This window comes from Bidens hawaiensis, unplaced genomic scaffold, assembly GCF_021521415.1.
Source record: "Bidens hawaiensis isolate Kalapana, Puna unplaced genomic scaffold, B.hawaiensis_p1.1 tig00025838_1, whole genome shotgun sequence".
NCBI lineage: Eukaryota > Viridiplantae > Streptophyta > Magnoliopsida > Asterales > Asteraceae > Bidens > Bidens hawaiensis.
In genome coordinates, this window is record NW_027494153.1 from 16,645 (window position 1) to 160,823 (window position 144,179).

The following is a 144,179-nucleotide window of genomic DNA, read 5'->3' on the forward strand; positions in this document are numbered from 1 at the left end:
GCTACGCCACCAAGTTTCTGGATAATGTTACACGTAATCGCACTACGTGATGAGGCTAATCTAAACCCGTCGCGTATCGCAATAGAAGGATTATTAAAAATCTTAATTTTCCACAAAAATACTAAGTTGGCCCTTAAGCGAAGTGCAAAGTGCGCCATCAAAGCGCCACATTGCGCCCATCGCACTTCGCCCGAGCCCGAGCCCGTGTGCGTGCGCTTTCGGGTGCTTCGCACCCTCCACTAGGACCACTGGGTGTGATATGTCTTATAAGAACATTAACATATGAGTTTTCTTTCTTATAAAGAGCTCACTAGTTTTGTAATTTAGCTATGTGGGACAAGGACTTATAATCCTATTTATATCATGGTGGAATCTTCACCTTTTCTTTCCTCCACTAATGTGGGATGGAATTCTCCTTCTTTTGTTCCATTATTTTTTTTTATGGTTTGTTATAGTCTCCCCTCCTTATTTTGAATCTCGTCCTCGAGATTTGGTTGGAATAAGTGTGGGTACTTCCGTTTCATTTCGGATTCCAATTCCCAAGTATATTCTGGGCCACGTTTTGAATCCTACTTCACGTTGACCAGAACTATTCTTTTATGTTTGAGATTCTTGATCTTTCTATCTTCAATTTGCAAGGGTTTCTTCACGAATTTCAACCTTTCATTTACCTTTATATCTTGAAGGAGTACTTTTAGTGATTTATCAGCTAAACATTTCCTTAAGTTACTTACATGAAATACATCATGCAGACCTGACATTTCCTCTGGCAATTCTAGCTGATAAGCTACTGGTCCAATCGTTTGATAATTTGAAATGGTCCAACAAATCGTGGACTTATTTTTCCTCTCTTTCCGAATCGGATTACTCCTTTCCATGGAGATACTTTCAGTAGCACCCTATCTCCAACTTGAAATTCCAATGGTTTGCGTCGATGATCTGCATAACTCTTCTGACGATCTCGTGCAGTTTTTAATATCTCCTTAATTTGATCTATCTTGTCAGTACTTTCTTGAATGATTTCAGGACCTGATAATTGATTTCCTCCTATTTCTGCCCAACACACTGGAGTTCTGCACCTTCGTCCATAAAGGGCTTCAAATGGGGCGGCATTAATACTTGTATGATAACTGTTATTATAGGAGAATTCTACTAGTGGTAAATGGTCATCCCAATTTCCACCAAAATCTATTACACATGCTCTTAACATGTCTTCCAATGTTTGTATGGTCCTTTCACTTTGAACATCAGTCTGTGGATGGTACGTTGTGCTTAAGTTTAATTTTGTTCCCATAGCTACTTGGAAACTTTTCCAAAAATGAGAAGTAAAACGGCTATCTCGATCCGATACAATGGATAATGGAACTCCATGTAAGGAGACAACTTTGTCTACATACAACTTAGCTAATTGTTCCATTTTGAAAGTTTCATTCATTGGTATAAAATGGGCTGATTTTGTTAATTTATCCACAATTACCCAGATTGTGTCATTACCTCTTCTTGTGGTAGGTAATTTGGTAACAAAATCCATTGTTAGAAATTCCCATTTCCGTTCTGGCATTTCTAATTGTTGAAGTAATCCTGATGGCTTTTGATGTTCTGCTTTAACTTGTGAACAAGTTAAGCATTTTGAAACATAACTAGTTATGTCCTTTTTCATTCCTATCCACCAATAGATTTTCTTTAGATCTTGATACATTTTATCTCTTCCGGGATGCATTGTATATTTGGAGTTATGGGATTCTTCGAGAATCTTTTCTCGTAATCCTTCTATGATTGGTATCTAGATCCTGTTTTCCATTCGGAGAATTTCATCATTTCCTTTGACAAGTAGATCAATGGTACTATTTCTTTTCTCATCAGCAATATTATTTTCTTCTATTGCTTGTTTCTGAGCATTATTTACTTCATCAATTAAATTTTAATTGATTTGAAGTTCTAACCTTAAGGCTCACACTCTTTTAGGTTTCTCATGCTCTTTTCTGCTTAATGCATCGGCTACTATATTAATCTTGCCTTCACGATATTGGATTTCACAATCATAGTCGCTAAGAATTTTCATCCAGCGTCTTTGCCTCATGTTAAGTTCTTTTTGCCCAAAGATATATTTTAAACTTTTATGATCTGTAAATACAGTAAACTTACAACCATATGGATAGTGTCTCCAGATCTTTAAAGAAAAAATTATTGCTCCCAATTCTAAATCATGTATTGTGTAACTCTCTTCATGCTTCTTTAATTGTCTAGATGCATAAGCAATAAATTTTTCGCGTTGCATTAGTACGCATCCCAATCCTGATTTTGAAGCATCACAACAAACTGTGAAATCTTCAGTTCCTTCTGATAGTGAAAGTATTGGGGCATTTGTTAACTTTTGCTTCAAAATTACAAAAGCTTCTTCTTGCTTAGGTCCCCATTCAAACTTGACATTCTTACATGCTTACTTAGTTAACGGAACTGCTATTCGGGAAAAATTTGAATGAAGCGTCTATAATATCCCGCTAATCTTAAGAAACTTCGAATTTCTGTAGGAGTTTTAGGAATTTCCCAATTAGTAATAGCTTCTATTTTGGCAGGGTCCACGTGAATACCTTCATGGTTAATTAAGTGTCCTAGAAATTGTACTTCTTTTAACCAAAACTCACACTTTGAGAATTTAGCGTAAAGCTTCTCTTTTCTCAATAGTGTCAAAAGTGTATGAAGATGTTTGACATGATCTTCACTGGTTTTGGAATAAATGACTATATCCAAATATGGTTTACATATTCGATTCATCATATCCATGAATGCAGCTGGTGCATTGGTTAAACCAAATGGCATGACTGTAAATTCGTAATGACCATACCTTGTCCTAAAAGCTGTTTTAGGAATATCCTCTTCTTGCACTTTTAATTGGTGGTATCCTGAGCGTAAATCAATTTTAGAGAAATATCGAGCTCCTTGGATTTGATCGAATAAATCATCAATTGTCGGTAAGGGATACAGATTCTTAATTGTGACTTTATTCAATTATCTATAATCGATACACATACGCATTGACCCATCTTTCTTTTTGACAAACAACACTGGTGCTCCCAGGATGATGAGCTAGGACTTATGAAACCTTTTTCTAGCAATTCATCTAATTGCTTCTTTAATTCTAAAATCTCTGTTGGCGCTAATCTATATGGTGCTTTAGCAACTGGCGCTATTCCTGGTATTATATGGATTCTAAATTCAACTTCACGATCAGGCAGTTGTCCAGGTAAATCTTCTGGAAAGACGTCAGAATATTCCGATACTACCGGAATTTCTTTTAGCTCTTTTCCTTTGGCGCTAATGATTACAGAAATCATATATGCTACGCGTTGTTTCCTTAGATAGCTTGCCACTTTCATTACTGATATGAACTTTCTAGGCTTGAGCATTTTATCTTCTTGAATGGTAATGAATTTTCCCGTTGGCGTACGGATTTCAATAGAATTTGTATTACATAATATTCGAGCATGATTGGCTGCTAACCAGTCCATTCCTAATATAACATCGAATCCCGCCAAATTCATTGGAAGTAAATTTTCTTTAAACTTGTAGCCTAGTAAGTATATGTTTTCTTCTTGAAGTACTTCATGAATATGAATAGAATTTCCATCGGCCATTTCTACCGTGCAGACTTGATTAAGTTTGGTTAGTGGTTGATTTAAGGCTTGGCAAAACTTCGTGTTTATAAAACTTTGATTTGCTCCGGAATCAAACAATACTTTAGCGCAATTATTATTGATAAGGAACATACCCGCAATGACGTCTGGAATCATTGCCGTTTCTTGAGCAGTAAGCTGAAAAGCTCGTGCATTCTTCTTAGGCCCATGTGTGTTCTTTGCTTTGTTGTCAGGCACCTTTATCAGTTTTGGACATTCTGGACGGATGTGACCAGGTTCTCCACAGTTATAGCAAACACGGCTTTCTTTTCTCCTACATTCTTCATCCGTATGTCCAGCCATTTTGCAATAATTACAATACTTAGTTTTCTTAAAAGCGCATCTCCCTGAATGCCTTTTTCTGCTAATTTTACAGAAAGAATGAGCATAAGATTGCAAGTTCCTTTCTTCCAAAATTCTTGGGTAATGTTCTGGGCTAGATCTTTCTTTTTAGTTTCTTCCTGAGTTCGGACTAATCCGTCTGTCATGGTATTAGCTAACTCAACTGTTTCTTCAATAGTCTGAGGTCTAGCTGACTTTACCAGATCGCGGATTTCACTTACTAATCCCCAAATATAACGAGAAATTAGTACTGATTATGGCGAAGCCAAAGCCGGTACCATTCTTGCATATTCGAAGAATTTTGTCGTATACTCACGATACTTCACACCTTCCATTTTGTGATTTAAGAACATAGTAGCAATCTTTTCTCTTTCATGAGGAGGACAAAATTTCCTTTCTACTATTTCTTTAAATTTTTCCCAGGTCATAGTATAGACTATGTGACTTCCCTTTGACTGGAGGACTGTATTCCACAATTCCATTGCTTCATTAATGAAGAGGTTAGAAGCATATATTATTTTATCTTCTTCAACACATTTACTGCTTCTTATTATAGCTTGTGTCTTCTCTAACCAGCGTAGTGCTAAAATAGGTCCTTCATTTCCAGAGAATTCGGTTGGTTTATAGGCTAAGAAATCCTTGTAAGTACAACCAAGAACTTTTGACTTTTTGGGTAGTGGGTTGCTATTTCCTCCATTCATGCTATGACTAGCGTCGTTGTTAGACTTATGTTTATTACTCTCGGTCGTATGCCTAATTACAGAAACGGGTTGTCTAATAGCATCAGCGATTAAAGGAATTGCTTCAGTGATTTTCAGAGATATCATATTTTCAATAACATTCATATTCAGACGATTTTCTTGATTATGAATTTCATGATTATGCTCGTTTCCGTGATTGTGCTCATTTACGTGACTATGCTCATTTTCGTGATTGTGCTTATTTTCACGATTGTGCTCATTTTCACGATTGTGCTCATTTGACATCTGAATTACATATAAGAAAGAAATTATTAATATCGTAATCAAATAATATGGTAGCAAGATATTAATAACACATAAGCATAAAATAACACATAGGCACATGATATGTCAAAATCGTCGATCTTTGCGACATTTACTCTTTTTTATATATGCATCACTATATTTTACATCTACACGCTTTTACATTTATGCGTCAGTACACACCTTTCTTACATACATACACACTTTTTTTATCAAAGAAATTACGATAATGAACATATAAATATTATATATATGGTTTATATGTATGGTTCTCGATCATGGTATTTCCAGGTTAAGTTCTCCCCCATATTTCTTATTCTATTCCCGGTATCTATTAGTTCTTCCTCGTAATGACGGAGCTCAGCCGTCATTTCCGGTGTCATTGTGGGGTAGTTTGCGGTTTCAGCCTGGAATGGTGCATAAGGATTTGTCATCATGGTTTGATATTGCCAATCATTTGTCCATCATTCTTCCAGATGGGCTTGGTTGATTATATCATCAGGGAGGAGTGCATTATTTGGGTTGCTGGAACTTGCTGCACCTATATCGTTGAATATTGGTTGAAAGATTTAACATTCATCTAGGCATCTGCCTAGTCGCTCCTACATTGGTATTGTTGAAGGGGGTGGTGGTAAAGTTTGTGGTGGTTCAATTGGTTGTGGTAGAATTGGTTGTTCAGGTTGTGGTGGTGGCTGTATGGCTGAGGTTCTTCCTTTCTTATTTTTTCTCAACCCTCTTTGCCAGTCTTTGAGCCTTCTTCTTCTTTTGGGCTTTGGTTTTTCTACAGGTTGTTGTGCTTGAAAGACCATAGGTTCAGGGTGTTGTTCACTGGTTTGTCCTTCTTCCATATCCGTAGTGTTAACGGATATATTTTCGAAAGCTTCAATTAGCTCACTCATGTTGTTAAGCAAAAACACTTAAACAACGAATTCTAAAAGAAAAAAGCATTTATTTCACGTGTGGTTAGAATCTTATTTGTATGGTTAACACATAGGTTAATGCATGTATTTCCTAACTCTTAATTTTAAGAATATGTATTATTAAAATACCCATATTGCTTAAACCAGTGGCTCTGATACCACTTCAGTTGTCACAGCCCCCGATGTCACACACCAAAACACGGCCTAGGAGTGCGACCAATAGTTGGTACCACATTAGTAAATAAATCAGAGTTACATTATATTAGCGGAAGACTTATAAACTTGTGGATTAAAATTGTAATATTACAAAAGACGGGATTTATAAAAGTTTCCCGTTTAAGTTCAAAAGATTACTTATTTAAGTTACAAACCATCGTTTTAACATATTAAGTTTATACAAAACAAATCTGAGCCATCGGATTTTTATAGCACTTCGACATTCCAAGCGCTATCCTTGTTCACCTGCAAAATTTAAGAAAATACGTCAGCAACGAATGCTGGTGAACACGCTGACGCTAAAATATTTTCTTTTACTTTATTACCCCTCGAGACTACGCCTGCCTCAGCCCATCGTGGCTTAGGAACAACAAAGTCAAATCACATTTATAAATTCAAGTCTCTACTCTAGGTCACCTCAGCAAACAACGCAGCGTTCGACTTAGTTAAGTACCCGTAAGTATACACAATGATCGTACTTCCCGCGGAAAAGCGTCCTACGATCAGGGTGGTGCGATGTGCCCATCGCGTACTACCACATATGTAAGGATTCAGACACACGTATACCACAGCCTGAGGGCTAGGTTTATACTCTCAATTATAATGGTTTTAGGGAAACGTAGTCCCTTGTAATCATTTTCATATAACATGTTTGACTCATTTGAAAACAAGTTTAAAAGTTTGGGGCGTATTCACCTTTTCTCTTTGGGATCGGCTTCACTCACCGTCCGAGGGTCTTTACCTTTTTTATCTCGCACCTATAGTACGAGTATAAACATTTGTTAGTCGGATATACAATCCGGCTTAAGACCTTTGTCTTTTTTTTTAACTCTACTTCGATGAACCTTTAGTTCATAAATCTCTTTTACTTGAAAACCTTTAGTTTAAAAAGTAGTTATAAACCTTTAGTTTATTTATAAAAACCCGACGTTTCTTCTTCTCAAAGAAACGTATTCTTTTCTTTTTATTATTTAACAATACTCATTATTTCTTAAATAATAATTTCATAACAAAGAATATACATATATTCTTACACTCATATATACATATTTACAATTCAATCATATTTTTCTTTTCTTTGTTATGTTTATTTCTCTTTTATCGAGGCATAGAGTATAACCTCGACTTAAGGCTTAAGCCTTTAATATAATATTATATTATATTCATTTTTCGTTAATCCTAACCTTTTTGACGTTTAGAAACTCTAGGAACTTGAGCAGCACTCAAACGCCGCTTCACTTTCTCGATAAACTTTGGTACGTTAACGATAACACCAATCTTCAAAAATTGATGACACGCCTTTCGAGAACAAACACCTTCCTTGGTCGTATGTGGGTGGAGGGTGGCACAAAATTCAAGGTAACGTCGACACGGAATCGAGGATCGGGAAACGGAAATCGAGGTATGATGGCACGATTATCGAGGTGGATCGAGGGTCGGATTCTTGAGGTTTAGAGAGATGCTAGAGAAAGAGAGAGAGAGAGAGAGAGAGTTGTACTGAAATTGGGTGTGTCAAATGGAGATCCCGGACCTGCTATTTATAGACAGAATTTGGGATCCCATCGCGGTACGCGACGGAGTCCTGGGCACCCGTCGCGTTGCACGACGTAGCACAGATGAATCACAACATAGGTCTGCCACGTGTCGCCACGTGGCAGACGGTGTGCCACGTGTTGACACGTGGCGGCCGATGTGCCACGTGTGGCCACATGTCGGGACACATGGCAGGCTTGTGCCAGAGGTGTCAGGCCACTTTATCGCGGTACGCGATGACGTAGGCTCAACAGTGATCGCGTATCGCTGTTGACTCTTCTAGAACCTATTTGACCAAACCTGTCGCGGTACGCGATGGGTTCGTCTTTTGTCCCGTCGCGTATCGCGTTAGGACAAGAAAGTAGAATTTTCACTTTAAACCCTAAGGTTTGGAATTTGACATATTTAGTCCCTTAACTTTTAGAAAGATTACATTTTGAACTCGAAATTTTCTCGATGTTACATCCTCCCCACCTTGAAATAAATCTCGTCCTCGAGATTGCTTTACAAGAACAAGTGGGGGTATTTCTTTCTCATTTCCGATTCAATTTCCCATGTATATTCGGGCCCTCTACGCGAGTCCCATTTGACTCTCACAATTTTCAACGTCCTTCTTTTTAATTTCTTTGATTTCGAATCTTTAATTTGTATTGGACGTTCTACGAATTTTAAATTTTCATTTATTTCAACATCTTTTATGGCATTGCTAAGGATTCATCGGTTAGATATTTACGCGTATTCGAAACATGGAATACCTCATGTATCCCTTGCATTTCCTCAGGCAGTCGCAACCGATATGCAACAGTGCCGATTCGTTCAAGTATCTCGATGGGTCCAACAAATCGAGGACTTAACTTCCCTTTCTTACCGAAGCGAACAAAGCCTCTCCAAGGCGAAACTTTCAATAACACTTTGTCACCAACATTGAACTCCAACGGCTTACGACGGACGTCAGCGTAACTCTTTTGGCGATCACGTGACATCTTATGTCGTTCTCGGATTTGAAGGATTTTGTCGGTGGTTTCTTGGACTACCTCGGGTCCAGATAATTGATTTTCTCCGGTTTCAGACCAACACACAGGCGTTCTACACTTTCGACCATACAACGCCTCGAATGGTGCGGCTTGAATACTTGTGTGATAGCTATTATTATACAAGAATTCCATTATGGGTAAGTGGTCATCCCAACTTCCACCTAGGTCAATCACACAAGCTCGGAGCATGTCTTCCAACGTTTGAATCGTCTTTTCGCTTTGCCCATCGGTTTGCGGATGATAGGCGGTGCTAAGGTTTAGTTTTGTACCGAGTGCTTGTTTGGAAGCTTTTCCAGAAATGAGACGTAAAACGACTGTCTCGATCAGAGATTATAGATAGCGGCACTCCATGCAAAGCAACGATGGTGTTTACATAAATGCGCGCTAATCTATCCATTGAATACGACTCATTGATAGGTATGAAATGTGCAGACTTTGTTAGGCGGTCCACAATTACCCATATAGCATTGTGTTGACGAGTCCTCTTTGGGAGTTTAGTTATAAAGTCCATGGTTATTAACTCCCACTTCCATACGGGAAGTTCGGGTTGCTGAAGCAATCTGAAGGCTTTTGGTGTTCAGCCTTGACTTTCAAACATGTTAAACATTTCGCAACATGCGAAGCGACATCCCTTTTCATCCCATTTCACCAATAGTTTGATTTGAGGTTGTGGTACATTTTGTCGCTCCCGGGATGCATCATGTACTTGGATTTGTGAGCTTCGTTCAAAATTTTCTCTCGCAAGTCCCCAACGATTGGTACCAAAATTATATTACCGAGTCTAAGGATACCATCGTCGTCCTTGACCAGTGAGTCAATGGTGCCGTTACGTTTCTAGTCAGAGATTCGGTTTTCAGCGATTGCTTGAGTTTGGGCAGACTTGATTTGTTCGAGGAGATCAACTTGGAGTTCTAGCCTCAACGCTTGGACTCTTTTTGGCTTTTCGTGCTCCTTACGACTTAAGGCGTCAGCCACAACGTTGGCTTTGCCTTCATGATAAACAATTTCACAATTGTATTCGTTGAGAGTCTCCATCCAGCGTCGTTGGCGCACATTAAGCTCTTTTTGATCAAAGATGTGTTTTAGACTTTTGAGATCGGTGTACACGGTAAATCTTACTCCATAGAGATAGTGTCTCCATATCTTAGGTGCAAAGATTATGGCGCCTAACTCTAGATCGTGAGTTGTGTAATTATTTTCGTGTACTTTTAGTTGACGGGAGGCGTAGGCGATTACTTTCTTGCATTGCATTAGTACACATCCCAAACCAGAATGGGACGCGTCACTAAAGACAACAAAATCCTCAGTACCTTCTGGCAAGGCCATGATAGGTGCTTGGGTGAGTTTTTGTTTGAGTATATCGAACGCCTCTTGTTGCTTTGTTCCCCACTCATATTGGATGTTCTTGCGAGTTAAGGAGGTTAGGGGAACAGCGATTCATGAAAAGTTCTCAATGAACCTACGGTAATAGCCGGCCAAACCTAAGAAACTTCTGACTTCGGTTGGCGATTTTGGGATCTCCCACTTAGAGATAGCTTCAATCTTAGCGGGATCGACTTGAATACCGTTGACGTTGATGATGTGACCAAGAAATTGTACTTCTTGTAACCAGAATTCGCATTTTGAAAATTTAGCATACAATTTCTTTCTAAGAATTTCAAGCAGAGTTCGGAGATGGATTTCATGATCATCCTTAGACTTAGAATAAATTAATATGACGTCGATGAATACGATCACAAATTTATCCAAGTAAGGCTTACAAATTCGGTTCATCATGTCCATGAACGCAGCTGGCGCATTAGTAAGTCCAAATGGCATAACGGTGAACTCATAATGGCTATACCTTGTTCGGAAAGCAGTTTTAGGAATATCCTCGGATTGGACCTTGAGTTGGTGATAGCCGGAACGAAGATCGATTTTAGAAAAGAAGCTAGCATCTTGAAGTTGGTCGAAAAGGTCATCGATTCGAGGGAGTGGGTATCGGTTCTTGATTGTGACCTTGTTCAACGCACGATAATCGATACACATACGCATGGAACCATACTTCTTCTTGACAAACAGGATTGGTGCTCCCCAAGGTGACGAACTCGGTCGTATGAAACCTTTCTCCAGTAGCCCATCAAGTTGTTTCTTTAACTCCTTCATTTCAGTCGGCGCTAAGCAATACAGAGCTTTAGTGATCGGAGCGGTACCGGGAATAAGATCGAATCCTAAACTCTACTTCACGGTCGGGAGGGATTCCGGGAAGTTCATTAGGAAAGACATCGGAAAATTCGGACACTACAGGTACGTCCATCATCTCCTTTGGATTTGACTCTTTAGTGACGTAGGCCATGAATGCTAAGCATCCTTGATTTAAACATTTGTTAGCCCTAATCATGGAAATTATGCTAATTTGGCCAGCGTCTTTGTCCCCTTCAATTCGAATCGTTCGTTTATCGGGGGCTTGAAGTTCAACGGTTTTGCTATTGCAGATGATACGAGCATGGTTATTGGATAACCAACCCATACCAAGTACAATATCAAAACCAGCAAGTGCCATAGGTAAGAGCTGGATAGGTAAGATATAACCGGCTAAATGAATTTTTCCGTTTTCAAGGGCTTCGGAGATCTTAACGATTTCGCCACTAGCAGTCTCGACGCTTAGAGTTTTATCTAATTTTGTTAAAGGTTCGTTTAATAGACTATAAAAACTATAATCTATGAAACTTAAATTGGCACCCGAATCAAATAAAACTCTAGCATAGGTGTCGTTGACTAGAAACATACCGGTAATGGTTTCCGGCATGTCAGCGGCTTTCTTTGTGTCGAGTACAAAGACTCGCGCGTTTCCCTTCTTATCTTTGCCACTTCCACCCGCACCACCAGTCGCGGGTTTGTTCTTTGGGCATTCGAAACTAAGATGACCCATCTCCTTGCAATTGTAGCATGTCATCTTTTTCTTCCAACAGTCAGCTGCAGCATGACCTGTACGATTGCATGATTCACAAACCTTAGGAGGCGGAGTGAAGCTGCATCGACCCTTGTGATACCCCCTACATGTTTTTCATGGCGTGGCGTTGGGATTGAATCAACTTTGGTGTTGGTTTACGCCTTTGCCCTTGAAGTTGGTGCTTCCTCCAGGTCTCCCTTGGGTTGTTGTTGTTGCAACCTTCTTATTTTCTTCTTTGTTGCGGATCATTCCGCCCATCAAATAACCAGCTAACTCCATCGCAGAGTCAGTGGTTTGAGGTAAGTGAGACCTCACCATATCGCGGATTTCCCACGGCAGTCCCCAAATGTATCGGGTAACCTTGCTGGATTCCGGATTTACCAGCTGGGGAACCAGACGACAATATTCGTGAAACTTGGTGTTGTATTCACGAAGGTTCGTTCCCACGACCTTATGATTGAGAAATTTAGTTTGGATCTGGTCGGTTTCATGCATGGGACAAAACTTTCCCATCAATAAAGCCTTGAACTCATCCCAACTTAGATTATACATCATCTCTCTCCCCTTGCTCATCAACATTGTATTCCACCACTCGAGCGCTTCTCTCTTAAACATAAAGGCAGAGTATTGAATCTTCTCCTCGTTCGAACACTTGCTCGTGATAACAATTGTTTCCATCTCCTCAAGCCATCTCACAGTTGTGATGGCTCCTTTATCACCGTGGAATTCTTTTGGTCCATAGTATTTGAAATCCTTAAACGAACATCCCCCAATCTTGAGCTTCTTGAACTCTTGCCTAACACTTCCATCGACATTTGATTCATGAACACTTTCTTCGTCATGAGTCGGTTTTGGATGGGATTTCACGGATTTTCGGGAAGGATTAACGGATTGGGAATGTTTGGATTGCCTAGATTAGGATCTAGCTTCGGATTCTTCCCTAACAACGTCTTTTACCATCTTTTGTACTAAATTTTTATATTTTTCGGGGATTTCTTCTTCTTGATTACCCACGGGGTCTTTCCCCTTTTCTTTTCTTATTTCTTTCTCTTTTTCTTTTCTGGCATTATCGTTGTTGTTGCTTTGTTCAGACATGTTTCATTTTCAATATTTCTTTTATATCTGAAATTTTAACAATGTTTCCCTTATTAAACACACACATTTTTATTCCACACTTATATATATATATATATATATATATATATATATATATCGCGAAAGGATATATATATAATTTATTATACAACATACATATATATATCGCATGATTGATATATATATATATATATTGATAGACCTATCATTACACAAAGACGTCTATACGTCTTTTATTACACGATTATTCATATAACATATACATGACATTAACACACACACAAAGTCTTCTTGTCGCATCCATCATCATCACTGCTTTAATCCTTCAAAAAATTCCTCACAACTTTTGTTAATTTGTTACATTTGTGAAGAAGCGTCTTTCCCGTTTTCTTCTTTTTCTTTCCTTCCTCGTCCATCTTCTTCCTCCAATCGTCTGTCTCATGCAGAGCGCGGTCCAAGTTCTCTTCATATGATTGCGGGACCGTGTTGGGGTATCCATATTATGGCGGTGGGTCGCGGTAACCCAATGTCACCATTTCATAGTGATTCATTGGTTCTGGATATGGAACGTCGGTCATGTCGGAAGAAAGGTAGAAGAAAGCTTTAGCAGCTTGGTTCTGTTCTCGGATCTCATCAGCTTGCTCTTGAATTGATGGAATTTCTCCTTGGAATGGTGGGAAGCTTGATGAAGCTTGGTTCCTGAGAGCTTCGAGATATTGTACATATGGATCCACATAACCGTAGCTCGGGTTTTGGAAAGTGAGTGATCCATCCATTGATGTTCATATTTCATTGGGATTATCGGGATGCTCTTCTTCCGGTTCCTTTTCAGATTCTTCCTCAGGGTCTTCCTCTTCTTCGGGGTCCTCCTCTTCTTCGGGCTCTTCTTCCTCTGGTTCCTCCTCTTCCATGGGTTGAGTAGTCTCTTTCGCCATTGATGGCATTCGAAAGCTTTCATAGGACATCATCACCCTCATTCTTGGTTTGCAGGATGTCCCTTTATTATTGGTGGCTTGAGAATTGACTTCGTTCATGGTGGAGCTCCCAGTATGCCACCTTCGTGGATCTGAGTGGCATTGCATCCAGTCGGAGGATGGGGATCTTGGTTCTTCCTTTATTGGTCGGTTTGAGAGGAAGGCATAGGACGGGTGTGGATTTGGTAGGTATCCGGTTGGGTAGTACTGTGGCACTTGTGATGGTTGGTAGGTGGAAATTTCTAGTGGATGGTATGTCGGTATTTCTAAGGGGTGGTACATGGGCATTGTTGGTGGGTGATAACTTGAGTGTCTCGGGGGTTCAATTCTTTGTTTTGGTGGACTATCGGGAACGTCTATTGGATGGTGTCTGCTTCCGGGGTAGTACACAGGTTTGGTTAGATCATGCTCTACATCTTGATCAAAGAAGGCTTCATAGTAACCATCGCTCATGTTGTCCTCGGCAAAAGGTTCAGCAATTCCGGCTTCCTTTGCCTCGCGTACAAAATTATCCATCATGTTCTTGAACGACATCTAACAATTTGGGTGGTTTAGAATGATAAGGGAAAGAAAAGGTTACCGGCCGATCTTATCCCTAAAACAAGTAATCAATTATTTCCTATACTTGAATCGAAGCTTGGGTATTGTTTTATGATACCCAATTCGCTAAGATCGATGGCTCTGATACCAACGCTTGTCACACCCCAAAACACGGCCTAGGAGTGCGACCAATATTTGGTACAACATTAGTAAATAAATCAGAGTTACGTTATATTAGCGGAAGACTTATAAACTTGTGGATTAAAATTGTAATATTACAAAAGACGGGATTTATAAAAGTTTCCCGTTTAAGTTCAAAAGATTACTTATGTTAGTTACAAACCATCGTTTTAATATATTAAGTTTATACAAAACAAATCCGAGCCATCGGATTTTTATAGCACTTTGACATTCCACGCGCTATCCTTGTTCACCTGCAAAATGTAAGAAAATACGTCAGCAACGAATGCTGGTGAACACGCTGACGCTAAAATATTTTCTTTTATTTTATTACCCCTCGAGACTACACCTGCCTCGGCCCATCGTGGCTTAGGAATAACAAAGTCAAATCACATTTATAAATTCAAGTCTCTACTCTAGGTCACCTCAGCAAACACCGCAGCGTTCGACTTAGTTAAGTACCCGTAAGTATACACAATGATCGTACTTCCCGCGGAAAAGCGTCCTACGATCAGGGTGGTGCGATGTGCCCATCGCGTACAATATGTAAGGATCCAGACACATGTATACCACAGCCTGAGGGCTAGGTTTATACTCTCATTTATAATGGTTTTAGGGACACGTAGTCCCTTGTAATCATTTTCATATAACATGTTTGACTCATTTGAAAACAAGTTTAAAAGTTTGGGGGCGTATTCACCTTTTCTCTTTGGGATCGGCTTCACTCACCGTCCGAGGGTCTTTCCCTTTTATCTCGCACCTATAGTACGAGTATAAACATTTGTTAGTCGGATATACAATCCGTCTTAAGACCTTTAGTCTTATTTTATAACTCTACCTCGATGAACCTTTAGTTCATAAATCTCTTTTACTTGAAAACCTTTAGTTTAAAAAGTAGTTATAAACCTTTAGTTTATTTATAAAAACCTGACGTTTCTTCTTTTCAAAGAAACGTATTCTTTTCTTTTTATTATTTAACAATACTCATTATTGCTTAAATAATAATTTCATAACAAAGAATATACATATATACTTACACTCATATATAAATATTTACAATTCAATCTTATTTTTCTTTTCTTTGTTATGTTTATTTCTCTTTTATCGAGGCATCGAGTATAACCTCGACTTAAGGCTTAAGCCTTTAATATAATATTATATTATATTCATTTGTCGTTACGCCTAACCTTTTTGGCGTTTAGAAACTCTAGGAACTTGAGCAGCACTCCAACGCCGCTTCACTTTCTCGATCAACTTTGGTATGTCGACGATAACACCAATCTTCGAAAATTGATGACACGCCTTTCGAGAACAAACACCTTCCTTGGTCGTATGTGGGTGGAGGGTGGCACAAACTTCGAGGTAACGTCGACACAGAAATAGAGGATCGGGAAACGGAAATCGAGGTATGATGGCATGATTATCGAGGTGGATCGAGGGTCGGAGTCTTGAGGTTTAGAGAGAGGGAGAGAGTTGTACTGAAATTGGCGGCCGATGTGCCACATGTGGCCACGTGTCGGGACACGTGGCGAGAGGTGTGCCACGTGTGGACACGTGGCAGGCTTGTGCCAGAGGTGTCAGGCCACGTCATCACGGTACGCTAAGGTTTGGAATTTGGCATATTTAGTCCCTTAACTTTTTGAAAGTTTACATTTTGAACTCGAAATATTCTCGATGTTGCCCCCGACCCCTATACCCTGGGAGGGAAGCCGTGAACATTGAGTGGTGGTATCGGTGTTTATTAAATTATTTTGCAGCGGAATATTTCATCAGAACCGTAGTTAGGAAAAATGATCAGAGTTATAAAAACACCATAATTATTATTATGATAAACCGGGAATTTAATCCCTTTTTGATACAAACATAAGCTTTATAGGGTTAAACCCTAATTTACAAAACACGTTTCTTTATTCTGGTGACAAGCCAATTATTTAAGCCGGAAGCCCGCAGGCATCATTTCTTTGTCTCTAACAAGTCACCTGAAATATGTTTAAAATATTTGATAAGTACATTCATTTATAAATGACACATTATACAGTTACAACATTAAGATGTTTTTACACCTGCCTGCTTACAAATTACCGAAAGGTACTTGTCACTCGACTGTATTTATGACTGTGGTCATATTACTTACTGGCTAACACTTGTCCAATAAGTAACGTGTAATAGCCAGTAGGCAAGCCTTGTATACAAAACCCCACAATACCAGTAGTAATCATTCCGTAAGTCTACAGAGACTTAATCACTGTAATGTATTTAAAATACTTTAAAAATCTATTTGAAAACATTTAGACCATCTGCCATGAGTTTTATAGGTTTTGAAATCATCATGACAGTGTCGGAAAAATAGTTGCCTCATGTAAATGTAAGTGGTACAAAAATTCAAATGTCTCACCTTGCAAGTTTACAATTAAAGAAAACGCCTCTTGGTATTAAGCACCTAGGATAAACACAATGTAGTATATCTAGATTAGTATAAAACCAATAATCATAACGATAATCACGAGAGTGGAAACTTTACACGATGGCATAATGTCTTACCTTAATAGGCAGAGCTTTCGGATTCGTGTATATTTATTTCGATCGGATAGGATATCGTTACGACTCGGGTATTATACTCTTAATATGTATGTGTGTGAGAATTCAGAGAGAACAAAGCTTTTGGTGCAAAGAATGAATGTCCCGTTCTCAACCTATTTATAGCTGATTTTGGAGCCCGTCGCGATACGCGATGGCCATAGGCAAAAGGGCGTTGTGTATCGCGAAGAATCTTATAGCTTTGCCTAATAAGCCCTAGACCTGCTACGTGGCACGTCACTTGTCCCGTCTGAGTAACATCCACGTCGCGATACGCGATGTGTCACCTTAATAGGTCATCGCGTATCGCTACGTCGCCAAGTTTTTGGATAATGTTACACGTCATCGCGCTATGCGATGAGGCTAATCTAAACCCGTCGCGTATCGCGACGGAAGGATGTGCAAAGTGCGCCATCAAAGCGCCACATTGCGCCCATCTCACTTCGCCCGTGCCCGTGCGCGTTCGGGTGCTTCACACCCTCCGCTAGGACCACTGGGTGTGATATGTCTTGAAAGAACATTAACATATGAGTTTTCTTTCTTATAAAGAGCTCACTAGTTTTGTAATTTAGTGATGTGGGAGAAGGACTTATAATCCTATTTATATCATGGTGGAATCTTCACCTTTTCTTTCCTCCACCAATCTGGGATGGAATTCTCCTTTTTTTGTTCCTTTATTATTTTTTTTATGGTTTTTTTATAGAAATAGAACCCGAATATCAAGAGAAAAGTTGAATCAGTTGATTCGACCCGCTCTGATACCAAGTGTAGGTCCCGAAACCGGATCCGCCCACGAACGGATTTTGTTCTTGATAAGTGTTCAAGAGACGTGCGGTAAATCAAACGATCGAACAAAAATATAAAGATAATAAGTATAGTGAACGACCCTGTAATTGGTTAAATGATTAATACGTTAAACGAACCGACCCCACCTAAGGTGAGCTCCCCTTGGGAGGATGATTTACACCTAACAAACACACACATAAATTGAAAACTAAAGTCCTATTTATAACTAAACAACATTTTAGAAGTTTTCCCGTTGAAGTTAAACGTGTGTCGAAACTTTCGTCTCGGATCCGGAATTCATGTCAGCTTAAATTATTCACTTGACCATTAATATGTAACGGGTTTCGTAATTTGATATCGCACGTTATAACTTTTTGGCCTTACAATGATTAAAAGACGTTTTCATTGATGAAAAGTTACCGCTAATGAAGATTAAAAAAACTTGTTACTAGAACAAAGTCATCTGTTGATAAAGATCGATTGTGACAATCTGAAAGTTGTAACGTACACAACTTGTGGGTCGGCAGTGGCTAGCTCATAGCCGAATTGACTCACGATCACTCCTACCCTTAATTGAAGAAATGATGCCACAGTAGTTTAAAATTTCATAAAACCTGACCTAAAATATCAAAAACAGGTATTTGGTTATTGAATTAACAAAAAAGAAATAATAAAAATAAAAAAATTGTATGTGCTGTGGGGAAGACAACTCCAAACATATATAACCTTCCCCCTTAAATCATACCCATAAATCTTTTTTCATTATTCTTTGTTTTAGGTAATAGAATAATTTGCTAATCCAGTAATTAATCCACTAACTTTTTTGTCTTTATATTTTTCTGAAGAATAAAATTGCATAAAAGTTGAAATAGTAAAAAAGAGTGAGGGCTCTCCGACGGTCATTTTTATTAAACTAATAAATACACATGTACCCTCGAATATAGCCGACACCCGACAAATAAAAAGTAACTAGATAACGCCCCGGGCGAAAAGGCTAATTGCAGTAACACGAAAAGGCTAATTGCAGATGTTACTGATTGCCAAACATTAGAATATTTACATTACTGAAAGTAGCATAGGGCAACAGTTTTTAGCGTCATCCCGACATTCATATTACAAAAAGTAACTATTTAGATGGTGGCTGCTAACGGTCGCTGACCATCGTTGGTGCGAAGACTATTATGGTGAGAAAATTGCAGCCACGTATCGGGTGATCTGTAGGTGTTGCTATTTGGTAAGTGAAGCTTATCTGCAATATAAGGTGTTATTAGTTTTAGGCAGTGTTGTTCGTCAGAGTAGTTGGCAGCCAAATATAGTTGTTTTGCTTACCTTCGGTTACCCAAAAAAAATAGAGTCGCGTTCAGTGATATTACTCGTTGTTTCCCTCCGGTGGAGACGGGTGATGGCCTGCATTTTTTGGCGTATGTTTACCTATGTTGTTTGATAAAAAAAAGGAAACAAATTATGTAAATGTGTTGTGATATGGGTACCTGCGATTTGTTGGTGGGGTCTCTTTTATGAGTTTTTGGCGGGAGTTGTTGGTGGCAGCTGTGATGTTTGTGTCTCGATGTTGGCGGTCGTCGTGGTTGGCTCTGAGATGTGTGTGACAACACACGTGTCTGGTTGTCGGTTGATGTCACGGTGTTTCTGAATTCCGAATCGGTTTCTGGTTCATATTAGTTTTCTGAATGATTTTGGACAATCGTCTGGGTCTGGGTATCCGTGTCGCTTGATGAGAGCTTCGCAGATTTTGCCAACCAATTTAGCCATTACGTTGTCGAAGAACGTTGCTGTTGTTTTGCCTGTATGGTCCTCGAGGGTTGCAGACACGCAGTACCTGTAGTTGTGTGTGATGAGGTGTAGATGTTAATATGTATGATAGTTAGCTATATTTTTATGACGTGCTAACCTTGGTATAACGTCTGTCACAACATGGTGGTAGTAGCACTTGTAAAAATCCTTTGCTCTGCCATACCTTTGCCTTTGTCTGAATTTGTTGCTTCTGTTTTGAAGGCTCTACCGGTACACTGATTACACGAGGTGTAGTACCAGGCTTTATTTTCACCAGCAATGATGTCTGTTATGGTTGCGTCACAGTAGAGATGCTTACGCTGTGTGAGAGTAGATATGTAGTGAGCCGTGTATTTGCATTTAAGAGAAGGATGTTGACTTACCGTTGTTTCTTTTTGAACAGATCCATGGCTATGGTTATGGTTACATATAGCTCCTGTGCATTTTGTGCCTGGCCAGCAGGCATTGTAGGGGGTGGGTAGTTTAGCTCTTTGTATCTGAGTATGCCATAAAAGAAGGAAATAATTTAGTTAAATGTTGTGAGAGCTATAGATTTTGTGAATAAAGATGTAAGATATATATACCTGTTGATTAGTTGTGGCAGCTCAGGGATATCTCGGTTAACAAATATGCATGTCGCTGGGGTTGAGCTAAGCTGCATCGCTGGGCTGAGAGAGTAGCCTATGAATTGCTGCACTTTTTTTGAGGTGACAACGACAACTACAGGTGGTTCCGTGGCTGGTATTTTTGATTCGTCGAAGTTTTTACGTATTTCAGGCCATAAAGTCACACGTACAGAGTCGTTGCTATTTTGTGCAAAAAAGTATGATGAGTGGTGAGGGTTTGTAGTAGGTAAGAAATCAGGACATTGTTTTTGTGTAGATGAATATTAATACCTGTCGTTTTTCAGCTCCAGGTAGGCCTTCCTTTTGTTTTCAGGCTCATCAGAATGAAGAACAGCCATAAGGCAACCAATGTAATCTGGTGTTTAAATGTTAGATTAGTATGCATATAACAATAATGTCAACAGCAGTTGTCCATCGTGAACACAACAATGTATGTGGTTTGTGGATATGATGGCAGTGTCGTGAAAAAAATAATAAGTACCTGTTAATAGGTCTTTCTTGTCTACACGGGTTGTCAGCTCGTCTCCCTCAATTGGAATTGCCTGTGTATAGTTTGCTAAGATGATGGATGCATTGCAGTCAACTGTGCGCATAGTATATTATTTTCCAGTGCATATGTAATTCTGAATAGAGTAGCAGTGGTTTAGATGGATACATTTGGTAAGCCCTTCTATGTTTTTTGCGGCTGTGGCAGCCTCTATTGCGTCTCCCTAGAAACGTGTCTTGTTATTTATAACATAATGAAGCAGCAGTTATGGCTGGTGATATAAAGTATGCTTACCTTACTATCAACTAACAGGAAGCATGTTTCAGGGCGTTTAAAAGGTTGCCGAACAATCCTGACCTCGAGCGGTGACCCGTTTGTGTCGTCGCGTATTTCGGCGATATGCTGGATATTCATGGTTGGCGACTGCAAACAAAAGAAGGCAAAGCAGATTAAAAAAAGGCTTACATAATTACATAGTACAGGTAAAAGAAATCCCCAGTACACATCAAGGAAATAACTTTATTTTTTTTTCTCGTTTGTTTGAGCATAAAGTAAATTTCTTTAATCACTCAAGGTTTTTTCTATTATTTTTTCTTTATGTTTACTCTGTTTTTATACCAACTTTGACCCCATTTTTCGGGTTTATACCGTTTTTTTAACCGACTGCTTTTTAATTTTTTATTGTTCATTTTGTTGTCTATGGGTGGAATAGTTTTTAAACGCATGCTTGTGACAACTGACACTCAGACTCACTAGTTAAAAAAACCTTAGGACTGACATAATAAGTCACAAACGGCATGATTGTTAAACAATAAACATGACCATTACATGATATGTTAAATTAAAATATTTGGGTATGCGTCAAGTTTTGTTTATTAATAACTAGGTGGCATACCCGGCGCGATGCGCCGAGCTGATGTTATTGACAGTCGTAGAGCATATCAACCCATGTGGAGCGGCTGCAAGTCTAGGTGAATTCGATCATTCTGAAAATAAATCAAAACGAAATTTTGTTAATGGTTAAATACAACAAATTAATATAACAAAAACTGCGCGTTGTGGTGGCGAACCGGAAACGAATTTGATTGGTACTAGTTACGGTACCGAAAGTAAAGCAACAACATAAGTTTGTCTACACCATATATACAACAAATTAACATATTTAACCAAAAAATGGAAAACAAAAACTAAGGTGAACAAAAAAACCACATACTCGATGAAAAAACCCCCAAAAAAATTTACAACATAAATCTGCATTACGGCGAACTAATACAAGTTCGGTCGGTATCGACGGTAAAGAAAACCAACATGTTATGGTGACGAACCAAGAAAAATACTTAACTCGTGCATTACAAGGAAGAACTAATACGAATTCAGTCGTATTGACGTTAATTATTAAGCAAAAATTAATAAATAAAAAAAGAAAGAAAGAATAACTAACATATGAATCTAGTCCTAGAACCAAATCACCGATACGCTTGAGATCACCAATATATTGAATATTAATCTAGTTTTAGAACCAAAATAACTAACCTCAGCAAGTAGTATCACAAAATAAAAACTGAAAATAATAATAATAAAATAAGCTGGAAGATAACCGCCTAGAATTGAACCTGCACAGAAAAATCAGATAACCATTTAACAAATAAAACAAAACTGCCACCCAGCCAAAGCTTTAATATTGTTTTCGTTTGAAAATATCAAAATAAATATCTCAAGCCTAATACCTATCTGCTTCATGAATGTATAAGACTTAAGAGCAAGCCTGGAGAAGCGCTTAATCCCGTCGCTTCGTCGCTCAGTCTGTTGCTTCTTCCTTTCCGGCTCTTTAGACCAATACCAATTCCAGGTGCGTATTCCATTCGTGCATCTGCAGTTTCCTTTTCTTTCTACTTGCTCTGTTCCAGAGCAGTCCTGACTTTGATGTAGTATAGGGAATTCTAATAAAACAGAAAGAGGAGAAAGCGCCATAGTGAGAAAGATAACCGCTATGTAGCCAAGTCAAAGTACTAGAAAGAGCACTATACAGACACTTCTTGTTACTTGACCAAATCACAACAAACAAGAAATACTAGGAGTCACATGACATTTTTCTAACTAAAGCCAAGCTAAGCTAACGGGAGGGAAAGGCCCCGAAGCAAGGCAAAAATCGAGCATCGAAGTGAGCATATAAGAAGAAGTGCTTAAAACTAAGTAAAAGGCGACCACCTTCAACATGGATTACTTTCTGGAAGCAGGCTATGCCGCCACACCTCCCCTATGAAAGAGGGCTACGCAGCTGATTCGGTTAATCCTAATATGATATGCAATTTCCATCTCTTCTATAATCGACACTATGAATATCATAAGATAAGAAAGCTGCTAGCAGAGGGTGATCGTGGATTGGTCAAGTTCCGTGTACTGATTCTCCTTGATATTGGGTTGGTGTTCCGTTAACTATCCTAAGAGTGTAGTGTGGTGGTTGGGCCTACCCATAGAGGAAGGAGTTGGTAGCAGACAAGTCATTCAGAAATGAAACTTCCATGGCGTAGATTGACCGTTCACGAATCTGTCTTGAAGAGCGAGATCATTATTGTATAGATAAGGTGCCTATCTTGACGCGGGTACTTCCAGAATGAGATAAGAAAAGCAAAGAAGGGGCTAGCTTTGCTCGGTTTGTAAGCAAGTTGAGTTCGAGTTTGACTCTTGTTTGACCTAAATACTCAACTCATTTTACATTTATGGATGCTCGGTTAATTCTTACTTGGTTTATGAATATAATGTAATAAAAGACAATACAAAAAGTAAAAATTGTATTATAGAAGGTATTTCAACAACAATTGCGCCCAGTAAAATCCCATCCATAACAAAAATACTAGTGGGGCCCGTAGAGCATGGGATATAGGCAAACTTTATCCCTAACACTAGGGATATAAGGCTGCTTTCAAAGGCATCTCAACTCCCTACATAAAAGATATTTATTTGAATAAATTCAGATAAAGTGAGTCCGGTGCAGGCCGGTCCAACAAAGTCGGTTCAGTCTCTGAACTAGTCACCGGCGTCACGGGAAGTTTGACAAACTCGGCGGTCTTCATAGACCCCTTCTGGAGAATTTCCTTCAAGATCATCTCTGCATAATAAGGGAAGATGAAAGAAATAACAATGGGTTGAAGACCTCGATCACCCCCGAACATTGTTGGCCGGCTAGAAGGATCCGGCCATATTTGACTCATCCCGGCCATATACAGCAAAGGTTCAGGGTAGGTCATAGCCTCTGTCGTGTTATCTACAAGCAATTTATACAAACCATCCTGGTTCATGGGAGGACGGGGAGCTAGGTCATGAATAACAGAATCTACACAGCGACGGCTGTGAAGGCCAGGAGCGAAATTGGAATAAATAAAGAAAAAGCTATTCTTCCAGTCTCTTGGATAAAACCCAGTGGGTATTTTGGAATAACAAGGCGGTTGCTTTTCCATCGGACGACGCTCAAAGGTGAACCAGTCACCGTCGACTTTCAGAAGATAGAATCGCCGGAATAAAGGCACCGTGGCAAAACCCTCCATGGCCCGACTGGAGAGCTCAAAATGAGTTACCCGTAAGAAGCCCGACGGGTGAACCTGTGAAAACCCTAGCTTGTGATACTTCAGCAACGCCGTTTGAAACTCGGTGAGAGGATAACGAATGTTAGCACATTCCAAGTTTTTAGTGTACAGCGTAATAAGATTAGGGTGGCTGGTGGTCATCTCATGAGGTTTGGGCAGGATCGGAGACAACGATAATGGAATATGATATCCCAAACATAATGTTAGCATTTTTCTTGTGTAAGGACGGAAGTGATTGAGGACATACCCTCACGACTCATGGCGGAAGTGAAGAAGATGTAATGTAAGGGTTAACGAGCACTAACCTGACGGGAAAATGGTAAGAGGAAAGGACTGCCGGAATTGAATGAATCGTCGAAGTGTGATAAAGAAATAAAAAGAGAAGGGTAAGTAAAGAGTTATGGCGATGAGATGTTTATGCAGTGAATAATGACGGCATGGGAAAGAGTGTATATTCAATTTACACCACACATTTTACCGCCTCTGTATCGTGGATCGAGGCTGGGCCGAGTCATGTGTTGGGCCAGAGCCTAAGTGAGAATGGGTTTCGTTTATAACATGGGTCCATGAGTCATTTATCCAAGACAAGAAAGTAAGTAGGAGAAAGGGGATGACGGGCTAGAGTTTAGTCCATTATCCTTGTCATAAATAACAGGGATAATAGACTGGGGGACTTGAAGAGACTACCTCATATTCGACCCCATAAGGCCCAATAAATAATGGTAAGATAGGCAAGCCCAAGAAGCAAAGCCCAGTCCAAGGATAACTAGTGCACACCAAGACAAGGACTGGAGTCAACGAGAGACCAATCACTATTGGTCTGGAGGCATACGTACTCCTGGAGGAAAAGACATGTCCAATAGATAATAGCGAGCCTCCTGAGCTGGAGCATACGTACTCCTGGAGGAAAAGACATGTCCAGCAGATAATAGCGAGCCTCCTATTGAAGTAAGAGAGGCAGGGAAAAAACCACTGGACAATAGGCTAAACCCTAGATTTAATGGTCCCGGGAAAGATTCCTCCGGGACACTATATATGTACACATTCTTATTGTAATATGCATGTTCAATCAATATGACGGAAAACTACCAATCACCGACATATGGTTATCCTAGGCTAAAACGAATAAACAAGACTTCACACACACACACACTTCCAATCCTAGAATAATTCATTTGAGGTCTCAACAATGGCGCCATTTGTGGGACCCGTGTAAATAGCAGTCCCACCCACAGTTTTAGACAAGATGACCAGCCTGAATCCAGACGGTACACCGTCGACATTCAAATCCATTTCCGATGATGAAAGTGCTCCAGTAACGACAGCAGAAGATGGAGTAATAGATCTGCCCAAAACAGGTCCTCCCCCAGGAAGTCTGCCAGAAACTGAAGGACTAGTAGTGGTCGAAGATGAGACGGAGGAAGAAGACCAAAAGCCAAGAGCTGAAAAGGGAAAGATCTCTGGAGAAAAATGGGAGATAACCCCCAAGTTCGTACAAGCTCACAAGGACGCACTCAAAGCGTGCCTAGAAGAGCAAGAGAAGAAAGAGAAACTCATGGCGGTCAAGACACGTCTATCGATCGAAACACCGGGACCAGAGGAAGGGGAGGAGCCAGTAAATATTCTAATGTTCTTTTGGAGTCCCTGGTCACTTTCCTTTCCTCTGTCAAGGGAAAAGAGAAGATATATTGGAATACATATATTGGAATACATAAATTTATATATATACATTTATGTCTAACATTATGCATCAAGGGTTGTACCTTACGCTTTCTAGGTGTGTACGTTTCTGACGTCATTGCCCTTTTCTGGTTTACTGCCAACTGTCTCTGTTACAATGTTACGTGTCTCCACCACCGTTGTTTATCTGTCTCTAATCTCTCTCTCCCTCTACACTTCCACTTTCATGGCTATCCTTTTCATCTGATATGGTTTATCTCATCTCAGACTCTCTCGGTGTTGTCGGATGTATTTGTGTTGTTGTCAGGTTCCGTTTATGAACCCTAGGCGACGGTCGCCACTTTGGTTGTCTGGGGATTTTTCATTGTTTATGGCGGTGATTTGTGTGTTATTTCCGGGCTCCACTTAGGAACCCACGGCGGTGGCGCATGAAACAATGAAAAAGCCCATACATCCAAAGTGGCGATGATGATTGTTTATGATCTGGAGCTACATGTGTTGTTGTCGGGTTCCAATTAGGAACCCTAGGCGACGGCGCGTGGCGGTGGTGATGGTGTTTATGATGGTGCCAGGTTTGTCTATGTTACCCCGTGCGACGGTTGCTTATGGTGGTGACAGAGTTATTTGCGTTTTGTTGCGTTGTTGCTTAATTTTCTGTCATTCTTTGTGCTACGCATTTCGAGGAGGTGCGTGCTTCTTTGACATGGTTTATGTTTTGGAAATCGTTTTGTGATTTTCGCATTCTATTTTATGTTAATGTATTGTTTGATGTTTGACACATGCCCTGATCCGCGGATTATCTGCTTTCGTACTGCTTTAGGTAGCATCATTGTCGTTTTCCCTACTACAATCTATTATATACAGCAACAATTTAGACTCATGCATTCCTTATCTCATGTAATTGTTGGTATCTTATTGTTTGATTCTTTGATAGTGGTAATTGATACGTGTCTGATGGTTTTTTTTTCTTATGTTAGTTTGTTATTTATTTTAGTAATATCCATTGAAAGTGTTAATTTAAAATGACGATTGTCATGCCATAGTTAGCAACATTTTTGACTCAGGCATTACTTATATAAGGTATAATATTATTATTTTGCATTCATCGATGATTTGTTTGGTTATGACCATTATTTTCCATGGTGGTTTCATTACTCTATTTCACCATAGTAGTCTTCTTTAGTTTCCATGTGTTAGCTTCTTTCATGGTGTGAATTGAAATATGCCTAATGCTTCTTCTTTTTAAATGTTCTACTTTCTATGTTTAGCATGTATTTTGTTATGTGGTGAACTCTTTTTGTTGTATTTACCAGGTGTTTGTTGCGTTATGTTCTATTATAGTGTTTTTTGATGACCAGTAACAACTTTCAAATGTTGTTGTCATATGCCCTTGGTCTTCTTTGAAGGTTATTCACAGGAAATCTGTTTTAAGGTACGTGTCATGCTGTTGAAATTTGGCTATTTTGATTGATGTAAAATGAATATGTGTCATTTGGTTTGTTTGAGTAATCATATGTGTTATTGGTTTCGGGAGCTTTTGAAACGAGTTTCGGGCAGCCTTAGGTCCGGGATTTGGAGCTTTTTATGGCTCACGCTTTTTTAATGATCTTTTTTATGGTTATGCCGGCGATGATAGGTGGATCTGGTAATTGGTCTATTTTTGATACTGTAACGAACGTAACCGAACAAGTTTCTTTCTTTTAGTTCTGTTACCGTAACGAACATCATGGAAACTGACCAAATTCACGTTGACTCACTCGCCTCAACGCCCGGGACTGACGTTGCTCGGGATTTACCAACACCCGATTTTACCGACTGACACCGCCTTATTGGCCCGCCTCAATATTTATATTGTTGGTGTTTTTGTGTTTGTTTTTGTTCCGCACCGTAATGAATGTAACCAAAAACGTAATGAACATGACGGAAACCGTCCAAATTTACATTGACTCATCTCCTCAACGCACGGGACCGACAACGTATAGGTTTACCAAAGCTCGAGTTATACCGACTGACATCATCTCATTGGTCCACCTCAATTTTATATATATTTTTTTGTTTTGGTAGTGTAATGAACTTATCCGAAACTGACTGAATTCCCGTCGAGTTATTGAGTTACCGCCTCAACGCCTAGAAGCCGCGCAACGCGCGGGTAAATTACTAGTTTAATATAAAGATGGAACTTATAGGAATATATATTTCAACTATTATATATATGACAAAGTAGACTTTTATTCACATTAATATATGCTTTTAGAGTATTGATTAATGTGGTTTGTTTGGTCCAAGAAGATATGCCTAGATCTCAATGAAAACCCTCCTACCATATCTTTAAATACTATTAAAGCAATACAATGTGGACACATGGACTTCTTCTAGGCTGTCCGCATGTGCAATCCAGTCAGCATGTTTCCATTCTCATGTGCTCTAATATTTTGCCACGTGTCATCAAACCTTTTTTTAATAAATCAAAAATTAGTTGCCTGGACTAGGATTCGAACCTGGGATTGACTAGGATTCGAACTTGGGATTTGAGCGAGATGAAAGTCTTAATACATAGCACACAAACCATCCGACTAAGCTATCTTGATGTCTTTAAGAATGAAAAATATATCCTATATATTAAAAATCACATTGTATTGGAAGTGGACAATGGAAATTAACTCAAAAATGGAAATAAATCCTATGTATATATGAGTTAATAATTCATAATTTTCCACCCTAAACATATTTTTCTCTCTTTCTCTATTAGCCGGATCTCTTTTCACCCTCTAATATATTCCGGCTACTCTAAATCTAGATTTGTATTAATCATTTTCCGGTAAGTTTATATTTTATAATAAACTTCTGATTGTTGGTATATGTATTTCCGGCAAAATTATATTTTCTTCCGGTTACTGTTTCCTCTAACCTTTTATCTTTATTTTCATTGTCAACTGATTTTATTAAAATCAGTTTAGGTTGTAAATCAAAAACGGTGATGAAGCTAATATGTGGACGTGTTTACGTTTTTCCGGTAAGTTTTTCTGTTAAGTTTTTCTGGTTACGTGTTATACCTATAACAATGGTTGTTTTATACTTATTTGAAGTTTTATATTTTTCTTTCCTCTCAAATATTCTGACTGATCTAGATCTAGATTTATATTAATCGTTTACCGGTAAGTTTATATTTTATAAAAAAATTCCGATTGTTGATATATATTTTCGGCAACATTCAAGAGATTTCGCAGCAGTCACACTTGTTTCCCCTTTTTCTTCTTCTAACCAAAATTCCCTATCTTCTGCCGAAACTTTAAACAATTCCTTGAGCCTTCGATTCGTATCCTTCCTATACCTTATCAAATCCTCAAACACAACTGCCAAAAAAGAAACCGTATTAACACAAATCTTGGTTGAAATTTCTCAACAGAATTATAGGAACATTAACTTTCAGCTTTAATTCATGCTGAGGGAAACCAGATATGTGAAGTGTGTTCAAATACTCAGTTGGGTATATTGTCGCAATATCTGTATTTTCATTTGCACGTGGGACAGCAATATCTGTGCTTAGGTAAGTAGTTGGGTTTCCAGGTAGCATGTTGAGGATAATCTGGTTAATGTAGTCGGCTGTTTTATTTTTGGGGCAAACTATTGCCTTCTCTACAAGATCTGAAGGTGTTGGTTGGTTAAGGGAATGTACATCATAGATGTAATGAACCAGGTTTAGGATGGGGTCATCACAATTTGGGATAATATATTTTGTCTGTATGTCAATGACGCGTGAGTTTTCATTTTGGTCTTCGTGTTTTTTCCCACATAAACCATTGCCGATGCTTAAGAGCCAGTCCGAGAAATTTTGAGCATCCGTTGCAGTTTCTGAATCCATGTTTGGACGAAGAACACGCATGTTTTGAGTAAGTTTGAACATCTTAAATTTTGGCCACAGGTACGATCTAGGCAATGAGAAGCAAATGATTTCCGACTTTGTAGCTTTGTGCTTTACAGGGAGTGTTTGTCTAAAGTCACCACCTAACAGAACTGATTTTCCACCAAATGGGTCTTTGTTGTTGTTTTGGATATCCTTGAGTGTTCTGTCAAGAGCTTCGAAGCATCTGCGGGCTCATGGGTGCTTCATCCCATATAATCAGAGTTGTATCTGCTAGAAGCTGGGATAATTGAGTATTTTTACTGACATTACAGTTTGTTTTATCAGTAACGTCGATTGGAATTCCGAACCTTGAGTGCGCGGTTCGACCAGATGGGATCAGTAGCGATGCGATACCAGACGCGGCAACAGCTAATACAATTTTTCCCTGACCGCGTACAAAGCTGGCTATTGTAGTTCATAGAAATGTTTTCCCAGTTCCTCCAAGACCATAAACGAAGGCTAAAACCTGGGTATTTGCTTCTAAACATGAGGTCACATACTCATATACGGCTCGCTATTGCGGGTGCAGACTTTGTAGATATTCGTTGTGTTGTTGTAGAAGTTTTTCACGGTCATAATTTCTCTCCTCCATTAGTAACTTGTTTTTTAAGGTACGTATTAAGTTTGTGTTTGGCATTGGCAGTCCGTATTTAGCGAGTGATGAGAAGGTAGATTGGGAGTTTAACAGAAACTCGAGTTCGTATAATACATAGTGGTGTAGCGTGTCATCTGCCACATGGTCTTCGACACCGCCAGCATAGACGTCGTTATTTCTGGAATGTCCTCTGACATTGGTCTCCACTGATTCTCGAACAATTTGATAGGGTTAGCCACCTCACAATGTAATAATATGTGCGAAAATAGAGAACGTAGCTCTTTAGGTGTGGTCCATGCCTTAGCTTCCTCTAATGCAATTGACCATTCACTATCATCCGCAAGCAAGCCTAAGCTTTCGCATGCGGCGCGATAAGTAACATGTATGATGTCGTTGACTGTGCGGATGTCAGTGAAAGATTTGCAACCTGTCTGGTGATTCAGTAACATGCGTAGGTAAAAAGTTTCACCACAAGAAGGGTGAATGTACACAAGTCTTCCTATAGTTGTCACTGTTTGTTGTGTTCGTCTTATCCATCGCCTCTCTCTTCCGTCCCACTTATACTCTGACAGATAATCGATGTACCTCAGATGTTGACCGCTTGGATCAGATTCATTGTTGGTAAACCATTCTGTCAGCGTTGTTCGTTGAACTGCTGGATTGTTGACCACATTTTGTAGCTGTTGTCGATCCCTTAAGCTAACATTTTGCATATTTTCAAGGTGTACAGCTAGAACTTGTACGGCTGGGTATCTGTGATGTATAGTGAAGTTGAGTATCCTCCAAGCCGCCTCATGTGAGCATATATATCTTCCGTCAACAAAGCTGTCGATTTCGTTGGTGGCTGTTGTTAACGTATTATGAACAGGTGTAGTCGACGGAGAGGGTTGAGTGACTTTAAAACGAATGTGATCGGACCCTTTAGATATATATTTGAATAAATACTTAATCATCATATTCCATCTGCAATACTCAACGTTGATATGCGCGTTAAAACGTAAGCAAAGGTTTCTGTTATAAGGGACAACGTATGCATTGTCGAGATCTATTCCATTCTTTTTGACAGAAAACCCGTTAGGTGGTCTTTTATAGTGAATGTAACCATTCTTGTCGAACGAAGTTGTTAGTTGATAACGCTTTGGGAAACTTTTAGAACATTTTCCACCAATCATGCATTTTGCGCCTGGTTTTGCTAAGCCATAGGGCCGTGCATCATTGATTCTGTAATAATTTTGTATAAATTTGCCTCTGTGTTAGGGTCAGGCACAACCGTAGAGATGTAACGATCGACGTTCGCAGGGCTGGTTATTCTATCCACAGCCTGTTTTTGGAACTCGATAGTATACAAATCTGAATGTGTGTAAACAATATTAGGTCATTTAGTTGGTAAAAAGTGAGTGACAACGTTAGTAGTTCAGACATTTTAGCATGTTACACAAACTTACGAGCAACAACAGTTCCAAAGAGCCTATCATGTTTGATGAATGAACGAAACGCCTCAACTTTAAGTTGGAAGACTCTGCTGATTATGTCAGGCCTATCGTTAGCCTTTAGTGCTGGGTACTGGGCCATATATCGAACAATCTCAGGCCATTCACGTTGCAGATGAAAGTTATGAAGAACTGAGGGTTTCCATACACAAGACAAATTGCAAGTGCATCATGATAATGCTTATACGTGTATCTGGGTCCTCCAGTAAATGATGATGGCAAGATTACACGTCTGCCAACGCTTTGACCTTCAGTATCCCCTTTAGCAATAGCATCGTGAACGCCTTGAAGATATTCTGTTTGGAACAGGTTCTGATTGGCACATATGTAATCAAGGCATTCTTGTTCAAGGCTTATGTATGCATCTACCAAATATTGTTGGAAAAGGCGGCCACCTCTTTAAGTTATTGAATAACGGTTATGCCTGTCGTGTATAATGAAGCTATAATACATGTTCATTGTCAAGTTGTTGTTTCGACGATCACCGTTGGATACAAGACGCATAGTAGGAGACCAGCCACGGTCTCCGTAAATATGAAGTAGTGGGTACTGCAGCGGCATATATAGGTTGTTAAGCTTACTTATACGCTGTGGACGACCGTATCTGTAGTGGACGACTATATCAAAATCTTCAGCAGCAGATGTACCTTCGTGAATGATTGCACCCATGCTGTTAGGCGCAGGAGAATCATATGATACCTGCGTTGCTGAATTATATAGGCAAACACTAAAATCAGGGACGTTGGTTGAATAACATAGATCCCTAGCGCAACGAAAAAGCTTGACCAATTCGTTATGCTCATCTAAAATATCCATTATAGCTTTAACGATATCCTCACTCAGCCTTCCATCTTCACAGTCAGTAAACTGGTTAAAGTCTATTATGAATCTCATTGGAGGTATCATAAATATACATTTGTAAAAACCTTGGTGGTTGATCAGCAGGCGGGCATAGGCTTCCAAGCCAATGAGATACCTGACCTTCAACCTTAAAAACATAAGGACCAGATCCACAGTTTACTGACCTATCAACTTTTGCACCAAATGAAGTCATTGCGAACATCGAGTTATAAGCGCGTATGCCGTCTACAAAATGTTGGTTTTCAAGAAGAACCTTCATATGTGAAGGCGGTTCGGTAGGAAGTCGACACGAAACCCTACCACCCTTAAAACATTGATTATACCGAGGCCTTCTGTTGGATGGAAAGGAAGTAAGTCTTTCCGCTGACCAAAAAAGTGCACCACAGTATTCGCATACGAAATTGCAGTCCCCAAGATCGTGAAAGGTGTTGGCAGAAGACGAACCGCACACGCTGAGCGAAGGGTTAGACCGGTTCTGTAGGTTATTACGTGCGCGAGTAAACAAAGATACCGAGAATTTGCTCGCACATAAACCCATAACAACACTATGGTTGCCTACATCGTGATCACCTGCAACTAAATCTGGGGCATGCGATAAAACTGAATTGGAAGCTAAGCTTCGGTTGGATCTTTTCTGTGACGACTCAGGGCCAATAGTATCCATAGATGTCAGAAAGACTGGTGACTTACAAACTCTAAAGCTAAAGCAACATGCGAAGACAGTTTGACTAACCTTAAAAAGCAAATAACTTTACACTAAATCTGTAAATCTACAAAAGTTGCAGAAGTAACGAAGGATAAAGAAATAAGTGCTGCATCAATTTTTCATAAAAATAACCTAGGTGTATGTTGAGATATTTTTGAAACTAAGTCCTTTTGCTCAAATCGTATCTTACTAACAGAGTTTAGGTTCACAAACTACTTATTAAAAAAACATGCCTTATATTTGAGCAGTGGTCAACTAAGGGTCCATTAATAAAGCTTAAAAGTGCAAAGATGCTTTAAGTCTAAGACTGTGTAGTCATAACTCTTCACCTTCAAGCATTATGCGCCACGTGGCGCCCGGTCAGAGTTATGGTTTTTTTTACAAAAACATGCTGTAGTCAGAGTTACGGTCAGGTATGAAAGTCTGTGCCATTCAAACGTTTTGTAAAAAACGCTTCAAAAAAAACCCCAAAACGTGTGCCCCCGGCGTTATACATCAAAATGTGGCCACAACTCGACCACTACGGATGGTCTAATAATAACAAATCAGGAGCACACTGGTGAACGTATGGATGCCGTTGTAGTCCACTTCAAACCGATTAGGTTTTGATTTGGCCTTCAGGTCTGTTTGGTGTACCAGGTTAGCTGCCTAGAAAAAAAAAATTTCTGACCATTGTTGAGTAATTAAAACAACGGCTAACTTGAAGCTTTAGAGTAAATTAAGCTTTAGTGTAAGTAAAAGAAGATCGTATTGGTACACGATACATAAAACACACAACCTTGAATTATTCATAAACCCTAGATTCTAAGAAATATTCAGCAACTAAGAATCCTGACCACGAAGTTTGAAATTACACGGAGACATCAGCTTGACGAAGGTCGGTTAAACCTAAAAAATGAAGCACAAAACATGACATAGAGACTCACTAGGTAATAAATGAAGAGCTGGTTGAAATTCTGGAGGTAGATTCAGACACAAAAGAAGGCTAGGTAAAAAGATCATCAAAAGGCATGAGACAGGTGGTACACACGTGGCAGAGGTTGATGCAAGCTTCACAATTTGTGGGGCCAGTATTTAAACAATAATAAAAAAGCCTTTGACTAAGAGAAGAGTCGAGCCTGTGCAATTATCCAAAAGAAAAGACTATGACAACAAAGCATAGACCATTGGGCAAATAGTAAACAGATTGTTTACCTTTCCAAAGCTATTAAGAAAGTGAATATCTAATATATGTCCATACTGTGGCTCCAAAATTGGTTTTTACTCTATTTAGATAATTTGATACACGACTAGTATAAGACCGAATTTCATTTAAAAACAAGTTGTGTTTGTTTCAAACTATTACGGAGTATTAAACAAACCTACAATTAGAGGTGTTAAAAGCACCAATCAACCCGACCGACTACACCATGGTCGACCAAATCTGTCAGTTCGTATACAAGTTCATAGTCTCGTTCCCTCAAATCGTTTAGGACCTGACCCAATTTGAAAAGTATGCCAAGAAAACCGGTTACCCGATCCAAATCAATATGATTTGATCGGGCCGAACTTTCTTGCCTCTAAATCGGTTTTCGACCTGATTCGTACATGTTGGAAATAATTTTGATCCGATAGACCCCTCCGTAGTCCGTAGTATGAGGTGTTAAAAGCACCAATCAACCCGACCGACTACACCATGGTCGACCAAATCTGTCAGTTCGTATACAAGTTCATAGTCTCGTTCCCTAAAATCGTTTAGGACCTGACCCAATTTGAAAAGTATGCCAAGAAAACCGGTTACCCGATCCAAATCAATATGATTTGATCGGGCCGAACTTTCTTGCCTCTAAATCGGTTTTCGACCTGATTCGTACATGTTGGCAATAATTTTGATCCGATAGACCCCTCCGTAGTCCGTAGTATGAGCGTTGGGCTGGTGAGTAGGGGTGACAATCTTGAACCAAACTCTTTTAAATAAGTTAGTTTAAGTTGTTTTAAAAGTAAAATGAGTTGGTTTGGGTAAAAAGTTTTAACTAAATGGGTCAAAATGAGTCATTTGAAATTCCATTCTTTTATATTCGGGTCAAAGTGGGTCGACAAGTTCAAAGAAATGGGTCGATGTGGGTTAATGTCCTAAGGAAATGCGACAGGTTTCGGATCGGAACGGGTTTTCGTACAAGACATGTTTCGACACAAAACGAGTTTCAGATTGGAACGGGTTCCGTTCAGGTTTCAAGCCAACACGAGCTTTCACTTGTGACGGGTTGGGTTTTGGTTTCTTTTGTTTCTTTCTGGTCGATTCCGGACTCGTTTTTGTTCGTTTATAAGTTTTGTTTTTGTTCGGTTTGAATTCTTTTAGTTTCTTTTTGATTGGTTTTTTCGATTTCGATTGATGTGGTCCGGTTTTGGCTTTTATTTCTTTGTTTCATTTTCGTCGATTCTTTCGGTTTCGGTTCGATTCTAGGTGGGTTATTTTTTTATTGTTTTATGGAACGGGGACAACGCAGTAAACATTTTGGTGTTTTTACTTTTTTTGTTTATGATTTATATTTTGAGTTATAATTTTTTTATTATTATTTTTGAATATTTTTTTGAGGGTTTTTGATCTTAATAGAAAACCCCTAAAAATATAATAAAAAAATCATAACTTAAAATATAATAAAAACGAAAAATCTAAAAAAAAAACTAAAATATTTTCGACGTTATTCTAGCTCACAAAAAAATAAAATAAAAATAAAACTCAAAACCCGGTCGACCCTAACCTATTTCGACCCAAACCAAAACAACTCTTTTTTTAATTGACCCGTTTTGACCCAAACTCATTCTGACTCATAATCGTTTTGACCCATGACTCATTTTAACCCATGACTCGTTCGACCCAACCCAACCCAACCCATTTGCCACATTTACGATGTGTTCTCGAGTTCATTTATGGAAAGAAAAGCAAGGAAAATAAATTTTCTCTTATTATATTTTCTTTTGGTATATCCTCTTTCTCTTCAACTTATTTTCCTTCCAAATCTTTCCAATTTGAAAAGACACAAATTCTTTTATTTTACTCATCATTTTCTCTTCCATCACATCCTTTTTTTTCCTTTAATAAAACTCGAGAACACCGCTTTCTTAAAAAAAAACTTTATTTTGTTCACTCTCTTTTTCCTTCTCTTTGCTAAGATAAACGAGAGCACAGCCTTACTACTGGTGGGCTTTTAGAAAATAATAATAAAAGAAAGACTAGAATATTCTTGACGTGAGCATTCAGTAATACAATCAATTAATTGAGTTCCCATGGATGCACTCCACAGCTTAGCTTTGATGAATGAATAAATTTGTTTCAAACACTCTTATTAGCAATCAATTGATTAACTTTCCGTAATTGTCTTCTTCTTCGTAGTCATCACATCACTCTTTCGGTATTACTCTGATTCAATTTATTACGATTCAAATTCAATGATCGATATATGATGATCGCCATCAGTTTCTTAACCTCTTGTTTGTTTGATTACTTTGTCAATAACTCAATCGTAAACCCTAATTTGAGATGTAATTATTATCATTATTATTATTTCTTCACTAATTAATTTATGCTTCTAGTTGTGTAATAGCTTTCTCTTATAATTAGGGCACAGTTTGTAAATAAGTTATGAATTTATAGCTATGATCTGTTGCTTTCACTAGTGTAGTTGCTTCTGTAAATCTGTGTTTAGTATTATTTGTTTTTCTGTTTACCTTGTTTGTTTTATATTAAGGGAAAGGAAAGTAATATAGGATGTTTTGCGAGCTAGTTAGGGCTGTAAACAAACTGAACGTTCGGTGGGAAATTCGTTTATGCTCGTTCGTTTAATGATTGAACGAACAGGAACAACAAATCTCGTCAATTAACTAAATGAACGAACAAGAACAAAGGCCATGCGTGGTCAGTTGTGTTCGTGAACGTTTGATAATGTGTTCATTAATGATTTTTTGTTTGTTTATGTTCGTTCATTAAAGGTTTTAATACTTTTTCTACTCTTATCATATAGAGTTAAGCAAAATTACCAACTATAAAACAAAAACATATATGAGTATTATGTGATTAAATGATTAATTATATACGTAAAATTAACATATGAATTTGAATATTAAAAAAAACACCAACACAAACTTGGTAGCCGGACCGAACTGTTGACACTTACTATTCTCGGTTAGCCAAACCAAATAAAAAATTGTTTGTGTTCATTTGTGTTTGTGAACTGCTCACAAACAATTGCATTTCCTTAAATGAACAAACAAGAAATTTTGTTTGGTTAGCTGTTCGTGAACCGTTCGCTTGTCTGATAAAAGCTGAACGTTCAACCATGAACAATGCCTTGTTTGGTTGGTTCGGTTTGTTTACAGCCCAAGAGCTAATTATAGACCTCATGGGATTATGGTGGAATTTTCATCATATGATAATAAAACTGGAGAAGATTAAGCCTTATACATCTTTTAAATAGCTAGTTTTGTTAGGAATTTCTGATTTACTAATTGCTCATAAATGATATTTGATGTGTTTCTTATTCATCTTTGTTGATTGCATGTGATTAGTTTGTCTTCCATCAAGAATCAATGGCTGCAAAAGTTGTTGAAAATCGACCATTAACCTCCTTTGACTTTGAGATTGTTGATAAGGATTATGATCAGCTTACAACTACTGATGCATCTGCTGACCATATAAATCCATGGATAAATCCTGCATCTATTAAACTCAGACATCGACTCGGAAGGGGTCCATTTGGTGATGTTTGGTTAGCAACTCGTCATCAAGTTGCTGAAGATCATGAAGAGTATCATGAAGTGGCTGTTAAGATGTTACATCATATTAAGGAAGATAACATTAAAACTGTGCTGGATAAACTTAATGTTTTGTTTTCCAAATCTCAAGGATTACAAGGTGCTTGTTGGTTACATGGTGTTTCAGTTATTAATGGAAAGGTAAATTAGCATATTCTTCCTTTAATGTAGTTATATTTCCTCTGTCTTCACTCTCAAAATAAATACAATGTTTGATCTCTCACAGTTTATTAAGAGCGTTTAATTAGGCTTGTAAGTGAACTGAACCAAACGAACATGAATGGAGCATGTTCATGTTCGTTTGTTTCACTTCAACCGAAAAACAATCAAACACGGACAATTGAACTAACAGGGTTTCTTTTTCATGTTCGTATGTTAAGAAAATGAAGTGTCCGTGCTTGTTTTTGTTCAGTCATTAATGGTAAAAGGTAAATGAACGGTTCATAAACGTAAACGAAGGAACCTAACTGAACATAGGTGAACAAACATAACTGAGCTAGCCTAAGACCAACAATAAGTAAACGTGAAACAACAATGTGCTGGACATAAAAAGATATTAAAACCAGACAAAATTGTAATGGGCCTAAAAAACTAAAATGAATATATTAATGAATGTAAACGAACGAACTTACAAAAATGTATAGTAGAGAACTAAATGAACGCGAACAAACAAACATAAACTAATTTAAATGAACGAACCTAAATTAACAAACGAGACATGTGTTCATGTTCGTTAATAAACGAACATAAACTTCCGGCTGAATGGTTTACTAAACGTTTGGTTAGTTTACAGGCCTATGTTTGATGCCAGTATTTTGTATTAATTACTAATGTGTGAATGACAGAATGAGTTAAAAGATTTCATGTATTTCAGATATGCATTATTATGAAGTTTTATGAGGGGTCAATTGGTGACCAGATGGCCCGTCTTAAAGAAGGAAAGTTTTCTTTGAGTGATGTGCTGAGGTATATTGTTATATTATGATGGAATAATATTATTTTACTTTGTTTAGCTATTGATCAATATGATAATATTTACAGGTATGGAATCGATCTAGCACAGGGAATTATGGAAATGCATTCAAAAGAGATTTTAGTTCTTAATCTTAAACCGTTCAATATCCTCATAAATAAAGACAACAAAGCAATTTTGGGTGATTTGGGAATTCCTTGTATTCTTTTAGGGGTACCGTTACCTAGTTCAGATATGACCAGAAGACTCGGTACACCGAACTATATGGCCCCTGAACAATGGCAACCTGATGTTAGAGGTCCTTTGGCTTTTGAAACTGATTCATGGAGTTTCGGCTGCACCATTCTGGAAATGTTGACCGGTCAACAACCTTGGTGTGGTAAGTCTATTGACGAGATATATGACTTGGTTGTTAGAAAGCAAGAAAAACCACAACTTCCAAATGGTCTTCCACCCAATGTCAAAAGTGTAATTCTTAGTTGTTTTGAGTATGACTTCCGGAGTCGTCCTTTAATGTCAGACATAATACGTGTCTTCGAAAGGTATGTATATATACATATATGTTTCATATTTTAAATCTACTGCTTTAACCGAACTAGCTAACTGAACCGATGTAACCAAAGCTAACCAGAAACTGATGGGTTGGTTTTGACTTATTTTGAAAACCAACAAAACTGAAGTTGTACCACTAACAAATGGTAAAGCTCAAATTATTCAGGCCCAAATGTCTGTTAACAATTTCTTAAGTGGTTAGAATTTCAAGCCCAATACTTTGTTTTGGGCTACTTTAGTCAGGTCCAAACATTTCATGAGCGATTCTAGTTCATGGTTAACCAACCCATAGCCGAACCAAATCAACTTTTAAAATCTAATCTGTTTTATACAATTTTTTTACAGCTCAAAAAATGCAGTTTACCAAGATGGGAATTGGATAAATATTGGTAGCAGGGGCATTTTAGACAAATCAAACTGGAATGGGTACACAGAATGGTTTTTATCAAAAGACCATCTTCAAGTGAGCGATACAGTTCGATCCAGAAAGCCCCTAAATTCATGCAAGCCCGAAAACATGTTGGTCCCAGAAGGGACAATCGTCGGTTTAGACACCGACAATGATCAAAACGGTTATGTTTTGGTTCGTGTACATGGCATACACGATCCAGTCAGGGTCCATGGATCAACATTGGAGCGGGTCACATTTGGGCTAGCAGCAGGGGATTGGGTCCGTTTAACGAAAGAAAATAAGAAACACTCTCCTGTTGGTGTCATTCATTCGATTACCCGTGATGGAAACGTATCCATTGGTGTTATTGGGTTTGAAACAGCTTGGAAAGGCGTTTATTCCGATCTCCAGATGGCGGAAACTTATTGTCCAGGCCAGTTTGTAAGGCTAAAACGTAACGTTTTTAGCCCGAGATTTCAGTGGTTAGGAAAACGAGGGTGCGAGTGGGCCACAGGTCGGGTTTCTCATGTGTTACCGAACGGGTGTCTGGTTGTTAAGTTTCCAGGTAAACTAATGTTTGGTGATGAAACAAGTTGTTTCTTGGCTGATCCAGCGGAGGTTGAATTGGTGTCGTTTAGTACGAGTGATAATATGATGAAAAAGTATCAGCATCTCGAGGATTTTCATTGGGCTGTAAGACCGTTATTGGTTTCTTTAGGGTTGTTGACTGTGGTTAAGTTGGGGGTTTCTGTCCCGAAGAAAATAGGGAAATCAAGAAATACTAAGTCTGAAAGCGCGGAGGCTCAGCGGGGCGGTGATATGGGAAATGCAAAATGGCTTCCTTCAAATATGGCTAGTATTATTTTCAAAGAAGGGGTTACTACAACTACTAATTCCAGGTAATTCTTGAATGTAAAAGTCAAACCTTGGTTATGGTTGATTTATTAGGTGTTTACAGTCTTAAATCCTTATGTAAATAGCTGACTGCTTTATATTACATGTATTTAATGGTGCTGAATATCTTTGTGAACATTTTAGTGATTGGATATGTTATAAGACGTAGCAGTAGACTATAGATGCAAAGCAACAAAATAGAAGCAATATTATAACATCCATATAGGAGGGGAATATGGGATTAATAAATTATATAAGTTCATATATATAATTAATTAATAGAAGCAATATTGTAACATCCAGATTCGGATGAATTCGGTTTCGGCTTGGTTAAAGAATTTTTAATTCAGATTGCTTTTGTTTTAAGATATAGGAAGAAAATTTTCAAATCCGAACAAAACGACCTGAATAACCTTTATTTGATATGATGAACGCCCCTAGCGATGAGGGTACAAATTAATTCACCTTAGATGTAAGACGTTACCGGTCTGGACATCTTTATTAGACATGTAGGTTAGTAGTTACTATTGGAAACATTCATATTCGATTCATGACTACACTTTAAACATCAAAATGGGTGTTGTCCCACATCAGCGTGACATTTTTCCTTTTGCCTCTTCGCCATCTAAAGTAGAGGTGCACAAATCGGGTATTATAAAAAACCGGGTTCGGGTATGGAACCGGGTTCAGGTATGATCGGGTATTGGAAAATTGGGTATTAACAATAATCGGGTCGGGTTTGGGTAGGGTATTGGCTTGAAAAACCATACCCTGTGTACCGGGTTCGAGTAGGGTATTGAACCGGGTCTTCAATAGCCGGGTATTTGAAGACCCTATTTTCGGGTATTGAAAAAAACCCGTTTTATGGGTTTTGAATACCCTATTTTCCGGGTATTAAAAAAACCCATTTTCTACAGTTTTATTCTATTATCTAGTCTGCTTCATTTTTTTTTCCTAACTCCATTTTTTTGCATACAAACTTCAAAGTTCATTCAATCATACATAAACAACTAAACAATGATACAAAAAACATATATTTTATGTGTTTTCAGTTGTTGATTGGTATATCAAAAGGTGTTGCTCTAAACAAGTATTTATATCATATACGTGCTCCAAAAAAAATCCGTTGGAGAACGACTATAGATCTGTGGACAGCCACACAAAAACATGTCCACAAACACTAATATCCTAGCATGCAAAAAATCCGGTTCGGGTATGCAAAAAACCCGGGTTTCGGGTATACCTAGAACCGGGTTTCGGGTTTCCGGTATACCTAGAACCGGGTTTCGGGTATTATCAGGTACGGGTTCGGGTTCGGGTTTCAACATTGAAAGTCATACCCTATCCGTACCCTACGGGTAGGGTCGGGTTCGGGTATTAAAAACCTGGGTTTTAGAAAAACCAGTTCCGGGTTTTTTTTTTCGGGTCAGGTTCGAGTTTTTTTTGCACCTCTAATCTAAAGGACATCATGATCCATGTAAATGTGAGACTTAAAATTTTGTGATGGGCCTAGTTGGGCCTCGCCAAGAGTACCTAGTGCCTTAAAACAATTTAAACAACAAATAACTCAAGCTCAAATGATCAATATTTTAATTTGTCTTTAATTATTTTTGTTTCCTTATCTTTCATTCCTAATCAACAAAGTTGGTTATACAATACTTAGCTCGAGATTAGAGGAGCATAATGGAAAATATTAAAGAATTGTTAGTTATAATAGAAAAGATTAAAGAATTGTTAGTTATAATAGAAAAGATTAAACAATTGTTAGTTGTAATAGAAAAGATTAAACAATTGTTAGTTTTAATGGAAGAGATTTAAGCATCATTAATTAGAACTAGTGAAATAAGGTTGTTGAAAAAGGACAGTTAATGAAGAGTTTGTTTGGTCGGGAAAAAAGTATTTTCCATTGTAGTATAAAAGAAAAGTTAAAAAAATAAGAATATTTAACTTTACTGTTTAACGTTTTCCATATCTACAGTCTAAATATGAGTTTTTTCTTTAATACGTCAACCCATTTATTAAACAAGGTGTATTTAGGCTAACCCGTTTATTAAATGAGTGGTGTTCATATTGACCTGTTAAAAGAATGGGTCGGGTTAACTAACCTAAAGCATGTTTATTTTGTCATGAATTACCACCTCGAAAACAAGCAAGCCATTATTAGCCCTTTTTTTAATTTACACTTCTCATTTTACTTATTTAAGAGCAAAAAACTTGATCAATGTCATTTTCACTTTGGTGTGGTAGTAACTAGTAAGGTGATTAAGGTGTGAAATTAGAGGTTATGGGTTCAAGCCCAATAGAGTGTAATGTAAAAGTGTAGTTGCTTGAAAGAAAAAAAAACTTGATTGATGATTTTCTCTCCCATCAAATAAGCAGTACTTGTTGTCTCTTGTAATATGAGGGTTGAACCGATTGAAATTATGAAGAAAGTTGAATAATATGGTTATAATTTATCTAGCGAATAGCTTTAGTCAAATTAAGATAGGAAGAAAGCTTGAATATTCAATGCATGTATGGATTACTAAATCATAAAATAATACTAACATGAGTACAGTTAACAAAATTAGAACCTATTGTCCCATACTCTGATACGAACCCGTTCAGATCCAAGGGAGCTGAAGGGTTCAAGGAAAATGAAGATATAGTACCCTGAGTCTAGTTTCCAGAAAGGTAAATTTTGTAATTTTTGGACAAGTTTTGAATAGTTTTTATGATTTTACAAAAACATGTGTCAAACATGATACGGGGACTGTTCAGATATGCTCGTTCTAACTTCTACTCACATACACTACCCAGGGCTCTTTAATCTGTGGCAGATGATAGATCATCAACAATAAATCATTATCATTCTTTCAATTGATATTGTCTAACTAGTTGACAGCATCATTCACAACCTTGTACGCATTCACAAACAGAGCAAAAATATCTAACCTGCACATAATCATGCTTGGCAAAGCTAAGTTGCTAGCTTGTATCTATAGTTGGTAGCGGTAATTTTTTAGATATATTTATGTTTTTGGCAGAGTAGTTGGAGTTTTTAATGAAATGCATAAAATGACCAAAATTGGCATAACTAAAAAAACATAGTACTAAATGTATATATCTTGAAAGGTTATTTAAGTAATTTTAAATATTAAAAACCTGTAGTTTTTTTAATGCTACTAGTAGGAGCTTTTCAATATGAAGTTTTTTCTGATTATCTAAAAGCTTCAAGCTTCTTCAACCAAACAAAACTTTTTATTAAGTAGTAATTTTTTAAAGAAAACTTGAAGCTACAAACTTCTAAAAACTCACTACCAGACGTGCTTTGTATCTTTATCAGCAATACCAAGAACAAAGGAACCTAAATGATGCTAGGGCAGGGCAGCAAAGGACACCCAGTAGAAACTAATACCTACATGTGGCTTGTTTAAAGAAAAGAAACAACAACTAGACTTGGAAGGAATCGAGCCTATGATTCACATGTTAAAACACCAAAGCTATCCACTGGACCAGACATGCTCACTTCACTTTTTTTTGTTTTGTTTTTTAACGGCCAAATTACATTAGAAAAAAAAAAACATGGGGAACTAGCAAGTAACTAGCCTCACAAAATGCATGCACCAATGAAAAATAAGAACACTTAAACACTAGCAACGAACACGCTCACTCAATTAACAATGTGAAATATGTTTTTTATAATTTAAATATTGATGGTCGATGGTAGTGTTCATATCGACCGCAGGTATTATGACAAGTTTATCTTCATTTCTTCCTTGTCATAATGTGATCCTCATGTTTTAGAGCAAAAATAATGCAAATGGCTAGAGAATTAAATGCATTTGCATCCTTTGCTTATACAACTTCACTTTCCAATCTTTGTAGATCATGCAACTTTTACAACATTAATAATTCATATGACTAGAGAATTTAAAGCATTTGCATCCTATGTTTATACAACTTCACTTTCCAACCTTTGTAGCTCACACATCTTATTAAAATTAAACATATTTCAATTCTTTTAAATTAATTATATATATAATTATATAAAGATGTAAGGCCTCGGTCCCGGTGCCCTACTTGGACGTTGAATTTACTCATAAACACAGTTATAAATATCGGAGTTAATTAAAACTTTTCGCAGAATATAAAACTTCAACCATATTTTACATAATTATTTAAATATTTTCATAACACACAAACCTTTGTCTTTAAACATAATATAAAAAGTCATTAAAACATCACAACATTTTTCTAAAGATGTCAGCCTCTTCAGTCCAATGTCATGTGTCTTCATTCAAGCTAGCTGTCTTAGCCTATTTAACTGCATGCATACTAAAAGTCAGCTACGCTAAGTGAGTTCTAGTTAATCAGGTAACATACTTTACATTCACATATATGTACCCGAAGGTACCCATTACATACTTAACATATTTATCATTCCTCCATATATATATATGCATACTTTTATTTTTTCATGCTTTCTTTCTTTAACATACATAGTACATACATAGCTATCCTTACATTATAAAGAGCATTTCGTCCTACATACCTCAGATATTATTAGGTTCTGGTGCCCATCATCCTCGGATATTGTTAGGGTCTGGTGCCCGTCATCCTCGAATATTATAAGGGTCCGGTTCCCTCCATCCTCTGATATTATTAGGATTCGGTGCCTTTCTTTCCATGCAACCATACCATCATACATTCATTTCATTACTTTCATATTTATGTAATTTCATACATACTCTTAACATTCCCTAAATCATTCATAGATCATTCATACCACATTTATATATGTCCACCCCAACCTACGACGGAAATGCCGGGGTGTGAGCTGATTGCCCACAACTCTCAAGGTACTATTATGCAATATTGGAAATTTCAATATCTATTTAATAAAATTCGATTTAAAACAAATTATTCAATACAATATTCAAACAAAAACAAATAGTGCATCAAACAAACATAAACCATAAAACAATTGTCTTGTTAATTTTCTCTATCTTTATTCCTAAGTGATCTTCCAAACTTGAACTAACTTCACATCACACGATGACCTACATATGCGTTGAAAGTAAAATATATTTGTCAACACAAGGTTGAGTGAGCAACACACCCGTTTTAATGTACATATAATATAAAAATAAGTATTGCAAAAGTCAAATGAGATAAACAATTTAACCAATGAGCAAAGATAAATGAGATGTCGAAAAGCACGAAGCTACTACGACTGTCGTATGATCATACTATTATGAGATTATGTTGGACCTCTCCGAATGCGGTTCACGTAAAGCAAGTAAGCACATAACAAGTAAGGTATAAATTGTTAACACATAAGACAATAGTTGCAGTTTGAGTATATGTATAAATAAGAGAAAATATGTTGACGCATACGTCCCCAAAACGTGGAAAACGAGTAAAATAGGGGAATGTGGTACTCACCTTAGTAAGTAAGCAAGAGTAAAAGTACGAGATGAGAATGATGATATAAGAGACGTCCCGCTAGCCGAGACGTAGCAAAGACAATCCTAACAAGTGTAATAACGAGAAATACGACGGATCAAAGAATAGACTAATAAGGAAACGAGATATGAACGGTTTTTAGAAGTATAAAATGATTTATTTAAAATTTATTATTAAAAAGGTTTACTTATAGATTAATTTTGTATAAAATATAATTATTTATAAATATTTGTATTTATTCTATTAAATATGTATAAGTATTTATAAAAATTACCATTGGTTTATAAAATACCTAGCCAAATAATTGTTTATAATAATAATAATAAGACATATTCTCTATCTTAATTATAAATTTTAAATAAATAAACCTTTTTAAATATTAATTATAAAACCCTTTATTAATTTTTAATAACTTATATATATATATATATATATATATATATATATAGTGAAAAGATCCAATACACTAATGCCTTAACGTACATTACGTACGCGAATTCATTTATTCACGAATCGATCCATGAAATCACATCCAAGCATATCGGAATCGTCAATACATAACTAATAATCATTTGTTCACCGAAAAAAACAGTTTTGGATGGTTAATTGATGGTCGGGTATTTTGTATATATATTAGTGTATTAATTATGTAGTTTTATTGAATATATTGTTAGAACTTTGGTACTTCATACGTGCTTTTGTATTTCAGGTCATTGATCATTAAAGATGCTAAATTAGAGACCTGTACGAGCATGGAATTATATCTCGGGAAGACCGAAGCATGATTTGATGTCTTGGGAAGTGTTACAAGGATTCGGGAAGAGTATGGATGAGAAATCATAAGCCGATGCTAAAACTGAACAAGATGGGTTGACAAAATGCGACCTTGAAGTAAAATGAGCATATCCTGAGCTAGAAAATGAGTTACGAGAGCCATAATATATGAATTTTGGGTTTCTCGACGAGAGGAATATTAAAATAAGGTTCTATTAGGTCGCGATACGCGATGGGATGGTCATATGGCCATCGCGTATCGCGATGGACATAAAAGATGGGAAAATTAGGTTTTAAGCATGTTATTCATGAAAAATAACCCTAACTCCGTTTTGACGACCAGGAGGCGATTCCAGCAGCTACAAGAGGCTATTTTCACTACCATAGTTTATGCCAAGACCCTACATATGATTCATATCATCCGTATTGAAGATCCAATGATGTTAAGGCTCGGCTAATCTCCTAGAATCGCACCCTAGATGTATGGTTTGTAATCTTTACAGTTTTTCTCATGTGACTAAGAATATTATTGTATTATTATTGATAATTGATATCTGATTATTGATGTTTGGTTTTTCTAAGTGTTCGGTCGGTTTAGGTTTACGTTACCCTGAACGATCAGTTACCAGTTGCTAGATAATTGATCATATGACTGTTTGGATAGATTGAATACAATAAAACATACAGTTACCCTTAACTGAGTCACACTAGCAAGGACTGTTTGATAACCAGTGTCGTGTGTAAAGTGATTGTTGATGTCTAAGGTTTTGTCTGATTGATCAGTCTTTAGTTAATCGTTAATAATTAATCTGTTAGGTTGCATGAGATAAATGTAGGTTGCTTACTTGAATTCCCGGGTGTGATTTGTTTGTTAATTGCTTGAACTCGTTTACTTGCGTGTTACTTAGTTCTCTAATTCACTTTAATTGCTTGTGTGATCAGCACTAAAAACCAGTTACTTCATAATAGTAAATCAATACACGAATTACATTGACCACATACTTTTGGTGGATATGATACCTTACTTATCCTATCTAGGTAGTTTAATTAGGTTTTTGATTGACTTAAACGACGGTCATCATTAATCGATCAATTTTTCACTTTTTTCACAAAGACCGTTTTTTGAGCGTTTAAGTTTTGTGAGCGTTTTCTGTGCGTTTTAGGTTTTTGCTTTTGTTTTTTTTCCTTTAAACATCTCGCGTACCTACCGTACTTTAAGGCATTAGCGTACAGTAACTACACCATATATATATATAGTTCTAACCGCGATTTGGAAAACTACGAGTTAATATGTCGGTTTTTAACAAAAAAAATATGAACTACTTGTTAATTTTACAATATTTATGATATTATTTATTGATTATATATAACATAAATTAACCAAACAAAGTTTAAAAAAAATACTGCGGCTGGGGGGGGGGGGGGTTTCGAACCCGCCCCCCCCTAGCTGTTGAACGATGTAGCCATAATGCACAGGCCAACTGAGCCAGCTAACACAATTCTAAAATGAAAACATTAATACAAATACCCACAATTAAAAAGACATGAACAAACACAAACCCTAGTATTCACGATCGACCAAACCAGTTATCGTTTGATTAATTTATGACAGGACTTCTGTTATACCAACGATGACGATCATAAACATGTAACCAATTACCTCGATTAAAGCTAAAACAATGGTTAACGGTGACTAAACAGTGCCGGCTTGACGAGGGTCTAGAACACAATCACAACGGTCTATGATATTATAATCAATTATAGGGGTATTGTCGGCGAGGTTATAAGGATTGAATCTGCAAGTCCAATTGATTTATTACAATCGTTTATATATAATACAAGATTGATATAGTGTCGGAAAGGGTATAACGAGAAAACGAATCTTATTGATTGATTTAACTAAATTAAACTATCGGTTAGGCCGATTATAGAAGGTATAACATGTATAAAGATTCAATTTCCAAGTTGATTGCGAGAATTTTGGTCCAAGAAACTTGATTATAATCGGGTCTATGAAGAAACGGGTTTGGATTAACAGTTTATCCAGATTCTATGATGGGATATAATAGGGGTTTGCATTTTAGTCCTCAATGTTTGAGGTTGGAAGCAAAAATGGTTTGGAGTTTATGTTTGAGATCATTTTGCCAAATCATGAAAGTTATATATTATAAAAATAATTAATAATAATATTATAATAATGAACTAACGAAATAAAATTTTCCGAACATCGAAATAGGTCGGGTTTTAATATAAATATTTAATTTTTGGAAAGTCCGAGTTGTTACAGTCTCCCATACTTTAAGGAATTTTGTCCCGAAATTTAAGAATATTATAACAATACCATTAAACTTTAAGAAAAAGTAAGAATTTTAAATATTATCCAAAATTAATCATAATACAGAACTTTGAATAGTTGAATCAACGCTTTAAATGAAAAGCCGATAGGGGAACTTATATATAGGATGCATCAGCGGCACATCCACCATGTCCTTATCATCTTTGCATAAGTACCATTACCTCACTACTTTCGGTTCTTCATTATGACACACAACTATTCGGATTATAATTTCCATGCGAGGACTTTGGTAATTTTGTATGCATCCATAATTACTTAGATCATCGGATGGTCCACACAACTCGTCCCATTGTGTGGGTTACAAAACATTTGAGTAAAACATGATTTTGAGGAAACAAAAATTTTGAGTTTTAATTAGAAAATCAGCAATGTATAAAACAATTCCAAAAGTTGCAGTGGATTTTACTAGAGCAAAGAAATTTCCAAGACATCGCAAAAATATAAGTAAAAATGGATAACTTATTAATAGTTAAGATTAATGAAGGTAAGGAAATAAGATAGAAGTAGGCTTTAATAAACAATATATTTAAACAAAAGGGACTTTATTCAGAAGATAAATAGTTCAAGTGGGGAAAGAATTCAAAGCCATAAAGAGGCGTTACAATACGTAATTAAGAAAAGACAAAATAAATTAAGATAGATAAAGAAAACGGCAAAAGTCTTTGGGGTCTCTGTGTAGCTTAATTGACGTGACTTGGAGCACCATGAGGAATTGCATTCATAGGAGTTGGAGCAGTCGAGGTAAATTGATTTAGCATTGCTGGGAAAACTGGAGCTTGAACGGTTTGTAAGAGAGTTGATTGGTTAGAGTAGACTTGGTAAACTTGAGCTTGCAGGTGCGGGACTTGATAAGTTTGGGTTAAGTAGGAATGATCTTGCTTGACGAGAGGAGCTTGAATGATTAGGGTTTGATAGGTTTGGACTTGATGAGTAGTGTGGTAGGGTGTAACTATGGGTTGAACTTGATTAGTTTGGATAATCTGAGGACACATATCACAGAGAGGGTTAGAGTCTCCTAAAGGGTAGCGCGCACGGATAGTAGGGGCATCAGGTTGGCATGACAGGTAGCTTGTTACGGGACGGCTTGTGTAGTAGGCGTTTATGTTTGAGATCATTTTGCCAAATCATGAAAGTTATATATTATAAAAATAATTAATAATAATATTACAATAATGAACTAATGAAATAAAATTTCCCAAACATCGAAATAGGTCGGGTTTCAATATAAATATTTAATTTTTGAATGTCAGAGTTGTTACAATATATCATTCATACATCATTCATATCACATTCACATATCATACACTTACCACTTAAGGTAAGTGTATTAACTAATCACATCGAGTATGCACACAACTTCGAAAACATAACAAGGAAATGGGGCTAGAAACTCACATGGTTCCGATTTCTTTCAGAGTTAATGGTAACTCCTTTCCTTAACTAAGCGCGGCTAACTGTATAACAATTACAAGTATAAATTAACTAGCCCTAACTTCATCATATTTTTATTTTAATGTAACCCCTAGCTAACGGGGGTCTGGGGGCAGCGCCCTTGGCAGTGGGGTCTAGGGGCATCAGCCTCTACCAGGGTCCAAGGAGCAGAGCCCCTGGCTGAGGTCAAGCTGTCAGGTCAGCTTGTAAAATTTTTATTTTCATTAACAGGCCTTTACTAAAAATTCATCAGAAAAAATGAAGTTTGAACCAATCTAACCGAATCATAATTCTAATCGAATGACCATTCTAATCGAATGATAGTTCTAATCGAATAGAAATTCTAATCGAATGAACATTCAATTCATTTACTTTGCCATTCGATTCAATTATTTTCTATTCGATTCGATTACTTTTTGGCCTATTCGATTCGATTACTTTTTGGCCTATTCGATTCTATTACTTTTCTATCAATTCTATTACTTTTTGGCCCATTCGATTCGATTACTTATCAACTTGATCCAATTACTTTATTGAATCAGGTTTCTTAAGAACCCGATTCATATATGGTTTCCATTCTTAACACATTCATTAACACTTTCCAACCCTTCCTTTCGACTTGCTTTGCCCGTGTTGCATAAGAAACGAACCTTGGTCTATAACGACATCATTTTCTTCCAATAACTCAGTCAAAACGTTACCCGTTTGTACCGTTTCATTCTAAAACACCTCATTTACGTCCAAGTTCATATTTTTCTTGCATAAAAATGCCCGATTTGCCATAGTATCAAATCTTAGGGCAAATCGACCTTATAACGTAACCTTTAATCTAAAACGTACCTTTTTGGGTTTACTTTTAGCTACTGTTTGACTCGATACGTGAGTACGGACGTTTTCTTTGTTTGTATGATGAAGATCTAGCACAAACCCTTCTTGGTTCGGATTCAAATCTGATCCGAAATAGAGAGGAGTGTTTGTGTGTGTTTTTGAGTGTGTATGGAGGCTAGAAGATGAAAATGAGGGTTTTAGGGTTTTAGGGAGGTTTAAAGGGAGATCTTTAAGCCCATGGACCTAAGGCCCATTACAATCCCTTATTCCATCTTTTATTGACAAAGCCCACACTCTATTATTTTATTTAACTTAACTAAGTATTAACACACCCAATAAATAAACAAAATTTTTGTTATTTATTATTATTAAAGATAGAATGTTACAAATTATTGAAAGTAACATATAAATACAAATATTGCAGTGATAACTATGAAAAGTCTTATATATGAGTGGAGTTATGTGTTATAAACTTTAGAATATAACTATAACTAATATTATAACTAAAAACACATTATAAAAACTGTAAACATACAAACATGCATCTATATAAAAGAGAATGGGTCCAATTTGTTTCTTAAGCATTTATATTTTTTTTGTTACTATTCTTACCAATGAAATGTACCTTAGGCCCTACTAAAGATTCTCTTTCATCTGCTATGACCCACTTCATTCCTTCACGTGTAATCTCATATTTTTGTACTGCGTAATTAACATATACAATGACGTCTTATTTTTATATACGTATTAATTATTTAGTTTGTATGTATATCAATTATTATAGGTGTTCTTGATTCATCACTACCATTACCAAGTACCTAATCTATCCACCACATACATAACATGATAACATATTTTGAACCCCTCCATGCATGTCATGAACCACCAACGAATCAAACCACATGAACGAAACAACGAACCCATGAGGGCTTGTCACTAAAACGATTTTGAACCAACTACCAAATTGCGGATAATGATACGGAGTAAAATCTTAGCGATACAAATTGAACAAGAAACCCTTGAAAACCTAAATTGTAGATGAGGAAAGAGTAATTAAATTGTACACATTGATAGTTAAGAACTTGCTTTTTCCTCTAAATACACATATGTCTTCATATATAAATTAAGGTCATGTTTCCTAATTAAATTTTATGTTTTCGTAAAGAAAACAAATCTATCATTGACAATTGAAGTGCCCAACTCAATTTCCTTTAAAATTGTATCGTACTTAATTAGTTACATAACAAATTTGCGACAACCAATGGGTTGGTGGACCTCTTAACCCTCCCATGGTCCGCCATTGTATTGTACTTATTTGCATAACAAATTCTAGAAAGATTAAATGGTTGTGGCTTGATGGGGAGGGAGGAGGTCAAGGAAATAGATCAATGTATTTTTTGTGATAGTGCGTGAAGAGTGTGTAATTGTGACCATAGTTAGGAGGTGCGAAGATGGAAATAAACATATAAATTACTAAACTTTTTTAATAGAAAATATATAGACATGCACATGTAAATTCATTTGATTTATAACTAATTTAGGGCTTACAAAAATCATGATAAAGAAATCATGATTAAGAAATCATTACATCACACAGGCCCAATTATTGACACAAATATAACATGTCCTCAATCCAGAAAATAAAAAACAATAAGAAGCACAATGCAAACCACAAAAGAAAGCCCTAATTAAGAACATCAACATTAACAAATTCACAATCTGAAATAAAAATAGAACCCATACGTTTAATAAATCCCATTTCCATTTTCGGGTTTCGATATGTTAAAAGAAACCCGAATATTAAAAATGATGAATTAGTTAAACGAAAGCTTCTACTGTGTCGGATCCTTATTCGCACTTGAACCCTGGTGGGAGGGTCTTGCCACAAGCATTCACCAACAAGCTAAGTGAGAGTGGGACATTGAGGTTGATTCCAAGGATGTTAGCCTTAATGGCAGTGCAAAGACAAGCCGCGACTTCCAAATCAACCAAACCTTCAAGTAATGCACAGCATTTGCTCGATTCAGGGGTCCCGACCACAATATTAACCAAACCTAGAACGTCGGCACATACTCCAAGCTTCAGTGTGTCCCTAGGGCAATAGGGGTCTGCTGGTGGACCCTTTGGTACACATGTTGGGCATGCATTTGAAAGTGTGACGGTGAAGATGAGGAAGAAGATGAAGATACTAGTAACTGAGTGAGTCGCCATGGCTAGCCAAAGACATAAATGTTACTAGGGTTTCTTCAAGAATATGGTGACCTATTGAAGGGGAGGGTGTGTTCTATTTAAAGGGAAAATATGAGGTTCATTGTTTACCACTAGATAAATCCATATGTTTGCTGTATATGATTGTATTATTTTACATATATTTTGTGCATAGTACAAAGTTTTACCATGTTACAGTCATCATCCTATCTTAAAATTGTTTAATAAACAATTACTATTGACAAGAGGACTTTCAGCATTGGTAAAATGGCTGGCATTAATTTGTGTGAGAGTGAAGACTCTACTAACGGATATGCAACAACCTTTGTTACGAGGTTGAATGTCCATTTACTAGCGATCGATGAATGTGTCATAAAATATATTTTTAAAGAATAAATGGTGGCTTATTTGCAATATAGAAAAAAAAAATCATATACACCAGGTTTTAAATTTAGCCATTCTTGGTAATTAGAGGCGGATGATGTCCCTTAAAAACTTTTTTCACTCGTTTAAATCACGAGCCCCCCCCCCCCCCCCCTCACACCACCACCACCACCACCACCACACACACCCCAAATAATCTTGCAATCACCCCTCTTGCACTTTCTAAACCAAGCCCTAATTAAAACCAAATTAGATACTTACAATTTACAATTTGTCATATTGGTTGGAAGGATAAGATCATAATAACGTTGTATAATTGGGAACCAAACAGGTTGTAACTTTTGTAAGGTTGTGTAAGTTGCTTTTCATATCAAATTAATACATATTGCCATTTCTTGCCAATTAAATTTTAGATGATTGATCAGTCGTTATTAAAATGTTATTCATATCTAGTATATTTTTATTGAATGACCAACAAACAGATAATTGGCTACGTACTTCGTAACGGGTGACTCAATAGCAATAGATCACTATCACATGACCCAACCTAGTTGTACGGAACCTTTAAGCACCTACAAGTTATCTTCAGGTCTGGAAAAACCCACCCGTCCAAAGGCTCACTGGTGGTAAACCCGAACACCCTCAGAATTGAATCGGATATCACAAAGATCACGGTCTTCCTTCATTGAGCCACTCATACATTTCAAAGTGTTGTGTGTGAAGATCAAACTTGGGTCTCTATTAAGAAATTTAGGCTTTCTACCACCACATCACATCGCAAAAAGCTAAAGAATATATATTTTATCTAAACCTCTTTCAAATTTAATTAAAACGTGTTTGAAAACATTTTATAAGGTTGTCTACCTTTAGGCTTTAGGTATGTTCCCATCTCGATAGAACATATTAATATGCATTTAATTAATTGGAGAAATATAATTTTTATACTTTCATATTTTGTTACCCCTCAATATAATTAGAAACGTGTATAATTATGGTCATGTTGTGTTAGGACGTTATGTTATGTTAGGACGATGAATTACGTATTAAAAATAATTCTAATATATACATTTAGTCATTTAGTGTCTATACCTTGTACTTGATTTTGATAGTTAATAAAATAATAAAATATATAAAAAAATCAAACTTTTCAAACATGTATAGAAAAAACAACATGTGATCATGCGCTCTTCTTCTATGCCAAAGAACTAATGTTTGTGGTTTGGTAAAAATCTCCATAAATTGATCATGCATTTCGTTTAAAACAATGCCAAATAGAAAGGTTATCAACGCATTAAAAAAATGGGGAACTTGGAAAAAGCCGATAATAGTATGCAATATCAATTTTAAACTGCAAACTTTTTTTCACGCTTGAAAATTGATAATGTGTTAGCTTTTCAATATTACATCCTTCATACATGTAAAAACCAAAAAAAACTTATTTATGCCGTCTCATTATCTTTACATAAGTTAATTTGTAACTTCTAAGTGATCTGGATTGTTGAAATGATGATATATATGATTGTAATATGTTGTAACATAAGTTTAGTAACTAAAGGGCTTATAGTCTAATGATATTAAAATATATATGAAAGATATTTCGGCATAATGTAGAAGAAAATCTATAAATTTAGAAGTAGGATTAATTGATGAGTGTGTTAGCTAGTAAAAGAATTACATTTGTAGTAAACATTCAAATTAAATGTTTAAATTACGATTTTATCTTACAATTGTTTTTCTATAAAATTTAAATAGCAATAAAATGACATGACATTTAAAAGTATTATTATATACAATATATTAGAGCTTTACAATAAATAGCTGTTTTATTATTTGTAAAAGAAATCTCTAAATTTTTTTAGATAATCGTATGTGTTTTTGAGTATAGAAGAGAGAAAATTTCAAAGAGATGAGTAAATTTAGAGAAACATTGTTCACTCTCTATTTATTTTATAGTAATATATTTGAAAGTGCTTGTGAATAAAAAAGAAAAAAAATATAACGATATAAATGTACGAAAACATTATCTGATTGTATATATTAAAGAAAATGCAGTGATTTTCAATATAATTATATTTGAGATTTGTTTGCAATTTTTATCATAATAAATAATATATATTATGTGGATATGTTTTATTTAATTAGTTTTTAATTACCTAGTAGAAATATATCTTTAATGGGGTAATAAATACAACTCAAATTTGATAGTATCAATGTTGTGAAAATCGGTCTAGGAGGCTAAGTATTTGAAGAGTAATCTAGGGATAAACATTTTGTTCTAAATACTCGTACTTGTATTCAAGGTTGTAAAAGTTGTTAAGCGGATCCTATACGACCGACTGAAGAGTTGGGTGTACTCGAACATGATAAATATAAAGAAAATTATTTTTTTGGATATTATGTACATGTCAGGTATCATTAGTTTACTAATATGTATAACAAACGGTTAATATCAATATAAATAAGATAAATACATTTTTAAATAATAAATTATTCTGAAAATTATGATTCTTTAATTAAAAAATGATATATTTTTTTTAATATTATAGAAATACGAATTATGTTTTATTTTTTTTTTAAGTCAAAATCGCCCAAGTTCACCGACTAGATGCAATTCTAGCAGAGGTTGACCACATTTGAGCGATTCTTAGTAACTAGGCGGAGTTAAAGAAACTCGCCTCGGCGACATACCTTGTAACGAGTACTCGACCTTGTAAACCTACTTTTACAGCATTGCTTGTATCCGTACCGTACACGTACATGTACTTGTACCCGTACCGATTTAGCCTATTCGATGCGGTATTGGTACTCGTTTTTGTTGAATTTTGGTACATGTACAATTGGGTATAGGTACGGGTACGTTTGGTATTTTGTACATGTTTGGAATATAGAGGGGGTTTAATTGGGATTCTTCATATTTAATATATAAAATAAATTCTCCAACCATGTTATTATTAATCAAGTACCAAACGTTTATTCAATATTAAATAATATAACATCCAAAACTCGAACCAACAAACAAATTACTTAAATTCGTCGACCAAATTAAGGTTCTTCAAGACTATCTTATCATTAAATCTACGACTAATTTGATACTTGTACTAATTTGGTACCCGTCACGTACCTGTGCAAGTACCGATACCTCATACCCGGACTAATTTAGGTTGTTTGTTACTCATACTGGTTTCAAGATCATCGATGATTTGGAAATAAAAAAGCAAAGTGGTACAAAAACGGGCACCGTAACGAAATACTTGTACCAATACCCGTATCATACCAAAAAATTTGGTGCGAGTATTAGTATATGTTTTTATTAATTTTTGGTACGGGTACAGATACGGGTACGAATACAAGTACTGTCTCAAGCTCATACCTAGAGTACTCCCAGAGTACCCTTTATCTAGGCTGAGTACTCGACAAGTAATTCCTAAATACTCTTTAGCTAGATCGAGTACTCGCAACTTTTCAGTCAAACCATCTAGCAGTGTCTAGCGACTGATCTGCAACTATGAATAGCACATCGGGAATAACATGTCGAATCGTGGAAGCATCTTGTACATGCGTGTTTGAAAAATAACTGTCATCTAGCTATTTGTTTTTACTTTCGAAATATAAGGATTATGTTCTACCACACATTGATCAGACCTCCAATGAGCCACACACTTCTCGTACCAATAGTTTTCATATTTTAACCTTTAACCATACAATCAAGTTTTTATATATTATATTACTTAAAAAAACTGGTTAACATATAAAATTTAGTTACCAATAAAACAAGGCTAAAAAATGAAATTATCACCTAAAAATTACTACATATTTTATCTCACTAAAAGGTAAACTATTCATCAATAACCTATATGTGATTTGTTAAAAGAAACATCAAAAATTTGTGTATGAGATGTAATTGTCATATTTTTGATGTTTAACACTAATTTTCGTTAACGTTTTATTTATAACGAATCAAAAACTACTCGCATAATTTACTTAAAGACCATCTCTAACGAGGGGGCTTACAGACATCTCCTCTCACTCACTTCACAAGTCGTGTCTTACCTAACACTCATCCCTCCATTTTCATGGATATGGGCGGATTCAAGCCTATGTCTTTTGTTAGTGATTTTAATTGTGTCATTATACTATTTGGATAATCATGATTTACTTGATTAAAAAAATCATAACATCATGGAATCTTGAATGTACTTACGAGCGAAACCCTTAGAACATGGAGGTTTCCAAGGGGCACCACTCTATTGGAGTCCAAGGGCAACACTCATGACAATTCCATTGATATAACTGCCAAATTGTTGGCAGTTGTAGCCGATAGTTGTATTGTGATGGTTCATCTTAATCATTGTGTTGTTTCAAATTCTTTTTACAATGGTTATGATGTCTATTTTTAAAAAGTAAATAAACAATTTCATTTTAACATAATAAAATCTCGTTCTAGCATAACACATTATCTTATACGATTATTGATTTGGTGTACAGACAAATACATTAATCCGAAGGTGATTTACATGATCCGAAAAGTTTAAATTTAAACTTAAATACGAAACCTACTCTACGCCTTTCTCCCCATCTCACACGCCTCGTCCAAACGCATCCTTCACCACAGGCTTCACGACCGCCCTCCACCAATCCTTGTGTCCATCAAACCCGAATGTGTCGTTATAGATGGTCTAAGAAAATTAGAAACACGTATACCAAAACCAAATAGAATATAAAATCGTGAGTGGACATTGAAAAGGAAATGTGTATAATATTTTTCTAAAGAAAAAAGAAAAGAAACTTGTAGACCACATAGAGATATTGATGCATGTGATATTGCAATAAATGAAGGGAAACATCCAAAGGCTCCACAATAAACCAGTGGCACAAGGGCCCCCCATATATTACAACCCGTGATCGAGTACCCCTAACTAATACAGTAGCTTATCTGGTCGATATGGGTCAATCAAACTTTTGCAAAACAAAAATAATATATATGTGATGTGTATGCATGTCGGACATAATATAAGTTTAAAGGGTTCTTGGATTTAAATAGTTTTAACTTTCAATTGACACGTCAGTTTTCCCTCAACATTCAACATCCTTTAACATAGTCATATACAGTGGCGGCCCAATATTTTTAGAGGCTTAAAGCGGATTAAAATATATGAGGCTTTTTTCCAAAAAAAAATATAATAATACTTTTTTCCTTTTCAAACCTAACACGTCGAAATTTGATGAAATCAACCAATATGATTTATATGGGACATTGTATTAGTTACTCCAACTCAAATTCCACCACTTAGCATAAGCCAACTAATGAACTTAGAGGATTCAACCAAGGAAAAAGTAAGCCAAAAATCAACTAAGCAATATCAAGCATATTCTGACAAAAATCAAGCATAACTTTAGCAACAACGGAAACAAATGAAATGAAACCTTAAATCATGAAAATGAAAATTGAAAGATATAAGAAAAAAAAACATACTTATAAAACCTTGACTCATGAATGTCCAACGATAGTGAGTTGTGAGGTTCGATAGACTTTGAAACTATAGGTGTTTCTCGTCTCATTTCTCAAAATCAAACTCAGTGATGTATATAATAAAAAATAATGCAATATTTTTAAATACAAACAATAAAAAAACTAACAAATAAAGTCTCTTTTCTAATTATATAGGAACAAGTAATTCATAAAAGTAATATTCCCTTCATGTATGGTATATATTGTCTTCTATGCAGCTTTATTAAAGAATAATTTATCAATAAAATATACAAAGAACACAACATTTTATATATTGTCTAGAAAGGCATGTGAAACTATTAGAAATTAGAAAATTAGGAAAATTATATTACATAGTATTTTTGGAAGTAAATTAAATAAAAGAACTAGGAAAAGGAAATTTACTAGAAACCAGCAGGATTCGAACATATGTTTCCGTGGAAAAAAAAAAGGCACACGTACCATTGCAATATCAACAACTTATTTGATAAGCATGTTGAGTAATTAATAATATGAACATTAAATATATTAATCTTTATTTCAAAAAGTGGATCTTTAAATTTTGGCCGGCCCTGATATCATTTTTATTTTTAATATCTTAAATATATATATAAACGAAAACTCCTTATTTTTTTTCTCAAGCCACCATATTGCATTATTTATAAATGATGGTTTCTCATGCATTGGATCCGAATTCACGGGTATGAATCTCACCAAATTCAGATAGCCATTAAACGGGTTATAACACATCTCAATATATTAAAAATTAATCTCACCAAATATATGATATAAAAATCCTATAAAGTAGGGATATAATAAAAATTAATATCTAACTATTTTAAAAAAAAGATATTATTTTTAATTATGAAGCAATTTTATAGTAAAAAATAAACGGGTCATGGGTCTCATCAAACCCAGTGTAAGGCCCCGTTATCGGTGCCCTACATTGAACGTTGGATTTACTCATAAACATAGTTCTAAATATCAGAGTTAATTAAAACTTTGTCTTAACAAATATTCAAGTCGTTTAAACATAAAACATAGTCTTTAAAATAACATAACATTTCCTTGAGATGCCAGCATCTGCCATGTGTCCTCATCAAGCGACCTGCCTCATCCTACTCACATGCGTGCATACTAAAGTGAGTTCTAGTTAAACAATTAACTTACTTTTCATACATATATATATGTGTGCCCGAAGGTACGCCTTACATACTTAACATGTTCATCATTCATACATATACATTCATAACAAACCATACGTTATAAAGAGCATTTCGCCCTACATTCCTCGGATATTATTAGGGTCTGGTGCCCTCCATCCTCGGATATTATTAGGGTCTGGTTGCCCTTCTTCCTCGGATATTATTAGGGTCTGGTGCCCTCCATCCTCATATATTATTAGGGTCCGGTTACCCTTCTTCCAAGAAACCATACCATCACACTTTCCTTTCATATTTACGTAATTTCGTACATATAAATACATTCGTATATCATTCATGCATTATATCATACTAGGCATACTACACATTACCTCCCCTAGCGATACGTACAATATCTGAAGATCGTTCACGCATCGACAAGCATTCATTCATGACATCAATATAATAACTATCACATCAATCATACATGGCATACACTTACCACCTAAGGTAAGTGTATTAACTATCACATCGAGTATGTACACAGCCCCGAAAACATAACAAGAAAATGGGGCTAGAAACTCACCTGGATCCTGTTTCGCTCTCCGTTAATCGTTATCCCTTTCTTTAATTGTGCACGGCTAACTGTTATATATGTGTGTGTGTGTGTGTGTGTGTGTGTGTGTGTGTGTGTGTGTGTGTGTGTGTGTGTGTGTTAATTAACTGTATAATTAATTACGTCGACATTTTGATTAACCAACGTATGGTCTAAGTTGGGCTCATTTGTTTAGCTCACGGTAATGAGCTAGTTTTGTTTTAAATTAGGATATGGCTTAGCATCTTATGGGTTTAGTTAGGTCAGGCCCAACCGCCCATAAGGCATCTGGGCCTACTGGAATCAGGCCCAAAGCCAAACAGAAAACTGAGTGGCCGAGAACTCAAGGCAGAGAACCCCTGCTAACCGAGAGCCCATATTTGACCGAAATCCCATGTTTGACCAAAAACCCAGGTAACCGAGAACTCAGTGGTGCATGACCGAGAACTCAAGTCACCGAGAACCCGCGTTGACCGAGAACCCGTGTTGACCGAGAAGCCGTGTCTGATGCTTTTAGGTTCTATTTTCCTATCTTATTCCTTTCTAGGCTCAGGTAACAACTTTTAACCACCTTTTTCCGGTCTCCCTAACTGTTTTACACCCAATATTGTTACATCATCAAGATCTAACCCATTTTAGGCATAAAGCTTAAACCTTTATAGTTTTAAAAGGTTCTAGGCTAGATCTAGGGTTTCCTTTATGAACCGTACATAACCATAAGTCCATTTTAATCATCAAGTTTGCAACTTTATGGCTTGTCTAGACCCGATCTACTCTAGCGTTCAATTTCATGGCTAACCGTTAATAAAAACATAAACTTTAAAGATCAAGATCATACCTTTACTCGTTTTAAAGTTACAGTTTTGCTTGGTTATGAACTACAATCTTGTATGTTGTTTGTATATCAAAGGTTTATCAATATTTAGCTTGGCTTGTCCTTGGATCTTCTTCTTCCTCTTGCAGCCGTGAATGGGAGAGTGTGTGTGTTTTATGGTGTAGGCAAAGGTGTGGAATGGATGGAAATGGAAATGATTAGGGTTTAAGGGGTATTTATACTCTCTTAAGCCCATGGACCTAAAGCCCATCTTTCCTTTTTGGTCCATAATTAATTCCATCTAATTAGCCTACTTTCATTTTCATCTTTCTTATTATATTATTTATTTATCAACTCAAGTAAACTTTCCCATCCTAATAAACAATATATTACATGTTATTATTTGAAATTTTGGGATGTTACAAGTCTTCCCTCCTTAAAGAGGTTTCATCCCCGAAACCTAACTATTACATAAACAGGTTCGGGTAAAACTTGTGCATCTTATCCTCAGCTTCTCAAGTGGCGTCCGATCCCTTGCGATGCTTCCATATCACTTTCACTAAGGGTATAACCTTGTGACGAAGTTGCTTCTCCTTACGGTCAACAATCTCTATTGGTTTCTCAATGTAGTTTAATCGTTCATCAACCTCAATATCCATTAATGGCACGTGAGACGTGTTATCAAGTAGACATTTTCTCAGATGAGAAACATGGAAGGTTGAATGAATTCCTTCTAACTCTTCGGGTAACTCTAGTTTGTAAGCCACTTCACCCACACGATCCATAATCTTAAACGGTCCAATGTATCTGGCACTCAACTTTCCCATTTTCCTAAAACGGATAATTCCTTTCCAATGAGAGACTTTGAGCATCACATTGTCACCAATGTTATGGACCATGACATATATATCCTGTCACCCAAATAGTAGCCGTGCTTGTATTCGATTCCTAAAACTTAAAAACTTCGATCCGACATCTTACATTCTATGTAGGGGTGTTCTTCGGGTTTCAGGTTTTTCCAGTCGGGTTCTTCGGGTTTCAAAGTTTTAAATCCATACCCGAAACCCAACCCAATTCTTTCACGGTTTCTTTGGGTTCAGGTAATTCGGGTTCGGGATTTTTCGGGTTGGATTAATCGGGTTTCGAGTGTTTTAGAAAATATAACAACATTGTTAAATTTAAATGGAACATATTCTTCTTTACTCGTAATGTAAAGAAACCAATAACAAAACAAAAATAAACCGATAAAACATGCTAAAAAGAATAAAATTTAACCAAGTTCAACCATAATAAACAAGATCAACATAATCATCTTCAGTATGTCGTGATTAGGGTGTTGGATTATAATTGTATTTAGTCAAAATTGAAACGTTAGTAAACAATAAACAATCAATTCATAATAGTGAATTGAGAACAGTCGATTTAGACTAAATTAGATAACGTAAGTGGCTAAGCTTAACCTAGAATACCTAAATATATATATAGTTTTAAAACTAAAAGTTTATTCGAGTTGACCCGAAACCTAGAATTCGGACCCAAGAACGAACCCGAATTACTTCGGTTCTGGTTTTGGTTAGCCTTACTCGGGTTCGGGTTTATTGAGTCGGGTTGGTTCAGGTTCGGGTATAAGTTTTCTTGGGTTGGGTTTCGGCTAATAGTAACAACTCTAATTCTATGATATTGTTGTAAACCCCCGACTAATGGAGGACCGCTAAATCTTTATCTATACCTGCAACACCAAAGAACGCATGGCAAATCCATAAATCTTGTGAAGCGACTGTTTGTAAAGATATTGTCGGGCGTACATGATCACCTTGCATGTACTTACTGGGCCAAGCATTGGGACAGTTTGCCCACTCCCAATAGATGCAATCAATACTACCAAGCATTCAGGAAAATCCATGTTTTGTTTCATGTCATCCATATAACTTTTGAATATCGTTCCAAGTAGGGTTATGTAAATATTTCTTGCCATATAGCTTAATAATACTTATAAACACTTTCGTGTACCGTTCTTTGGCACATCTGAAGATACTCGTCCAAAACATCACGGGCCGTTTCGTATGCCATATGTCGGATCGCCATAGTGCGCTTTTGTAGATGACTAAAACCTCTTCTCCCTTTCGCCTCCGGAATCATTGACCCGTTCTAACTATGTCTTCGACTATACTTATAAATAAGCGTTCACTCATTCGAAAACGCCTCCAAAAATCTTCACTTATGAAAGTTGCTTTTTCGACAAAGTAGTCGCATACCAACGATCGTGTGCACCTTTACGATCTTGATTCAACGGAGTTTTTCGTGTTAGAGAAGGCGATGTTTGCTCATCACCAAATAAAACATGCTTGATCGTAAACTCCATTGTGTGAAGAAAAAAATCGGCATCGTCGGACGAATAAGAATAATAATTTTATTTTTTGTTTTGGTTTAAATTATTAGCCAATATTTATAGTTACAAATTTATTATGAAATATATTTTGTATAGTTTTTATCTCTTTAGGAGATTGTGATATGATTCTATTTCCATTATTTGTGCATCTATATTTAAAGGGTTATTGTGGAAATCAATGAAAGGGGAAGAATTACGATTCTTAACAAACTGTTATGGTATCACAACCAAGTATTCCTCTCTTCCCTTGACCTAGCAGTCACCAATTCTCTCTCCTTATCCTTTTTCCGACGATCGACAATACCCAACACCACAATCCCGCATCATGACTGATCCCAAGACTGATGCCGCATCCTCATCCTCTGTCTCCGATTCTAAGACTACGGCTTTACATCCCGCGTACTCGGTGACCAACATAAACTCCAAGATCCGTACCCTTGACGGATCTACACTTACCTACTCACAATGTACCAAACTTTTCACCCTTCATGCTATTGCTTATAAGGTCCTCGCCCATATCGATGGAACCGAACCCCCTGCCGACGATAATCCAGATCATGGTTCTTGGAAGGAAATTGACGCGTTGGTTCTCCAATGGATTTACAACACGCTCTCTAAGGAATATTTAATCGGGTTCTTGAGCTTCAAACTACCGCTCGGGATGTTTGGCTCAAGTTGGAAAATATTTTTCTTAACAACAAAAGTGCACGAGCAGGAACATTAAATCAACAATTTTCCAACTTCACCCTTAACTCGTGCTCATCTCTTGCCGACTACTGGCAGAAGCTTAAGGAAATCGCAAGTCAGTTAGGCGATGTTGGCCAACCGGTTCTCGAACCACGGCTTGTTACACAATTGATTCAAGGTTTGCCGCCAGAATACACGGTGGCGGGTGCTCTTATCCATCAACTTGCACCAACATGGGATAATGCATGCACCATGCTTCATCATGAGGAGATGAGGATCAAAAACCAAACCCACATGGGTAACTCTTCCACCATGTTGGCGGCAACTGCCAAATCACCGGACGTGCGGGGGCAACCTTCAACTCAGAACCGGGTTGGCCGTGGATATCAAGGCAGAGGTGGTCGTGGAGGCAGTGGTCAGCGTGGTCGGGGTGGCCGTAATTATCAACAGTAATTGTCATAAAATTGGCAACCAAATTGGAGTGTACCTATTTCTCCATATCCAGCTCAACCCAACTCCCCATACCTAACCCAAAATCAACAAGGCAGATACAATGCGTCTCCTTGGTCCTCATCCAGCCGACAACCAAATGCTACTTACTAGCCAACTCCCCAGGCCCATTACACTAATTATCAACCATCATATAATCCTGTGCGCCCACTGCTCCGGCCCTAATACCACAATCTGGACCGCCTCCTTTTGTTGGGTACTCCGATTACTCGCTCTCGGACTTGGCTCAAACTATGCAACAAGTTAATTTGAACCAACAAGATCTTTGGCACATGGACTCCGGAGCATCCACCCATCTCACCTCGGACCCAGGTAAAATTTCCACTTACTCGTCATCTTTTCCTGTTAAGTCTATTTTTGTTGGTAATGGAAACACAATACCAATACAAGGATCCGGCCACACAACCTACACCGTCCCCAGCAGAACCTACCGTTTAAACAATATCCTTTATGCCCCCCACATTATTAAAAATTTATTTTTGGTCTGTAAATTTAATATTGATAACCAAACTTCTATTGAATTTGATCCTTATGGTTTTACTGTGAAGGATTACAAGACTGGGGCTCACCTCTCCCGCCACGATAGCTCGGGGGACCTTTACCCGTTTACTCAACTGGCGAATCCATCAGCCTTTGTTGCCACCACCACGGACCAATGGAATCGTCGGCTCGGTCATCCCAGAGACAATATCTTAAATTTATTGCGTTCTCTTTTTTCTGTCTATTGTAATAAACCTCGGGTTCAACATTTTGCAATTCTTGTCAATTGTATAAACATACTCAGTTGCCTTTTTATGATTCTTTATCTATTACTTATGCACATTTTGATATCATTCATTGTGACTTGTGGACATCACCTATTTTAAGTAAATCCGGTTACAAATATTATATGGTTCTTATTGATAACTTTACACACTTTGTTTGGGTATACCCACTGAAATATAAGTCCGATACATTCCCCACCTTTTCTAAATTTCATTGTTTCGTCTCCACTCAATTTAACCTTAAAATTAAAGCATTTCAATGTGACTTAGGGGGAGCATTCGATAATAATGAGTTCAAATTTTTTTCCAAACAACATGGCTTTGTCTTTCGTTTTTCGTGTCCTCAAACATCCCAACAAAATGGCTGATCTGAGCGTATGATCCGACGATTAAATGACATCGTCCGAACCCTACTCACCAGGCCAATCTCCTTGCTTCGTTTTGGGTAGAGGCTCTCCACAGTGCCACCTATCTCCATAACATTTTACCTACCAAACGGCTTTTCTATTCAACACCCCACTTTGCCCTTTACCGCCGACACCCGACATATGATCACTTGCGTGTTTTCATTTGCGCGTGTTATCCCAACATTGCCTCCACCCAACCACATAAACTTCACAACCGTTCCATTCGGTGTGTGTTTCTCAGATATCCGACAGAATTAAGCGGATACCGATGTTTTAATTCCGCCACGGGTAAAGTCATCGCCTCTCATCATGTGACCTTCGATGAACTTACATTTCCCTTTCGTGAGCAATCCACGACCCACTCATACACCTTTCTCGATGACCCACCTGCATTGTTTCCGCATAACCCATTTACCTATAGATGTCCACCTACTCTACCTACACCCACTATTGAATCACCCTCGGTTCAGCAACCCTCACCCCTACCCGTAACCCCACATCAAACTCCTCATAGCCCACCCTCCACCCATTCTGAACTAGCCCAGGCCCAACAGCCCCATTCCGTAATACCCCTGGTGGAGTCCACACCTTCCCAGCCCTCTCTTGGTTCTTTCTTGCCAATCAATCCTCCAACCAAATTACACAAAATTCTCCCAGTACTCCTACTGCCACTCAACCTATGATCACTAGAGCTCGCGCCGAAATTACTAAACCGGTCATACGCCTAAACCTACACACCACTACTAACCCTACCATCTCACCCATCCCAAAAACATACGCCATTGCCCGGTCGGATACTAATTGGCGTGGTGCCATGGGAGACGAATTTATGGCTATACAAAAAAATGACACGTGGGAATTGGTGCCACGACCGCATGATCACCCGGTTATTCGTTGTATGCGGCTTTTTCGCCATAAATATCACGCCGACGGTAAATTAGACCGGTATAAAGCCCGACTCGTTGTTAATGGTAAATATCAAACCGTGGGGGTCAATTGTGATGAAACCTTTAGTCCGGTAGTTAAACCGGCTACGATTCGTACTGTACTAAGCTTAGCCGTTTCACGTAACTGGCCTATACATCAGCTTGACGTAAAGAATGCATTTTTACATGGGGATTTACAAGAGACTATTTACATGCACCAACCACCAGGATTTGTGAATCCGAATGCCCCAACTCATGTATGTCGGTTGAAACGGTCATTATAAGGTTTAAAACAGGCGCCCCGAACATGGTATAACAGGTTCTCTTCATATATTCTTGCACATGGGTTTCAAAGTAGTGTGTGATAACTCGTTATTTGTCTACTCTCACGGGGGTAAGCTAGCTTATTTATTGCTTTACGTGGATGATATTATTCTCACGGCTTCTGATCCGGGATTACTTCGTAAAATTATTAATACACTTTATCGGGAATTTGCTATGAGTGATATGGGCGCTCTTCATCATTTCTTGGGTGTTAATGTTACTAGAGATGATACAGGCGGCTTGTTTTTATCACAAGCCACATATGGAAGGGATATTATTGATCGAGCAGGCCTGACGGGGTGCAAGTCGTGTGCTACTCCCGTCGATACCACGACCAAGCTAAGTGCAACGGAGGGTGATCTTTTACTAGGCGGTTCAGATTACAGGGCTCTGGCAGGTGCTTTACAGTATCTCACTTTTACCAGGCCTGATATTACTTATGCCGTTCAGCAGATGTGTCTCTTCATGCATGCTCCCCGTGACAAACATTTGCTATTTATGAAATGAATTATTCGTGATATTAGTGGCACTATTGAGTATGGGATTCAGATATCACCATCTCAAATTGGAGAATTGAAGGCCTATTCGGATGCTGACTAGGGTGGATGTCCGGATTCCCGACGATCCACCTCAGGTTATTGTGTGTTTCTTGGCGATAATCTGATTTCTTGGTCTTCCAAACGACAGCCTACTATCTCCCGATCTAGCGCAGAGGCTGAATATCGAGGGGTGGCTAACGCCGTTTTTGAGACTACGTGGTTACGCAATCTACTTGTTGAACTGCAAGCGCCGTTATCTAAAGCTACTGTTTATTGTGATAATGTTTCAGCTGTCTATTTATCACATAATCCAATTCAGCATCAACGAACAAAACATTTTGAGATTGATATACATTTTGTACGGGAAAAGGTCCGTCTTGGGCATGTTAGAGTTCTCCATGTCCCGTCTGCTTTTCAGTATGCCGACATCTTTACGAAAGATCTATCACGTCAGCTCTTCGAATCCTTTCGTTACCGTTTAATCGTTCATCAAACCACAGCTCAAACTGAGGGGGAGTATTAGCCAATAGTTATAGTTACAAATTTATTATGGAATATATTTTGTATAGTGTTTATCTCTTTAGGAGATTGTGATATGTATCTATTTCCATTATTTGTACATCTCTATTTAAAGGGTTATTGTGGAAATCAATGAAAGGGGAAGAATTACGATTCTTAACAAACTGTTATAAATAGGTTTGTAATGGTTTGAAAATGGTTGAAATGAGTTTGTTTTTTTATTGAAATGTGTGTACATATATTTATAATAATTTTTTTATGTATTTTTTAAACAATGTCGTTGGATAACAGTCAAAAAAGGGAAAAGAGAGGGGTGAGGTGAGTGAGCTGCGTGAGCTTGGTGGCCACCAAGCTCACGCCACACGTAAGCAAAAAATGAGGAGGGGGAGGGGTGCTATAAATTCATGTCACGCGTGACCCGTGCCACATTAGACACCATGTGGAACGACCCACCATCCACCTCACCTCACGCGTGAAGAAAATGGGGTATACCCCCAGCATAACACCTCTATTGATTTTTTTTGTTGTCATTACATTTTTTTAATGATGTGGCATGTTTAAGTTTATGTTTATGTTTATGTATCATTTAAAAAAATAAAACTTGTAGTCCCACATAACCACTTCATTTTTCAACTTTCATACATAACCGCCAACACCACCCACCTAGCCTCCTCCACCTCCATCATCACCAACCACCTCCCCCACCACCACCCACCCGGCCCCACCCACCCGGCCACCCCCATCGCTTGCAACTACCGTTGGTAACACCACCGTTCCCACAAGTTTTTTAAAATAATGCCTACAAGTTCATGCCCCGTTAGTTTGGTCGTGACAAAAGAAAATAAAATGAAAGTTAAAAATGGTGGAAAATGTTTCGTTACCTAGGAATGTTCCTATACCTAGGAATGTTCCTAACAAATAGGTGAAAGTTAAGAGGATTTATATCTAATAACCCTTTAAAAAACATGTATGCAAATGTAACCTCCAAATGAATAAAACGGATAACAATGTATGCTAAATTGTGGGTTCAGTTTACATGGTAGCTAGCTGTCCGCTTGAATTGTTATGCTTTTTTTTTTAAACCGTAGGCCTAATCGTATAAATTACAACCTGCTGAATTGTTTGTTTTGTTTTGATTAGTTGCAGCAAAGCATCACTATCTAGAAGATATGATGCTCTAGTTCTTTGGAGTGTTGACGAGGAGGTTGTTTGTTAGTCCGTCTAAGGAAGTCAATGCTCGTGTTTATTGAGTGCCATAGTATAGATAGATAGGATAAGGATGTTCTTGCATTTACTTTTCACTCTTGTAGTTAAAAAACAATTCCCGCTCTAATGAAAATCAACTTCTTTGGTTCCTAATGAACATTTGAATGATTTTTATTACAACCAGAATGTTGAACTATTTGAAGCAACACAAATAAAAGTTAAGTACATATCTGATGCTACAATCCTGTTAAAGTGTCATTGCTTTTTGAAATGAAACTGAAAGTAAAGATTTTCATTAGTTATATTACAATTACGAATTATCACCAGTTATAATTTGAATTATTAGTATCCCGTCGGCCTATAATTTTAAAAAAATAATGCTCCTTATATTTATAACTAGTTTGATCCTCCCGTGTTATGGGAGTTTATTTAAGTTTTGTTTTAATTGTTTTGCTATTTTATGATGATTTATTTTATTTTAACGTAGTTTGTTTTAATTTAATACACATATATTAGTTTGTTATTATATTTTTTTGTGTTTGAGTATTTTCAATTGAGATGTGTAGGTTTTTTAGTTTTTTAGCGAACAAAAATACACCAACACGAACATGTTATTTTTTTAATGAACAAACATGAACACAAATATTTGTCTAATGAAAAGGGGACGTTGATGTAGTTGACGATGGCAGGTAGTATCAGAAGTTAAGTTTACTATATATAAAGAGAATCCCAATAACCTCTTAAATTTTAAGATGTACCATCAATTATTCAAAAGATACAACACATAATGCATCAAATTATAAGAGTTTAAAGACACTTTTGTCTTTAGGCATATCAATGAACGGTTAACTTCAACTAGGGGTGTGCATGGGTCGGCTTGAGGCGGTTTTGAGCAAAACCCATATCCATAACCGATATGTCGGTTAATGGATAACCATAACCATAATCGACCCGTTATAGCGGTTATGGTTAATTAGTTTTGTAGGTTATAGTGAGTCGGTTATGCGTCGGTTAACCATAACAAAAAAATGTAATTGAACTAAAAAGTTCGGTACCAATTATTAAAAAACAATGACATAATCTAACAAAGTGTATAATCGTTAATATTAATACAAAATATTCAAAAAAAGTTTCACATTATATAATCCAAAAATGAACTTCAACTTAAATTGATAACAAAAGTTGACCAAAAACATCAAAATAATATAATCCAACAACACGCTTGGTGAAAGTTAATCTCAAAAATATTGTTGGTTAAATAAATAGGTCGGTTCGGTTATGACGGTTTTGGAATTATCTTTAACCATAACCAACCCGTATTTGATGGTTTTTAAAATTTCACTAAACCGACCCACCGGTTATGTCGGTTATTGGTTAAAATCGGTTCGGTTAAGTTGGTTATGGTTCGGTTATACGGTTATGACAGTTAAGTTGCTCACCCTAACTTCAACTTTGTTAAAAATTAATTACAATTTTAGCCCTTCAACTTCAATTAGTTTTTGTTAAATTGTAATAACTTACACTTTACCTCTTATTCTAAATAAGCTACTCTCACGACTTTTAAACGACCATAACTTTTTCAGCGTTAATATATTTTTAAGGAATTACACCATAAAACGGGCATTTTATTATATTTAATTTGAGTATCATATTGCTATATTTTATTAATTCTAAACAATATAATGTTACGTGATTATCAATTAGTACCGAAAAAAGGTCGGTAATGTTAGGCTCATGGTGTCACACCACCATCTCGAGTCTGGGCGTGCGGCACGCAGTTGGTACGGATTAAAGCGGAAAATATATTTGCGTGGATTAAAATAATATTAATTACATTAACAAACACGGGATTAAAAAGTTCCCGGTTAGTGTTTACAAAAGATTACTTATTTTATACAAACCACCATTTAAATTTAACATTTAACAAAAATGATCTAAGCCATCAGATCGCCTAGATGTCAACTTCGATTCTTCAAGCGTCTAACATTCATTACCTGTAAAACAATTTGAAAATACGTCAGCAACACATGCTGGTGAATAAGCTGACGCATAAAATATTTTATTTACTTAATTACCCCTCGAGACATAGCTTAGGTCTCGGCCCATCGTGGCTTCGGAATAATAAAGATAAAAACTTAAAACACAATTACAAACTTAAGCTCTACTTGAAACCGCTCAGCAATACCCGCAGCCTTCGAGATTACTTAGCTACCATCAGTATACACATGATTACCCTCTCTCGGACATAACTTAGGTCCGGCCCATGGTGGCGGAGGCATATAACCAGGTGTGGCGCGATGTGCCCACCGTCTAACCACATATGTAAGGATCCAAACAAACGTACACGACAGTCTGAGGGCCAGCGATTACTTTTGTTTATGATGTTTTAGAGATACGTAATCTTATGTAATCAATTTGTTTGACTCGATAATACAAGTTGTAAAAGTTGGACGTATTCACCTTTTGAAAGGATCAGCTTCACTTCATTGATCGGTTCGTCTTTGCTATCTCCGACCTATAGTATGAGTATAACCATTTGTTAATACTTGATCTTTAATCTAGCTTAAGACCTTTAGTCTCTTTTTTTTAATCTTTACCTAGATTATATTTTCTTTATGAACCTTTAGTTTAAAATATTTTTCTCTCTTTTACAAGTTTTAAACTTTAGTTTTATTTGTTTACTTTTCTTAAACACTACGTTTCTTCTTCTTGAAGAAACGTATACTTTAATTATTTACTTATTATTTAAGAAACTTAAATTATAACATCAATAACAAAGATATATTTTACATCACATATTTCTTATTTATATTTTTCTTTGTTATACTTTCTTTTGGTTTATTTTCGAGGTATCGAGTATACCCTCGACTAGGGTTTAAGCTTTTTAATATTTGATAATATTTTATTCGGGAATTATCCCTACCTTGGTTGGCTTATTATTTCTAGACTCTCGGACAACACTTCGACACTTGCACGCTCTTCAAGAATCTTGGTCAACTCTTTTCTTGCACGCAAATCGAGGCATGCCAATCTTCACACTTCGTTGGCACGTACTTCAAGGAAGGGCGTCAGCTCGTCTTGTAGTGGCACGTTCTTCGAGATAATGTTGGTTTTAGACACAGATTACGAGGAGGGTCGGGACACGTTTCTCGAGATAGAGAGAGAATGGGTTTCTAGGGAGAAAAAGAGGTTTGATGTTTGGTGTGATGAAGGAATGGGCTGGTTGGCCCTGTTCATAGGCTGACTCGGGAAGTCGCGATGGTCCAAGAGAAGGTCGTCGTGTATCGCGACTAGTCTTGATGAGTCACCACGTAGCTTTGCCACGTGTGCCACGTGGCTGACGCAGTGCAACGTGGTGCAACGTGACATGGCACGTGTCTTGTTGTCAGACCACGTCATCGTGATATGCGACGACGTTGGGTCTTGAGGGATCGCGTATCGCGATCGTACCAGAAGACATATTTTTATTTAAAGTCCTTGGACTTTGAAAACTTGGCATTTCTTATTCAAAAATTTCATGATGTTACACATGGGTCATAACAATTAAGGTTAGAACATGTCGATGCAAAAAAAATGGTTAATTTTGTTAAGTTCTCGATGGTTCAGGTCGAAAGAGGCCATGTCAAACGAGCTTTGGGTTAAAAGGATGCTGGGTTGGAATGAGTTTCGCGTCAAAATGAGCTTTGGGTTAAAAAGTGGTCTACTTGAAATTACTATACATGTCATCTTTGCTTCTTGATTTTCGTCACCGGTTACGCGCGTTCAGGCTTCTTGATTTTCTCTCTCGTTACTCGCGTGTAGGCGTTGTGTGACGCGCTTACCGACACCGCTTCCGCGTTTGATGTCACGTTAAGCACATACCATCATCGGGATACGCGCGTACTGTTGCGAGGAACGTATTGACACTAATAGCGTTCGTGCGTATCCCGCTGCATCACGCTGACACTTGACTAGTCATAAATTGTAAGTAGGATTTTTATAGTGAAAGGAATGATATAGGATGTTGTGAGTAAAAAAAAAAGAAAAAAATATAATAATTTTTCTGTATATTTGAAAAATCCATTTTCACTCTCTATAATTTTTAATAATTTTGTTTAAAGTGGTTGTGAGTTAATGAGAGAAAAAATATAATTATAAAGGTATAAAACAATATTATTTAATATAAAATGAAAAGGAAAGTGTAGTGATTTTTATTATAATTTAGGTGTTGTTTGTTTATCTGTAATAGAAGAGGAGGACCAAACTTCTGTAGTCTGCAAGAAGAAGACTGCTTGTTTTATAACGTCTGTATAGTGCTAAAATAAACAGGTGGTGGTGTACGAACGGTGGTAGTACGTGGTGGAGGACGATGGTGGTAGACGGTGGCGGCAGATGGCGGGTGGTGGGTTGTGGTGGTGGTGATAGACGGTGGTGGGTGGCGGACGGTGGTGGTGGCGGGCGAGGTGGTGGTAGTGGACAGTGTGTGTTGGTAGGTGGTGGTGTTAACACTCTGTAGACCTTAAAAGATCTTAGAAGTGGATGTGCCAAGTCTGCACCAAGAAGAGTTAAAAAAAAGGTTTTAAAAAAAAATCTTTATATGACAATGTCTGCACGTGGTGTGCGCGACGCAGACTAAAGAGTTTGCACAAACCCTTTTTTAGAAAAACAAACATCACCCTGACTTAAAAATAGGAAAAAGGGATGAGAATGCTCAAAGAGTGTTGATAACGTTTAAAGTTTAAAGTATGAGTTATTCTTGATCAATGAATAGTACTTTGGATATTAAATTGTGTTAAAAAAATGACCGGCTATCAACACGTTATATGTCACATTAGCCCGACTAAAAAGCATGTATGGACGTATGGTACATGATCTTTAGCTTGTAATTTAGCCTAAAAATTAGAGGTGGAAGAGGGACCAACAAAAATCACAAGATTAGAAGGTTGTGGACCTAGGGTGCTAGAAGGATGATTGTGACATTGTGTTGTACAAACTTTTATGCATTAGTTTGATATTGGAAAAGCTATATTGAATTTTGATATATTCATAAGTCTGTCAATTATTATTTAACACCATAAATTCACATTTAATGTTTTAAGTTATATGGAAAAGTTAATGTATAAATGAAATTAACGTGTTAGGTGTGAGAATCAAGTAAAGTAATTATATGTATAGAGGTAGAGTAATTATGTAATTATATCATATATTAATTATTTAATTACTCTACTTGCTATATAATTACTATAATTGATTCTCATAATTAGCACGTTAATTTCATTTGTATTTGATCTAAACCTTAAGTACACACGTTTTTTTAAATATTAACATCCTACTAAAACATTAAAATTGGTAACATTTTTGTGTATAAAATATTTTTCATAAACTTCAAAATTATGGTAAATAACATGCCCGGTAAGGTAACCCGCCAAAGCAACCCGTTATAACACAACTACAACGACGTGACTCTTAATCCTACTCTGGCTATGTTTAATGATATCCTTCCAAAACAAAATCAATGCTAAAATCGAACCAAATGAATCAATTTCAAGCTTCATGCTAGTAGCATTTGATGCAAGCATTGTGATGGATATTAAGGTAAATCATTTAAAAAAAAAATCATAGGTTTGGGATGATATGGTATTTGGTAATATCCGCCCGATAGCTCAGGATGAATATATGTTTTAAACATATTATATATTCTTAAAATATAACAATAACAAATAACATGATGAAATTGTTAAAAATGTGTTGTTATTAAAATTCTTAAATCATCAAAAGTATACTTATAAGTATGAGTTCAGGATTGGATTTCGTGTCACAAACATACCAAATGGTAACTTTAACCACATAAAACCATAAATGAGTATACCTGATACCGACATGCATACATGTAAATCAGTGGTATTGCGTAACGCTTACCCAATGGGTACCCGATATTAAACACGATTTTTTTAATCATGTATAAACTGAGATTACTAATACTTTTTTACATGCCCGCCCAACTATCTTCTATATATATATGCAGTTGTTGTAATATTTACAAGACATGTTTTGCAGCTTAGGGCTTGGTTTTATCTGTTCCTTGTCTTCATGGTGTTAGCTAGGTTGCCAGGCCGAACTCGACACACACATGAAAATCATGTTATGCGTATAGTCTCGAACTTTGATACGGTTTCGGTTTGAAACAAATACACTCATTTAATCGAATGGTATTTTTTTTGTGCGTAGCCTTTATCTTATTAATAGTCTATATTACAGAAATTGAGAAAAACAAGAAAATACAAATGTAGTTATTACTATATAACATATAAACATACCGAAACTGTTGAAGTTATTACTATTTAAAACACATTATCTTTTAAAAATAATTGAAATAAACGATTAAACGGATTAAACAAGTCAACTTGCAAAGCCATCAAATCGACCCGACACTACCTGTTTAGCTAATAAACATGTTTCACAAGTTTGGTCAACTTATTAAGATTAAACTCAAACCTGTGAATTCGCTTCGTTTTAGAAATTCTGTTCCCTTTGCTGTCTTAATAACTTCTAAATTCTAATACTTATAGACTGTTCGCTTTCTACTTCTACATTTTCATTTAGCTTTATATTTTTCAATAATTTCTCTAATTCATTAGCAGGCTAAGTTTAGTACCTTCTTAAATTGCAAAGTCCATAATAGAAAGTTTAGAAATTGTAAAGTTAGTTAGTTGGGCCAGTCGGTTTTTCATCTATGATGATGGAGATGCTTGGGTGGGCCAGTGGGCCGTCAATGAGTCAAATGGCTGTTAAAATAGAAAAATAGTGCGGCGGTCATAAGTCATAGCCTTTTGGGCATGGCGAGCAGCGTTCGGGTTGGGCCCTTTCTATGGTAAATGTTGGTAACATATATTAAAGGATGCCTTCGAAAGTTTATGCCATTTCTTTATATTAGCCAGTGATACGAGTGCAAATTGGGAGTGAATCATAATTCAAATTACGTTAAGTTGCTAATTAGGTACTAATTTATGACCCATACTGAGTTTGTGATAATCCCGAATTTTACTCATTAGTAGTATCTGTGTTACTAGCATTAATTGTGTTTATTCTGGTCGAATTAAACCGGTCATTAATGTTTTATCATATTTATTAAAAACGAAAGTGTAATATCAAAACCTGTCCTGAACCGACAAGTAGTATTCACGGGTTTGGCTGGTCGGTTTCGCTCACCCCTAATCATAATTATAAATGTTGATATCTATTACGAGTATCTTATTCTAATAGAAAACTAATTCTAACTGAAACGGGTCATTTTCAGTTTTCTGGATTGACGTTGGTCGTGGTTATGCGAATGAAATTGATATGCGTAGATAAATTAATTTATGTTATATGTTCATATAATGCAATAATAACAGAAGAAACTATACAATTGTAGATTCATTAGAATTCGATTTCTATTAACAAAACTTGTACATGCAATTATTTTGGTTGTAAGACATGAACTTTAATTAAGCATACTTTAGAAGAGTTCAATGAAATCACATTAAATATCTTAATAGTTAAGAATAATAATAATATAAGTAATCAAGTGCTAAATAACATTCAATCATACATAACTATAGCTATTTAACTAACATAAAGCCATAACAATACCAATGTTCAGTCTTTATTACCCTCTACAATAGATTGTTCAGTAAGCTCCACCCTAACCTGATAAACATCATCAATGAAATACAGACTATCTTCCCGAATAAAACGAGTCCATAAAATTGATTTCAAACATAGAAATACAGTCTCCTTACCACCCGTAAGCGTAAAACTCTTTTTGTATATGCTAACAAACTCTCGAGTGGGCTTTGAAATTCTTACTGCAAACTCACAGTCAAACGCAAGAGTACCCGCCTCTTTTACAATAGCTAAAAGAAGCCTGAATCGGTCCATGTAACGCGGGGCCTTAAAATAAAAACTTTGACTACCCAAGTAAAATGATCAAGAATAAACGCTGCCAGATGTAAACAATTTCGCACACAGATCACTCTTTAATTCTAAGTATGCCACACAATGTGGACGTGGTTGTTGGAATTCAACAATCTTAATGGGTCGCAATATGTAGGCACGTTCCACGAACCTACGGTTAAGATTAGAGGCTTCATCACGGATATATGTATGTTGCCTGCCTGGGACCTCGGCTTGAAAAGACATTGCTTCGGTTAGTACCTTTAGCACAAATTTTTGGTCAAACTCATCACAAGCGAATGCACTTATAAGCATTGCACGTGTCATGTAAGGGTAACGAATAAACTTGGCAAGCCAGGTCGCGATGATTTGACGACGCTCCTCTATTTCAGGGTACTGGGCCCGGGCCCATTTGATGACAAAATGAAAAACTTCATCTTCTAACACTACTTGGAGATCATCACTAGCTATAATCGCCTCTACACCATCAAGTGGCAAGTCAAGAATCTCATCCGGAAACCTGTGATTATTTATAAATTTAGATAATTCACGAAACATTAATCGCTTTGGATTTGGTTTTGCTGAAGCTATACCTGGTTATGTCTTTGAAATGGACAGCATAGAACCGCTTGACAGCAATAGTTAGTGGCTGAAATGCTTCAGAAATTAAAATGGTTGAAGGAAGATTAAGATAAACTAATACAGATTCAGGTGTCATCGGTAGATTTCTTAATAAACGGCAGCAATATCTTATGCATGAAGCAACATCAAACTTGTCAGCAACTATTAGTACATCAAGTACGGCCGAAGCAGTTTTAACTTTCAAATTATTGCTATACATAAACTCTAATAGTTTCATGAGACCGGCTTCCTCTGATAATAAAGACAATAATTAAACTAAAAATTAGACATGAACGTATAACATAAATAAGAAATTACTACAAACCCGTGGCATTGATTCGCAAGGTTGCATGGCATGGTCTGGATTCTTTCATCCCGTTTGAAAACAACTACATGTATGAAGAAACAGAATAAAAATAATATACGGTAAATACGATACAAACCAATATATTTTTTTTTCTTTTCGTAAAATAAAGTCTCTTCACATGTTAAATATGAACAAAATTACGACATATTATGTACCAAAGTATAAATATGATTTAACTTATTAGTCTCAAACAAATTATAAGTTTTTAATCCACAAGTTTTGTAAAATAAAAAATCCTTAGATTTATAGTTATTTAATAGATTCTAAAAGTGAAGTTACATTGCATAACAATTTTTCATATATCATATGTTAATTCATATATATAACCTGACTTTAACCTACAAATTAAAATTTCATCGATAAAAAAACATAAATAATGTTGGTATTTTTATGGTATTTGACCATTAATATAATGGAGTAACAAAATTACAAATTTAGAGTCTTGAACATTAAGAAATCACCTTGTAGAAAAACGGACTTCTTGCCGCTAAAATTGGCGAGCTAATATGCAAGGTTTGATCTCTTCCTATGGATCAACGAACCCGAGTTTCAGTTCATAACTTCATATCATTGTAATATATAGTAAAAAAACAACAACGATGATAGTAAAAGACTGATACCTGATGGTGATGGTGTAGACTCGGTCGGGTCAGAATAGATTCTAATGTGAAGAACACGATCGGAGAATTTGCTATTGTTGAACGCAAAAGTGAAGTCTTCGTGGTCACATTCATCCTCAGGAGCAAAGTCAGAATCTATGACCAACGTTGTAGGATCGAACATATCATAATTATTGGAACCTGTCATTGTATTGTATGTGAAAAAAATATGAGAAAGATGTTGAAAACCCTAGTTATTAATCTTTTAACAAATGTGAATAAGTTATAAAAATAAATAATAGATATGTACCAAGCCTAAAGAATATGTTTAATTTATTTATAGGTTTTATCAGTTTTGCACAATTTTAGGAATAATAATTATTCACCTTCCAGTTAAGTTTATCTTGTTTTAGTATAAATGCATAATGTTGTTTGTGTTGGCTTCGGTTACTCTCTTATGGGCAAATTCAGGGTTGAACTTAAAGTTTTTCGCTTTTAATCATCCGACCCTAGAAATTGTTAATCTGAACATGAAAGTATTCTTACTCATGAAACCCGAACCCAACTCGTTATATTTTGAGTCGAGTAGTTATTACAAACCGTTTAACCAAATATGCCCTAATTAATAATATTAGATGCTTGATTCCGGTTAGCCCACCCATAGCTATTCCATCGATTACCACTCCGATATTGCCTAATTAGTTCCATCGATTACTTAGGACCAAATTAGACAAAGATGGTGTTATAAGCGAAAGATGTACACATTGTAACAATGTGTGCAAATGTGATTCCATACTTAGCAAAACAAGCTGATCGACAAATATAAATTGCATTTTGGGTTGAAAATGAAATCACCACATGGACATTTAATCAAAAAGCAATTAGGAATGTTCGTAGCCCATATAACCTAGCATTTTATATATTTTGTTATTATTATTCCTATTATTATTTTTATAGTTTTTTAGACCAAATAATTAAAACTCGATTAACACAACCCGATAAACTTGGACCCAAAAAACGTGGAAGAGATTGGGGTTGGGTCTCGGTGTCCAAATTAAATTTCTCAAACCTGAGGAAACTAACCCGAAAAACCCACAACCAAACACCCATGAACTCACCGTAAGTGGTGGACCCATTGTTAGGTAGTAAATAGTTGAAGGACTAAAGTGTAAATGTTCAATAGTTTAGGGTTATAATTGTAATAGGTTAGTATACATATTCAGGAGTCGTGAATGATGAATATATCGATGATTTGAGACTAAAGTCTTCTACTTCTCTGTACTTCTTCTTCCTCATTATCGATCATACACTTGATTACCAAATTGATACGTAACACCCATGGTCAGAAAGATAACCGAAGATATTGGTTGAGTTGACCAGAGATGATGGTGCGATTGTCACCACATTTTAAAAGTCAAATTCCAAAACTATCTTTTTAATAAATTGAAAACAATCACACACTTTTATTAACAACTATGTTTCATTAAAAAAAGAAACCTACATCAATTTTTCCATTCAAGACTCACTGATTTTTCTTTATTCTTCACCCATATAAAAAAATCATTTTACATCTTCTTTTAATCTATTTTTCAATCTATTGATAGATACTCTCGTGTTGCTAAATGATAGAGTAGTTACTGCAGAGATAAACACGTACATGTGCATGTGAATGTGTTTGCGACCGTTGAAGTTTGAAGAAGTCCTAAAGTTTACGCTTATTGCTTTTAAATAAAATGAACTAGTCAAGCATGTGGGATATGCTTGTATATCGATTCTTAGCTTTATTTTAGTTCATCTTTAGATTCCTTTTATATAGTACTTCTTGTTTAGTTTTGTTTGAGTCTTTGATGTATTTAAAACCATTTTGGCCAGTTATGAATGCAAGCATTTTCGTGAGAAACCAGATACCAAGTGATACTCAATTTATCATTAAATAATGTCTCGTTTATTATCTTCCACAGACACCAACATGCCGTGATTCGTGAATATGAGTGATCGAATAACTTTCTTCTTAACCTCTTGTCCCTTACGTTTAAGCATTCTTTAAGAAGATCTCTTACCTCGAAAACATAAATCAGGAGAATACCACACCAATTCCCCCAATTCCAAATAACCGACACTACATAGCAAGAGATTAAAACATATTCAACTAATTCCAAAGCGTCTACACATAACAGACATACATTAGTTCCTTCAAGTACCCTTCGTTTACGCAACTCCTTCGCATTACCCATTTTACCCATTTCCGCTTTCCACCGGAATCAAACATTTAACCCAACAAAACTACAAAACATTCTCCTAAACATTCCACACAATCAGTTAACAAAATCATGATATCAATTAAACCCCATTTTCGTTCTCTCATTAACCCATCATACCAACGAATAATATCCACTTCATCTTCTTCTTCTAAAACCTTCTTCAAATCCCATAAAACTGAACACAAACACGAAGAAGCCATTATCAATCTATGTAAACAATCCCAATTACCAGAAGCAGTTCAATTGCTTAATAATATTACCCACCCATCTCAATCAATCTACTCCAATCTTCTTAACCTTTGTCTCCAGCAAAAAGCCATAGAACCCACCAAAAGGGTGCATTTGCATGCAAAGAGTGTTAATTATTCACTTGGGGTGTCTAGTTACAATCGAATTATTGATATTTATTGTAAATGTGGGAGTTTGGTTGATGCACGTAAGGTGTTCGATGAAATGCCTGAGAGGGATTTGTGTTCTTGGAATGTTTTGGTGTCTGGGTATGCGAAAGCTGGACGGATTAACGATGCGCGCCACCTGTTCGATGAAATGCCGGAACGGGATAATTTTTCGTGGACTGCAATTATTTCGGGGTATGTTCGGCATGGGTTTCCGAATGAGGGGTTACAGTTGTGTAGAGTGATGTTGAGAGATTGTAATGTTAAGTGTAATAAGTTTACGATATGTAGCGCGCTTGCGGCTTCTGCTGCGACTCAGTGTTTAAGTATTGGGAAGGAAATTCATGGACATATTGTTAGGACCGGGATGGATTCGGATGCAGTTGTGTGGAGTGCTTTATCGGATATGTATGGGAAATGTGGGAGTTTAGATGAAGCTAGACATATATTTGATAAAACGTCGGATAAAGACGTTGTTACATGGACCGCGATGATCGATAGGTATTTCAAACATGGTAGAAAAGAAGAAGGATTTTTGTTGTTTTCGAAATTGTTAAAATCTGGAAATAAACCTAATGAGTTCACGTTTGCTGGGATATTAAACGAATGCGCGCTTGATAACCTAGAATCGTTAGGAAAACAAGTGCATGGGTATATGACACGCATAGGGTTTAACGAGTCTTCGTTTGCAGCAAGTGCGCTAATTCATATGTATTGTAGATGTGGAAACATAGAGGTTGCAGATAGAGTGTTTAAGTGGATACCGAAACCAGATTTAGCTTCATGGACTTCGTTAATTAACGGGTACGCTCAAAACGGTCAACCTGAAGAAGCTTTAAAGTTATTCGAGTCATTACTCGAGTCGGGAATAAAGCCCGATCACATAACATTTGTTGGTGTTCTCTCAGCTTGTACACATTCGGGGTTGGTTGATAAAGGGATTGAATATTTTTACTCCATAAAACATAAACACGGTTTGGTTTATACAGTTGATCACTACGCGTGTGTGATTGATCTTCTTAGCCGATCGGGTAGGTTTAGTGAAGCTGAAGATATAATTACCAAAATGCCTATGAAACCCGACAAGTTTTTATGGGCTTCTGTACTCGCAGGCTGCAAGATACACGGGAATCTTGATTTGGCGGAACGAGCGGCTGAAGCGTTGTTTAAGATCGAGCCTGAAAACGCAGCCACGTATGTCACGCTTTCCAATATTTATGCGACTGCCGGTAAATGGGCTGACGTGGCAAGGATTCGAAACTTAATGGATGTTAATAAAGTGGTGAAGAAACCGGGACGAAGTTGGACTGAAATTAAACGAAAAGTGTACACATTTTTAATGGGAGATACATCGAACCCGAGATTAAATGAAATTCATGAGTTATTAGAAGATTTGCAAAAAAGAATCAAGGAAAATGGTTATATACCAAAGACAGATTATGTACTCCATGATGTTGAAGATGAACAAAAAGAGCAAAATTTGTCGTATCATAGTGAGAAACTTGCGATTGCGTTTGCGATTCTTGTTACTCCACCGGGGAGTTTGATTAAAGTGTTTAAGAATTTGAGGACTTGTGTTGATTGTCATACGTTTATTAAATACGTGTCGAAAGTTGTTAGTAGGAAGATTATTGTTAGGGATTCTAGTAGGTTTCATTGTTTTGAAGACGGGAGGTGTTCGTGTAATGATTATTGGTGAGATTAATTGATTCGTTATTGTGAGTCGAGGAGGCTGCGTGTTTGACCGTTGTCTAATCAAGACTCTTGTTCAGTTTTGATATCAAGTTAAAGAGTACTATTGAGTTGCTATACTGTTGTAACCTTAACAAAACATGTTGAATATCATATTGGCTTGAAATAATCAAATTAGTACTTCAACATTTATATTTGATGAATAAAGACCAGAAGGAGCTTTAAGCAACAAATCTGTTCTGTTTTTTTTTTTCTCATGTAATTTTAATGAAATAATTTTTCTAGGCAAGAGAATAAAAAAAAGGCTTGAATATTAGCCATAAGCTTGACTCGAATTCAAGGTCTAATTTGAGACTGAACCGTTTCTAAACGCTGTGATTCTCAAATTTAGAGGTGCAAATCCTATATGGTTAACCTGACCAAATCAAAACCATTTATACCCTAAAATACCCATAGGTTGGGGACTGGTTTGGAGTTCTCGAGCACAAGCTGATTAGAAACCAGTTAACCGAAAACGAATGGTCTTTAAATTTATTATCCCCAAATGGTGACGAGTCTGATGACTGATGAGTTGATTATCACCAATTTAGTTGCAAACCTGTCTTCATTTGATTCTTTTTTTTAATATCAAAGACCCAGACACCTGGAATTACTTTGGAAAATATAGATTACTCTTTCGTCAGGTGACCTGGCCCATCCATCTAAAAAGAAACTCATAATTTGACAAAATCCCCTACCTCAACCCAGAGGCCAGAAAGGCTCGAACCCACGGAAAAATTATGAAACCACCACGAACCAATTGGCCGTTTCATTTGACTTTTAATGTTAAATAATTAAATTCTCCAAAACATAATTATTAAATCAAAATAACAACCTAAATAATTGTCTATTAATTTATTTTAGGAAAAATTCTTAAAATAGCATAATTTTAGAAAGAGAAACCCCAAATTGCCATTTTAATTTGAACATTCCTTAACTGTCCTTGTGAAAATGGATGACGACGACACATTTGAAATCGAGCCAACGGGTTTCAACATCCAATAATAAGCTGACACTTATAAGATATCTGACACGACCATTCAAGTTTGGGGAAAACCGTCAAAATCGACCAAGTTCCAACCCAAATCCGTCGTTGAAATTCGTGGAAGACCAAGTTTGAACCAATTTCAGTTTCTTAAGGATTAAGGAATGTTCAAAGTAAAGGGGTATCATGAGGTTTCTCTCTTTATTGGAAATTGAAATTTATTAAAAATGGAAGCATATGGATTGATTCGGATTAATATGGAATTATCACCACACGTTCATTCTATATTTTATCATTGGTTGATGATAGTAGGCACAGTACAAATAATCTATGCAGCTTCAACATCTCCTAGCCAACGTAATTTTAAAAAAAAGAATAGCCTTTTCCTCCATATCTCATATGAGTTTCATACTTATAAGAATTCCTTCAATAATCGATACGGGACTAAATGGAGCTATTTTACGAATAATCTCTCATGACTTTATTGGTGTTGCACTTTTTTCTTTGCTGGAATGGGTTATGATAGAATACATCTTGCTTATCTCAACGAAATAGGCGGAGTAGCTATTCCCATGCCAAAAATATTTACGGTGTTCAGCAGCTTTTCCATGGGTTTCCTTGCATTACCGCGTATGAGTGGTTTTGTTGCATAAGTGATAGTCTTTTAGAAATAATTATCAGCCAAAAATATCTTTTAATGCTCAAAATTACCATCACTTTTGTAATAATGATAACTTCTGCTTATCTATTATCTATGTCATGTCAAATTGAGAATTTTCAAAAACTTTATTAAATTTCAATCAATATATATAGAATTCAACCCGGCCCGAATCCTCTAACCGCCTGTAATTGCACTATTTGAGGGTTTCTGCATTGTGAGTCTAGAAACTTGTCTCATGGCGATGGAGTACGACATTCAGTTCTACGGGCATCATCCAACTGACGGTGGTTTTTATGATGTGATCGTGGACGGTGATCCCTTTAAAACCTGGGTGATCCATGATCCTTCCAGGGTAGCCAAGTGGATCCGAGGAACCGAGAACTGGAATCATCCCCGAATCCACCGTCTCATTGTTGGTCTCGACATCGAATGGCGCCCGAACACCGTCTCCGGACAAGAACCAAACCCCGTCGCCATTCTCCAGCTCTTTGTCAGCAGACGCTAACTAATTTACCAGTTTCGAGAGGGAGTTAGAGTCCCTAAAGTTCTCAAAAAGTTTATGAAAAAGTACACGCTTGTTAGAGTCGAAATTGAAAACGACAAGTGATACGATCTTATTATATTTTTAAGTTTATTGTTATTATTATTTAAATTTATCTTTTATTTAGTTTTCTTATTATAGTCAAATAATGTTTCTTTATTGTTTATATTTTTCTAGATTTATGTCTTTGTTTTCTTATATAATGTAATCTCGTTTAAGAAAAAAAGTAAGAAAAGAATTATTATATTTGGGTCTATTTTCTCTTTTTCTCTTGTGTTCTTTGGAGATTGACGGTTGTCTCGAATAAACCGCACCAACAGGCAGAAGCTGTTTAGAGATCATTCTCTGAAGGTGAGGAAAACTATGGATTTGCGTGAGATGGCGGCACGTGAGTTGGTGGATGAGGATCTTCGTAATTCGGGTTTAAAGAAGTTGGTGAAGGTGATTCTTGGTAAAGATGCTGAGTATAAGGAGGAGTTGGTGAAGGCGAAAATGAGCAATTGGGAGAGTGAGCCTCTGTCTAATGAACAGGTGTTGTGTAACATCCCAATTTTTTCGATCGGTTAATAATAATAATAAAATATGATAGGATGAGTAGGCTTTTTAAATGGAATTAATTATGGACCAAAGGGGAAAGATGGGCCTTAGGTCCATGGGCTTAAGGGAGTATAAATACCCCTTAAACCCTAATCCTTTCCATTTTTATCCATCTCTACACCATAGCCTACACCTTGAAAGACACACACAAAAACTATCCAATATCCTGAGCCAAGATCCGAAGGTGGAAACCCGACTCCGTTGGTGCTAGATCGTCGTGACAACCCAAAACAACATCAAGGCTTAACCCTGTTCATAAAATGACCCATTTAAGGTACGTTTTTAATTAGAAATCGTTCATTTAGGTCCGGATTCGTTTAGGAAATCCTAGATATGTATGAATGTGATGAAAACGAACCTAACAAAGCAAACTTCACTGAAATCCATTACAGTTTGATAGATTAATCGTTACCCTAAAAAGACCCGTAATATAGATGCTCGAATCGCACCTTTAAAACCCGATGTATGAATGATTGAATGGTTAGGGTTTGTAGGCGGTGGTTAGGCGAATTCATTGATACCTAAATCATGATATTTCGTTAAGGAATGAAGGTTTAATCGCAGATCTGATCTGGTTTGACTATTGGGTGTTCTTGACGATTTTGACTTTGACCCCATTGAGTCAAAGTCTGGATAAGAACTGAAGGTAATTCGTTATGACTAGTCATTCGTTACGCGTTCATAACGAACAGGACACATTCGTATGATAACGAACGAGCCCTTAATTCGTTATCTAGTTAAATAAGATAACGAATCTGGTAATTCGTTATATGCTCATTTGCTATGCTAAGGTAACGAATCTGATGATGTTCAGGTAACGAATCAGAATGACGAACCATATGAGGACCATATAACGAATTAGCTAACGAACCAGAGTGACGAAGCAGCTAACGAACCAGTGTACTAATCGGGCTTAATTCGTTATAGCAAATGGGTTAACGAACGGATAACGAATCGGATCATGTGCCGATGACGAATTAGACTCTATTCTGATAACGAATTAGGCTGTCTTCTGATAACGAATTAGGCTTAATTCGTTATAACGAATGAGTTAACGAATTAGACAATAATTTAGAATCCTAATGGAAAATGTGATAAGACAGTTAATAGAAATAAAATTTTTCCAAGCTGACCTGGCAGCTCGACCCCAGCTAGGGGCTCTGCCCCTTGGACCCTGCTAGGGGCTAACGCCCCTAGAACCCCGCTGCCATGGGCGCTGCCCCCGGACCCCCCGTTCGTTGAGGGTAATAATTAAACTAGAAACGCGATATGGAAAGTGATAGTAATCAATGCGCGTAATTGTTATACAGTTTGCCGTGCACCATCAAAGAAAAGAGTAACCATTAACGGAAGAAGTAATCGAGTTCAGGTGAGTTTCTAGCCCCTTTCCTTGTTATGTTTTCGGGGCTGTGTGCATACTCGATGTGATAGTTAATACACTTACCTTAAATGGTAAGTGTATGCCATGTATGATATATGTGATAGATACGAATGATTGTTTGTCGGTACGTGAACGATCTTCGGATATTGCACGTATTGTCAGGATAAATAAAGATATGAATATGTATGTAATGTAAGGGTGATGTATGAACGTTATGAAAGAAAGCTTGTCGGTATGTGAATGTTCTTCGGATATTGCACGTATTGCCAAAAATAGTGATTGTCTCCTTATATGGATATTAAATAATAAATTATGTATAGAGTTCCCTCTACGGATAATATATATAGTTTTCCTCTAATGGAAAGCATAGTGTTCCTCTAATGGAAAGCATAGTGTTATTTTAATGGATAGCATAGTAAAAGTAATAGTTCCTTTTGTTAGATGTTATGTGGCGTTCCTGTTATGGATATTTATACAAGGTTACAGTATTAATACGTGTCTTCGGATACGTGTAGAAATGTATGAGAAAGAATTATATGTTGCCTGATTAATTAGAACTCACTCAGCGTAGCTGACTTTTAGTATGCACGCAGGTGATCAGACTAAGGAGCTAGCATGAGGACGACACATGGCATGGATTGAACGGCTGGCATATGAAGATGGAAGAAATGATGTTTTAAATATGATGCTTATGCTATGATTTTAAAGAAAAGATTAAATGTTTTGTAACGAATGATTGAAGTTAATGTTTCCGCGAAAAGTTTTTAATTAACTCTGATTATAGAATTCTGTTTATGAGTAAATCCGACGTTAAAGTGAGGCTACCGGGTTCGGGGCCTTACATGTTGTATGCATTTCTTGATGGTTATCTTTCGTTTGCGATTAGGAGGCAATTGCAGTCATGGTATGATTAACCTGTGCTTATTGATCTTCGTTCTACTAGATGAAAATAATCTGGTTTGTGATGTTATGTTCATGATTTTAGTATTGATTCAAGAGATATCTTTTATTGGGTTTGATTTGTTTGTTAATTCGCTTTACACTGCATTCTTGAGTTTTTTATTTAAGGGATTGGAAAAGAAAAGATAAGAAAATTTTTCTTTTTTCATTCTTGAGTTGTTTCATAAAAGAAAAGAAAGAAAATTGAAGGAAAAGTTAAGCCTTTTTTTATTCAAAACTTTCCTGTCAAATATGGCCGGATTATGAAGGAAAGTTTATATCACATTACCATATTACCAATTTACCCTATCTTAATTCTCTAGTCCATGTTGCTATGAGGACATAATTGTAAAGTTACAAATTTTTTTCCTATCTTTTCCTTCCAATCTAACTTAATAATGTAATAAACACTTTCTTTTCTTTTCTTTTATTTTATTTTAACTCGAGAATGCCTTTTAAGTATATAATTTCTTCCCTTTCTTCCTATATCCAATCTTATCATTTCTTTTCCCTATATTTTAAACCCGAGAATGCAGTGTTAGTTTAGCATGTAGGTAAAGCTGAACCTTTGTATTGTTTGTTATTGGGATGAAGAAAAAACTAAAACCTGAAACCCAATGACTATTGGGTTGGGTTTGGGATTAGTTTTAAAATTTGCTAGTATGCCCAACGGGTATCGGGCAGGGCATGGGACTTGATTTTACAACCGCGTATGAGGCAGGGATTACTAGTACGCGACCCAAACCCGGCCCAATTGCATCCTTATATGTTAATCTAACAGGCCCATAAATTTCAAACTCAATGCGAGTTTGATATCGGTCTCCATTGAAACTGGTTAAAACCAAATTGAAAAGGTTAAAAACCAATTTTGACCATTTGCTGGGATATTAAACATGCGTGTGCTTTAAATCCTAGAATCTTTAGGAAAACAAGTGCACAAGTATATGACGCGCATTGGGCTTCACGAGTCCTCATTCATTGCAAGTGCATTAATTCTATATTATAGATATGGTAACATAGAGCTTGCAAATAGAATGTTTAAGTGGATACCAAAACCCAATATGCTTTATGGACTTGGTTAAATCACGGAACGGTCAAGCATTCAAACACGATATTAAATGAAATGGTTAGGGAAAATGATTATTTACCGAGGACGTATTTATGTGCTTCATGATGTTAAATGAATGAAAGGAGCAACATTTTTCTTATCATAATGAGAAACATGTGATTGCGTTTGCGATTATGGTTACTCCATCGGGGTGGGTGTGGAGGGGGGAGATAAAAGTGCACACCCTCACTTAGGGCCTAGGCGTGTGACCAATAGTTGGTATCTATTTTGAAAATATATCAGAGTTTTAGCGGAAGTCTTTAGTTTATAATAAAATATTAATTTATATTTTGAAACATTAGTTTATTTGTAAAATCTTTATTTATAACAATAATAATATTTGATTTATTAGAAAGCTTTTCGAATAATAAATATTCGAGAGTTTGATTTGTAAACCTCGTTTGATTTATAAAACTTGTTTAAATATTGTTTGTAATATTTAATAATTTTAAAACTGAGCCATCTCTACCTTTCGAGCGTCTATCTCCTTGAATGGCTCTAATTCCTTGCTACCTGTACTAACTTTTATTTCCTGTAATCATGGGGGAAAAATACGTCAGCGATATGCTGGTGAATCGTTGACTCTAAATAAATTTTATAAATCTTTCTTTGACTGACAAGATAGTTTTCATGAAATAATCTCTGCAGAAACGTCTATTATTTCTGGGATTGTGCCACTGCCATACACACACAATTACGGTTCTCCGGCAGTTGATACCCTTTGGAGAACTTTTATTATGATCTCTAGTCTGCGGTCACGTAGTCTTGACTGATAGACTAGATTGATTATGTTTGGATCCAGACACATGTGTACTCGGTCTGAGTTGCTTTTATTTTCTATCTTGTATAAAATAGGGATCACGTAATCCCGTAAATCTTTATTTGACTGCATTTGTTTAAGATAAACAACCCGTTTATCTTGACTGAAAAATGTTTAACGTATTCACCTGTGACTGTCTGTTCTGAATGATGTGGTGATCTCATTTGAAAACCTTTATGAATGAATGATTGATTGAATGATTGACCTATAATAATAAAATAGGTTTATATAAATACCCGGATCGTCTCTTAATCCGGCTACAGACCTATAGTCTGGTTTTGATAGCTTAAACCTTGATTGATCATTTGTTTGTATAAAATACTTTGGACATGAATCCTTTCTCTTTATTTGCTAATCATGTGCCATGTTTCTTCTTCAAGAAGAAATGTCTATGATACTTTTCTTTTTCAAGAAGAAACGTCATTTATCTAAAACCTTTGTATGTTAAGTCTTATGTTTCTTAAAAATAAATAAACACTATCTTAACTATAATCTTTGTTCATAAACATTTACTTTTCATTAAACATTTCAACTATATCTTTCATATGTAAAAGCTTAAGTTTCTTAATCATAAAGAAACTATATTTTTAATATAATCTTTGTTGATACTATTTTGTATTTCTTATTTATAAAGAAATTTTATTAATTGTTATAATTTGATCAAGGTCTAGGCTATACCCTCGACTAGGGTCTAAGCCTTTATTATTTTATTAATATTTTATTCGGACAGAACTGTTACCTTGTTCGACTTATTATTATCTAGATTCTCGGGCAGCACTTCGACGCTTGCACGTATAATGAGAATCTTGATCAACAACTCCTCGACACGCAAATTGAGGCAACGTTCGGGGGTCGCCGGGTCGTGTACGTACTTCGAGGCGGGACGTCGGGTTGTCTCGGGTCGGCACGGTTTACGAGGTCAGCACGCGTTACGAGGTCGGCACGCAAAACGAGGTGCGCCGGTCCTCGGGATTTTCAGTACGAACTTCGAGGTGTCGTCGGTATATGGTGCGGATTACGAGGTTACGATTGTAGAGAGAGAAAATATTCTAGAGAGAGAAAATATTTCTAGAGAGAGAGTGGGGTGGTGTGAATGGAATGAGCCATGAAGGCTCCTATTTATAGCTGAAAATCGGTCCCATCGCGGTACGCGATGGAACCTTTCTTCTTGGTCATCGCGTACCTTGATGACACGCTTTACTCTGAGAGTGCCACGTGTCGCCACGTGGCGGACACGTGTCACCGTCTTAACCACCCATTGCCACGTGTTGCCACGTGGCAGACACGTGTCATTTTCTAAGACATGTTCAGCCACATGTTGACACGTGGCCTGCCATGTGTCGCGACGTCTTCCATGTGTCACCTCCGGGTGACACGTGTTGATGTGTCATCAAGGACCATCGCGTATCGCGATGGCCTCTTTGGCTATGCCCATATCCGTACCGCGATGGGTCAATAAATCAGGATTTTATTTTTAAATCCCTTTAGTATTACTAACATGTCATTTTTGGATTTGGAATTTTGGGGATGTTACATCCTCCCCACCTTGGAATGAATCTCGTCCTCGAGATTCGTGGTGAGTGATTTCTTGCTTGTTGATTTACAATCAGACTCTTTCTAATCTGCTGCTTGAGCTTAACTTGAATCGTTTGCATGGTTTGCAATTTATGATTTGTTGTTAACTTATATCTTTGGGTGACATATTCAGTCAATAGTTGAGAATATCATAAGTAATTGTAAATTGCTAAGCACAGTGGCCAGTTGTGTTTAACTATTTACCTTACCTTTTGTATTCTAAACATTTACTGATGTTAACAAGATTGTTTCTTGGATTCAGTCTATCGAATCCTTTTAACTTACTCTTCTTGATACCTTTCAAGATATTCATACTTGAGTAATAATATTCCTTTACTTCTTGATTTTAACGGACTGTTTCCGTTTATCTCTATCAATTATACTCTTGAACCTTTATAGTTCGGATAATTGATTTTCCTTGAATAGACATACTCTTATGTCCGAGTTTAATTCATTCCTTTCATGATAGTTTCTTGTATTTAAAAATTTTTACTATCTCTTTTCCTTAGCGTGTAAGCATTCTTGTGTAAGACACAATCTATATGCTAATATCTTTCTTTATATACATTAGGATTTAAAAACCCTTATATGATTACAAAATTTATCGTTTAAAACGAGATTACAAACACTTTACAAGAGCTAACTAAACTATTAGTTATTTCTAATGCCTTTAGATCTTGACTTTCGTTGGCATACTCTTGTCTACTTCTATTCTTGATTGTCAGATGCTTCTCGTATGTTTAACATATTAGCCTTTCCTTTCTTAGCACCACTTCTATTTGCGTTGTTAGTCTTATTTGGGCATTCTGAGCTGAAGTGTCCGTTTTCTCCACAGCTAAAACATACAACTGTTTTCCTTTTGCAATCGTCTTCCGAATGACCGAGTTTCTTACAAAAGTTGCATGTGATTAATGGAGTATTTTTGGGAAAGTTAGTTGGTATTAAACATTTCCCGTGATATCTTTTGCCACAGCTTTGGCAGATTGGTCTTGTATATTTAAAAGACCCTTCCTCCTTTTCTTTGCCTTTCTTTGTTTTCTTTTCCTCGATTTCTTTTCTCTTTTCTTTGTCATTCTTATCCTCTTCTTGATTTCTGATAAGACCGTTCATAATATAACCGGCTAATTCCATGGCTGAATCAGCGGTTTGAGGCAAATGAGATCTTACCATATCTCTAATTTTCCAAGGTAAACCCAAAATGTAGCGGGTTACTTTGTTGGATTCGGGTATTACCAGATGTGGTACCAATCTACAATACTCATGAAACTTAGTATTGTATTCTCTGAGATTAGTGCCTTCCACCTTGAGGTTCAAAAACTTAGTTTGAATAAGATCGAGTTCATGCATGGGTGAGAACTTTCGTAACACCGGTTCTTTGAATTCTTCCCACTTCAATTGGTACATCGTTTCTCTACCCTTTGACATGATCAGGGTATTCCACCATTCCAAAGCTTCACCTCTAAAGTAGTGAGAGGAGTATTGAATCTTTTCGATCTCGGTACATTTACTGATGATAACAATGGACTCGATTTCTTCAAGCCATCGTACGGCTGATATGGCACCTTTATCGTCATAGAATTCCTTTGGTCCAAATTCCTTGAAGTTCTTGAAAGTATTGCCTTGAATTACTAGTTGTTTCTTGAATTTACGATTTAATTTGTTTTCAGCGTTTGAACTATGAACACTTTCTTCATGATGAGAAGGTTTCTTATACGGATGAGTTCTTGATGATTTATTTGAATGTTCTATTTTATGTTTGTGTGACCCTTCTTTCATTGCATCGACGAAAGGAGTCATTGCGTTATGAATCATTTCTTGTATTTGAACAAGATACTATGCAGGCTGCGTGTTTGACCGTTGACTAATGAAGACTCTTGTTCGGTTTTGGTATCAAGTTAAGAGTCCTATTGAGTTGCTATACTGTTGCAACTTTAATAAAACATGTTGAATATCATATTAGCTTGCGATAATCAAATTGGTACTTCTACATGCATGTTTGAATGGGCCGTAAGTTTGACTCGGATTCATGGTCCGGTTTGAGACTGAACCGTTTGTAAACCTTCAGGTATTGAACCACTAATAGACCAATAATGATCTGATTCTCAGTTCAATTGTTTTTACACACAATTCCCCTTTTTATACACAATTTCTCTTTTACACGTACATTCTCTAAAACTCTTGTAGGTGTCTAAAAAGCAGCTCCCTTTTTATTTATGTTCCATTTTTGTCCCATTCTAGCTAGATTACTACTCTTAAGGCCCACCATTTATTGGCCCATTTATCAATGTATATGATGGGCTTAGTTAGGTTGGATGGACACCATCATTGACCTCTTTAGATTAGGTCAACGAGTAAAGTCAAGCTAGGAGTTGAACTTCACTTGAAAGTTGAAACATACATGCAGCTAGATTTCCTACAAGTCACAACTTAGTGTCGTTAATTAGCGCTAGGGGATTTCATACACCGTTGAAAACGACTGAACATCCCAAATGAAGCATATCAGCATGTTTGAGGTTTATACGATCCAAGTGATAGTTTGAAACAAGTTTAACGTTTTGGCTAATGGTTTGTGTGATAAATGGAAACTCTGTCTCTCCTCAACAGAGGGGTATGTATATAAATACAAAACAATTTACAAAAGAGGGAAACAAGAATATAAAAAGATACAAGTAAGTACAACAATTCATAAATTTAACAATATGAGTATCTAACATCCCCCCTCAAGCGAGATGGTGGTGGACCTAAGCGAAGCAGCTTTCAGAAGTAATCAAATTGCGGACGAGGAAAGCTCTTTGTAAAAATGTCTGCCACCTGGAGCTTGGTTGGTACAAACTTTGTATATAATTTGCCAGAAGCAACAAGTTCACGAATGAAATGATAATCCAAATCAATGTGTTTTGCACGTTTGTGAGATACGGGGTTTTGTGTAAGAAATAAAGCGCTTCTATTATTACATAGAATAGTTGGTCGATCATGTGGTAAGGCATGGAGCTATTATAGAAGATGAGTTATCCAGACGATCTCAGCAGCCGTATTAGCCATGGCTCGATATTCTGATTCACAACGGGAGCGAGCGATGGTAGGTTGCTTCTTAGCACTTCATGAGACAAGATTACTACCCAAAAAAATAGAGTAACCATAAGTAGAACGACGAGTTTCCAAACAACCAGCCCAGTCAGCATCAGAGTATCCTAGGAGAGATGTCTGAGAGGGTCAACAGTAGTGAATACCAAAGGCCAGAGTACCCTTAAGATATCGGAGAATCCGTTTTACCGCTTCAAAATGTGTAACCGTTGGAGCATGCAAAAATTGGCTTACTTGGTTGACTGCATAGGAGATATCAGGTCGTGTTATCGTAAGATACTGAAGAGCACCCACAATGGAACGGTATAGCGTAGGATCCGAATACAAGTCACCTGCAGAAACAAAGGAAACATTAGTGATTAAAGGTGTTGGTGCCGGTTTGGCATCCAACATTCGAGCACGGGTAAGTATGTCTGTAGTATGTTTAGATTGGTTTAAAAAGAGCCCATTAGAGGTATATGTAACTTCAAGCCCAAGAAAGTAGTTGAGCTCCCCAAAATCTTTAACGGCAAATTCTTTATTTAGGCGAGTGATGAATGAGGTGAGTGTGAGGGATTGGTTTCCTGTCAAGATCAAATCATTAACATAAACCAACAAGTACATAATGCATGACTCTTTTTGGAAGACAAACAGAGACGGGTCAGCACGACTACATACGAACCCATTATTTGTAACAAATGTGCTAAGGCGATGAAACCAGGCACGAGGGGCTTGTTTGAGCCCATATAACACCTTGTTTAATTTGCACACATGATTGGGAAACCGAGGATCAATAAATCCCGGTGGTTGTTCCATGAAAACACTTTCAGTAAGATGCCCATGGAGAAACGCATTGTTAACATCTAACCGATGTAGTTTCCATTGGTTTATGACAGCTAAGGAAAGAACAATGCGAACCGTAGCAGCCTTAACAACTGGGCTGAATGTATAAAAGTAATCAAGACCCGGTGTTTGACTAAAGCCTTGAGCCACAAGGCGAGCTTTGTGACGATCAACAGTACCATTAGCAAGGAATTTTGTACGATAGAGCCATTTAGAACCAACAATGTTACGATTACAATGACGAGGGACGAGTGTCCATGTGTCATTACGGTGAAGAGCATCAATCTCTTTTTGCATGGCGGTGACCCATTTCTCATCCCGCGAGGCGGTTTTGAAAGTTTTCGGATCGGTGGTTGCATAAAGAGCGTGATGAAGAAGAAGCGTTATGGTGTGTGTGAGGTCTACTCGATGTCTAGGTTTAAATATGTCGGATTTGGAACGAGTGACCATAGGATGAGAGGATAAAGAGGATGGAGGAGGCAGAGGCGGAGGCGGTGGCGATGGCGGAACCGGAGTTGTTACAGTGGGTGTTTCAGTAGGTGAAGGGTAAGGATGAGTAGGAGGTGTCGATATTAAGGGGGTACTGGTTATTGGGGTTGGCATGGTTTCGTTGACAGGTGATGCATCATTATGGGATGGCATGATATCAATATGGGATGTAGGTTGAGTTTGCATGGGAATCAGGGGCGGATCCAGCTTATAACTAGGGTGGGCCAGTGCCCACCGTCCGGCTGCCGGAATACCGCGTTTGCAGGTAAGTGTTTGTATATTATGACTCAACACTAGTCCGTACCCACCGTCCGGCAACCATCCGTGCCCACCGTTGGTTGCCGTCATCGTCGGAATTACATGGAGACTTCCACTGCGGTGGTCCGGCAATACTCTTGAAGAATGTGAAGACAAAAAGAGAAAGGAGGAAGAAGATGCAGACCACATGTTTTCTTTTCTTTTTTTTCCTTTTTTTGTCTTGTCTTGAATGTAAACATGAATTGTACTTTTATATATTATTTAAATATTGTTTTTCTTTTAATAGATGAACTCTTGCTTTTCTTTTATGTTTTAAGTAACAATTGTATTACTTTTGATATATAATTTTAATTTATAAAAAAATATTATTATATGTAAAACATATTATGCAAAAAGTACGTTTTGGAAATATATTTGTGACCCTTCTATCATTTCAACTACTTTAAATAAGTTCACGAAACACATATAAACAAAAAATATATTATGACCTTTCGATTAAAAGTTTATGGTTACGTCACCGATAATAATGACTGCGGAGCTTGGTGATTATTATAATAAATAAATAGTTTGTTCCAAAATGCAACTTAATTATTATATTTATATATTATATAAAATATAAAACGTGTTTCAATTTTCAAAGATGGAGAGTAAAAAAACCAAATTTATCCACTCATGCGTCCCGGAAGTTCATTCCGCTTTGTGCCTTTAAAATGATTGACCGGCCCTGTTCTCACTAACCCGACCCATTTTAACCCGATCCATTTTGTGCCCCCGTAGCAAAAATTCCTGGATCCGCCAGGGAATGGTGTCCATGCACAAAAGGCAAGGTGGTGACGATATTGTAGTTGTGGGTTGTGACCTGGGTGTACTTATTGTGCTATGTGTAGGAATTGAGTTATGAAGGGTAGTAGGTGGAACAAACTGGTTGTTTGAGGTGTCAAGGAATGAGGTAATTTGAAGAGATGAGATTGGTTGTTCTTTGTGTGAACCGACAAAGGGAAATACGGTTTCATCGAACCGAGCATGGCGAGTGATATACACACGAGAAGTAGACGGATCTAGGCACCGATAACCTTTATATTTGGAGCTATAACCAATGAAATGCAAGGAAGACTCTGAGGTGCAAGTTTGTTTGGTGCATAGTCACGTAAAAGAGGGTAGACACGGCAACCGAATGCTCGAAAGGATGAGTAAGTTGGCGGTGTATTATATAGAAGTTCAAAGGGCGACTTGCCATTTAGAAGCGGTGTACGTAGCCGGTTAAGTATGTACACAGCCGAGGAGAATGCATCTACCCAATAAATGGGTGGAAGTCGAGCATTAAATAACATAGCCAACTCGTTCGACAATATGTCGGTGTTTCCGTTCCGCCCATTATGTTGTGGCGTGTATGGACATGATACACGATGTAAAGTGCCATTTTGTTCAAACATCTTCCGAACCCGATGATTTGTGAATTCAGTTCCCCCCGTCAGTTTGAAACGTTTTTATTTTCTTTGAAAATTGAGTTTGAACAAAGGGCATAAAAATAGACAAAACATCAACAAGGTCGGACTTGGCACATAGAGGATAAACCCATGTAAAGAGGGAGAAATCATCGATAAATGACACATAATATAAGTAATTGTCAATCGACTTAACCGGTGACGGTCCCCATAGATCACAATGTATTAAATCCAAAGGTTGAGTGGCACGTTTATTATTAATAGTAAACGAGAGTCTTTTAGCCTTGGCTAATTGACATGGAGCACAAAGGCCCGGTTTAGGCAAAATAGACGATGCAGACAAATAACCAAGTTTTTGTAGCAAGATGATAGTATCAAATGGGACATGCCCCAATCGAGAGTGCCAAACTTCAAAAGAGGCTTTAGGACAGGATGAGGATGCAACCAAGGCTTCATGCTTGGTGTGAAGAACATAGACACCGACTTCACGGCATCCTTGGGCTAGCACCTGTTTGGTCCGACGGTCCTGAATATAAAAATAAGGATGTGAGAACAAAACATCCACACCATTATCTTCGGTTAGTTTACCGACCGATAGGAGATTTCTGGTTAGATTAGGAACAACCAAAACATTCTTTAAATTAATAGAATCAAAGAGGTGCATATTGCCCGTATGAGTAACCGGAAGAGTTTTTCCATTACCAAAAAGCACATGTGCATTACCTTTTGGAGGCGAGGTGTTGAAGATGCCATTTGGAGTGGCGGTCATATGATCTGTGGCTCCCGAATCAACACACCAGTCGGGACTTTGTGTTGTAACATGGCATTGAGCATGGAAGGAACGTTCCAACTGTTCGGCAGATGGGGTAGCCGAACTGGCATAAGTGGGAAGACCAGGACATGCATTTGCAAGGTGACCTTCGGTTAGGCATTATTGACACGGAGGTGGCTTACGGTTCCTGTTATTGTAAAAACCGGAAGGACGGGTGTGATTGTAACCGGTGGGGCGGGTATTGAAGTTGTATGAACCACGGGTAGAATGGTTAAACCGACCACGGGGCTGTTGATATCGAGGCCGATAATAATTAGTACTACCAGACCCCGATTTGGAATGTTGGGCATTGTATGCCACAGTAGGAGTTGTGGGTCCATGAAGGGCTTTGATGAACAATTCATGGCTCTCGGCTCTTGCAACCAAATAAGACAAGCTCGGTATGGGACGAGTACCACGAACAGAAACTGAAAATGATTCAAATGAGGGGCCCAAACCGCATAAGAAATAGTGGAATTGATCATTTGGATTAACTGGATGCCCCATAGCATTTAATTGATCACATATAAGCTTGAATGCCCGACCGAATTCTGAAACAGTTTTGTTTCCTTTTTGTGTTAGACGAAGTTGATCTCTAAGAGTCTGAGCCCGTTCCACCGACAAGTTGCTATAAGCAGCTTCTAAGGCTACCCATATTTCACGGGCAGTGGGCAGCCCTACTGTTAGAGACACTGCCTCTTCAGTTAACGAGGCATTAAGTATAACAATAGTGCGTTGATCAGCCGAAAGCCAAGAAGAAAATTCCGGGTTAGCGAATTGTTTATTTTCCTGGGTAAGAAGCGCAGGGGGTGCGGTAGCAGAACCATCAACATGTTGCAACAGATTTTGGATTGAAAGTAGAGGAATCATTTGATTATTTTTCCAGTACAAATAGTTTGTTGATGAAAGTTTAATGGAAAGCATATGTGCTCATTGGAAGAGGATCTGTTGTTGAGGATGATGACAAATGAGGATAGAAGAAGGAGAAGAAAGAAAGGGACAAACAGAAGGAAAAACAAAAACAAAAACAAAAACTCCTGGAGGATACCAAGGAAGGGGAAACTCTATCTCTCAGGGATATGCATATAAATACAAAACAATATAAAAAAGATACAAGTAAGCACAACAATTCATAAATTTAACAATATGGTTTGGAACTTGGAACCAACCGTCTATGTTTATTATCTTTTTTTTATGGAACAAGCATTATGCATATGAAATAATATTCATAAACCAGCTTTATCATATTTAAAATTTTTAGAAACGGTTGACCTGAGACTGTTTTGACAAATGTTTTCATGGGTTCAACCAAAAACTGATCCGAACCCATTTATACTAAATCCAAACCTGCACATATAGTATTAGTTCCGCGCCATGTTATAAAATCACATCCATCCATATACCAAATGATCAAATGTATCTTGTATAGTTTAAAATAATAATGAAACACATTTACTATACAGAAATTTCATCAAACAAATTATTAAAATGATGAGAGTTTTACATTGAGCCTTCTTAACCAAACTGAATGAAGCACCATATCTATCAAGTCATATGGCCTTGATGGTCTATGAATAATAAAATGCCTTTGCACCTTCATCACCATCTTCTGCATCTTCAAGTAATCATCCATCTCAATACCTTCCAAGACTCTTTTAATATCCGGTATCTTCCCAACCGGAACATGAACCGAAAACTTACTCCAGTCAAGAACATCACTGAATGGTAACACATAATGATCAGAAACAATCACCGGAACACAACCCGCAGAAATCGCTTCAACTATTCTTGGACTTGCTACTTCATACCCACTAGGACACAAGCAAAACTTTGATCTGCCCAATAATTCGGTGTAATTTAGGGTTTTGGGGAGGTAAGTAAATACTTTAAGTTCTTGGTCTTTGTCTAGCCAGGTTTCAAATAAATATTTCCGGACATGTCCGTGGTTGCCACCGGCGAAAAAAGCAAGGATTGAGCGGTTTTCGGGTGGTAGACCGGTAAGGGGTGGTCCGAGGTGGTTATAAGGAATGCTGAGTTCTGGCAAGGTGACGTCTCTTTCGGGCCGGAAACCTTCAGAACTGTTGGCATTGCAAAGCACTCGAATGAAGTGTTCATAAAGCTTAGGATTCGTTGCTGAAACATCAGGTGCCTGAAGAGAACAAATCATTTTATTAAAATGCATGTTTGATGGGTATTTATGTAATGGTTTTAAGAAACCAACCCATAACCGAACCTAATTAGCCAACAACTGAGATTAACTGACGGTTATAGTTGTGGTTAATGATTTATGCTTTTTATCGAAAGCCAAAACGAAGTGAAACTTGTTAACAAGCGAGAAAACGAACTAGTTGTGTAATTAGTAGCTTGCAAACGCTGCCAGCCGCGAGTTAGCATTTGGTCACCTTGACAGCGAGGCTAGTAACCAGCAACCAAATGACATGTATGAGGTCATTTTGACCAAAGGGTTGTCAAATGTATAGTTCGCACAATAAGAAATTCATTCGAAGTTAAACTAGTGCTAGACCCATTAGAAAATTAAGGGGATGAATACGGTTGGTTAATTTTTCAAGATGTTTGAAGAGGGAGGATCCCAAACCCATCTAATGAGAATAGAAGCCTTCGTCAGAGGGCCAACACCCTCCTGCGAAGCACTGGCACTTAGGGAATCTAAAGAACATAATGTTGGCACCAGGCATCCCTTCTGACATTCTAGAAAAGATGACTTTAAAAATTATCCTTGGTATGGCACAAAAGGAAGTATCTTGGTGAAAGAGACCCAGGAAATAGAATGGCGACAACGCATAGTACTACATAGTACGAGTGTCACCATCAATCATTTGCTTTATTCATCAACTTTTCTTAAGCACATGCAAGGCTGCAAGCTCACTGATTGATGGATCTCCTTACAACACACTACTACATAGTAAAAGGATTCCAACCCCACAAACGAATAATCTCTAGTATTTGACTTATATACATTTCTCGGTTACTCATATTGATTCTCATGTTGGAGGGTGGTTACGAGATTCTTGTAACGAGCTCACGGTGCTTTATTTTGCAGATTTATCACACTCAAATCAGTCGGGTAATATATCACCCCGTGGAATATACGAAACTTAACCAAGGGCTAGTTATTTGGACCGAGAATTAAACTAGTATTTCTTCATTGGCGCCAAATACGGGACCAGGTCAACTGTTGTGTCATTGTCATTGTGTGAGTTTGATTGTTAGAGTCGGTTATATGTTTTAATTAGGGTTGCCACTTTCACCCGAAACCTAACCCGAAAAAACTCGTACTCGAACCCGAACTAACCCAAACCGAAAAACTCGAACCCAAAAAAGACTAACCCGAACTATAACGAAGTAATTCGGGTTGTCGGGTTGGTTTTCGGGTTTAATTTATTAGTTTCGGGTCAACCCGAATAAACTTTTAGTTTTGAAATTAAATATATTTTTAGGTATAATAAGCTTAGTCTTATCCATTAAAGTTATCAAAATATGACCCTAATCGACTGTTCTCATTCCAACAATTATGGATCGATTGTTAATTGTTAACGTATGTTTTCCGTTTATTAGTATTACAACAGTAATAGAACAATCAAATCGCGCCCGATTGAAGAAGATTATGGTTAGAGTTAGTTACTTAGTTTTATTCTTCTTTTAAGTTGTTTTGTTGGTTTATTATTTGATTATTTGCGTTACGAACAAAGAAGAATATGTTGTTTTAGTTTTAGCATTAAAGTTTTTATTTTTTGTTTTGTTTTTTTTTTTTTTCTAGGATACTTGAAACCCAATTAACCTAACCCCAAAAAACCCGAACCCGAAAAACCCATGAAAAATTTGGGTTGGGTCTCGGGTTAAGATTTAAAACTTTGAAACCTGAAGAACCTGACCCGAAAAACCCGAAAACCAAAAAACGAACCCGAAGACACCCCTAGTTTTAATTGCTATCGGTTTGTTAAATTTTGGGTTATCAATACCTTAGTTTTAGAGAGTGAGTATTCCTCAAATTCATTTGTGTTTGTGTATGTGATGCGCAATACATCACAGAAGTGGAGCCGGCTAAGAAGGCAAAAATTTAGATAGCCCAAAAATGTTTAAAAAATACAAGAGGGGTGAGTTACATACCCAGTCATGGCAACTAGCAAAGAAGTGATCAGCTCCACTACTTCTATTCCAATAAGGATATTTATTAGATATAACACCAATGTAATCAGTGACAACATCCTGGATGATTCTGCGATCATAATCACCATGACTTCGGTAAAGATAATGACGAATAGCAACCACGCTAACTGGGATGAAGAACACGTGTGCTTCGTTAGGATTCTGTGTGAAAAAACGGCTATTTCTACTCTCAATTTCATCCATAATTTGTCCTTCGCTCGAGTAGATATTGTTCATAGGTCCTCCATGGAAAATTGGAAGTTCTCCTTCCTTGTATGCCCATATTTTGAAACTCTTCTCCATCTCTATGTGGCTCCTGAAATTATACACGTTATATATTTAGTATTGATAATCATCTTGATTAATTGTAAAGCTAAGACTACATTTACATTTTCTTGGGCTTCATTACAAAGAATCCTTAATTCTAAATGATTTTTTTCTTCAACCAGTTAAAAGAAATTATAATACTTGTTACACTTACAAGCATGTAACAGTGTATAGTTAGTGTCCAAATAATAAAAGAAAAGTAGTGAAGATTTAGAATCTAATCAACTTCTATTTACCATAAAGTGACAAGATGTAGAAGTCACTTATCTCTAAAAAAAATTTACAGTAATTAAAATCAAAAGTAATTGAGAATTTAGAAGTCATTTGTCACAACAAATTTCTCCATGATATGCAAAACATATACTTTATAATTTAACATATTTTTTAGTTTATAAAGATGCCCAAAATAATATGTAAAATGCCTATTTAACTAAAGTGGACTTGAGATTTAAAAGTGAAAATGCTTTCAAACAAAGCCGTACCTTAGACTTATTGGTTTTGCGAAAGATATAGGTTTGTAGGTGGTCTTTTTCTTAAATTCAAGGCAAAGTAGATGAAACTTTCATCTTGTTTTCATAAATTATCATAAGTTTCAATAACAATTTTGCCAATATCGTATTTATATATTTATTATCATATCAAATACTGTCACTTTTGTATTTCAATAAAAACTTTTAATTAGTAACATGACATGTATCTTAAGAGATGACCTATATGAAAATTTAAAAGATTAACACATGATTGCTACCAAAAGCTAACCATACTAGTTTGTCCCTCCCATGAAATCATGACATGAAGTAAAATAAATTGAGACACATGCATGGTTTATCTCTTCATAAACATAGCTTTAAATCAAGAAAATTAATGACAACATATGCATGGTTAATTTCTTTTAAAACATATATAATATAAAGCGTTGATCCAAGAATATAACTCAAAAAAAATATATACATATATTTCAAGAAAATAGCTCTTAACTGATAAAAAGCATAAGGATTTCTGTAAACATCTCCTCTAGGTATGAAACTCCGGTCAAGAAAACGCCAAGGCATATTATATATCCTCATTCGACCGGCTTCACGTATCGCGGCACGAGCCCTCGACAACCGTTCCTCCACCGTGTTTTCTTTCTTGATCACCTTTCAAAACACACACACACACAAACACAAAACCCTAACATAAGTTCATAATTACTTAACCATGTTATGACTAATAAATAAAATTCCATAATTTCATGTTAAATTATTACTTCATCCAAAGTGTTAATATTAATATTAATATTAATACTTACATTGGTGATGGATGGAAGAGGTGGTGAGGCCGGAACAGGAGTTATAAAATAGGGTTTTATAGAAGAAAACGTAAAGAAATTGAATTGGGTATTAAGGCAAACAAAGAAGAGAATAAGAAATATTGTTGTGTAAAACAATGGTGACTTGTAACCGGTTTTCCAACCATCGGTGGCCATATGGTGGTGATCGGTGGTGGTGATGCAGCTAGGGTTTTGTTTCTGATAGTAGTGATTGGTCTAGCAGAGAATAAGTCCTAGGTTTCGTCAAACCAGGTAGCTTTGTTCCATATTTCAATAAAAAGTCAAATGTAATATATTATTTTAATTTCTATTTATTTCAAGTATAACGTATCAAATTTAATAACAAAATATTAATAAACTTAGTTAGCACTTATGAAAAATAATTTATTTTTTTACATGATTTAGCAAGTTTTCTTTATAATATTTACTTTTATTGGGGCATGTTATTATATAAAGAACGTTTAACATATAAAACATACACAGTCTGACATATAGGTTGTATAATTATTGACATAGGTTACGTGATTATTTTATAAACTGCGTAATTTTTTGTAAATAGTTATTTTTATATGTTGCGTATTGCATAATAATTATTAATGTAGTGGTTTTTTTTGTGTGTAACTAGTTAAGTTATATGAGTAATTTATTTACTTAATATGAAATTATTTAATTTAATACGTAATTATGGTGCAAAAAGACTTTATACGCTTTGTAAGATATCAATGAGCATTTGTAATGGACCATTTACCTAATTTTATTTTATTTTTAGAAAGTCTTTTTTTATTTAGTATACACCTTTTGTTTTTCTTTTCTATGGCTTGAACTTCATTACTTTCGGGTAGGGGTGAGAAAAAATGGTTCGTAACTGCCAGAACCGAGGAACCAGAACTAAATTGGTGCCTTAGAACCACTAATGTGTGTTACCTCACGGTTCTCGGTTCTCACTTCTCAGAACTTTTATTAAACGGTTCCCGGTTCGATTCCAGGTAAACCGACGGTTCTAGACTTGGAATTAAAGAACCGGAATATTAAAAACATTTTAAATAAATTTACCAATCCTCATTTTTTATAGAGTAACTTATTATTACATCTATTCAGTCATTTTTTATTCAAATCTTCTTTCTTTATGTTCAATATCTAGAAACCATTATCAATTTTAATTTAAGCTATCAAGGTAATTTAATATAAAATGATATGGTCTTCCATTAATCTATTGTTGCTCGTGATTTTTTTAACTTCAACAATTAGGTTTTAATACAAAAAATATAACGAATGTTCATGTTGTAATCTAAATTAGTTTTACCGTGAAAGAAGACATACAATTGTATAAACTTGTTTTGCAGTTTACAAAGTTTGCACAACTCATTTTATAAATAAACGATTAAACCGGTTCTGGCCAAAATCGATTAGCGAGAACCGGATTTACCGGTTCTGGAACTGAACCGGTTTACTATAATAGGTTCCGGTTCTGGTTCTATTTTTCACTCATTTTCAGTTTCGGTTCGGTTCTCTCGCGGTTCTGAACCGTTGCACAGCCCTACTTTCGGGAGGATACCTTTATACTGCTAGGATAAATACTTTATGGGCCTTGTGAAAGAGTTGAGGTGTCTACGCCTCTATTTTCAATTTTTTCGTGGCAACACATGGTCCAACTATATCGGATTTTAAAGTGTGGTATAAGCGGCTACACCGTGAAACAACGCTAACAACAATCTTGTCGCTTTACTTATTATGATCCGCATATGTCAGCTCTTCATCTTCGCTACTAGAAGAAAGGTCACCTATTCGGCTTCATGACCATATTGGTCATTCTACGATAATGTCGGTGATTCGTTACTTCCAACACTAGGAGATCTTATGACTCATGCTACTTGTCTCGAACTAGAGGTATGCAGTCTTTTTAAAAAATATAATTGTTATATCGTTAAATACTACTAAATCATTTTTTAATGTTTATTGATTGTCGCTTGCAAAAATGGAGACATGAACATGAAGGTGCATGCGATACTATGTGTGAGATTTCGGCAACACAACTACCTTGAGCGACCATGGAAGAAATGTTATGTGGGAAGGAGTCAAAACTAAGAACCGCCACCGCCCTATGGCTCTTCCCTACTTAACTAGATTTTTAACTCTCATATATATAATTTGAGAGAACTCCTGTTTTGGTCTTTTGATTTATTGATTTTAACCACTTTTGTTCAATCGACAAACCTTTAACAACTTAGGTCATTAAAGTTTCATGTTGTAACAATTTCAATACAACTGACTAACGGAGTCATACTTCTTCGTTAAACCCCATCAATGTAAGGGGTATTTTCGTCAATACATAATTGTTTTAAATAAGTCTTCTTTTTTTTATCTCCTTTCACTTTCGATTTGATAAAAAAAACTATAATAATTGTTAATTAATATTATAATGTTATATATAATTATATATGGTAAACGAATAATAATTGTCATAATGTTATCAAATAGTAAACAAGTCGAGTCCAAGTTGAGCTCGAGATTGAAAAACTACTCGTGATCCGAGCTCGAGCTTTAGAAATAAAGATTGAAACAAGCTTTTATGTAGATAGTTAGTCGGAACATGCCTCTTTATAGAATGTTAATAAATTCCAAATCCCATTTCGTCTCACAGTAGCGGCAACGGTATTTATGATTGGTACTGCACATTAGCCCTTTGGTTAACACCTATTGATAAATTTCTAACTTTAGGTCTTTTTATATTTGATTCAATTGTGAAATACGATATCACGACGCATGTATCTAAGAAACAATCGCTTCAAAGTAAATTCTCCCTAGACACATCTATTCAATTAAATTATAAATCTATGTTGATTTCGAATAAATTAATGTCCTAAAATTCAAAACCTATTTGCGTCTCTTCTATAAAAATAAAATAAATAATTAGATGAACAAAATCTAAGGGATATTTAAAACTTATTTTTGGGTAAATCAGTTACAATTTTTTTACCGCTAGTCCCTAAAATTTGTTTCACATTTCTATGCGAAATGAACCAGTATATCTACCCTTTTATTTTGATGTAATGTTTTTTATAAAAAGCATCACATTTATAAAAAATTTCAAACTAAAAGAAGGATCGTACCGGGTTTGACGTGCCCTACATCTACAGTTTGGTAATCCTTTTACAACTTTTACAACCTGCATCCATTTATAAAAAATTTCAAACTAAAAGAAGAATATCAAGTCATGAGTTGTTTTTAATACAATAACTAGTAATTTCCTCGCATCCTTTGTGCGGCGAATTCGATCGATGTCGGTTACGTTTGCTACGGTAACGGAACTAAACATAAAAATAAATTCATCAAATAAACATATTTAAAAAAAGTAACGCCACTCGTATAGCTTACATATAAAAATATTAAAATATTTAAAACGATGTTTGTTCGGTCAGTAAAACTCGGGTGTTGATAAAATCCAGGTGTTGATAGGCCAAGCGTTGTTGGTAAAACTGGGGAGTGGGTACTAAAACCCAAGCGTTAGAGCGGTGAGTCAATGCAAATTCGATCAAAATCTGTTACGTTGTTTCAATACGAAAAAAACATCTAAAAACATCAGATTTTGCTAAAAACAAACAATAAAACAATAACCAACTTTGTGCCGCCAAATTGACCAACATGGTCATTGCGGCACCAAAGTTCATTATATATCTTAAAATATATAATTTGAATTTTGGATGTTTTGTGTTTCTTTTTTATTAATAGGGTTTATGTACGTAACACATAATTACTGTTACAATAAAGGAAATGTTTTTTTAAGTTGCACACACTTATCTATTTTTACTTCTAAACTACTCCAAAAGAAATTTACTCTTATGTCAGATTTTAAACCTTGATATTTACTTTTAAGATCGAAATCCTATACCACCCAGCCAACACTATAATGGCAAAAAGGATTTGTTGAATTGTGTGTTACCATAAATCCCTTGATTGTTGAAGGTCTTGATGCTTTAATTTGCCTACTATTAACTTTAGGAAGAAAAACAGCCTCATGAGTCATGACCACACCCAATGTGAAAGTAAGTCAGAATTCAATATAATGTAGTGTGACTTGTGTCAATGTAATGTGTGAAATTAGTTTATCTTCGAGTTAATTATCATTATTAGATATAGTATATTATGGTTAAGCTTATTAACTTTATTTGAATAATAAGTTACATGGTCTTCAAATATGTAAAAACCAAAACAACAGGTAGATTTTCGCCAATAATCGACCCATGCCGGTATACGTTCTGATAGACCAAGAACTCGAAAAATCGTCAAAGAAATTAGTAACCATTTAGGCACAAATCTAATGAATATTGTATTATTGACCAAAAATAAGAAGCTTTTACAACATTTGTCTTTGCATATACCACATGTCTTTAGTTTCCCTTTGAAAACCTGACATAAAACAGTTGATTCTCTTGTTACAAAACTAATCTTACCGGTTGCGTGTTCTTCTATGGTTCTAAATAGTGAACCAAGCATGAAAACAGTGGATACCGATCGATCAAACATGAATCACGAGTCTAAACCTTTCAAACTTGTAATTTTGCCATTGCTTTGATTACTTGATCCTTCTTGCACTCTTCAACTTGAACAACATTCGGAGTGTCATATGTAATTACATGTTCCAGTGGATAGCTTCTGTTGCTATGAAGCTTACGCGCTTCATTACAAACTCCATTTATCACCACCGTTTTATGTATCCCGCCACGTAAGCTTTCGTAATCAGTGTCCCCATAATCTCCCATAATAACCACAGTATTCACCAAGCTCATACCCCATCTAACATACAAGTACCTAAAAAATAACATCTTTAGCTACTTTGTTGACTAAGTTAGTTAGTTAGTTATTCTCTTACATACCTTAGAGCCTGAGCTCGAGAAGCAGCCACCGGTATCACATTCAACTTTGTACCATTTTGACAATATACACTCCGGCATCTAAGCGCTTGTTTTCTTAAAAACTCACGAAGATCCTTAACATGCGGTATCTAGACAAAACAAAACATATTAACAAGATTGGAGTTTGACTAAAGTAAGTTTGACTTAAACTTACAGATTCTAAGTTCTTGATCTTGAATGAAAAACAATGTCGTGAGGCAGAATCACACTCCACAACGAGTTCTTTATCCTTTTTTCGTTCACTAATCGAAGCAGCCCAATGAACTAACGTGTTCTTCAAGTGGTCCCCACCCCAATGGTAATCAATATGCGAAAGGTAATCAGAATCCGCAACAAACGGAAGACTTTTCGGGCTTCCTTCATTAGAAGGATAAAATATATCACCCCCACTGTTACAAATCACAGCATCAAATTCTGAGAGGCCTATTTTACTAGATTTCATAAACGAATGAATCTCGGATATTGACGAAGCTGTCGACAATATTAATCCTAAATTCTCTCCTTTCTTATCCACTCTCACAATTTCAACAATCATGTTTATGATATCAACAAAGATGTTGGTCAAACCACAGTCAACCGCTACAACAAATACGGTCTTCTTCCTTCGCAACTCCAGGAGCTCGGTTTCTTCCTTTACCGCTAACTTAGTTAAGTTTTCGAGCTTTTTCCCGACACTGGTTTTGCTTTTTAGTGACTGGGAATTTGTGTCTGACTTTTGGGAGCATTCAACGCTTCCGTGGTCGTTTATAACGCCTTCTAGTGAGATCTTTAAGTCGTTAAGGTCTCTTAAGGAATCTTCGGGTGATTGTGATTCTGAATATTCGTATCCGACTGCACAACTTTCCCAGTGCGGATGACGTGGCCTGCAACAAGCTAAGCGAGCTAGATACGTTTTGCAATGCTCGGGCCATGAGAAAAGATGAATGTTTTTTAAACCGTTTTGTTTACATTTTGACCAAAGTTGCTTATCGGCTACCAGCTTCAAAAGTGCGTCAGCTATTGACTGCTGGTTGTGAGGGTCAATAAGTAACCCGTTATCAAGAGCCTGCAGTTGCCGTTTTATTTTCAGTATCAGAAACATATCTAACCCATAATATAAACGGGTCGTGTTCAGGTTGACCTGTTTAATTAAATGGGTCGTGGTTGGGTTGACCTGTTTTACCCGTTTTGTTAAACGGGTCGACCCACTAACCTGCTAAAGAGCTAAGACCCACTTAACCCGTTTTTGTACAACACACCAACCCAAATACTGCTTTACATAACTTTAGTATAATCTGCCAACCCGTTTGACACGTTCAGATTTTATGTCCGAATTACACAATATTATGTATGTGCAGGTCAGGGTTGATGTTTTTGACAGTGTTCAAGTTGACAACCTTAATTTTAACCCATTTACGTATGAGCGGGTCAAATGAAGTAATAGTTACCAAAAGAGGAGGTGAAAAGTAGTTAAAAAAAATATATATGATTTATAAAAGTTAAGAGAAATTTGACAAAAGGTATTTCGGGTAAACAAATCTGACCCGACCCATTCCAAAACTATATGTTTTGACCCGTTACCCAACTTGTTTGACCACCCAATTTATAAGAAAACACACCTTCTTAATATCAACCGGGCCTCCGTTTTTAGTAGCCACCATGGGTAAACCATATGCTGCTGCCTATTCAGAATAACAACTCATGCTCAATTCAATGCTTAAAAGTTAAATGTTGACTTTTTAGGACCGGTAAGTGTAACTATATAAGGTAGAAAAGAGCCAAACCTCTATCAAAGTGAGACCAAACGGCTCAATAAACGCTGGATTAATAAACACACCCTTCGTTCGGGCTGCTAGCCGATATATCTCAGGAACTTCAGATTGCTTATGATGTTTCGGATAAGAAACTTGACCATACATATCATATTTATCAATCAACTTCAAAATCGATAACAAAACTGCTGAATTTGTGGCAGACATTTCATCAATATTATCACGGTTTCCCATTATTAATAAGAGGTTTGCAAGATCCCTCAGTGCACGACACTCCCCGAAAGCTTTGACCAGAGTGGTCAAATTCTTTTTCGGGTCAGGTCGAGCCAGAGCGAGGATAATGGGCTTGTGCGGGTTCGTGAAGAACCGTGTTATCTGCAAATAAATAACAGGAAAGAAGTTGTGTGAACATGTATATGTTGTGAGGATGTAAAGTGTTCAGACTGTTATCTAACAAACCTCAGACCAAACGGGCGGGTTTGGAGTTGCTGAATTATCTTGATATCCTTCTGAATCATCATCTGCACCGCCACTGTTTGGAAGAATATGCTTAAACTCCATTCCTGGAGGTATTACCTAAAAAATTTTGAAGTTTAGCATGCTTGAGTTAGACAAGAAGGTTTCGGGTTTGCATGCAAATAAAACCAAAATAGAAAAACCAAACCGAACAAAATTATGGATTTTCCCATTCTTTTTTTAGAATGTTAAGTAATTTAAAAGAATTTAATAAACAGCGAAATGTATAATAAATTAGTAATCAATTAATCATTCATTAACAAAGGCCCAAATCCATTATTTGGCCAAATTTTTTTCGGCCCAAAAACTTCAAGCCTTAATGGTATAACCGAATACTTTTCAAAAACGCAAAAATGAAATTCGGCTATTAGTGCATCAACTATGGTTATGTTTAATCTCTAATGGTTAAAAAGTAGCTTAAAAGGAAACAGGTCAAAAACGCCGAAAGTGTAATTCTTCATATACTCAAAACACAACATTTCCTAAAGATGCTTATAAAGTCAATCAAAACGTGTTCCAGGTCAACCCGACCCAACCCGTTACTTACAATTGGACGAGGTGAGAACCTGCCGAAGCAGCTCACATTTCGTCTATTTCTCGCTCTTAATTTCCTCTCAAGAACGGGATCAAACGCATCATACAAATTCCATTGCTCATCAATCTCTTGCCTCGTACTAGTAATAATCACTTCGGACGAATCAACTGTTATTTCCTCGGCCTCAATCCGCCTCATTATTCTATAAGTCGTATTAATATCATCCTTTGATTGTCTCCCTTGTTGCAATATTTGTTCCAGTTTATCGCGCCCAAGCGAATGGCCCGTAAACAACATAGGGACATTTAATGCACCCGACAAAAGTGCAGCAGCGTTTCCCGCGTCTGCATAATGCCCGTGAATCGAAGCGGGCCATACAGGCTTCCCGTCACCAATTTGCTCGCTTAAAACTTTGGACATTTGTAGAATGTAGGTTAACGCACCATCAACAAACTCGGGGATGTGGGGCCATAGGAGTTCTTTAGGAATATACTTGTCTTTTGGACCAAACGGGATGCGGATTATGTACGCGCCACTGCTCTCGCCAGTTTCGCAGTCGTCATCGTTAAGTGGGTTTAACATTTCAGTTGGTTCACCGTATGACCAGTCAACACCGGGTGCTGATACTTGCCTAGTCAGCAAATCTACTCTGTAAACCCCAGGCATTGCACCTAATGCTCTTGCTAGTTCTACTACATATTTCACCTGAAATATAAAATGCGTTATTACAGCATTGCAAATTTTCAATCATGGGATCGTGACGGGTTGACGGGCTGAATGTTCAAAACGAAAATGACCCGCTTTTATTCGTGTAACACTTAAAATCATGTAACATTAAAACGACCTGTTTAGCCCATTCATCTAAACGTGTCAAACAGGTTGGCGGGTTGTAATCAAGTTGTAAACATGTTAATCATGCTGGTGGGTTGTAAAAAATGGATTAAGCAGGTCATAAACAGAGTAGTGAGTTGACCCGTTTAACTAAACATGTTGACTTCTTTAACTAAACGCTTAAAAAGATCAACCCAAACACAACCCATTTTCTAAACGAATTAAATATGCCAACCCAAAACATGATTATATACCTGTCCACCAGTATCAGAATCGCGACCTAGCTCCATATTTTCACCACGAATGAGACCATGAAGACTTATTAATACAATGTATAGTTTCTTTTCCTTTTGTTGAGTAGCAAAGTTCTTCAACACATCCATCGAGTTTATCCTTTTCATTCCACCTTTCGTGCTAACGCCGCCCTTAGGTGATATCTCACTCACTGCATCCCCTCTTTCTCCTTCAGATAACTCTTCGGGCATGTCAGCAAGTAACGGTTTTGGGACCCGTGCTAGCACACTTTTTTGTTTCATTTTACGACCTAGCTGCATATTCAAAATGATAACAACCTTTTAGTTGCATATAATTTTAAAGATATATTGAGCTATAACACGATGGATAATGAAAACCTTTTTCTTCCTGCGCGCTAAGTTCCAAATCCTCCAGCTCATATTCTCTAATCTTGTGTTTCTTTCTTCTGAATCTCGGATCGATGAGGCCTGCAAATATATGATTCTTCTGTATGTAAAAACTTGTTGCAGACTTGCAGATGTATAAATAAAAGCTTATCAGTTTAACCTTCTATATATCAAAAGTAGCTTTAAATCAACTTATATGCCCTAATTGTACTATTATCTAAATTTATCTTAATGCATATTGGATTTTATTAATCCACGTCATTACATATTCACCGATAACAATCCATATAGACAATTTTCGTAAATTACATTCTTAACTTTCACTTTCGCTCACAATGACGATTATAAACCAAATGAGGAAATTTAGAAGCATAATCGAGTAGGACTTAAGTGCAAATCTATGATGATTACACTGCTGCATTTGACACTTTTGGTTTCCTCGCGCCTGAAGCTATGGAGTTACTTAGCCGAGTTCAATGGCTCACGCATAGTAATGTTATGACTCCATGATCAATCAATGTAGTTTTTAAAAGATTGGGTTTTCCAATTCAAAAGGTTTGGCGTGCTGCCCGTTTGCCTTCTGTTTCAATATAATCACTACTTTTCCAAATTTATATTTCTGTAGAAATTACATGTTTACCTTATGAATTATTCGGTTTTAGAAAATAAAATTTATTTATTTATTACTTTAATTAATGTTCTAAACTTGTAAAACAGGATGCTAACAACATTTCTTGCCTAATGTTACATATTTTAAAAATAATAATAATAATAATAATAATAATAATAATATATCATTCAAAGTTTTCCGGTTAAAATTCTTCCTAACATGTATATTCATATAATGTAAAATAATATTATGGATCAGCAATGTGTGTTCAAATCAAATGATGCACATGCATACATACATACCATGGCCCAAGAACGACGAAGATCGGTCTCGTCGAATTTGGTAATAACCTCTTCGACGAAGTATCTTGTAGGGCTAAACTTGCCTCTTTCTCTCAGCATTAGCGACGAGTTCTTGTCGTCAAGACCCGGCCCCACGTCCAGAATGGCTTCCAGGTAACTGTTTATCCAATCGTTTCCCGCCATTTCAATCTATATTACACAATTCAATGCAATGCAATGCAATGCGTTAATGATAATAATAATGTTGTTTTGAATTATTATTATTATTATTATTTGTTGATGAAAATGATGTGTGTTTGATGAATTTGGCAAAATGAATTAATTGTTTCTTTGTTTGGGAGGGAGGGAGAGAGTTTCGCAGGGTGTACGGTAAACAAGCCGCACGACTTGCTGCTGCTCTTGCCTTTGTTCCACTTTTCTTTATCGGGTCGGCTTTAACAAAACATTCACCGGTTATTAATTAGATAATGGAATTGACACTCGTGTAGCTTGTAATATAAAATACATATTCTTAATTTTTTAAAATGATATGTATTCAGTTAGTAAAACACGCTTGTTACAGTGATGAGTCAACACGAATTCGGTTGGTATCAATTACGTTCGTGATGGTACTGAAACTAAAATTAAAATATAAGTTCATGAACGGCCGCCGTTGGCCAAGTACACAAAAGAATAACATATTAGAAAGAAATTAAAAAAGATAAATATCATAATGACTTGGCCGTTGGTAAAACCTACTCATTGCAGGTGCAAGTCGAGGCGTATTAGATCGATATCGTTCAGGTTTTTGACGATATCAGAACTAAATAAGATTGATACAAAAGGAAAACGGGCTACGCTGCTAGCATTTCTAGATAGCAAGACTAAGTCGTTTAAGAATAATATACATAGATCGTGAACATTACTATTCATGATTCGATGGACACGACTAAGTAGTTTTACAACCTCGTCCTTTCGTATATAATAATATGAGCCTATATAAGTTAGAACGACAACAGACAAAGAGTAATTTAAACATTAGTCATTCCAATTTTGATGGGGTGGTAAGATGATTAGAGTGTAAATAAAAGATCAAGGTTAAAAACTCACATTATTTAGTCTTTCAAAAAAAGAATTTAACATTATTTATCACAACATGTTTTGTAACAAAATGAGTTTTTTAACATTATTAATATTCAACACAACATGTGGTAACGGGAAGGAATTGAATCAAGCAGAGCAGCACCGATCGGGATGATGATGTTTCAATACTCGTCCCAGACTATCACTCCAACCGCCGTTCATTTCGACTTTCGAGCCTCCATCTTGCTTTCCTTTTCATTTTTTTTTTGTCTATTCTCCCTTTCGGCACCACACCGATACACTATTACTTACCTTCCACAGTTCCACCTCATCCCAAGTCACATTCTCACTCTTGTGGGACCCTATTTCGTCCTCACAAAATCTTTTTCTACATGTTATGTATCTTCTGAAAAATCTTTAAAATCTTTGAGTTAAGTCAAATAATAAAAGTAAAGGGTTAACTTTGTAGAATAGCTAATAAGCTTTAAGTCCATATACCCCCTTCCTATTGGTTGATTTTCATACTTTCCATATATATCAATGCATTCTCTAATTTTCAAGTGAATAAAATAAATCAATAATATATTAAAATAAGATTAATCAATGTTATTTAATTATTATCTTTCCTCTTTCCTTTAATCTTTATATTTTCATTTTGAATACTTAAATAATAATGTAATATTTTAATATTCCATCTAGCTAAAAGTGTAAATTTAGATTAATTTAATAACAACAAAAAATATTCTAATTAATGTAATATTTTAAAATCGTAGCTATAGTTTGAATACGAAATATTCAAATTTTTTATTTGAAAATTGTATTTTTTGTTGATTTCATTCGTCATCTTTGTTATTTTTTGGTTGATTTCATTCACCACCTGTGTTAATTTTATAGATAATATATAGTAAATAATTTAATTAATTATTTGTTATTTCATCAATAGAAGAGATTACGGATTTAATATAGAGATTACAGATAATATATATATATATATATATATATATATATATATATATATATATATATATAATATAGAGATACCGATTTAAAATATTATAATTCTGTTAAGATATGATATTATTTAAATTATATTTGTCAAACTCGTAAGGAAATTAGGAAAGAATGACCCATTTTATTAAGGAAAGGTTTAATTACGAATTTGTAAATTTGATATTCCCCCATTCCTATTTGAATTAATTATTGTCTAAATTATGGTATAAATTTGAATGTCAATTTTATTTAATTAACAATCATTAAGTTTTACTATAATTACGTTAGTTGACCCATTGACCCACTTATATAATTTCACTCATTTACTTTTAAGAATTAAAATATAAATCCATTGACTTATTATTGTTTAACAATAACAATTGAGTTACAAATCCATTGTTGACCCATTCACCCATTCACTTATAATTGTCAACATTGACTTAGAAATACGATTTACTAATTAACAATTGAGTTACATATATATAACTAAATTAGTAACTTTTTATTTTCACACCTTATATGAATTACAATACATACTATAAAATTAGTAACTTACATTTTACATTATGTAACATTTCATTTTACAGAACTACCATTACATAAAATTCAAAAATTTCGAAATATATTATTTGTATTTCGAATAACATTGCATATTATTTGATAATCCATTAATTACGATATCAATTCTATTCCTTCTTACTATAGTAATTTTGAAAATTTTTGAAAATTCCTAAATTTATGTTTTTAATCAATTATATTTATACCTTCCTTCTATAATTTTCTCTACCCTAATTCGTTTTCTATAAATATGTACATTTGAAAGGCTAATTTTTACACCGTCAAAGCCTCTTTAGTAAAAACGAAGAGCTTTGTGCCAAGGTTTTTAGTTTTTTTTGTTTATATATCTTCCATTTTCATATTTCATTTTTGAGGCTTAAAAGTATTATTGTTGTTTAATTTTAATTTATTTGTGTTTTTGTTAAATTTTTCTAGCAAGATGGAGCCAACAAATATCACCATGTTGAACCAACTTGATGTTCTTAATAGCGAGTGTATCCTAAAGGTCCGTATTTTGAAACTTTGGCGGCTGAAGGATAACTCAAAGCCCGGGCAAGATTGGTCCATCGAAATGATTGTTCAAGACGAAATGGTATTGTTAACACATTCAATAATTTACTATATTATTCATACAACTATTTACTAATCTTAATAATAATTTGCAGGACAACATAATGCAAGCCTATGTAAGGAAGCCTTGCATTCCTAAGCATGATGTTTGGCTTGCCGAGAATAAATCTTTGATTGTTCGGAAGGCCTCACTCAGTGCAAATATGTCTACTTACAAATACATCGACTGCCCACACAAGCTTTGTTTCATCCATTGATAATTCTTACTAATTTGTTTTTTAATAGTTTAGTATATCTAACATTAATTTATTTTAAATAATTTCAGTTTATGGCGGCCCAAATTGGTAGATTGGCTAATTGCATGGAAAAAGTATTTGATGGAGAGTAGTTTGATTATGTTTGTTTTGGTCATTACTAATGTATTTTAGTTATTAATTTTCTATCATTTTTTATTTTATGTAGCTTAGACAATTCATGTAAATTATTTCATTTTTATATGAATAACAATCTTTATTTTCTCTGTGTTAAAGTTTTTGAATCTCATCTTGAAAGTTTTAACAATTATTTATTGAACTTCCAAAAAATCGAACGTTTTTTATAATAATATTTACAATTATTTATTTTTGTTTTCAAAATTCAAAATTGACCATTATTGCAACAATCTTTTTTTAATTTTTAGTAGTATTCAATCTCAACAAACTTTCCATCTTTTATATTATACCAAATTTTAATTTGCATAAACGACATATTTAATATATACCAGAAATTTTAAATAATTAACTTTTGATAATACTTGAAAGTTAATAAGTTTTGGATTAAAAACACATTAATTTATTTGACCAATTTTTAGTTAGCATAAATGACAAATTTAATGAATACAGGAAATTTAAATAATTTACTTTTGATTATACTGAAAAATTAATATATGTTATATTAAATACACATAATTATTTTTGGTTAGTTAATTAAAGAATAATTATTACTTTCTATTGCATTCAAGGTAATCAGTTTCATATAAATTTGAATTTTGACATATGCAACAAAAAAATGAAAGTTCAAACCTATAATTTATCTAATTAATATTGTTATTAGTAGTCAAACGGTTTTAATGTAAAAATGATTTCATATTGATTTAATAAAAAATAGATATCTACTTATTTAAAATTCAAAATGTTGAATGAAATTAAAGAATATACCATATACCATACTTAAGATAGCTATATAAATCTAATATAATAGTTTAATAATTAAATTAACATTTTGAATTAAAGACAAATATATATTTTAAGGTTATATGAAATATATAGAAGCTAAAATTACAAAGATTTTTTAATATATAAAAATAGTAAATGCTTTTCAAAATAAAAGTTTTACTATAATTACATTAGTTGACCCATTGACCCATTAACCCACTTATTTAATTTCATTCATTTACTTTTAAGAATTAAAATACAAATCCATTGACTTATTATTGTTTAACAATAACAATTTAGTTAAAAATCCATTGTTGAACCATTCACTTATAATTGTCAACATTGACTTAGAAATACGATTTACTAATTAACAATTGAGTTACATATATATAACTAAATTAGTAACTTTTTATTTTCACACCTTATATGAATTACAATACATACCACATAATTAGTAACTTACATTTTACATTATGTAACATTTCATTTTACAGAACTACCATTACATAAAATTCAAAAATTTCGAAATATATTATTTGTATTTCGAATCTAATTATGTAACATTGCATATTATTTGAAATCCATTAATTACGATATCAATTTGAATTTTGAATTTTGACCTAACAAGGTAATCAGTTTCATATAAATTTGAATTTTGACATATTCAACAAAAAAAGGAAAGTTCAAACCTATAATTTATCTAATTAATATTGTTAATAGTAGTCAAACGGTTTTAATGTAAAAATGATTTCATATTGATTTAGTTAAAAATAGATATCTACTTATTTAACTTAATACATTTAACTAAATGGTTTTTGAATTGAAATAAAACAGAAGTTTAATTACAAATAATTTATAATAAAATATACCTTTATTTATTTATTTATTAATGTTGAAATGAAACTCATAATACCTTAAAAACTTTAGCTGTATATTTAATCAGGCTGTTATGGTTTATTTTGTTTTTTAGATTGTGAAGCAAAACGATTTTTTTTTTGTAAAATATCGAAGAAGTTAATGGTGGGCTAATATGATTATAACACGTTCGTATCTTCATTTGGTTTTTTATTTTAGGTGTATAGTAAGTTTGTGTAAGTATTAACCTTTTATGTATACAGTCTAAATGTTTATTATTTTAGTTACAAACTTATGTTAAATATTTTTGTTGGTTTAATATGTTAGTTATGAAATTTTATGGTTGTCTATATGTATTTGGTTGTTTATATATTTTCAACAATGTGTAAAATGAGCTACTATTCTAGAAATATATTGGTGGGTTAGATACTTTTACATAAATGAATTTCTGATCATCTATGTGGATTCAGGTTAGCTGAGAGTCTTCATATCCATTAGAGTAAGTTGTGTTATTGTTGTTTCCGGTGTAATATTTCTAATTTTCATGTCTTTAATATATTTATGAACACCAAATATAAATAACCTACAATTGTCAATAAAGTTAATAGTATTTGGTTTCCTGTTTTCTAATTTTTTTGTTTTATGTTTTAAAATCATTCAATATGTAAGAAAAATTGTAACATCATGCTCTATAAAATTCTGTTTTTATATTTATGTTGTTCATTTTTTTCATATGCTAACCATATTATATTATATTACAGATGTCTTCAAAATTAAAGAAAATGTAATTTTTGGTCAATCAACGCCTTCCAGTGAGAAGATTTCAAACGGTTAGTTATTTTCATATTTTTTAGTTACCCTTCAAAATTTTTAAGTATGCATTTTTTTTGTAACGTGCAGCTTCAACACCAAGAGAACTACTTATTAACATTTTGAACGGTTACATTTTATTTTAAACGCGTTAATACACTATATTGTATTAAAGTATAATTTTTTTATTAACTAAAATATAGTAGATAAAATTTGATATGTTATTACCTAAAAATTAGGCACTTGTAACAGAAAATTATAAACGATTTTAATATTTTTATTATTAACTACATTATACATTTTTGATAAACAAATCTTTAATAACATTGAATGTATGTTTACATATTTCTTTTTTCTGTTTTTTTTAGAATTGATACAAAACATAATTTTCAGTTATCCATACTATTTTATTTTCTTAAAATCAATTAAAATATATGTTTTAATTAAAATGTGTATACGGATAAATTATGTTAATTAGAGGCGCAAAAATAATTCTCCTTATTTTTTTACTTATATCTGGTTTACTCAATTTATATTGTTTCCATACTTGGCAACAAAATTAACAAATTTAGTTGTGCTCCATATAAAAAAATCAATTTTTGGGTTTTTAATTAAGATCATACCAATTATTTTTTTAGATTTTAATTTGAACTAAAATTTTCAAAAACACATTATGCTAAATAAAATCAAAAATACCAAAATTATTTTGACTTATAGATTGGTTCTAAAAGTCGATGTGACAATAATGTTACTAAGGAATATGAATCAGAAGAACGGTTTGTGTAATGGAACTAGATTGCGAGTAATTAAGTTGGGAAATATGTTTTGTTGAAGTAAAAATTATTTCAGGTACTAATATTGGTTATTGCACTTATATAATTCGTTGTGGTGTAACACCTTCAGATATGAAACTTTCGTTTAAATTGAAGAGAATGTAGTTTTTTTTCCAGTTGTAGTCTGTTTTGCAATGACCATTAATAGAAGTCAAAGTCAATCTCTAGCAAAAGTTGACATATATCTCAGAGACCCAGTGTTTACACATGGACAACTCTATGTAGCTTTATCAAAAGCGAAGAGTGGTGTTAAAATTCTTATTAAAAATGAAGATAAAGTTACAAATAAAGAATCAATATGGTTTATAAGGAAGTCTTTTTAATAGCTTATATATTTTACATTTTTAACTTTTGATTATGTTTTCAAATACTGTAATTTGAATGTTATTTGGGTTTATCTTTGTATTTCACAATCATTTATTTTCGTACAAATATTATTTACAACTTAAAGTATGTTGTTGTCCTGAATAACATATAACAACTTATGTTGTCCTTTCAAATGACATGTGTTTGTTCGAAAATTTCAATATTTCCACCCGTGTCATACACGAGTTAATAACCTAGTTTTAAAATTGTTCCAATTAAGTCATTAAGTTTAAAATGTGTTACGACTAATTCATTCAATTTTCATATTTTATTTAAATTATATGTTCTAACATTTTTTATTTTCAATGAGGAAATCTTTGTATCTTTTTTTTATGTTGATGTATAGTGGTGACGTGGATTTTATTTTGTATTTTTTTTTATTATAATGAACGTCTTTTCTAATTCTTTTAATATTATAACTACATATATTGCAAATCTCACATCTTCTATGTCATTGCTTTTTTGACACACAAAAAATCCAATGAGGCTTGAGTTGAAGATTTAGTCACTCAATTTAAACAAAATTACATAAGTGTCCTCATTAGAACACTTTTAAAACTTATTACTATTATAAGACATTTTTACTAAAAATGACCAAACAATCTCATCACATGTGTTACAAAAACACATTAGAGCAAAATAGTATGTATGTCTTTGTAAACTGGATATGAACTTTTTTGTAAGTCGGAACAACAGAAGAGTGATAGTACTTTAAAGTTTAAACATGATTAAATACAATATTTGTTGTCACGAAATTTCTTTTAATATTTACGTCAAAAACATAGTACATTTTATGAGTATGCTACCTTGGATAAAAAGCTAAAACATTGAGGATATCACAAACTATTTTCTAAGAAATTTTTTTGGTAAATTGGATTCTAATAATATTAATTAAATGCTATTGATCGATAATAATTTCAACTGACTGGTGGCCCAAAATTAAAAAAAATGGCTTTCAGTGGTCCTCCGTTAAAAATAAACTTAACGACGTTAAGTTTTTTATGAATTTTAAACTGATTTTTAGGGCTTTTGATCGGAAGAAGGATATGAGTCGATTAACTTAGCTCGAAATTGCTTAAGTTTTGTCAATTTGAAGTTCAAACACCCGATTTAAAGCACTAGTCAAACCGTTTGGAGCATCGTTCGAGCTAAGTTTACATCAATCGACTCATATTCTAGAAAGGGAGACGAAAAGATTAAAACCACGTCTAATACTCGTTCCCGCCATAATTTTCAAAACTATAACATGCCTTTTATTGAAGTTTACCGATCCAACAAGCTAGCTTTGTTTTGAATGTTTAGGGTTTTCTATTAACAAATCGTCTTGAATTTACAGGGTTTAGGGTTTTCAATGAACAAGACTTATTCGGATAAAGATTGAGCATTTGTTTGGTATTATTATTATTATTACTACTACTACTGTAATTTGTTCATTATTATTAATCCAAGATTTCTTCTTCTTATTATTATTGTTATTCTTCTTCATATCATATTTATAATCAAGTCACAAGAAACAAAAGCCATGAGAGGTCCTTTAAGCAAGTCATGTGAATCTCCTGCCCACTTCTTCAAGTTCATCAAACTGGTTTCCGGTTCGATCTCCCAACTGGTCAGTTTCTATCTCTAAAACTTCTTGTTAAGTAGTTTTATTGAATATATATTAACTAGGGGTGTGCGCTGTTTGGTTTGGGTCAGTTTTCTGGGCTAAATGTTCCAAAGAATCTTTAACTTGTTTGCATATATGCATATGCAGTCTATACCTATGTCATACCGAAAATATATAAAACGCCGAAGAAGCAACAAAACGGTCGTATTGAAAAGAGGGTGTAAAAAATGGCCTGTGAAGTTGATCGATTGGGTGTTTGACGAAGGATGGAATGACTTCGTGAGAGAAAACGGTGTGCAAGAATTTGATATTGTTGTGTTTAAGCATCAAGGGAATATGGTTTTCGATACCATGGTTTTCGACACTTCTTGGTGCGAAAGGGAGTATTATAATGATCAAGTTACTAAACCATCAAGAAAATGTAGGCGGATTTTGTTAATAATATTTGTGTAGTTGACCGAATTAAGATGTCAGTAGTTTGTATCAAATGCTAATGAATATATTTATGAATAATTTGTAGCAATGAAGAAGATCAATACTAACGATCAGCATCCGTCCTTTATCAAGGCTTTGTCAAGTAGCGACTCACGAAATCGATTGGTAAATCAATGATTATGAAATCCTCGTGCTTTGATCTTTTTGTGGAAATAATCGATGTGCTTTTATGTAGTATATTCCGAAGAAATTTGCATTAGCAAATGGATTAAGTAATGGAGAAATGATCTTAAAATATGCTGAAAATGATGGATCGTGGAAGGTTAAGCTCGCAAACCATTCGGGCATGTTCTACTATATTCAAGCTGGATTGAAGGAATTTTGCGTCGCAAATGGTTTAAAGAAAGGAGATCGTCTTAAATTTGAGCTCACTCGTAGTGGGGAAAAACCGACTGTCACTATTTCAAGTATGAATTAGTAATTCTGTTTGAAATACTTTTTTTTGGTTTTTTTTAAAACCGGTTCATGCATTTTCCTGTTATTAACATCTTTGTGTTTTACTCATTAGGAGAATAGAGCATGTTGAAGAAGAAGAGTGCTTGCTGTATGCTATGGCATTAGTTGGTCTAAATGTTTTAGTTAATGTTGCTTTTGGATTTGTCTATTAGCTGAGAAAAATACATATATGGAAAATAAAAGGTATTTTGTATATTGGTTTGATACAAGGGTTCTTTTGCTAGTTTTAAAGTAGAGTGGCTTTTTGCATATTCTGTTTGCTGGCTGTTTGTAAATTATAAAACTTGTGTATTATTTAATGAGTTACCCGTCGAACCTGTGTTTTTCAACAACGGGTCAAATTATCCTGGTAAAAAATTGGCAATATTAACTGGCTATGTGTCAAATAAAGACAAAGTGCTAATGAAGTTGTAGCACCTAAGATCCCAAAAGAACTGGATACAATTCCTGATCATTAATATAAACTGGTAACTAGAAATTTAGTTGACAAACTTTTAGTCGTTTGCGTTTTTTTTTTCTTGTTTGATCATGGCAAATGTGGGATTAATATTCTGGTTATAGTGCCTCCCAACTAAATTTGCTTGGTCAAGCGGATTAAGAACCGGAGAGATGATTCTTTGAAATGGTCAAAAGTCAAATGTTGTGGACGGTTGAGTTAACCATTGGTGCGAAAACTGGCAATCGCATTGGACGAGGATGGCGTGATTTTTATATTGCAAATGGCCTAAAAGGAGGAGACCATTTTTAAGCCTGAACTCATCCAAAATGAGATCAAACCCATAGCAAAGTTTTGTAGTATAGTCTTATCATCATATTTCTGTCATTTGACTTTTGAGGTCAAACATAATACTTTTAATATTAATGTTTTTATTTATTTATATTTTTGTGTCTTGTACATCTTTTATGCAGTTTAAATCTCATGGAATGGTGAAAACTCCTTATTTTTTTACACTTTTGAGGAAATTTCGCAACTCAAGAAATCGCATGGTAATTTAACGATTTTTATATCACCGTGCTTAGTTGTTGATCTTCTTGTGGAAATAATTGATATATTTTATGCAGTATATTCCGAAGGAATTCGCATTAATTAAATGGATTAAGTAGTGATAAATTAATCCCAAAAAATATGGAAAATGAAGGCTCGTGGACGGTTTAGTTGAGAAACGATTTGGGAAGATATTGCTATTTTCAGGATGGATTGAAGAAATTTTGTGTTGCAAATGACTTGATCGCGCCACAGCTTTCGGTTACTCAAACGGATTCATATCCGGGTTTGAAAAAGCCACTAAGTCAATACGATGCTTTCAAACTCAGTCCCAAACATGCTAGTTCCATATCACAAACCAGATCGTTTTGGATTCAGTCATTTAGTTCACGAATTTCCAAATTTACCTTGCAAGGTACAGTTACATTTGATTAAGTTGTTGGAAAATCGATATGGATGTTTAATGTGAAATTGAGGAAGCGATGAAAGAATTTGATGTGGACGGTACGTATTTGGATTATACGATCTATTGGTAAAAATGGTAAAGAATCGAGAACATAGTGTTTTAGTTCATGAATGTTGGTCAGTGTGTTTTAGTTTATAAGCTTTACGGGAATGGAATTAATGAATTGCATTTAATTGTGTTTGTTTTGAATACATGTAGCGTTGTGTTTTAGTTCTTCTACTTCATAATTGTAATGTGTTAATTTTTAAAACATGTACAGTGTTTAGCTATGTGTACTGTGTTATTGGTCATATGTGGTGTTACTGTGGCATATGGATAGCACATTCTGATTAGTAAACCGTGGCATATGGTGCTCACAAGGGTGATATATTTTAAGTGTTATTTATCTTAACTTTTTTTTTTCCCGCAACTATAGTATCCATATGTCATAAATACTATACATAGCAATGTTTCTATATAGTGTTATAGTTCATACTTGTAATGTTATAGTTCATACTTGTATATGAATCAGAGCTTAACTAGCAGAAGATTGTGTTTAGTTTTGGTACCTTGAATTTGGGGTTGCGAATTGACGAAACAGCCATCGACGATTCTTTATATTGTTTTAAAAATAACAATATATGATATGTGAATTTTTCTTTAATCATGGCTAAAAAATAGGAGCTGATAGTTTAGTGACCCAAATGCATGTTATTGTAACAATATGGCCAATTATACTCTTCTAAACTTAAGTAATTTTAACTAAAATACAGCACACTTACCAATTGGTCCAACTTGTCATCTTAACCATTGAAACACTACAGCCATAATATGGGTAAAACCTCAAATAACATAACCAAGCCAACCACATCGCATCAACATGCCCAAGCCAATAGCTTCGCATCAACATAACAGAGTGACCCTCCAAGCGAATCTACAAGACAGCCGGAGGATCTTCATAATAGTGATAGAAAGTGGTCCATATTAAGGACCATACTAGTAGCATAGGTTGTAGATGCATATTTACTTATGTATATGCAACCCATCTATTGTAAACTCTCATTCAGACTTAATAACATACTCTTAATTCTGTGTGTTACTCTCCCACTAACTCTCATCATCTATCACAATATTCTTGTTAAATTTTTTGATACAAAAAGATACTACCAAAAATATATATTATCAGTGAAGATTTTTTCTTATCCTTCTTAAACATATGTAGGAGATACGATATTGGAGATACGACATATATATGTAGGAGATACGATATTGGAGATACGACATATATATGTAGGAGATACGACAATAAAATTTATACTATAAATAAAATATTCGCTAATACCTTGTGGAAAGGGTCGTACGGATAAAGTATACAAATAGAGTTTAAATTATGTATACAAAGTTTTAACTCAAGAAATAACGTTAGCTGGAATCCTTTGTCCAGGACCTCATTGCATCAAAAGCTTCCAGGTAATACTTGCTCCCGCCGTTGAACAAATATTGTAGGGTTTATAGTAAACAATGAGCTGCAAGTTTTGTTTTTATTATTATTATTATTATTATTATTATTATTATTATTATTATTATTATTATTATTATATAAAGTGTTGTTTTAGGGTTAACTTTTTTCATCTACATTGGTAGCTAGGAATTATAACAAGTTTGATTTGGTTAAAGAGTGAACATTTGTATGGTATCTGTATATATCATCTTTTACTATAATCAAGTCACAACAAACAACGTGCCATGAGAGGTCCTTTAAGCAAGTCATGTGAATCTCCTTCCCACTTCTTCAAGTTCATCAAACCAGCTTCCGATTCGATCTCCCAACTGGTCAGTTTCTATCTCTAAAACTTGATGGTAGTACCAAACAATCTAGAAAGTTGTTATGAGTGTAAGCTATATATTTGTTATATAAACATGCTCAGTCTAGACTCGTTACAATAATATTCTATAGTTTTTATAAATTATCATTATACTTTTCATTCTAGCAAATTGCATATTTGCAGTCAATGCCTATATCATTTAGAAAGTATTTAAAAAGCGGACGAAACAACAAAACAGTCGTATTGAAAAGAGGGTGTCGAAAATGGTGTGTGAAGATGATTGATTGGGCGTTTAGCGAAGGTTGGGATAATTTCGTAAGAGAAAACGGTGTCCAAGAATTTGATATTGTGGTTTTTAAGCATCAAGGGAATATGGTTTTTGATACCATGGTTTTCGACACTTCTTGGTGCGAAAGGGAGTATTCGAATAATCAAGTTACAAAATCTTCCACAAAATGTATAATTGACACCAATGGTAGGTGAATTTTGCTGATATATATAGTTTATATAAATCAAATTAAGATGATTTTGCATTAAGTTCTAATGAATTTGTAGAACTGAAGAAGGCCCCGAAAGAGAAAGCTACAAGTCTTGATCAGGATCATCATCCTTACTTTATTGGCACTTTGACTTCTTATTGTGGTAGATTTAAATTGGTAATTAGAAATTCAATTGACAAATTTTTATTTATTTTTTGTTCGGTCATGGCAAATATGTGACTAATATTCTCGTTTAGCATCTTCCAACGGTGTTTACTAGGTCAAACGGATTAAGAACCGGAGAGATGATTCTTAGAAATGGTCGAAATCAAATGTCGTGGACAGTTGAGTTAAAGATTTGGTCGAATAGTTTGAAACCTAACATGAACAATCGCATAGGGCGAGGATGGCATGAATTTTATATTGCGAATGGTCTAAAAGAAGGAGACCAATTTAAGCTTGAACTCATCCAAACTAGGATCAAACCAATAGCAAATTTTTATAGTATGGTCTAAACATCATATTTCTCTTGATTATATTAACATACTACTTCCGGCCACATGATAATATTGATAACCTTTTTGTTTGTACATCTTTTATGAATTAGATCTCAGTACCAAGCAGTCTGAATCTCATGGAATGGTGGCAATTCCTTACTTTGTTGACACTTTAAGGGAATCTCGTGACTCAAGAAATCGCATGGTAATTTATGGACGTTTACAGTTATATTATCGTGTGTTTGTCGTTGATCTTCGTGTGGAAAATAATTGATAATTTTTATGTAGTATATTCCGAAGGAATTCACAGAAAAAAATGGAATAAGTAGTGGAGAATTAATCCTAAAAAATTTGGAAAACGAAGGCTCGTGGACGGTTAAGTTGAGTAACCATTTGAGCAAATTGTACTATATTCAAAGTGGATTGAAGGATTTTTGTATTGCAAATGGCTTAAAGAAAGGAGACTCTTTAAAATTTGAGCTCATTCGCAGCGGGGGAGAAGCCAGTTGCCGTTGTTTCAAGTAAGAATTTGTTATTCTGATTGAAATAATCTGTTTTGTATAATCTCTTTAAAATGGTGTTTAACACGTACATTTATCTGTTATACTCATTAGGAATGGTGATGTAAATCGGGTTAAACATGTTTCTGGATTTTACAATAGAGTATGTTGACACCAAGGCATGAGGTGTTGAAGATTGCTGTACCTAATGGAGTTAAGTTGACAAATTGACATTAGTTTGCTTTGCCCAAATGTTTTTGGGTTTGTCTAATTAGCTGAAAATTTATCTGGAGAATGGGTCATTTGTGTCTGTTGAATAAAGTACAGGGGGTACTCTTGCTAATCTTATAAAATGGAGGGGCTTTTGTAGTATTCTGTTTGTTGGTTGGTTGATCAATGATGATTTAAACATATGCATATGAAGCTCCTTAATGATGATCATGCATGTCGACCATATATGTATTGTAATTCACTTTCTATATACCTCCAACATCTTGAACGTCGGCCATATATTCTTGACCTTGATACCGGATTGTTAACATGGCCTTGATCGATCTTCTTCTTGCTCTCAATTGAATAGGCTGCCATGCGACTCTTTTTATTATTTAACGTCCGACAAAATTACAATGCAAATAAACATAAACATAGGAGCTTTGTTTCCTAAACTAACTTAGGCTCCAAGACTCCTATTAGAACTCAACTACACAACATTCAAATTCAATATAAACCGTAAATAATGAGCATAAACTTAACCGATAAACATAAAAGACTCCCTGCTAACTTTTCTCTTGATCTCGTAGGAGATATCTTCATATCTTTCAATTAGTCGGTGTTGCCTATATAGTCACAAGACCCTGTAAAGGATGATGTGGCAACAAAAAAGTGAGAATGATGAGAATGGAACACCACGCACCGCCCCTGGGCCCTAACCATTCTTCTTTGTGTGGTGAGTGGTGCCCCGTTCCGTGCACCATTGTCTTTCATTTGATGAGGTGACATGATTATGTTGGTTTTAGCTATAATTATATATTGTTTTAGTGCTAAAAATCTATTAACATAAGTTAAGTGGTGACGAAAATGATAAGAGGAGGTGGTAATACGATGTTAAGTGATAAAAAAAATATAAATATTATGGGTATAACACATAGTTGGGACTTGGGTGTGTTTGGATAGAATTAATCGGTACCCTATTCAGATCAATAGTTGATTCGGGTCCTCTTTTCGGATTTTGTCATGTGTGCCAAAAGAGGATTCAGCAGGCCCATATATTTCTTCATGCCCGTAAATCTTTCGTCTGTTTTCTCGAAATCTAGCCCAATACGTTGGCCCATTATTGTCTTGGTTCAAAACATATGCGACCCTATTTTTCATAATTAAAGGCCCGTGTCTTTCATATTGGGGTGCAAACGAGCTGAGCCGAGCCCGAGGTAGACTAGGCTCGAGCTCGACTCGTTTCGAGCTTTATTTTCAAAGCTTAAATTCGGCCCGTGAGTAGATTTTTAACCTCTAGCTCGGCTTGTTTACTGTTTTATCAATTATTTGTATTTAATTATAATTACGTTTATATATTTTTTCTATTATAATATTTTATGTATAAAATAATATATATTATTTAGTTATTTTTGCTTATACGTGTTATAACATTATATATATTAATTAATAATTTTTAAATATATATTTTAAAAAAATTATATAAATGCCAGACTCATTTAGGCTTGCAAGTCGGCTCGAGCTCGATGAGTGAAGCTCGGGCTCGGGCTCTTTTGTTAAACAAGCTTACTTTTAGGTTCGGGCTCGGGCTCGATTAAGCTAAGCTCAATCTAGCTTTTTAACGAAACAATATCGAGTAGCTTATGAGCAACTCGGCTTGTTTGCACCCCTATTTCCACACATACTATTACTGAATCTCCTTGTGATGTTCAATGTTCATCTCTGCCATGTGAAAAAGAAAAGGATATTAAAAGTACATAAAAAATATTATATTTGCATTGATTTATTGTATGAGTTTACCCTTCATCTGTAACACCCCGGTTAAAGCGGAATACGTCTGAGTGTGACGTACAAATTGTTCAAAACACATATGACACTATCAAGTGACAATATTATCATTAATTCATTCAAAGACATCAAGTACACAAGTTTATCAAATGAACAAACACAAAAAAGAAGGAACAAAACAAACGTCTTTTTGTTTATTATTTAAATAACATAACTTCTAGTATTTTCGTCATTTCATCCTCGAATGAAAGTAACTGTAGCATATATATATAAAATAAAGTCAATTAATTGAATAGTTGGTGAGTTCACACAGTTTGATATAAGTACATAAAAATCTACAATTCTGTGGCATTTGTTGGATGCTCTAAGGTCGTTTCATTTGACGTAATTCCAACGTCTGGGCCAGCTTTTCTTGGTGTTTGTTGGATGCTCTAAGGTCGTTTCCTATTTCCGTGGCATTTGTTTCCAAACGACCGACCAACTCGTTTAATTGTCTGACGTCTTCACTGGCCGCTGTATTGAATCGTGATGACGAAGAACCTCCCCCTTATTTTTTTCTCAATCTCTCACGTGGTTGAGGCAACTCTCGTACCGCCGTACTTCTTCGTCGTCGGCTAAATTAACCGCGTCGTCCTCGAAGAAGTTATGAGCATCGGATGGTGTGTTTGGTGTGCTCGGATTTGTCGACGACGATGTCTTCAACTTTTTTGAAGTCCGGGATGAGCCAGCTCGTCGGGCGACCGAAACGGTGGGTGCCCCGTTCCATTTCGCGCAATGGCGTAGTTTTTCCCAACATCTTAAATACTTAAACGGTTTCCCGGACCGCCCTTCGATTTGGCCTTGAGCTCGAAAGTCGCTCAAGGCTTGAGATATAATGTTGCCGTCGTTATGCCCGCTACGCCAACCAAGCTTGAGATATAATGTTTTTTTCTTAGTTTTCTTTTCCCCGTATCATTTTTTTTTTGTTTTAATTTTAAAGTTGCTTCTAAAAATCCCTTCATTTTTTTCATTTATTAAAATTTTGCTTTCATAGTTGGTAACCCCAAATTCATGATCTAATGAACCGAGTTAATCAAGACAAATTAGTGGCCTTTGTTGAAAAGCAAGGGGCAGGTTCTTCTGGGCCGGGCGTAACCGACGTCACATGCTAGCTTGGCCCCACTTTATATAAATTAAATACTACCAGATTTTAACTTACGCCTTCTATTTACGTACATAAGTTAGGGTTGTTCACGAATCAAACCGAATCGAACGTAAACATGTTTATACTTGGTTTGGTTTTGTTTGAAAGTGAGTCGAAAAAGCGGATTGAATTTAAAGAAACAAGCGATATCTTTATGCTTGAACTTGGTTCGGTTTGAAACCGAACGGCTTGGTTTTGCTTGATTTCGTACAAAATTTCCAATTTTAAATTTCTAAAACTTCAAAATATTATTGATTAAGACTTTCAATACTAAATTGTCTAAAGTTCCACTTTTAAAATGTATAAAACTCAAAGTTAACAACAAAGCATATGTAAAACAAGCGGCAATTCAGAAAGGGTTGGCGGCGCAGCTTGTTGGCCGCCTACCTGCTATGTTGATGTAATATTTATGTTTCTATATAATGAAAGAAGTAGTTATCATTTAAAAAAAACACAAAAGATAGAAATTAAAAAAACGTTAAAAAAAATAATATTAATTCTATATATATTCATAAACTTTATATATAAAACTAATACAAATAATTCGAGCAAAATGAACCGAACTGAATTAAACCGAGCGAGGCTTTGCTTGTGCTTGGATTGTTTTTAAACCGAACCAAGCCGAACGACTCACTTCCAAACCGAGCCAAAATCAAACAAATATTTTTCAAACAATTTTCAAACGAACGACGAACGAGCGACGGACATTTTGGACAGCCCAAGCATCAATTCACCTCTCTGATCTTATCTATCTATTTCTTTTTATTATTTAATCTTAATCGAATAGCTTCTTCACCACCCACACCAACACCAACACTCTGTAGATTCCTTACACACATGGATAATAATAACGATGGATCACCGACAATGCTACACCAGCTAACCACTCCGCCAGGTTTAACCGAACAAGAGTCGGTTGAGCTACAGAGCGCCATAACCGAATTCCACACCTACAACCTCACACCGGCCCAATGCTCATCTCTTCTAGCCCAACACATCCAGGCGCCATCCGACGTCGTTTGGTCCGTTATTCGACAGTTCGACAAGCCACAGATCTACAAGCACTTCATCAAAAGCTGCACCGTCAAACAAGGATCCGTCATAGCAGAAGGTTGCACGCGTGACGTCATCGTCATATCTGGCCTCCCCGCGGCCACCAGCACGGAGCGGCTGGATCTGCTGGATGACGAGAACCACGTGATGGCGTTTTCGATCATTGGTGGTGACCATAGGCTGAGGAATTATCGAGCTGTGACGACTGTGCACGAGATAATAAATACAAAGAAGACGGTTGTGCTGGAATCGTATATGGTGGACGTACCTGAGGGGAACTCGGAGGAGGATACTAGGTTTTTTGCGGATACGGTCGTCAGGTTGAATCTGCAGAAGCTGGCGTCGGTGACCGAGGCTATTGTACGCACCGGTGACGGTGACGCGGCGGCTCTCGGTCTCACCTGATGGATTGGATTTTAATTTTATTTGTCGTAAAGAAGTTAATAATATATAGTAAGGGTTGATTTGATGTTATAACCGGTTTAAAAGTTATTTGGTTTGATGAGATTATGGGCCGCTTATTTTTTTCACTATCAAAGTGTTTCTTAATTATAAATAATATATATATATTTTTTAAATTGAATATTAAATTTTAATATATCTCTATATTTTCATATCAAATATTTGGTTAGATTGATTTTTAATTTAATGAGATGTTATAATCCATTTAAGGGCGATCTGGGTATATATATTAAGTAGTGTAATTAACATGCTAATTGTGAGAATCAAGTAGTGTAATTATGTAAAATTTTTACTTGTATATATAATTACTCTACTTGATTCTCATGTTTATCATGTTAATTTTATTTGTATTTAATTCAAACTCTCTCTCTATTTAAAGTTTTTTTTTTGCAAAAAAGCTTCGAGGCTTCCCGGGTTATCGGGCTGGTGAGAGTCCCCCAACACCCCCCTTTCCGCCTAAAAGTCGGATCTGGTATGAGGCACCTTTGTATATTTTACACATGATAAATGGTATTTTTGATGAAAAACTAGTTTAAAAATTCCTCAGATATTAAGTACATCCGGATTATATGGTATTTGTTTTGGAGATAATGACCAATATATCCATTTGACTAGTCAATGTCTACAAAATGTTCATTGAACCAAACAATTCCTATAATGTCTACCCTCTCACTTTTTAATTATTACTCGACGGGGTATTTAAACCAACAAGATTCTTCAACACCCTGCGCCATAAAACCGTTGGGTTGCTAGTTTTTTTTTCTATATCATTGGAGCCAACAGGATTATTTAGGCGTGCGACGAGATTGCTTTGGCTTCTGACAAGATTTTTTATGGCGTTAGACAAGATTTATTTTGGCTTCCAATGAGATTTATTTTGGCTTCGACAAGATCTTGTGGACAAGTGACAAAACGTTTATTGGTTAAAAATCTCGTTGAGTAATGATTAAAAAGTGATTGGGTTGACGAGTTATAGGTGAACATTATGGTAATTGGTTGGTTAAATTGACATTATGCTGACATTGACTGGTCGAATGGACATTTTGGTCATTTTCCCTCTGCTTTATGTAATTTACCTTGATATATAACATGTTGACTATGCATATGCATGTGGTTGCAGTCAATACCTGAATCATTCAGAAAATATTTAAGGAACAACACAGTTGCCATACTGAGTAAAGGGGATAAAAAATGGGCGGTGACGATAGGTGGTGACTGGGTGTTTGGCGACGGTTTGATGGTTTTATGAAAGACAATGGTGTGCAAGATTTTGATTTTGTGGTGTTTAAGCATCAAGGGAATATGGTATTTGACACTATGGTTTTTGACACTTGGGGTGAAAGGAAGTATCCAAATCCACAAGTTACAAAGTCTTTTAAAACACAGAAACTTGACAACAATGGTGAGTGCTTGCATGTTGTAAAACATTTATATGTGTTCAATCTTTTGTGCACCAAACATTGTTCTGGTAATTACTTTTGTGTGTTCAATCATATTTATTAAAAATTTGATGACTTTGTAGCATTGAAGAAGATCTCAAAGGGGAAGAACACGAACGTAAACAGATAAACAAAATCTCAAGTCAAATCCAAAAAACCTATGGCTCCTGATCAAAATCACCATCCTAAATACTTTATTAACACTTTGAAAGAATATCATACCTCACTCAAACTGGTAATTTTTTTCCCACAAATATTCATTGTTATTTTCGTTAAGCTGAACGCCATTAAAAAAACAAGTTGATTACAATAAAATGGCAGGTAAATGGGCAACAAGTTGCGCCGCAACCCCTTTTGGAATTATATGCATGATTATCTTGTTATATTGTTATTTATCTAAAAAATAGTGACACATTTATTTATCTTTATGATGTAGCGCATCCCCAAGGATTTTGGATTAGCAAATGGATTAGGAAATGGAGAAATGATACTAAAAAATGCGGAAAACAATGGCTCGTGGTCAGTTGAACTGAAACACAGATGGGACAGAGACTTCTATATTCAACGAGGTTTCCCTGAATTTTGTACATCGATCGGGCTAGAGAAAGGAGATAGTTTTCGGTTTGGGCTCATTCACAACGGAAAGAAGCCCGTTGCAGTTATTTCAAGTATGAATTTCGTATTGTTTTCTTAACCAAATTTTTTATCATTAGATGGTAACAAAATGTTGCATATATCAGGGTTACAGAATCCTTGCTTTAGATCCACTTTTACTGCATACAGCATCAAGAGAGCTAATGTGGTAAGCCGATGTATAAATATCATAGTTGTTATATCCATGCATATGATATATACTTTTGTTTGTACTAGTGGTGGACCCAGGAATTTTTTCATCGGTGTCGCTAGTGTTTGGTTCTTGGATATTTTTTGGGGTTGTGTCGGGTCATACTATTTTGGAGACTCAAAACCTAGTATTATTAAATTTAAGACGCTAACTATCGGTATGACTTTAGCTATGTTTATTTTATATTTTTATAACAATGTTTGGATAACCTCTTTACTTTCAGAACATTCCATTGCCTTTTGCAAGATCAAATCAACTGTACCCGAGGAACTGTGAAATGCTTGTGATTGATGATAAGCAAAGGCGTTGGCAGGCACGACTTTGCAACTCAGGGGGTCATGCAACTATAAGCAGATTGCGGTCCATGATGGTTGCGGATGGATTAAAGGAAGGCGATGAGTTTTCACTTGAGCTTGTTGATAATGGAAATACACCTCTTATGAACTTCTATAGGTGATGGAATATTAATCCTATTAAGTTTTCTATTTCTATAAAAGAGTTAAATTAGTTTTATCATGTCAAAGATAATATTTATGGTATATTCATGATTTTATTTGTTATATCTATACTCAACAGGCATGGTGGTAGACACTAGACACCCTGGGGCGCTCTTTCGTTGTTGAAGTTGACTTAATCGGTGGTCAACTTGGTAAACAAACAAGACTCAACATGTTGAGATTCTAGCATAACTGCATAAGGTGTTCAATAGGTTAGTGTATGTAATGGAGTTAAATTTGTGACCAATGTGTTTTTGTGTTTTTTTTTCTCACTTGTGTAATGTGATATCATTTTGGGCCTTTTAATCTTTACAAATATTAATGTCATTTATTTCTCCTAGCTTTTTATATGTTTGGATAGTTTAGAGCAACCTCTTTATATCGTGTCCCCCATCTCATTTACCAAATCTCACTCTATGATGAGCTTTTATTGGATACGTTTTGTTTGTTGATTGATATTCAAATATATTTGAGTATGTGTGTAAATGGAGGCAGGACCTCTAGTGGGTGAAAAGTGGGTGAAAGTTCCAAAACACATCATCAATATGTTAGGATGAGGATATGTGTCGGTTAAATTATAACTAGTTTCTATATATGAGTGAAGTTCTTTTGGTAGAAGTAGATGGTTGCCAAAACCACTTGGATTTGGATTTGTAGTTGGTTTTGCTATCTATTTAAAACGAGACAAGTCGCTCCCATAGTGATTTCTACAAAAAGTTTTCAATGTGTTGACATCAAGGGTGGATCTTGGCAATTGGGTTGGATCGTTCTAACCCAATCTATTTTGATTTTTATATATACGTATAGTAAAGTATTAACAAACAAACCCAGTCTTTTTAATTATTTTTTGTGAGCGAACCTGTTATCATATAAAAAAAGTATTTGAATCCATGATTATGAAAATTTTAGTTAAATATTTTTTAGATAATAATTATTTGTATAAATCTTTTAATGAAACTCTTAAAATTAATAATAATTACTAAACCGAATTGAATTGGGCAATTGGCCCTATAGTTTCAAATAAAAAGTGGGTCAATAACCCAATTACATATAAAATCTAAATAATTACAACTAAATAAAATGTGAAATTTGAAAAACAATTAAAAAAAATTAACATCTGAGCCAACTGAGTTATAAGTTCGGCCCTTCAACCCCTCCCACCATGATTGTGTTAACTCCAGCACCATTAGGCTGAGGGGTGTGGAGCGCGAGAGGGGGCGCGTGAGCCCATCCGCTCGCGCCTCGGGGCGCGAGCACCACACCACCGAGGCGCGAGAGGGGCGCGAAAGGGGCGCGAGCACGCAGACCAAGGCGGGCGCAAGGCCAGTCACGGCTGAAAATGGGCGTAAAGTGGGCTTGGGAATGCGTGCATGACCGTTGGGGCTTAGAAATAGAGCCGTTGGCTCTTTAAGTTTATTAAAAAAAAAAAATTTTTTTCACTATATAAACCAATATCAACCCAATATCACATACCACATCCAAAATCACATAAAATACTTACCACAACCTCAAAAAAACCCAAAACCACCCCATCTTTCAAACCTTTTTTTAAAAACATGGCTGGAAATTGGTACCCAAACCTAGATTCAGATTACAGTTACGACGATTTATGGTCGGCACCGGACCAACCGATTTATTCGGGGTCGCAACAATCATCCGGCTTTCAACCATCCAACATACAACCGTCTCCTAACTTTGTTGTTCCGGAGACACAAGAACCAGAAGGTGAAGCTGCGGGACAAAGAAGACGCGTCCACCGGAAAAAACAAGTTGCAACGGACGGGTCGGGTTCGGCTTCGACTGGAAGGACGAAACGGAAAACCACTCCGTGGTCATCGGATGAGAAGGAAGCCCTGTGTCGGGCTTGGATAGTCATTTCTGAGGATCGGCGTTGCGGTAATTGTTTTAACGTTTTTAAAAATGATTTTTAATAAAAAAGTTAAATAAAAAAGTTAAATGACTTACAAATTTATTTATGCATTTTGCAGCGGACTACCAAAAGAGCAAGGTCTTTTGGACAAAGGTTAGGGAGACGTTCTATTCGCTCGTTGGGAGTACAGAGCGGAACGCCGATATGATTTCGGGTCGGTGGACCGAAATCAGAAAATTTGTCGGCTTGTTTACTAATCTGTTCAACAGGAACGCCGGTCGTATGAGACCAAGTGGCAGTGACGATTTGGCGGTTTATAATTTCACTGTCGAAGAGTGGAAGCAGGAGTGCCTGCGGAGGTATGGGACGGTGAAGACGTGGGACGATGTAAAGGTGTGGGAGAGGTTGAGAAGGTGTTCTAAGTGGGTTGAGCTGGTGGCGCCGGACCTTGATGCGGAAGTAGGGCCGAAACGGACTAAAACTAGTTCGTCTGGAGCGTATAGCACTTCCGCCGGGTTGGATTCGACCTAAACGTTGCGGGGGAGGAAACGTCTTCACCGCCGAGGAGGCGGCCATTGGGAAGGGACGCCAGGGGGAAAAAACCGGTTGAGGGGGAAGCCGTAAACATCACCGATCTTGTTGAATCCCTCAATAAATTCAACAAAACCATGGAGGTGGTCTCTAATGACAAAAAGGAAAAAAGAAGAATGAGAAATTTGGACTTCCTTACAAGAGACTTCAGTAACCTAAATCCGGTCGACCAAATGCTGATGGAAAAACAAAAGGAACGTATCCGGAAGAGGTTGATCGAAGAAGACCAAGCCGAAGAATAAGAATAATGTTTTTTTTAGTACTTTAATTTTTTTTTAGATATTAATGTGTTTTTTTAATTAATGTGTGTTTTTTTAAATAATTTATGAGTTTTTTTAATAATACGTTTTTTTAATACATTTATAAAAAAATAAAAAAAAAACCGCTCGCACCCCCTCTCGCGCCCCTCCACACCATGTCCCGGGGCGCGAGCACCACAACCAACACCCATCTTATCAAGTTTCTCTCTCTGCCACACGTCACAATATTATTGGCTGGAGCCTCCACTCGCGCCCCCTCTCGCGCCCCCCCCACCCCTCAGCCTTAGACTCGGACCAAGTGACTAGGCAGCCCACGATAACGACGACCCTCCTACTTCCTAAGTCATCAATAATCATCTATCTTTGATTTAGATTTTGAAATCCCAATATAAGTAAAATAATCAAAGTTAGTTTTTGTTTTGTTTAACTGTTTATTTTTATTACTTTACCGGTGAAGATCCAATACAATAATGCATTAACGTACAATAAGTACGCGAATCCATCAACTAATAGAAAGCTAATTTTATATAAGCATAAGCTAGGCCAAACAACTAACCCTGTTGTATTCTCCGCACTGCAATCTCTTTTCTTCCTTCTTCCATGGCTGTTCTACTGAGATCCAAACCAAACTCACCTTCACCTCCACTCCTAATTTTATTATTACTACTAATCTCTCTTTTCGCCTCTTGTTCACTCGCAATCGCCACCGGGTACTACAATTTTTGTATCTATTATTATGTTATTTATACATACATGATTACGGAGTCTCCGTAAACCCTAACTTTATTAATTTGTTATATGTCAGGCTTCTTTATTTTATTATCAAATTCAATTGCAGATCTGTTTATGTATGTATGTATGTATGTATGTATGTATGTATGTATGCTTTATTATTGCCTTCTCCTGAGTCTACCTATAACTAATTGTACAACTCGCTGTCAGTCGGGCGGTGGAATAGGGACTAGTGATCAATCAGGATTTATAGGGATTAGTCGCCTTTATTTTGGCCATAGGCGTGATTTTTACAACCATGACTAGGATGAATGAATGGAATATTATTTTCAGGATATATGGTAAAGGAACTATTTAGTGTACAATGATCTTAGTCATCTTGTGTAGTTGAAATTATTCATCACAATCATCTTTTTAATTATTCATTATGATTATATTCTTGTATAAGTGTAAACTACCAATCTCAAGTCATTTTTTTGCTACACTTCGGATCGGTTTTGTGTTCCTGTTGGCTGTTGCTTTTCTTGCGTTTATTTTTGTTATACTTTTAAACCTATGTTTTATATTTTAAAGGTTAGTGGTCTCATAATTGTAGAAAATGATAAGCCGAATCATCTTGTAGTTTCAGTTTTATATCGCAATGTTTGTTAGAACTTGGAGATTAATTGGCACTGGTGATTTGGTGAAACTGTTGAAGTAACAAATTCTGATTCATAGATCACAATGGAACTGTGGGAGGGTATGGAGCATAGTTACATAAATCGCTCACAGACCCACGATTTTCGTATTGGTACGTTGTGTACCCAATCGCAATTCGCCGGCGTTCCGGTCGCCGGAGAATTCGCGACTTCAAATTCCGGTACGTTTCGATCCCTAACAACCTAAATCGCGATTCAATTGATGCTGGTCCATCGCTCTTATTGCTTAAGAACTCGCGATTATACTGAATTGAAAGAGGAAGAAGAATAGATAGATGAGGAAGATGGAGAAGAAAGAACAGAGCGGCTGTAATCTTTGTTATTCTAGGGTTTTAAAAGTTTAAATAATTTAACACTAACTCCCTACTCTTTTATCCTTAACATTTAGTCCCTTAAGTTTATAAATGTTTACATAAAAACTATTAAAAATGTAAAATTAGTTTGTGTATTCTAATAACTAACCCCCTCTATTCTCACTAGTTTACATTTCATCCTTAATCTTATATAGTTATACATAAAAAGTATTAAATTAAATTTATAATATATATAAATTATAAATAGCTAGTTTTTTATTTGGGTGCATCGAACCGAACTACATGGTACAACGTACCGATTCGTACCGAAATGAACCTACCCCCCTCCGTACCGAATTCGTCTAGCCTAGCGAACCGCGTACCCGTACCGAAGCGTACCGCGATTTATGTGACTATGGTATGGAGTACAAAAGCACATTAAAATGAGGAAAATTAATTAAACTTTAGGGCATTAGTTAAGACTATGTGTAGTGGTTAAATTGAAGGAGCAAGTGAAAGTGCCACGTAGGCAATGGGGCTTTAACTTAGCCTCCTTAAATTTTGGTGTAGTGGTTTTAACTTTTAACTAGCAATTAAGTAAAACGATAAAAGTAAATGAAAATGTGTGATTGGTTGATTGGCAGATGCGTAGCGGTTTTGGTGCCCAGGTTAGCAGATGTGGAGAGAGGTTGGTAGTTGGCACCCCGTCTCCTCTACAGTCTCCACTACACACAGCCTAATAACTGTGATATGATATACTTGTTTAAGAAGTTTTGATGTTTGTGATAGTTTAGTGGCAATGTGTTCTATACATGCATACACATACATATACATTAAATGTATGGTCTATAAATTGACTTGAAAGAATTGTGTAATGTGTATACAACTACACAAGTGAATCATATTGTTGGAAGCCAATAACATTACGTGTAAAACAATTCTGCAATTGTGTTCTTTTGTATTTCAATGAATTTGTTTTTTTCATTTACTTTATTTTGTTTGTTGATTTACAGGAATGGAGGTGGATACACTATTAACGGTCGTGTAAAAATTCCCGGTATGCAATTTATTTCAATGGAATTTTCTGTTTTTATCTGTCAAATAATATCATTAGTTGGGGTTCATTTCCATTCATGAGCTTATATCTTATTTTTCTCATATTACCTCTTGTTTGAACTTTTAACCAACACTTTACTATTATATAAAAAAAGAGTTTTGTTAATAAATATTAGGCAATTATAACATTTTTTCTTTTCAGGTTTTGGTGCGAAAGGGTTTGGTCTACCAGTTAAGGCTAACAATGCCAAAGTCATATTAAATGGTGGTCAGCAAGTTACCTCTTTAAAGCCTGATGGTTACTTCTCATTGTATCCTACTATCTTAGCGGTTTATTTCTATCATTATTAAATTTATCACTAATTGCATAAGATATGTATATATGCATCTTATTTTTATCACTGTTAAATTTCCTTAATAACCAACTTAAAGCCACAATGTGCCGGCTGGGACCTACCTTATTGAAGTTGATGTCATTGGTTATTTCTTTTCACCGG

At 35.9% G+C, this 144,179-nt stretch overlaps 10 protein-coding genes and 2 pseudogenes across 10 annotated transcripts in view; 6 read left to right on the forward strand and 6 right to left on the reverse strand.

Moving 5' to 3' along the window:
- Positions 1-29,348: 29,348 nt before the first annotated feature.
- Positions 29,349-31,646, reverse strand: LOC143572406 (uncharacterized). The gene is made up of 2 exons (XM_077057579.1): positions 30,589-31,646; positions 29,349-30,063 (listed from the first exon to the last, which is right to left on the reverse strand). The coding sequence occupies exons 1-2, from the start codon at positions 31,644-31,646 to the stop codon at positions 29,349-29,351; spliced, it is 1,773 nt and encodes a 590-aa protein (XP_076913694.1).
- A 20-nt stretch (positions 31,647-31,666) lies between these two features.
- On the reverse strand, positions 31,667-33,489 carry LOC143572407 (uncharacterized). Its single transcript, XM_077057580.1, has 5 exons — positions 32,941-33,489; positions 32,416-32,831; positions 32,213-32,361; positions 31,920-32,096; positions 31,667-31,824 (listed from the first exon to the last, which is right to left on the reverse strand). Exons 1-5 carry the CDS (start codon positions 33,487-33,489, stop codon positions 31,667-31,669), a joined length of 1,449 nt encoding a protein of 482 aa, XP_076913695.1.
- A 3,457-nt stretch (positions 33,490-36,946) lies between these two features.
- Positions 36,947-41,159, forward strand: LOC143572399 (protein KINASE OF THE OUTER CHLOROPLAST MEMBRANE 1-like). The gene is made up of 5 exons (XM_077057573.1): positions 36,947-37,053; positions 38,077-38,463; positions 39,197-39,288; positions 39,364-39,837; positions 40,193-41,159. The coding sequence occupies exons 2-5, from the start codon at positions 38,098-38,100 to the stop codon at positions 41,139-41,141; spliced, it is 1,881 nt and encodes a 626-aa protein (XP_076913688.1). The 5' UTR covers positions 36,947-37,053; positions 38,077-38,097; the 3' UTR covers positions 41,142-41,159.
- Positions 41,160-53,817: 12,658 nt separating this feature from the next.
- LOC143572408 (14 kDa proline-rich protein DC2.15 pseudogene) lies at positions 53,818-54,180 on the reverse strand (annotated as a pseudogene).
- An 11,134-nt stretch (positions 54,181-65,314) lies between these two features.
- On the forward strand, positions 65,315-66,129 carry LOC143572409 (uncharacterized). The gene is made up of 2 exons (XM_077057581.1): positions 65,315-65,663; positions 65,705-66,129. The coding sequence occupies exons 1-2, from the start codon at positions 65,315-65,317 to the stop codon at positions 66,127-66,129; spliced, it is 774 nt and encodes a 257-aa protein (XP_076913696.1).
- A 12,295-nt stretch (positions 66,130-78,424) lies between these two features.
- Positions 78,425-79,795, reverse strand: LOC143572394 (BTB/POZ domain-containing protein POB1-like; annotated as a pseudogene).
- Positions 79,796-82,702: 2,907 nt separating this feature from the next.
- On the forward strand, positions 82,703-84,797 carry LOC143572395 (pentatricopeptide repeat-containing protein At4g37170-like). Its single transcript, XM_077057570.1, has one exon. The coding sequence runs from the start codon at positions 82,703-82,705 to the stop codon at positions 84,725-84,727; it is 2,025 nt and encodes a 674-aa protein (XP_076913685.1). The 3' UTR covers positions 84,728-84,797.
- A 16,961-nt stretch (positions 84,798-101,758) lies between these two features.
- Positions 101,759-106,237, reverse strand: LOC143572396 (putative glycosyltransferase At5g11130). The gene is made up of 4 exons (XM_077057571.1): positions 106,061-106,237; positions 105,748-105,899; positions 104,404-104,758; positions 101,759-102,424 (listed from the first exon to the last, which is right to left on the reverse strand). Exons 1-4 carry the CDS (start codon positions 106,235-106,237, stop codon positions 101,759-101,761), a joined length of 1,350 nt encoding a protein of 449 aa, XP_076913686.1.
- Positions 106,238-110,918: 4,681 nt separating this feature from the next.
- Positions 110,919-116,363, reverse strand: LOC143572411 (putative sucrose-phosphate synthase 1). Its single transcript, XM_077057582.1, has 7 exons — positions 116,181-116,363; positions 114,882-115,175; positions 113,809-114,534; positions 113,205-113,321; positions 112,758-113,120; positions 112,593-112,655; positions 110,919-112,039 (listed from the first exon to the last, which is right to left on the reverse strand). The coding sequence occupies exons 1-7, from the start codon at positions 116,361-116,363 to the stop codon at positions 111,050-111,052; spliced, it is 2,736 nt and encodes a 911-aa protein (XP_076913697.1). The 3' UTR covers positions 110,919-111,049.
- Positions 116,364-125,179: 8,816 nt separating this feature from the next.
- LOC143572412 (B3 domain-containing protein REM10-like) lies at positions 125,180-125,936 on the forward strand. Its single transcript, XM_077057583.1, has 3 exons — positions 125,180-125,444; positions 125,544-125,623; positions 125,694-125,936. Exons 1-3 carry the CDS (start codon positions 125,180-125,182, stop codon positions 125,934-125,936), a joined length of 588 nt encoding a protein of 195 aa, XP_076913698.1.
- Positions 125,937-134,714: 8,778 nt separating this feature from the next.
- Positions 134,715-136,619, forward strand: LOC143572401 (abscisic acid receptor PYR1-like). Its single transcript, XM_077057575.1, has 2 exons — positions 134,715-135,310; positions 136,523-136,619. Exons 1-2 carry the CDS (start codon positions 134,725-134,727, stop codon positions 136,531-136,533), a joined length of 597 nt encoding a protein of 198 aa, XP_076913690.1. The 5' UTR covers positions 134,715-134,724; the 3' UTR covers positions 136,534-136,619.
- Positions 136,620-141,458: 4,839 nt separating this feature from the next.
- Positions 141,459-144,179, forward strand: part of LOC143572400 (ER membrane protein complex subunit 7 homolog) — a 5,869-nt gene continuing 3,148 nt past the window's right edge. The window contains exons 1-4 of the mRNA XM_077057574.1: positions 141,459-141,613; positions 143,640-143,683; positions 143,885-143,993; positions 144,115-144,178. Coding sequence (XP_076913689.1) covers positions 141,504-141,613; positions 143,640-143,683; positions 143,885-143,993; positions 144,115-144,178 — 327 coding nt within the window. The 5' untranslated portion in view covers positions 141,459-141,503. The remainder of the gene's footprint in view (positions 141,614-143,639; positions 143,684-143,884; positions 143,994-144,114; position 144,179) is intronic.

Coding starts and splice junctions, on each gene's coding strand:
- LOC143572406 (XM_077057579.1), bottom strand. CDS start 31,646: ATGATTGGTGGAAAATGTTCTAAAAGTTTCCCAAAGCGTTATCAACTA. Junction 30,064..30,588: donor ATGACACGCTACACCACTAT/GTATTATACGAA, acceptor ATGAGCCCGCAG/ATGCTTCGAAGCTCTTGACA.
- LOC143572407 (XM_077057580.1), bottom strand. CDS start 33,489: ATGGATACTATTGGCCCTGAGTCGTCACAGAAAAGATCCAACCGAAGC. Junction 32,832..32,940: donor TTTTTAAGGTTGAAGGTCAG/GTATCTCATTGG, acceptor GACTTTAACCAG/TTTACTGACTGTGAAGATGG. Junction 32,362..32,415: donor AACAACTTGACAATGAACAT/GTATTATAGCTT, acceptor AATAACTTAAAG/AGGTGGCCGCCTTTTCCAAC.
- LOC143572399 (XM_077057573.1), top strand. CDS start 38,098: ATGGCTGCAAAAGTTGTTGAAAATCGACCATTAACCTCCTTTGACTTT. Junction 38,464..39,196: donor TTTCAGTTATTAATGGAAAG/GTAAATTAGCAT, acceptor CATGTATTTCAG/ATATGCATTATTATGAAGTT. Junction 39,289..39,363: donor TCTTTGAGTGATGTGCTGAG/GTATATTGTTAT, acceptor TAATATTTACAG/GTATGGAATCGATCTAGCAC.
- LOC143572409 (XM_077057581.1), top strand. CDS start 65,315: ATGACTGATCCCAAGACTGATGCCGCATCCTCATCCTCTGTCTCCGAT. Junction 65,664..65,704: donor GCTCGGGATGTTTGGCTCAA/GTTGGAAAATAT, acceptor GTGCACGAGCAG/GAACATTAAATCAACAATTT.
- LOC143572395 (XM_077057570.1), top strand. CDS start 82,703: ATGATATCAATTAAACCCCATTTTCGTTCTCTCATTAACCCATCATAC.
- LOC143572396 (XM_077057571.1), bottom strand. CDS start 106,237: ATGGCCACCGATGGTTGGAAAACCGGTTACAAGTCACCATTGTTTTAC. Junction 104,759..105,747: donor AATCCTTATGCTTTTTATCA/GTTAAGAGCTAT, acceptor GTATAATTTCAG/GAGCCACATAGAGATGGAGA. Junction 102,425..104,403: donor TTGCTAGTTGCCATGACTGG/GTATGTAACTCA, acceptor TGTTCTCTTCAG/GCACCTGATGTTTCAGCAAC.
- LOC143572411 (XM_077057582.1), bottom strand. CDS start 116,363: ATGGCGGGAAACGATTGGATAAACAGTTACCTGGAAGCCATTCTGGAC. Junction 115,176..116,180: donor TTCGTCGTTCTTGGGCCATG/GTATGTATGTAT, acceptor TTGAATATGCAG/CTAGGTCGTAAAATGAAACA. Junction 113,322..113,808: donor GGTTCTCACCTCGTCCAATT/GTAAGTAACGGG, acceptor AAAATTTTTTAG/GTAATACCTCCAGGAATGGA.
- LOC143572412 (XM_077057583.1), top strand. CDS start 125,180: ATGTCATACCGAAAATATATAAAACGCCGAAGAAGCAACAAAACGGTC. Junction 125,445..125,543: donor TACTAAACCATCAAGAAAAT/GTAGGCGGATTT, acceptor AATAATTTGTAG/CAATGAAGAAGATCAATACT. Junction 125,624..125,693: donor GCGACTCACGAAATCGATTG/GTAAATCAATGA, acceptor GCTTTTATGTAG/TATATTCCGAAGAAATTTGC.
- LOC143572401 (XM_077057575.1), top strand. CDS start 134,725: ATGGATAATAATAACGATGGATCACCGACAATGCTACACCAGCTAACC.